Source organism: Microchirus variegatus, assembly GCF_963457635.1.
Source record: "Microchirus variegatus genome assembly, chromosome: 8".
Classification (NCBI taxonomy): Eukaryota; Metazoa; Chordata; class Actinopteri; order Pleuronectiformes; family Soleidae; genus Microchirus; species Microchirus variegatus.
Window position 1 is genome coordinate 3,797,632 of NC_139809.1, and position 133,914 is coordinate 3,931,545.

General features: G+C 40.7%; 7 protein-coding genes across 9 annotated transcripts; 4 read left to right on the forward strand and 3 right to left on the reverse strand.

Annotated features, from left to right (window-relative positions):
- Positions 1–1,047: 1,047 nt before the first annotated feature.
- Positions 1,048–8,644, reverse strand: slc24a1 (solute carrier family 24 member 1; the record flags this gene model as incomplete). The annotated part of the gene is made up of 8 exons (XM_083893479.1): positions 1,048–1,297; positions 1,404–1,570; positions 1,807–1,896; positions 1,969–2,262; positions 5,632–5,732; positions 6,506–6,614; positions 6,822–6,881; positions 7,607–8,644. 8 exons carry the CDS (start codon positions 8,642–8,644, stop codon positions 1,048–1,050), a joined length of 2,109 nt encoding a protein of 702 aa, XP_083749605.1.
- Positions 8,645–12,739: 4,095 nt separating this feature from the next.
- On the forward strand, positions 12,740–17,296 carry ints14 (integrator complex subunit 14; the record flags this gene model as incomplete). The annotated part of the gene is made up of 11 exons (XM_083893161.1): positions 12,740–12,961; positions 13,032–13,139; positions 13,759–13,914; positions 14,617–14,735; positions 14,838–14,980; positions 15,064–15,156; positions 15,305–15,449; positions 15,566–15,699; positions 16,017–16,135; positions 16,692–16,757; positions 16,838–17,296. The coding sequence occupies 11 exons, from the start codon at positions 12,740–12,742 to the stop codon at positions 17,069–17,071; spliced, it is 1,539 nt and encodes a 512-aa protein (XP_083749287.1). The 3' UTR covers positions 17,072–17,296.
- Positions 17,297–17,587: 291 nt separating this feature from the next.
- Positions 17,588–20,968, reverse strand: hacd3 (3-hydroxyacyl-CoA dehydratase 3; the record flags this gene model as incomplete). Its single annotated transcript, XM_083893851.1, has 11 exons — positions 17,588–17,879; positions 17,971–18,102; positions 18,192–18,298; positions 18,455–18,567; positions 18,672–18,799; positions 18,876–18,986; positions 19,115–19,160; positions 19,646–19,810; positions 19,911–19,984; positions 20,076–20,118; positions 20,891–20,968. The coding sequence occupies 11 exons, from the start codon at positions 20,966–20,968 to the stop codon at positions 17,803–17,805; spliced, it is 1,074 nt and encodes a 357-aa protein (XP_083749977.1). The 3' UTR covers positions 17,588–17,802.
- A 520-nt stretch (positions 20,969–21,488) lies between these two features.
- On the forward strand, positions 21,489–39,727 carry ppcdc (phosphopantothenoylcysteine decarboxylase; the record flags this gene model as incomplete). Its single annotated transcript, XM_083893685.1, has 6 exons — positions 21,489–21,632; positions 25,163–25,258; positions 25,364–25,492; positions 25,603–25,771; positions 28,501–28,591; positions 39,637–39,727. 6 exons carry the CDS (start codon positions 21,489–21,491, stop codon positions 39,725–39,727), a joined length of 720 nt encoding a protein of 239 aa, XP_083749811.1.
- Positions 39,728–50,208: 10,481 nt separating this feature from the next.
- arih1 (ariadne ubiquitin-conjugating enzyme E2 binding protein homolog 1) lies at positions 50,209–61,761 on the reverse strand. 3 transcript variants are annotated; one of them, XM_083893975.1, is made up of 14 exons: positions 61,193–61,761; positions 57,291–57,358; positions 57,127–57,182; positions 56,357–56,439; positions 56,199–56,254; positions 55,553–55,619; positions 55,307–55,413; positions 55,181–55,223; positions 54,982–55,053; positions 54,760–54,890; positions 54,028–54,088; positions 52,936–53,196; positions 52,725–52,837; positions 50,209–52,640 (listed from the first exon to the last, which is right to left on the reverse strand). In XM_083893975.1, the coding sequence occupies exons 1-14, from the start codon at positions 61,478–61,480 to the stop codon at positions 52,556–52,558; spliced, it is 1,491 nt and encodes a 496-aa protein (XP_083750101.1). In that variant the 5' UTR covers positions 61,481–61,761; the 3' UTR covers positions 50,209–52,555. The 3 variants fall into 3 exon arrangements, with proteins under 3 accessions (XP_083750101.1, XP_083750100.1, XP_083750099.1); XM_083893974.1 differs by having other exon boundaries at positions 54,031–54,088; positions 56,357–56,449; positions 57,035–57,182; positions 61,193–61,759; XM_083893973.1 differs by having other exon boundaries at positions 56,357–56,449; positions 57,035–57,182; positions 61,193–61,759.
- A 5,060-nt stretch (positions 61,762–66,821) lies between these two features.
- Positions 66,822–72,464, forward strand: stoml1 (stomatin (EPB72)-like 1). The gene is made up of 7 exons (XM_083893902.1): positions 66,822–67,110; positions 69,160–69,266; positions 69,357–69,506; positions 70,735–70,938; positions 71,020–71,230; positions 71,333–71,533; positions 72,059–72,464. Exons 1-7 carry the CDS (start codon positions 66,969–66,971, stop codon positions 72,262–72,264), a joined length of 1,221 nt encoding a protein of 406 aa, XP_083750028.1. The 5' UTR covers positions 66,822–66,968; the 3' UTR covers positions 72,265–72,464.
- Positions 72,465–73,135: 671 nt separating this feature from the next.
- On the forward strand, positions 73,136–77,110 carry cyp11a1.2 (cytochrome P450 family 11 subfamily A member 1, tandem duplicate 2; the record flags this gene model as incomplete). Its single annotated transcript, XM_083893686.1, has 9 exons — positions 73,136–73,407; positions 73,541–73,696; positions 73,825–74,024; positions 74,115–74,318; positions 75,379–75,539; positions 75,625–75,791; positions 75,992–76,070; positions 76,709–76,900; positions 76,988–77,110. The coding sequence occupies 9 exons, from the start codon at positions 73,136–73,138 to the stop codon at positions 77,108–77,110; spliced, it is 1,554 nt and encodes a 517-aa protein (XP_083749812.1).
- Positions 77,111–133,914: the final 56,804 nt, after the last annotated feature.

Here is a 133,914-nt window from a genome sequence, read left to right on the forward strand (position 1 = left end):
ACTTTTTGCGCTCAAAATTCAAAGTAATGTTCGTCAATGAGTGTGTTTATTCACTGTGTCGATATTGTCTTTCACTCTAAATGACAAACTCCCTCAGTATTCTCCGCAGTATAATGTGGCTGCACAGCCTGTAACTGAACTTCACCACAACTTACTCACCGATACGATGCTGGAATAAACGACAGTCTCACACAATGTACATTTGTATTTTAACTTCCACGTACGTTTGCACCCAGCGACAAAACAAAGAAAACCAAAAATATAATTTGATGTCTATGTGTCGTTAACATAATTTGTAAATTTTACACAATGTCTACAAAGTATTATTTTTTTCATTTGTAACACGAGATACTAAATTTGTATAATTTTTACCTAAATAAGAAACCATTTTCCCTGGCTGGATCTATACTTTGTTTTCATGTATGAATAAACACATTTATTCTATGTAGATTAATTCTTGCCTGACCTTTTGATAAAAAACAGACAGGCGTGACAGAACAATGTGTTGTTGGTGTTGGTAAGTTATTTAATAATAATGAATTTTTTTTTAATACAAAATGCAACCTACATTAATCAAAATGTGCACATGTTCTAGATTTCTGAGTTTATTTTGATGCATTTTTTTTAAACCGTGAAAAAAAAATAGGTTATCCCTACTTCTACATATCCTTGAACAGTAAATTCTTAATTTCCTGTTGTGATAGAATATATATAATCTGCCATTGGTACTAAAAGTAAATGTAACATAGGAACTAGAAAAGCACTCGGAGAGCGCATACAACCCCGGCCAAAATTGTTCCTGAATTGTTCCACATTTCCTGAAAGTTTCATCCAAATCCATCCGTGACTTTTAGATTTATGTTGATATCAGACAGACAAACAAACAAAGTCAGGCGAAAACATACACCTCCTTGGCGGAGGTCAAATATTGTCGTCCGTATACTTGCTGCTCACAAGTGAGTCAAACATCACAGGCAGCGAAGCCACTCCAGTGGTTTTTCTGAAGATAACCAGACTCTTGAGCTCATGAGATTCACTCACTTCTGCTCAGATAGAAACAGGGCAGATTATGATTCGATCCTCCAGCATCACGCTGAGCACCAGGAAGATAAAGTAGAGCAGGAACATGGTGAAACCCAGCACCTTATTCATCTTCCACTTACAGAACGCAATGGAGATGATGACGAAGAGGAGCATGAGGAAGAGGAGCACGATGGCACAGAAAAGCCCATTGCTGCTGACGGCCACTGGAGCGAAACCGTGGCCCATGGAGAACAGGAGCCACGGCACTGGCAGACTTAGAAACAAAGTGACAAACAGAAAAAGCTTGAGACTCTTAAAAAAAAAAAAAAACAATTAGGAGGATTTCTTCAAATGTGACACATCAGAGTACTGGAGCTCACCCCACAGTGATGTCAAAGATGTTACTGCCGACAGAGCTGGACACGGCCATGTCCCCCAGGCCTTTACGTGCCACGATCACACTAGTTATGAGGTCAGGGATGGACGTGCCCGCTGCCAGGATTGTAAGGCCCATAATCTCCTCTGAGATTCCGATGGTCTCGCCAACCTATAAGAGCACATCAGAGTTCTATGTTCAGCCTCTTACCATGTGAATTTAACTGCAAATTAGAGTTTAGTTGCATTTCAGTGAGTTAAAACGGACACGTTATCTTAACAAGAACGATCATCTGAGCTGCACAGTGTGTTCAGCTGTAACTAAATACCTTTTGAGAGTTAAAAATGCAATTGTTGAGAAATGTATGCAAAAACATACTTGTAATACTACTACAGTATTACACTGACCTGATGGGCCCACCACACCATGAGATAGGAGAAGATACCAATCCATATAATCGAGCCGAGAAACGTGAACGCGAAGAATTTCTTGGATTTCTGTCGTGAGAGTGATTAAAGTTAAAACACAGCATTCAGGGCCGATCTCAGAGATGTGTGTGTGGCTCTCACCTGGTTGCGGACGTCAGGAACTGTGAGCCACAGCGGGAAAACTATAGGCAGCAGGAAGAGGTAGGTGGCTTGTTTATGCGGTGTGTCAGGCCACTCTAAAGACAGGGGCTCATCTTCTTCGTCTGCTTCCTCCTCCTCCCCCTCCCCCTCCCCATCATCTTCATCTTCACTGGACTCATCACTGTCTTCATTGCTGCCACTGTCATCACTGTCAGAGTCTTCAGACCCGCCCGATCCCTCCTCTCCTGCTGCTGCGTCCTCCTGAAGTGGAAGGACATAAAGAGGATTTTTTTTCTCCAGTTTTCCAAAGGTTGCAGCTCCATATTGACTCTAAATGGGCTTTTTTGATAACCGTGGTATTGGAGAGTACCTTCTTGTCCTCTGACGGCTCCCTCAACTCTGCATCTTTAACTAGCTTTTTGGTTTGCTTTTCACCACCTGCAAAAGAAAGTGCAAGAATTGTGTGTCACCATTAGGCATATTCTATTGGTTTCTTATGGTTTCTAATGGCTACTATTGTTTTCCTAATGGTTTGGTTGTTTTTTCTAAAGGGATTCTATTATCCCCTACACAAATACAGGACTTTAACTGGTCGCTACTAATGATTCCTACAGCAGTCTAGGCATTTCTATACCAGTAATGGTCACTATACAGTGGTCTGGTGGTCACTACAGGTTGTAGTGGTCTCTAATGGTTCCTAATGCCTTTGGAGATCACATCTGTGTGATTTCTAGTGGGTTCTTGTGTAGGATATACAGTATGTTTGTAGATTGCACTTTTCAGTGATTTCATTTAATACATTACAAGATCACCTTTGACCTTTTACGAGTAAATCATATTTGGCCTTTTGTCATGAATACTTAATTTTCTGGATCTTTTCCAGTACAGGGATTGAAAGTAATTCGGCAGAAAGTTCAATATATAAAGGTTACATTTTTATTTAATGTTCATATTTTAATCATGCAAAGCATGGGGATTAAACATCAAATTCACCTTTACTGTAATATATATATATTTTTTTTTTTTTAATTACTCGCAGTTCGATTGGTCACGTCCTACCTGGGGCAGGTAGTTTATAAATATCCCCTGTTTACGCCCGCCTCCTTCAGTCTTCTTCTGCTTACCAGCTAGAATTCGCATTGGCATTGACTTTTGACCGAATTTCATCTCTACAATCGACAATAAACGGATTTAAAGACAATTCTTTATCGTGTGGATCAGACTTCAGCAGCAGCAGAGCAGCATAACCAGTGGAGGATCGAAAGGTAAAGCGCTTTCTCTCCTGAGCACTCGGCTCCAGGTGGCTAGTTAGCATGCTATTAGCATATTAGCTTGAAGTTGCTCTCTCCGTGTACACGGTGGAAAAAACAGATACAACGATGTAATTGAACGAATCATTTAAAATAATGTTTCCAGAGCTTCTACAGATACTGTTTTTCAGCTGTATTTTCTTTAATGTAGTTTTAATTAAGTTTTTTTTTACTTGATGGTGGTGGGCCTGCCCCTCTGAACATGTGTTTAGCATATTAGCTCTAATTATCTGTGTCTACACACAATTAAAAGCGATATAAGAGTAATTCAAATAAGCCTAGTCATTTTTCAACACAACTACAGCTTCAAGAATGTGTGTTTTTGAATTGATTTTTCTCGAAATGTGAGTCTCCTGTCTGCATCATAATCGAATTTGCATAGAGGCCTCAGCTGCATGGAGCTGCGTTTAAACATAGATGAGATTGATTTAAATAAGCATCTTCATTTTTAAACTCAGCTATAGCTTCTAAAAATATATAGCCTACATATGTGTATTTTTTCGTCAACATTAAATCAGGCGTTTTGTTAATTGGCTTTTGTTGTGTGGTGTTTTTATCATTTTATATATGATTATTTTGCATTTCTAGCTTTGCATAAATGGAAGGAAATTTTGTTTCCTCAGTTTGTGTTTTTCTTTTTTTACGAATGGGCATTTTCTTCATTTTCTACCATTAAAATTCTTTCTTTTTCCATTTCAAAATGTGTTTTGTTTTTTTTCTTCAATTTTATATAATTTTGTTTTGTGTGTTATGCGACTCTGTGTGTGACTGTGTAGTGTATGACACTGTTTGTGGTCTACATCGCATCCAATCGGTAAAATTGACTACTTTCACCAAGTGGTATTTCAGCAGCAAGGTTCACCTCATGTTCATTGTTTGTTTTGGATTGAGAATGCCCCCAAGATAGATGAAAACCCAGATGAAGAGGTAGTTCAGTTAATCGACAAGTATGTAACATGTGAACTACCTTCAAAAGACAAAGTTTTACTGTGACGTCTGTGCAGCAATTCTTATGTTTTTAAAGTCAGGCTGTGACTAAAATATGAATATTTTTGTCTCTTTTTTTCTATTCCTCTCCAGGGAAAACCAAAAACACTCAGCACTTGACGTAAACTGCTATCCCTGCAGACCCTGGACTTCAGCTCCCTCCTGCTGGTTTTGTTGTTGTCTCCACTTCCCTTGACCCTGTCTCCCTCCCATATTTGTCTGTTTTTATTTGTTCAATATGTTTTAACTTTGTTCTTGTTGATTCATGTTCAGAAAAAATTTAATTAAAATCACAAACTGTAATGAGTTGTCACGCCCCATATGTCCTGTTCCCAACACATACGTATAGACATGTCTCTGTCTCTATAATTCCTGTTGCAGCACTAGGTTTCACACTATGTTTTTCTAATAGTTTTCGATCCTAATGGAACCAGTAGCTTTCTAATGGTATTGCATTCTAATGGAACCAGTAGGTTCCTAATGGTTTAACATCCTAATGGGACCGGTAGGTTCCTAATGGTTTCTTCTAAAGGTTCCCAATGGGGTTCCAATTCCCATTAGACCATTAGGAACCATTAGAAACCTTATGCAGGGAGTCCACGGGGTCTTAAAAAGTATTAAAAGTTGATCAATCAATTTTCGGAAAATTAAGGCCCTTAAAAAGTCTTAACTGCAATTTCATGAGATTACTTTTTGTCCATAGAGTTTGACTGCAAAAAGTATGCATGAATGTATTAATTTTCCTCCCCACGTTTGTTAAAAACAACAATGCGCAGGCATGCTCGCCCTGCAAGATCGGCGAGATGTGACGTTGCGCATCTTACAACAGCGAATGCGCTACTCCTGGTGAAAGATGATATCCGAAATGGCACAAAAATAAACTCCAAAATCGTGAATACGTGAGTCAAAGTGTTACTTGTTTATTTTAATAAACCTTGCCTTCGGTATTATTTATTCTTTCGAACTTTGTTCCTTTGTATGGTTGTGCTCTATAGATTTAATTGCAAACTAAAACTGTTTTGTAAGTTAAATATGTGTTGCCGATTACAGCCTGAAGTGGCGATAAGGTCTTAAAAAGGTATTGAAATTAACTTCAGGATTCCTCCATATACCCTGTGTAAGTACTATGTGAATGTTATACATTATGATGTATTATACTCCTTGTGGTTGTTTTTTCCCCCCCCCAAACTAACCTGATTCATTTATAATTCATATTGTACTACACACTCATACAGAGCACTGCCAAGCAGCATGAAGATGTGTTTAAAACACATATTCACTAGGGGGCAACAAAGTTACGTTAATTTTCTCCATGAGCAGACACTCTGGGCGTAATGAAAGGCATCTAAAGAGTTTAATAATATACATCACATTCTTCTGCGTTACCTTCACCTTTGTCTTCAGGTTTTCTCTCTGCCTTTCGTCTGGCCACATTATTCAGAGTCTCTGCCTTTTCCTTAAATTTTCCTATGGACAAACAAAAACACTGAGAATGAGACAATAATTCCCCAGTTACATTTGAAGGACAAATAATTACAGCCACAAGTCAAAGCAATCATGAATTAAACACAGAGCAAAATACATGCAGTATCAATATCAAAGCAACCTCCATCAGCATAATCCTGTGTGCACTGCAGAGCAAAATGAAAAAAAAGAAATACACTGCCTGGTACAAGACAAGATCTTACTCTTGCGTTACACTGTAAACCCATTATCCTGCAAATGCATTTTACTGCTTATTTGACCATTAGACCTTTGCTTCCATACAAATATAGATAAAGGTATTTAATGTTTCTATGTGATCCAAGGTGTTTGAGTCAATACAGTCTCTTCACAAGCGGAGGTTCATAAGAGATAACAGTGTAGTACGAGTCAGGAAACATCCTATGGGGTCAGTTAGTTTGTTATCTAATTCAAGTAAGAGGCACTTTTGGGAATTACTTCTACATTCATCAATAAAAATGATTCATTCATGTAGATTATAGTTTGTATAATCACTATACTGATTACAATCATAGAATTTGGCTTCTCCTTCACTGTAGGCCTCTGAATGGATCCCTCCATAGTCTCAGAGAGGTATTTATCTGCTTAGTACCAATCTGGACTTAGAGCTGACTTCACTTGAGACAGTTCACTAATCCCTTTTACTGAGAAAATGATGTAGTCCATACCCATTCACTGTCAGAGCAGTTGTCTGTTATCAGTTATCTGACTTGTTATCATATCCATGTTATATTCACCTTCTCCAAGTGGGTCTAACGTGTGAATCATGAGCTGGAAGATGGTGGTTCTCATGGTGCTGTTGTGTAAAGACGCTGAACTTCCGCCTCGCTGCAGCGATGGCTTCAACTGGTGACAAATGTACAAACAGAGTCATGACAGTAACTCACAATAACAGATAGTGACAATTAACCACTGTTAGACAATCACGTCCGTGTCTTCAGTGCATTAACATGCTCCAACACTTGACAAAAACGCCTGTTGATATTATACATAGTGTCTGTATCTATGGTAAGAGCTGTTTTTGGTGTCTTTTTTTCAATGATTGATTTTTACCTTTAACCGATTCTTGTCCTCAGGAGCTGGAGGGTCATTGTCGTCATCATCCACATTCGTCTGCATGCAACAATGTTTTTTCAGTAATAATCATTCATTGAATAAGGCCCAAAGTTATTTACATTTTAAAGGAGCTGATAAACTGATCACTATTTTACATTTAGCACATGATAGAGGGTCCTGTGCGTCATGTAGATGATTATAGGATGGTGGAATAACATTTCTTGCTAAACCTAACTCAAACCAAACCCAACCATAGTGTGTCGTAGTGTTAAGATACTGTATTATGTATGATATGAAGCAATTTCTTTCAACTGATGAAACAATCACATTAGATCACTGGGAACCCCAGCTAGGACAGAATATCCAGCTCCACAAAAGCCTCCTGAGTGCACAAAATACTAAGGTTGAATACAGTGTACATGTCAATGCTACAGTTTATACAGAGCTGTGACTGCTCGGAGGATTATTTTAGATTAGCTGAGTAGTTTTAGTTCACTGAGGTCTTTGCTGGTGTCAATTTACTCTTGTCATTATTTGCATAAAACTCTACAGATCGGTATTTGAGATGTGGCGTTATGAGTGATGTGGCGTTATCCTTCAGTAATAAACCACAATGTTTGTGATAAGTATCTAAAGTATATAAGTATATACATGTGTATTTCTATGTTCCAGTGTTATGAAGTTTAGTTATGTCACGTTGACGACCTTAAACTGCAAAAATTGAGCTGATATTTTCTATATAGAGCACATGTTTAATGTATCAAGACATCTTTATTGTTTACCTTGTCGGGCTCCTCCACAGTGATGATTTTGATGACGTTCTTGTGTTTGTGGATTTGTGTTTTGACGGCATGCTCTATTTGCCTGTTAAACTTCATGAAAATCACATAGAGAGTGTAACAGGCCACCAGCATCATGCTCTCCCACCACATTATCACATTGTCCAGGAAGAAGATGATGAGTAGGATGAGGCCCACAATGTAGAAGGACACATCTCTGAAAATCGGCCACCAGGTCAGACGTAGCACCTCCCGAGAAAACAGAGCACACATTCCAATAACAAACAAAATGTTGAAAACTGCTGAGCCAACTATTGTGCCAATGCCCACATTGCTGTGGGCAATGAAAACTCCTATCAATGAGGTAAAAAGCTCAGGTGCAGAACCTCCAGCTGCCATGAATGTGGCTCCTGCCACATCATCAGAGATGGCCAACTTGTCGGTGATCACCCCCAGCGCAGGAACAAAGAACTCATCACACACTATTGCAAGTGAGATAAACATGTATATCATCCCAATAATGTGGAGGATCACCCAGCCTCTTCTGCGGTCTTCAACAGAAAATATATCTTCAGGGTATTCACCCTTGACATGTGGAGCCTCACCGGGAGATGCTGGAGTGATGGTAGTTAGAGGAGGAGCTGGAGCTGGTGTAGGTGTAGGTGGCTCTTTGGGAGGTTCTGGGGACACATAGATGCAGTGCACGATAGTCTGATTTTTGGTTGGCAATAGTGGAGTTGGAGTGGATGCCTGCAAATCTGATGTGGCATCCTGATGAGTTGCCACGTGCGGGGCAGGCGTGGTCTGATCTGTGGGCTCAAATTCATGAATTGCAGTAAGGGGTTCCTCCAGCACCTCAGTTGCCTCCTCGACCTCCTCTGTTGAACCCTCTCCGAAATCCTCTCCAATCTGAGGCAATTGGAATGGCTCATGCAGTCTGGCACTGATGGTCAGCTGGTAGATGGTGCAGAGGAAAACCCCAGAGAGGAGAAACAGAACTCGTTTCAGCTGCAGTCGCTTTCTACCCTTTCTACAGTTCATTTTCCTCCAAAGTAGTGATGCTACAAGCTATGTTGATTTAAGGTGCATAAATGGACTGTGGTAGACGAGTCCTGTTCTCTCCCCAGCAGACCATGGGGTGACTCCAGCAGACTCCAGCAGTCTGATGCATGTCACATACCCTGCAACCTGTTGCAAATGAAATACGCATTAGAGATACAGTGGCAAATCCTGCACAGTTATAGTGTTGTGATTTTGAGAGGTGTGTATGCAGCTGCTTGACCTTGGATCCCAGGCTCCGGCCAGTCTGTGTGAATATGCCTAGATGTCAAGCTACAAGCTGTGAATGTGTCAAAGGATGTGCATTATGGTAGGAGTGAAAAGTAAGATATGGTACGTGTGGGAATTGTACCTGTAGGAATGTGTGGGGTGCATGTGTTAAGACAAATGTGTACGTGTATGTATAGGAAAATTTTATTTTCCAGGACAGATACCTGGTAGCAGCTGTGTATAAGTTTGCAAGCATTTTAAATGTTCATACATTGCATTTCATACATCAGCTGTTATGAATAATATTGTCAAGAGTGTCAGAAAAGAGAAGCACAAACATCAAGCAAATGATGGTCATGGCTGGACTCATTTCTCTTCAGTTGCAAAGAGCACCAATAAAACAATACATTTTTTTGATTGAAATGCAGACTTACCACAAAATGAATACTGAATAATGAAAGTGAGGTTCACTACATTTTCCAAACGTAGATCTCCATAGCTGGATAGTGCGGTACATGCATGCATCCAAACTGTTGACAGGGTTGACAGGGTTATGTAGGACACAGGACAAGTCCTCACAATGGATCAGCATAACACCTAATACCTGAAGTCTTTTAAGAGGATTATGTGCATTGTCTCACTCTCACTTTATCACGAGCTTGTCATAGCAATATCTATTTGGAAGCGATCTAAAACTGATGTTCCAGTTTGATGATACTGTGTTGCATATTTATTGCACAAAAATCCTTTTGCACACCCTTTTTAAAAATTAATTATTTCATGTATGCGACAGTGACAGTGTGAACACGTGAAGTGCAGTACCCCAGGTGTACCAGTAGGCCTGCATCATTTTTGTTCCAATGCACACATTGTTTACATCCATTTAAGGTCCAGTGTGTTAGAATTAATAACATCTAATGGTAAGACTGGAGATTGCAACAAACATCAATCTCTGCTGATCCCTTGTCCAATAGGACAGCTGCATCCAATATGTCTTCAGCTTTATTGAAGGAACGGCTTTGTTGTTGATGAAGCGTTGCATTATTTCATGCAGACCGTTGGTAGTTCTACTGATGTTCATTTGCTCTGATGAGAGCATTTTCCTCTGAGGGTGATGACCCAATGGCTCCTGGATAAACATGTGGCCGACACCTTCAGTGTGCCTCTGGCTAGAAGCAGCGATGTAGGACAGGATCTGATTCCTCTCTCATGACCGACAGGTTAGAGTTCGTAAGTCTGATTCATTCAATTGAAAGTGTAATGACACTGATTTTACCTGGTGTTGTTTCCCTATGGGGTCGTGGCCATACTGTCAAGGGGGATCATTAGGTCTTGGTGGTTCCTCATCATCACACACCATTTGGCATTTAGAGAGGCAGACCAACATCTGTCCCAGTGGTTTTCTCAGTAGTGGGGCCATGGCCTGGGGCACATGTGTAACTGCAGCAGTCTAAATATCATCAGGTATTTCATAAACTGACACTTAAATGTGAGACAAAATTCTGTATATATTTATTTACATGAGCAACAAAATCATTATTTGACCAAGTGATTGCAATGAGCAAGAAAATCATGTAATAACCAATAAGAATGACTAAATATAAAGAATGCATGTTTCATCTTCTTCCATGTCTTTGGTTGCGATCTCCTTTATTTCCAACAATTCCAACATCACAATATTTGGCTCATTCAGGGCATCGATGTATTTAGACTTTTGTACTTTTATAAAGTTTATTTGCTCCCATAGAAAATTAATTGATAGTGCAGATCAAAGGCAAGCTAAGTAGATCAAACACATCACAGGCAATAGCATGGTGCTGACATCAAGCATTCTTACTGGCTAAGCCTGGCTTTTACAATGCTGGTGCACAGAAGCCAAAACTTCAAAAACAAAATTTGGTAGGTGTTAATGCATTTGAATATGAGCCTTTTGCCCACAAAACCTTCATGTGTTGCAGTGACAGGTTCCTCCAGCCATGTCGTTTTCTCAACCCACCTGTGCTGAATCATCTGCAAAATCCTTTTCAGTCTGAGGTATTGGGCCTATGCAGTCTGACACCGATGCTTAGCTGATAAAAAGTGCAGAGGAAATCCCCACTGAGGAGAAACAGAACTCGGCTCAGCTGCATGACATAATTCATTTTGGCACACAAAAAGCACTGCAATAAAGAGCAAGCCCAACTTTCTAATAACAAGCAGTCAGGACCCGAAACATCAGCAGTGTGCAATAATAAAAATTGAAAGGTAACGATACTATTTATAAAGTTGAGAGAAAATACAATTTCTGAACAGTAAGTTTCTCTATTTAGTTCTTCACATAAAGCTCAATTTTAATCACAGCTGCAACTTTTTCACGGAATAAACAATTTTCTTTATATGAAATGTTCCTCATGTAGACCACGCCTTGAGTCATAAGTGGATTATATAGCAGTGTTTCTCACTATAAAAACATTGTTTGTACAGCCAGCCAGTGATACGGCCTGACAGGCGTTTAGAGTATTTAATAACATGAGTAAACACAGTAGAGAGGTCAGTTGATGTAAGAATGGCAGCTGTGCAATATTGCCTTTATCATTTATCGTTTACATTATGCATACACCAACAGTCGTATTGCTGAACTCACTACCCGGCTAATTTTTCGGTGGATCTTACAGCAAACAATTCCAACATATGGGAACTGTGTGATGCGCGCACACTGTTCTCACCCGGACGGGGAGGAATGTTACACACACGTCACAACAGAAGCTGTATGGCAAACGAAATCCTGAATGGCACGTACATGTCTTAGTTTTTTTTTTTTTATTAAGTCACTCGTTTTCCTTTGTTTGTTCATGTTCATGCAAACAGTTCACTTGGTGTTTATGTTCCTTCTCGCATTCGTTGAATAATAACCTGAACGTTCGTTCCGTCGACGGTTTTGCTGTTATATTAGCGAGCACTAGCGTGAATTAGCCAGCACTAGCTAACAGCTATCTGTTGTGTACAACTGTTATCACTTTAGCGCGGACTTAACCACTTTTACTCTAATGTGGTAAACTAAATACCCGACGAATGCACCGCATAACATGTCCGAGATCGACAAAAGAAAGGAGCAGGTGGCTAATAAAATGCCAAGTCTATGTCGTAGACTAGTTCTCACATATGTCATTGTTAGTTGGAATTCTGTCAATTCTTCATCATTGGGAATATTTCTCCTTATGATGTTGATTTACAGCAACTACTCTGCTCAGGTTTGACGTCAAATGTAGAGCTAAAGACTGGTTTCAAGCTAAATATGACTCTTTATCGACAGACCAAACGCTAATTGTGATGAATATATATATATATATATATATATATATATGTTTGTGTCAGTATCAGGAATTTGTTTGATGTGGGACTGCAACTAATAACGATTATTTTCTGTTATTCGAGTAATCGTTTGGTCCATAATATGTCTTGGAAAAAATAATTTATTCTGTCCATAAACCAAAATAATTCAGTTTTAATGATTTAATTAGTTATATGGAGCAAGTAAACCAGAAAATATGCACATTTTAGAAGCTGAAAAATCTGAAAACTTAATCATGAAAAAAAACTCCAAACTGAACAGCCAGTGAATAGTTGATGATTAATTTAGTAAATATTAATAATCGATTAATTGAGTAATTGTTTCAGCTGTAGATTGATGCACAGTATTCACACATTCACAGTATCCACAAAACACACCTCTACTTCTCAATATATGCCTCTGTAATTAGCACGTTATGTTGTTACTAATAAATTGAAATTTAATCGTTTAATTGTTGTTCTACCCTCAGTGGCTGCAGACGCTGGAGGATACGTTGAGTTCATTGCGGTGTTGTGAGTGTTCATAAACAACCAGCCATGCCTACCGTGGTGTTAATGGACGTGTCTTTGTCCATGACACGGCCAGTGTCACTTGACGGCAGTGAGGAGTTTCAGAGGAAGAACCTGGCTGTCCATGGGCTCAACATGCTATTTGAACACATGGCCTCAAACTACCGCATGGAGTTCACATCTCTGATGGCCTTTTCCTCCCTCTGGGAGCTCTTGGTGCCTTTCACCAGAGATTACAATGCATTACAGGTGAAGTGTGCCTCAAATTCAGTACAGTGTTAGAGATATTTGTTACTAACATATATGTTTTTCTGTGCAGGAAGCTCTGAGCACATTGGAAGACTATGATAAGACTTGTATTGAAGCGGCTCTTCTTGGTGTCAGCAATGTTGTCCAACAGGAGTGGGGCACCACCTGTTCCTGTCAGGTAATTTGGCAAGCCAAGAGTACAATTTTTCAATTCAAACAGTTTCAAAGACTCACTCGTGGGTCCACAGTAGATAGATAGATAGAAAGATAGATAGATAGATAGATAGATAGATAGATAGATAGATAGATAGATAGATAGATGGGCTCACCCAGGTGATGCATAAAAATGTACGTCAAATTTACAAAGCTGCATATTAGCTTGAGCATAAAGCTAACAAAATTGTAAAATATATCTGCCATCACTCATTATGGAGGTATAGTTCCCTGCATGTCGTGAGAGGAGTGTTTCATGAATAGAAAAACAAGTAAAATCTATTTCCTGTCTTCTCTGCTTCTATCATGGCGTTACTCTTTTTGCGAACTATTATTGACGTCCTAGTTTCTACTGTACTGCGAACTCACCTTCAGCATTTATTGTAACCCATCACTGTTTGGGCTGAAAATCACCATTGGCATACATAAGATGATTGATGGTGATTGAGTGTTTGATTATCTGAGTTTATTCTTGATTAAACAAAGGTAGTGCACAGGAAAGAAGATTTTTACAGAACTATTTTATTGTTCTGTTGGGTTTTCATTTTGTTTGTTTGTTTATATTCTTCCCTTATGTCCTATAGATGGTGCTGGTTACTGATGGATCTCTTGGTATCGGAAAGGGTTCTCTACGTCACTCCCTCAAAACAATGAAGCCGCGTGGGGACGACAAGAAGTTCCCACTTCCTTTCCCTTTCCCTACTAAAGTGTATATCATGTGTGTAGCCAGTGCAGAGGAGGTACCTATAACCTTTATTTTCTGCCTTATTATCAACACCTGATTAATGTTTTGTTTACTTGAGCCTGTATTCTAATTCGGTCAGTGTAATACTGAGAAGGAAATTTGCAACTAAAAGCAGCTTTTCATAATCGGGATGTAAAGTTACAGCCTCTACTGGGCCGTCAGAGTCTGGATATTGCTGAATAGCAGGCAATGGCCAAGAGGAAAGGAATTTGCCAATCCCCATTGCTCTCCAGGTGCAGTTTCAGAGGTTCTGCCCACTGCTCCTGTGCCCAGCTTGTGTGTTCACTGCTGGTTTATAATCAGCATAGGTTAAATGCAGAGGTCATTTGTGTTTGTGCAAACATTACTTGGTATTTTCCCCCCGTTTGAATCACAATTAAGAGATTAGACTAGTATTTATGAAATTACACCCCTGAAATAGAATGCAAGTTATCCCAGGCAGCATCTGCACACTGTACCACAAATATTTCATCCACTTACGAATAGTGTCACGAATTGCAGCTGGCGTATTTAAGGAGATTGAATAATGAAAGCAGACTGAACTGAATGTGTGGTTTTTGTCCCTCCAGTATTTTTGTGTAAACATATGTCTGACAAATCTTAATCAAGTGCACCATAATTGACCCCCGTGTATATATTTTTCCTTAACATATTTACAGCTGTTACAAATGTAGCCCCCTCTCTCGTGTAATTACAGTTACAGGCGACTGATGCTATGGACAACTTGGAGGAGCTACTTCGCCTCAGTGGAGGGGATGGACAAATATTCACCATGGAGGGACCACTGTGCATGAAGAGTGTACAGGCCATGTTTGGGTATGTTTATAACTGGGGAAATTAAACGGTACCCTAATTACACATTATTTTAATGTGTGCACTAAAGCATCTTTTGTACCACTTTTTCATTTTAATATCCAGGAGGCTGATAGATTACGCATACTCTCCTTTCCATGCGGTCCTTCATTGTGGGAATCTGTCCTCAGACGTTCAAGTGTTCCCTCGTCCTGAGCCTATTGTGGTGGACGAAGAGGTGGACCCCATGCCACGAATAGTTAATACAGGTACCATACAGTATGTTGTAAGGGTTAACGTGTACCTTTTTTTTTCTAAAGAGAAATCTTAATTCTGGTTTTCCATGTTTCAGATTTGGAAATTGTAGGCTTCATTGAAATAGGTGATATTTCCAGTCCTCCTGCTGTATCCAGACACTTGGTTCTGCCTATTGCTGTAAACAAAGGTTAGTGTTGAACACTTTTGTTGTTATTTTCAAGGAAAACTAATATATATATACTCATAGAAAAGCTGTATGTCCCTTGGACATAAATATATATATACATATTTAAAACCTCAGTTTACTACATGTGACTATTTACACTTGATTTCAGAGGTGGATGAAGTTGGCACAGGAGCCACAGAGGAGCTTGAGGACGAACCCTCTGCCAGTCAGATGGCAGGCAAAAATCCAAACTTTTGTGTGCTTTTACATGGCAGTCTAAAAGTTGAGGGCATGGTGGCACTGGTTCAGCTGGGGTGAGAATAACAAAGTTGATTACATTTGAAGTATTTGCGAGAACTGTGTGTTTAAATTCAACATAAAACATTACGACAAACAAACAGCTAATGTCTGGTTTGCCTTTTTCCCTCAGGCCAGAGTGGTATGGCATATTGTACTCTCAAGCAGACAGCAAGAAGAAATCAAACTTGATGATGTCTCTGTTTGAGCCTGGTCCAGAGCCTCTGCCTTGGCTGGGCAAGATTTCATATTTAGGACCCATCTCAGGTAACCTGTCTTACAAACAAACAGCATATTTTCTGCCTATTCACACAGCGAAGCGTTGGCCTCTTATGATGGTAGTGTTCACTCGTGCCTCATTTCTGAAGGCATCGCTTTAAGATTGTGACTCTTTGAAGGTGTTGTGCATTTTCCTGTTATACCTGACAATAACCTATGTACAGGAAAATGACAATTCTAAAGGAGCAAAGGGCCCACACACACAATCACTCAGTTAATAATTTACACAGATGATCCTTTGCGATGGAGTAGAAGAATTGACTTCAACTTCTCACTTCTCAACATCACTTTTTCTGGTATTTCAGAGGCTGCTGAAAATCCCTATGGTGAGGATGACAGTAAAAGTCCTTTTCCCGTGCAGCCACACATCAAACGAAGCTATGGTCAGAATATTACTGTGTGGATAAAGGCCAGCGGACTACAGGTATGTTCAAATAGCTGTATTATTGTTTAAATCTTTGGTGAGAGATGACAAAAAATAATTATTCTGTAGCAGTACCTCAAAAATGAGTGATAGTATATTTTCCAGATGGTTTCTGTTGGTAGATGTGTAGACTTTATGGCACTTCAGAAAAATATTGAAATGAATCCATTTCAGTCAAGATGATAACAATTAATTGTCTTTAACTGGTTAAATGATATCACCAAACCCTGTGCAAAGACAAATAGCCTCTAACATTTTCAGTTACAACCCCTGAGCAGTGAAACTTATAATGATGATGCAATAATGTCATGCCTGTTGTCAAAGTTATGTGTTGACATTAGATCAAGCCGCTGATAAAATGTTATTACACCTAAACTGAACAGGTTTGCTGTTACATTAAACATCCACAGCAATTTAACCCTGACACAGGTGATTTGTTAATAATACAGCTTCTTTGATAACTTGGCCACTCATTATAAACTTATAACATCCCATATGAAGTGAACATGAGTGTGTAGTTGCTGATTATTTAGAGTGTCAATTATTGTCATTTCAGACTGATGTGCAGAAGATTCTGCGGAATGCAAGAAAGCTACCAGACAAAACTCAGACCTTCTATAAGGTAAGTTTCAAATAAGAAATACTCAGATTTGAACACAATAATCCTAAATAATAATCCTGTTTTGCGTTCTATTGTGTCAGGAGCTCAACCGTCTGCGTAAGGCTGCGTTGGCTTTTGGTTTCTGGGAGCTGCTGAAGGGGGTGGCCGATCTGTTGGAGAGAGAGTGCACCATGTTGCCCGACTCAGCCCATCCTGATGCTGCGTTCCAGCTTTCCCATGCCGCTCAGCAGCTCAAACTGGCAAGCACTGGTGACTCGCAGTACGCTGCTTTTGATCACAACATTGCCCCCATGCACACTGACTTCTCCAGCTAATCCACGCCTGAATTTACAAGTGGACTGAAGTATACGTGGTGTGTTGAATGCTGTTAAAAGGACACACGCAGCTGCAGGTAAAATGTGTCATGATGGAAAACTGAAAACTCCTCTGTGGCACTGTCTATAAACATGACAATATGTAGATAGGACATATTTGTAAAAATGTTTGTGTACATATTTTTTACATGTTAGTTTGCAGGATGCTTTTTCACTTATTAATGTACGTTTAAATTCAATTCACTGTCAAATAACCGGGGACTGTTGAGTTTGCTTTAATGTTGAGGTATTTATCAGAAATAACACATCACATTTGAGTATTGAGAATAAAATATTCGTTGTAGCAGGTTATCATTTAAAAAAAGGGTACAAACAATTTATTTTAGAAATCACCACTAATACAATTTTCCCCTGAGGTTTGTGTGACAGCTCAGATAAATGGAGTAACAAATACCATGTTTGTCAAAATGTTTCCCTTCACATTCATGCAAATATTGTTAATGAAATGACCAGCACTTGTTACAGTTTTTTAACCAAGAAACCACTCCATCTAAAAAAAACATCACACACACATCACCCTACCTTCTATCAAAGTATAACAATACAGTTTTTTTCCTACTAATTTAATCAATCAATGAGAGGAAAAATTCTTCATAACATCACAGATTTTATGGGATCATTTCAGACAAACAGGCAGCAAAGGTGTGTGAGGACTGTTGCTGGAGCTGAATTTAATACGCCTTCCTCTTCTTGGTACGGAAACGCCTCTTTCTCTGCTTGTATAGATGGCGAAGGTTGAGAAGAAGTCCTGAGGACAGCATGGGACGAGAAGATTGTTGACCAAAAAAGGCTGACATAACTGGATTTGAATAGGAAAAATATTTAATCTGCTGACTTACCTAGAAACATGAGAACAAGGTAAACATACAGGACGTAAGAGAAGTTGATAGAGTTGCCAATGGCTTTGGGCAGTGGAATGCTAAAGAGTCCAGTCTTGTAGAAGTGGGGAATGGATTGTATGACAGCAACAGCTACATGACAATTGGAGATAAGATACATTTTAGCATAGGTATGTGGACAATTCTACCATATCGATTAAGAGAGAAGTGAGGAAGCTCACCTTCAGCTACACAACCTAATGGGTATAGTGGTATCCATATTGTGTACCGCAGCCAGGTCAGGGTTTTCCACTCTGTATTGAAACAACCCAGCATGTAAAATGGATACCTGAGATAAGAGAATCATGTTAGTTTTGGGCAGCAACCAAGCTATGTTGTAACAATCTGTCATAATAATGCATCCTAAAAGACTTCCTGGTATATCGATCCTCACACTTCTAATGATCTAATGGACACGAGTGTGACAAGGCAAAACAATGCTTACCTAAAAATCTCAATGGCACTCCACAGATAGAAAACAAAAAACACAACTGGCTGATGGTGCATTTCCTCGACACCACCAAAAATAATAAACAGGATGAAATTGCGTCCAACCACCTACAGGAAAACAAACAAACACCAAAGCAGTAAATGATTATTTGCAGTCAACTATATCCGTTTCCTCCTCAAGATGAAACTCTGGTAAAGCAACATTCCCATACCTGAATAAGAGTTGGGAAAACACCTGTTTTCACTATGCCAAAAGCAGCATTGAGGACTTCCACTACTGCCAGGGTCTGGCAGAAGAACATCACATCCGATATAGTGTGAAATGTGTCGTACAGAGAGTCTGGAATGAAAGCAAAGTTATAAATGGAAGGTCCTACCAGGGTTTTGAGAAGTCTCTAAAGAATGACACTTTTCACCTTGACCAAAGATGAAGAGTCGCACGGTCATGTTGACAAAGATCCATGAAAAACCAAGAAACTGCACCAGGTTGTATATGAACAGAAATCCTGTTTTCAGGCTGACAAAACCTGAAACAGAACAAAAACTTGAATAATAAGACAAAATGCAATGCAATATACAGTACAAATGAATAAGGAGAAACATTGAAAACTTGTATGAAACCAAAAATACATTTCCTGTTTATATTTGTATTCACCTTCCTCTTCTTGCCTTGAAGCCTTCAGCCTGTTCCTTTTCTCCTCCTATTCAGAGTAAAAACACTTCAGTCTTAAGCTGGGGACACAGTACAAGCCAGGTTTGAACCACGAATCACAGTTGGACAAATTCTGCAAAAGTCAGCACTAATTGGGGACAGTCGGCATGACTAGTTTGCACAGAAATCTGTTAGTGTGCGAGAGGTAAAGACTCGAAACCAACCCAACTGCAAACATGTTTATGCAAGAGTTTGATGCGTTAGTTCAGTTGGTTTGACAAATCGTGTAGTCTATTGTTAAATGTGTGATCCCGTCTTTCAGTCGTCATAAAAAAAAATCTGCTGACTCGAGTCAATTGGTGTTTACTAAAGACTGTGAAAGTTGAGTAGTGTGTCTTCTGTGTCAACTGTTTAATGTTTAGTCGGACATCTTTTATTTATTATCTTTTTATTGGAAGAGCATTTTCATCAAACGGCAGTCAAATTAATAATTTTGAAATAAATATCCCATCCAGCAGACAACTTTAATCTCACCTTTGCACGTATCTCCATCTCAGCGTCTGACTCGTCCAGCCAGCGGTCAAAGTCTGGTGTCAGGAAGACAGGTTTACGCTCCTGTACAACCAGTCTGTCCCACCAGCCGTGCTGCTCTTTCTCCACAGTGATATTTACCTGCCGTTGTGTGGACCTGTAGCTGACCTGGACACACGCAGTTTTTCATGAGCACGGTCATCAAAACTGAAAAGCATAAGTGAGAAAGAACTGCAGATAATCAATGATTGATCTAACAAATACAAACCTCTGGCTTTACTGAAGAAAGAAACTCCAATCTGAACTCGTATTCATTTTGTCCTTTTGCACCAACACCCTGGGCTGCACATAAAAACACCATATACAGCGTCAAAACAGATGCACGTGTAAATGTAAGAATATATACGAAAATCAAATGTGCATTAAACGTCACCTTGAAACAGCAGCACGTTTTCACGAACACGGATATTAATATTCTGCAAAAAAAAATAAAAAATGAGGATGAGCGCACTTCCTCACACTGCATGACTGGTCAAGTCCCTGCTTCCTACAATACCACTTCACAGTTTTAACAATGAAAAAAAAAATCAAGATTTGTTTTAAGGTTACACATAGAACACAGCGTACAGCAACAGCTTGCTATCCAACATCAATACAAACAAAAATGACCAGCCTATATGGCAAATGTAGAATGTAGAACACTGAAGGTTGCTTGGGTTAATCTTTAAGTGCATACTTTAACTGTCAACATCACAAACTCCACGTTTGACTGACACAGAGTCACAAAACCACGCACACATCACACATTCAAAGCATTACTGAGCAGGTTTAGTTGGATCTGGTAGACAGGTTTGGCCCATGACAGATGGCTTAAAGATAACCCATCACCCACATAGGAAGCACTACCTCTCTATCAATGCTGTTTTTGTTTGGGGATAATTCTAATTTATATCAGACTATATCTGTAAACGTTTACCATTAAAAGGCAAATTTGAACATGATATTAAACTAATTAATGTAACTTTACTGCCATTTCTGCAACGCCTAATATGTTTATTTAAGTGGGTATGCCAGCCATTTCCAACACACATATTTATTTTAACAACGTTATTAACGTATAATAACATATACATACAGCTCTTACGTACAAACCTGTTTAAAAAAAATCGAACTACAACTTTGCTTGATAATGAAAAATGAGTGCCTATGTTTGAATTAGCACCGAGGATCCAGGCTAGGTTAGCTCACCTTAGCGTCCGTCAACTCCACTCGCAGGTAAATGTCTTTATGACGTTGAGCCCAGTAAACGAGAGGCGTGAGCGTCATAGTTACGGTGTTGTTTGGGTTTCGGTTTTTACAGAGATTTGTTAAAACACTTTGTAGTAAATTCCTCAGTGTTCATGCTAACTAAACTGACACACTAACCCGAGTCCTCAGCAAATATACCCAGAATGTTAGCTCCGTGAACGCGCGCTCACCAGTCGTCAGCGTACGTCGACGTGCTCGTCCACGAGACAGTCTAACGCTGTTTCGTCTTCTCCGATTGGTTTGCTGTCATTGTTTACGGAAGTCGTGAAGATTTTAAAGAAGGAAGCAGTGGGGTTGTTGTATCTCACGGATCCACGGAATACGACAAACTCCCCAGCATCTGGTACCGTTTATTCAAGCGAGTTATTCCAGCGTTTACATGATCACTTTTACTTCCCTTGGCTGACTAGCAAAACACTAGCATAGCATGTAATCATCAAATACACTAATCCTTTAAGGATAAAAGGTCATCACAGGTTCAAGATACCATATGGGTAGTGGAGTGAATGGGCTTGTTTGGACTCTTATTAATGCTAACATGCAGACAGAAGACAGTGTTTCTTGTTCTAACACAGATTTGTTGAAATCTTGCGGGACATTTCGTGTCCTTGTCGGCGTAACCGGAAGCGTGGCAGCATTGAAACTACCAATTTTGGTCACTCAGCTTCTTCAACTTCCTGGGGTGAGCTTTTTCATTTTTTACTAGTTTTATTATTATTACTTAATTATTATCAGCTTGATACTGCATTTTATTACTGAGAGTGGTAACTGTAAGTGTACAGTTACAACATCCAATGCACTGTACCAGATTATATCTTCAAATGACTTGTATCTTTAGCAACAATAACATAGACAAACATAGTAAACAACAAGTTAAGTACACTATAGATGTATGCATGATAAAAAATAAAATAGAATAAAGCCATGAGGAAGTGTCACAATTATTAGTGGAAGAAGAAGCAAATGCAAATACAACAAAAACAGAATATTAAAAAGAAGAGTGACAACACAGTGGCATTAATGCAACAAGCATCGCAACATCATTATCACAATTGTCATACTAATCATCTTCAAACAGATATTAAAATTTTACCCCAACTCTAGATCATTTCCTTGCATCTTTAGTGGGGCTTGGGAACATGCATTTAGGAAATAAAACTAAACCAATATCGCATAGTCATAAATGAATCAATCAAAGATATTCATAATATTTAGATGCAATTAAAAATTCACAATGCATAAGATGTTTGTAAAAGTGAATTTATCTATTTCGTATATGAAATAAACTCTCGTTGTATATAAAAACAATGACATTGGTCCAGGCCTCAACAGAGCTATCGATATATATATATATATATATATATATATATATATATATATATATATATATATATATATATTTATATTTTTTTTAATAAAATGTTCCTGAAATTACTCATTAGTCATTCTTTAAACAATGGGCCTCAGGTAAGACACATGAGAGGATAGTCTACTTGGCAGCTATGAGACAAATATCAACTTATGACTAACCTTTAACCTTGTCTTGGCTCTAAGACCAGAATCATCTTTTGTTGGAAAATGATATGTTGGACACTGGTTAACGCAGGTTTTTGTGATTTACAATATGCCTTTACATTATGCTGTCTGGCATGAACGGAGGGGTTAACCCTTTTGTATGAATTAACGTCCTTGAACAACACAGCTGTACAATCTCTATCTGCCAGTTTTGACAGCGTCCATAACAATATGCACTGTTGCTCCCTTTTTTATCCAGTGAGCGTCTTCTTATTTCCCTTTCCCTGTAAAATGTGTCGACAACTGAAGTCTCCGATTGCATTATGTGACTGTAGTGCACACTGATCCCTCTGGTTCCAAAGGACGAGCACAGATACAATCTAGTTATCAGTCTCATCTCAATTTCCAGATTTCCACCACACATCGTTAGATAAAAACAAAGTCAGTTGCAGCAACTGACAGGGGACACCATGGTCTATCACAGGGCCCAACATACTGAAAAAACAATTTACTAGGGCTGCAACTAACGATTATTTACACAATCCGTTGATTAGATTAATCAGTTTGGTGTATAAAATGTCAGAAAATGTTGTAAAATGTTGATCAGTATTTGTCAAACCTGGAAATTATGTTATGTTTTCAAATGTCTGATGATGATGATGTTGTTTTGTCCACAAACCAAAATAATTCATGTTTAATTTCTTTGTTATGTGGAGCAAAGAAACCAGAAAATATTCACATGCAAGAAGCTGCAAAATCTGAGAAACTTGTTTTAAGTATTGGAACTGATTAATTGATTTGATTAAAAATAGTTGGTGAATTATTTAGTAATTAATTAACAGTCGATTAATCTCCTGAAACACAAAAAGAGAGCGTCATCTGCATACGGAATTGTCCACAAGCAAATATAGTACAGTTTTGATGATTTCTTTGTTATATGGAGCAAAGAAACCAGAACATATTCACATACAAGAAGCTGCGAGATCAGAAAAAATAGTTTTAACTGTTAAAAAAACAAAAAGACAAACCTCAAACCAATTAATCGATTATCAGAATAGTAATCCATTCCCAATATTGGATTGATCGAGTAATCTTTGCAGCTTTACAGTTTACAGCAACAAGAGTCTTCAGTTTGCCAAACCCCCACTCTGGTAGAATAGAATAGGTCTTTATTTGTCATTGTCACATGTACAACGAAATTAAAAGTGCGCTCCATAGTCAGTGCAACATTATGAGTCTATAAAAATAGACTTTAATACTAATGTTACTAGTCTAAAAGAAAACATATAGCAGCATAGGACTCTGCATGCCAGCCTTGCACCTGCATGACTTTGGACTGTGTGTTACCCAGAGAGACACACAGGGGAAGTGCAAGCTCCACACAGAAAGGCCCTCTGTCCAACCGGGGTTTTTTAAACCAGTGACCTTCCTGCTGTGAGGCGACACGTTTAACTACCATTCCGTTGTTTGGTCTCTTTCCTTTTATTGTCTAAAAGCTTGACGCAGTATCTGTGATGCACATGCAGCTGTGCAGACGTGACTGTTTCTCTGCCACATCTTACCCACAAGATGGAGATGTTGCAGCTGTTAAGCAGCAGCGTAACCACTGCAGCATCATCAACAGCACTACACTTGTTTATATTCCTTTTGTTGGGCTATGGTTAACAGTTGGGAGCACTTAATTGTCTCCATAGGGACAAATATATGTCAGTGAGTAAAAAGTGTCAAGACTTCATTGCCACCACAATATACAGAGTAAAGACATACTAAACTTAGTTGACGTAGTTCACCAGTCATGTCACAGTGTTAGCATTGCACTTCCTAAAAAAACCTTTCCCATCATAAACACGGTGCCCCAGCATTGCACTGACCATGCAGTATGCAAATAAAGCAAAGATTAGTTTCTAATGTAAAACATTATTTTGGTCACTGGTATTTGTTTTCCATTTGAAGCCAGTGTATTTTCATCAAAGCAGATTTTTGCAAACCGACTGCAACTACTTATTAATCCACTTAAACAGAATGTCATGGGGGAACTAAAGGGAAATTAAAATGTGAATGTTTTATTATTTTATTTTATGTTCTTATGATAACAATAACGTGAAATTAGACTACAGTATTTCAGATACAGGCCTCTACCAAACGGTTGAGACATCTGTTCTTAATAAACCCGGTTTGCATAATTCATAAAGTACAACATTCAGAACAAGTCACATTAAGTGTTAGTGAGTTCAGCTTGATGCATTTTTCAATGAGATATAGTGACTTAAAGTGTGGTCGACCAAATGGTTGAGTAGTACCTTAAAGGGTTAAGGTTTGACATGTAAAATAAATATAGTTTAAACCTTTAAACTTGACATTTTCAAGGTTTCATACTGCATTTGGGAGTCAAGATACTAACTCTCTGCAATGACACAAGTTAATGAATGTTTCTCAGTATGATGATAACAAATAATTCATTTCTAATGCAAGTGATTAAAAACATTATACTGCTGGATGCAGGTCATTTGGTTCAAATCCCAGACTTATTGCACACATCTAGTTCAGTGTTCACACACTGACATCTAAGATAGATATCATTTATTTGCAATTTTTAATTCTCTTTTTTTATTTAGGTTTTTAAATCTTTCGACCTGTAGCAAAACTATGATAAACCCATTTGAAAAGTGGCTGTCACTGTCCTGTTTTATGGTTCAGGTGGATGTGCGAGTGGTCACGACAGAGCACGCCAAGCACTTCTACGATCCTGCTGAGGTTTCAGTAAAGATCTACAGTGACAAAGACGAGTGGGAGGTAACAATGGCAGAAGGAATTTGTAATAAATGTAAGCCATTATTAAATGATAAATGCAATGCCAAGATTCTAATGTTATGGGTATTTTTTTTTTTATTGTTGTAGCTGTGGACGCAGAGATCTGACCCAGTGTTACACATTGAACTAAGACGCTGGGCAGACTTACTCGTCATTGCCCCTCTGGACGCCAACACTCTGGGAAAGATTACTAATGGCATTTGTGATAATTTGCTTGTGAGTAAATGATATCTTAAGGGATCAGTACATTGTTTTGGTTACTCATAAAAATGTTGCTCTGAAAATATTCCATCACAGATTTAAAATAGATATATTTTCATTGCCAGACGTGTGTGGTAAGAGCCTGGGATATCAGTCGACCGCTCCTCTTCTGCCCAGCAATGAATACAGCCATGTGGCAGCATCCCATTACAGCCCAGCAGGTATCCAGGCTGAAAGAGTATGGATATGTGGAAATCCCCTGCATTTCTAAGAAGCTAGTGTGTGGCGATGAAGGTGGGTCGTTCAGTTTCAAGAACTGTTTATGGCAGTTGTGCTACTCCTTGGAATAATCTTCATTGTAATAATAATAATAATACTACACGGACAAAGATTGCAGCTCAAAGGGCTTCACAATAATAGGAAAATAAAATTTAAAAAGCAAATGCAACAATTTAACACAACACAGGGTAGAATGAAAAGCAAAAGTGTAAAGTCCAAAAGTAAAAACCATGTTTTAACTTTGAAGTGAAACAAAAGATGCAAATAAAACAGTAAAATACAACACAGGGTGGAATCAAATAGGAAAAGGCTAGAGTCAAAATTCGTCAAAATCAACTAAAAATGTAAATAAAACACAACACAGGGAAGAATAAATAGGAGCTAGTTGAAGGCTAGAGTAAAAAGTTTTAATTACTAAAGGGTAGTGTGTTCCAAAGTTTAGGGGCGTAAGTAACAAAGGCAGCACCCCCCAATTTTCCCTGTTGTGGGGAACCTCCGATAACCCAGCAGCGGACGATCAAAGTGTTCTTTGCTGTAAATAGCTAACAAAGGAGTTGGCAATGTAGCCTGGTCCAAGGCCATGACGTGCTTTGTATACAAGGAGGAGGACCATTGTAGTCTTTCGAATTGATATTTGATATTTGTTTGAAGAGTGTGGCTTACCTACTATGACAAATATGTAGCTGCTATCATAAAATAAACCGCTGACGAGTTGAATATGTAGCACAGGAGTAGCAGTGTGTAGCAGTCTGGGCTCAATCGTGACATCAGTGGGCACCAGATACATTCTGATATTGCACAAAAATGGCTTGACTCCTTAAATGGGGTTGAGATTAAAGTTTCCATATTTATAAGCAGACTGTTACTGTTTGGAAGAAAGGGAACTGTTCCTCACAAAACAGATGTTAGATAAAAAAAGAAGCAGAAAGACTCATATAATGGGGGCACCATGGAAAGCAAGTGCAAGTTTAAAGAAATCATTCAATTCTTTGAACAAAGAGAGTCATTTACTGGATATAATCGCATGCACCACACATGCTGCCACGCGGTGCTCTCTTGTCTCCTGGTTTGAACACAATGACTGCACCGTCTGCTTAATTGGAAATATTTTTGCCTTCCAAAATAAGGTGTGCCAGGTATGGGTGTGTCTATCACAAAATGTTGCACTGAACTCCTCTGTTTACATAACCCACAGCCAGAGAGCTCACTGGCAGAATGTGCAACTTGTCTTTGTAACCATCCTCGGTGTCACCACCCCCCCCGTGTTCTTGCCGTTCTTTCTCCGGCTCCCATTTGTGGGCCTCGGCCAAATGACCTTCGAAGTATGAAGGAAGCCACCTGGATTAGAAGTGTTGCTCTTTCACAATGAAACAGTGTCAGTTGAGGTGGTTTGCCTGCCTGTAAGGTGTCCCAGACATAACTCGCTGTTAAGAGATGATCTCCAACTGGTCCAGAAGCATGCCAGCTGTCAGCATCATCACCAGAATCCCCCCTCATTCCACATCATCAAACCCGTCCTACAACGACTCATAACATCTCAGAATTCAATTTAAAATCCTCCTGCATGCATCCACAACCTCACCCCTCCATATCTCTCTGACCTCCTCCACCATCTCCACCTCCTCTGCTCCCTCAGATCTCCATCCACCTCACTGTGCCCTCCACCCGCCTCAGCACTTTGAGGAGCAGTTTGATTCTCTGGAATTCACTCCCACCAGACGTCCACAGCTCTGACTCTCTTCGCCTCTTTTAATCCAGACTCATAAACCCACCTGTTTAAAATAACCTAATCCCTGTAATCCCTCTCCATTTCTCCATGTTTTTATTGTTTGTTTGTTTCCTAAAGTGTCCTTGAGTGTCAAAAAGGCACTTCTAAATAAAGTCCATTATTATTATTGTTATCCAGAAAGAGATTAGTGGGATTTAATATCTCCTCTGTGTCAGAAACACCTCAGAAACTTCCAGACTGGATAAGACGAGTAGTGTTGCAAATGATTTCATAATATGCTTCAAAACATTATTCAGACAATACAGCCTTCACATTCGTTTTTATTTTGCTACGATTGTTCTTGTTTTGCTGTGGACCGTTTGACATCTAATCGACATTCTTTGATAAAGAAGAGACCTTGCTGGGTAAAAGTCCCCAGTTTCAGAACAACACCTACTTACGAGCAGCTCTCCTCTCGTAATGTTTGGCCGTAGTTAGACGATAGCCCCCCCCTGGACGAAAAGCAACTACACTTACTGACATCTGGCTTTTGTCTTCAGTGGGAAAAGCCATAAACTGCATTCGCTCCTGCTTGTACGAGTCAGTTATTTTTGGCCTCCAGCTCTGATCAACAGTTATAGAAACAGGACAAACTGTGGACTGGCTGAGTGTTGCTCCTTTTCTTTAACTCGTGTCATGAAGGCTGCTCGTCGCCACATGAAGACGGATCCGCCTACAGCCATTCAGACCTCTTATCATCACCGACGAAGGAAATTATGCCCGAAGCTTAACGTCAAATATTTCGCATTTTCCCTGAACTTGAATGCTCTGGCTGCTGCTGCTGCTGCTGCTTTTCAGCAATAGTGTACTTTTGGGTCTGGCAAACTTCTCTTTCATTTACAGGATACGGTTGATAGATAACGTATAGAAGATACAATAGATAGGTGGCTTAGGCGAGTATGTGCTCTGAGAACAGAAATGCTCATTTCAAACACCCTTTTTTCAAAGTTGTTTGTGATTCTTCTTTCTGTTGCAGGTAAAGGTGCCATGGCAGAAGTGTCATCCATCGTCAGCGTCGTCAAACAGTATCTTCTTAAAACAGATGAGTCACCTCAGGAAGCGCCAACGTCAGCTGGCACCACCGATCAATAAAAAGTAAACACAACGGCGTGTTTTGCTCGATTGATTCTCGTGTTGGGTGTATGCAGGTTGTCACATATTGGCCTCTCTTTTGTAGATTGCGTTGCACGGGTCAAGGCAGGACGACATGCACCTTTACCCCTTTTGTATTTGGTGTTTTATGACCTCATGGAATTTCCACATAATATGGTGTGGAAGTTCACCCTCTTTAGCCTCACGAGACACCGTTTAGCTGCTTTGATGATTTATCTCCTTGCCGTATCTTTTGCTCTCGCTAGAGCCAGAGTTCAAATTCAGAGAATTATGATTAGTCACCCCAAACGCCATCTCTAGTAAAGTTTGAAAACACGTGTCGCCCCAAACTCTGCAGAAAGTTGGTCCAGAAACTGCGTATTTTTGCCTCCTTTGTGACGTTGTGTGGACAAACTCATCTGTATATATAGTGATATGTTATACATGACTGTAGCTGAACAAACAATAATGTTATAGTTATGATATCGTCACGCCTAGTGGAAAAATGCGAGTGTAATCCCACTTTTGTTCTCCCACTGATTGTTTTCTTGCCACCAAAGTTCAGGTATAACTGGTTTTGGATTTGATCTTACATCAGCATCAAACTGTCATATACTTTGTGACATTTCTGCGTCCTGTAACAACAGAGAGAAAACTTGCATCGGTGAGTCGCTCACTACGGAATTAGTGAGCCACTAATTGTTGCGCGGTGTCGATGTGTCGCGACAGGTTGGCAAACAGATCTTAACTGCGGTGAAACTTGTTCGTTAAGAAAACGGTTGTTCGTGAGCCATTTTTGGAACGAGTGGCATATAAACAAACACATTCATTAAATATTTTAAAACAGAGAATAAGAGGAAGTAGATTTTTTGCCAAATGTTTTTTTTTTTAACCATGACTGAGGTGAAAAGTGACGAAAGCCATGATTCACATTAATGTGATAGATGTTTATCTTTGTCTCCTAACACACACAGACACATACTGTGGATTGTGTCAAGAGATTGTTGAACCTAACCAGACATTGATGTGTTTATACTGAGTTACTGAGAGAGAGAGAAACGCAGCATCATATTTGAGGTATGTAGGACAAGTAGCATAAACGCTGTAGTCTGAAAGTGTGAGGATTGTATTGTTGATCGTTATTTTTTCACCACACAAATAACTTCCTGATATTTTTTACATGCCGGCTCATGCTTTTCCTATGTTTGATCCATGCTGTATTTTATTTTTGGTTTATCTTTGTTCCTATAATAAATCCAAGGTAAACGGGGGGGGGGGGGGGGGGATTTGGTTTGCAAATAACCCAGGGGGGGTTGAGTTGTTGCATTTACAGAACGTGGAGCCGTGTGAGTGGCTCCGCGACTGAAGACTGAAAAGCATGCTTGCTGATTCACCGTTTGTCACGCTGCTATTGGCTGCTGTGAGATTCTGCTAATGAGGCCAGAGGCGCATTACATCAGCCGCAGCGATGAAGGGAGTGTCACTGTGGCCTTGGCAGCACTGTGGGGCACTGCCTGTGGGTGGCTATGATGGGAATTAGCACCATGTTCTCACAGCTATAGTCAAATCATCAAAACTTGTGATAGGATAAAGTTTCAAGACGAAACATGCATGCCTCTCTGCCCGCAGATCCCGTTCTTCAACACTGGTTTGCTTCCAAGAACGTTTCTGATCATGCTCTCTATTAATCCTTTTAGTATGAGCCGAGTAAATCAGAAGATGCAGACTTCATGTTTCACAGTCACTATATTTTTTTTTTTTACCTTATCTCGACCATCAACATTTCTTTAATCAAGTCATCTCATTGCAATAAAGACACCAAAAAACAACCTAAAAGACACCAAGTGAGCGTGAGGCTTTAAAATCGACATCCAATTTTGAATATTTAAGTTTGATTCTTTTCTAAGGTGCATTCCTCCCCTGATGTTCTGCCAAGGTCAGTGCATCTGTTTTGACTGTGCAGACAGAGCCATTTGATTGCATAGGCTAATGCAGTACGGAACATTTACATGAGAAATCTAAGGCAAGTCTGGGAGCATCTCTATCTCCAGAATTATGACTGAAATCACTCAGAGAGTTCACCGTATTGAGCAAGAAGCTTCCACTTTTTCAAGGAAATGAACAAAGGGGAGCGTCCAAAGTGGACTTGCTCCATCATGATGACTATTGATCTTTTGAATTAAGTCAAATATTAGCCTTTGCGGGTTAGTTATTTGTTATTTGTCATGTGGTAATCCACAGCAATCTGACTGAGTTTCTAACGGCCTGCTACCGTTTAGACTTGCGACGGTAAATCGCAGTACTACAGACATGCTGTTATCCTGTTCTCTGCCACAATACACACGTATATTATTCAGGTGCATCTCAAGTGTCTGATGCAACTCGCAGTCTCCAGGCTCAACCTCTGGCCTGTGGGAACGTTCGCCGGTGTTTCGTCAGAAAGCCGAACCCTGAGAGATCTGCTCTGTGTCACCACAACGTGTTTATAGGTGGTAAACACTTTGTGGATTCACTCAGGGGCAAGAAGAAATGAATGAAGTGCGTTCGTCTCAGATGAATTACACGTCGTACATTATAAAAAAAACAGAACACTGAATGGAACATGTCGCCTTCAAGAAAAACCCCATCTTGGATGACTTGTTTACTTCAAAATGGTTCAAATGATGCACTAAACGGTTGCTACTTGTTATTGTGTTATATTAAACAGAGACTTTAATGTAAATAGTTCCAGAAACTCTTTTCTTTGCTGCATTGTCCGTGCATGTCTATTTTCCTTTGCAGTTGAAAGGAAAACATCGAAACAACTGACACTATATAGTGTGTTTAATGCATCAACTTTAACGTCGAACATCTGCGTTGCAGCACCAGTGTGATATATTGTCGGCCCCTTGGTGCCTCGTGTTGGTTAGCCTGAAGCTAGGATGCCATGGTAACTGGAAGTGTGGGAGATGCGAGAGCGCTCTGTGGGGAAAAAGTCCCTGCCACCTCGCTTCACTCAAACCCCCACGATGAGCGTCTCTTCACCTGCGAAGCCACAGGGACTGATGGAAGCCACCAACTTGTCTAGACTAAACTAGTAGCGACCCCGGGAGATGCACAAATTAGCCTCCAACTCACAGGTGAAGAGGGACCGGAATGATGCAAGTGCAACACGGAATGAAGTCACTCAGAGTTAATCAAGTAGAAGAATTCAGATCCTGTCCAAGGTGATGTTGGACTGGTCTGTGTCTCAGTGTGTCAGGAGTCCTGCTGAGTCCAACACTGAAGCAGCCGTGATGTGTGTGTGTGTGTGTGTGTGTGTCTGTCAATGTTTAAAAACAAAAACATGCAGGGACGTAATCGATGAGCGGAGGTTAAAAAGGCAGACTAACTGAGGTGACGGGTGACCTGATTTTAACCGTGGTCAACCATTAACTACTTTAGTATGAACCCTATCAGAGCAGAGCTGAGCCTCACAGAAGAGTTGTGTTTACATTTTCAGATTATATCATTGTATTTCATTCACTGCCTCATCTTTGATTCTTTCGACTTGCATTTCACGAAATGTCATAGAATTGTATTGTGTGGAAAAATGATCTGGTGAATTCCTGCAGGGAATTTGTTAATGTTCATTTTGAAGCGACAACAGCTAATCTGTGACTGTCTCATAAAAAACGTTTTTGTTTTAAATTACAAATGAATTTTGACAAACAAATAAAAGTAAAAGACCAATAAAAAAAACAAAAAAGGACAACAAGCAGAAAGAAATATGTAAAAAGTAGCGAAAACCAGAGATTTACAAAAAAAAACAACAAAAAAAACAACAACAAAAAAAAAACAGGCGTACGCTGTACCTTATACTACTATATTTTATAGCCTGTTTATATACATCAGTGTTGCACGGAAAATTATTAAAGGCATCTGTGTTGTCCAATGCATGTACTCATGTTAATAGTTTATGCTGTTTTTTTTGTGGGATGGTAAATATCTCACCATGTGCAGGTGCATCATATATATGACATTATATATATATGTCATATATGACAAAATGTGCCATTTTGTTGTTGTTCAAGGGACATAAACAAAGTCTTCTTCTGCTCTATATCCAAAGTTGAAAGGCAGAGGAAGCAAAGGTCTTCGAGGTAAATAATAATGTGTGGTTCACTTCTTACACTCTGGGCTGTTTGTAAATGAACATCCTGTATAACAGAGCGGAAAAATGTTCAACTTATGGTTAAAGTTATTATTATTAGGACTATTTTCTTATTTTAAATAAACAGGGTGGTAGAGAGGAAACTCCCCCCCTGGTTTGGGAACAGTTTTTGTTTTTTTTAAAAAGAAAAATAAGTATTAATCAACAACGCACACCTGTATTATGTGGAAATAGGAAATATCAGGACGTGCTTTTCTCTGGTGTTTGCACAATTGGACGTGCAGCCAATAAAAAGAGAAAGTGAGCAGCAGCAAAACAACACATGAGCTGAAGAAAACAAGCTGTGGACACACACACACACACACACACACACACACACAGACAGAGGGTGTGACTCCGCCTATTGATCAAAGACCATCCTCCTTCCTTTTGTCTTTCCTTCACTTGGTTAACTTCTCCAAAAGCCGCGTGGACTTCGCTCACGCTGTTCAAACCTCCTGCCACACGGCCTGTGTGTGTGTGTGTGTTTTTTTTTTGGCCCCTGCTCTTCTTCAAGTCCGTGGGATTCAGTTGCATCCGGCCTGACGAGTCCAGAACCACGCAGCGGGGGCAGGACTGCCCATTTCCCCATCCTGCAGCATTTCTCATTCTCACAAGTTGCCTTTCATGGAGTTTTTGTGGAAACCATTAATTGCCATCAGTTCAGCGACGAGGTAAGAAACTCTGATTTACTGACGCTGCTCCTGCAGCCGTCACGTGTCCCGCGTGGACGACACGTTATGATCAGATCTTTATGTTGCGTTGAAGGAGGGAAAAGTAAAGTGACAAACATGATGTGAACATGTGGAAGTGTTTAATCCACGAATCAGTGCGTCCGGAGCGGAGGAGCGTTTTCAGCCGCACTTTTTTTCTTCTTCTTCTTCTTCTTCTTCTTCTTCCCTGTGACAGTCGATGACATGGACTTCATTTGTTGTTCTCATATTGTTTTGTTGTTCATTTGTCAGAGTCGCACGCACACGGAGAAAGTGCGCGTTTTCCCTCTTTACCCCCAGCAAAATGTGCGCGAGTCAAGCAACAAAAGCACTTTGTGAGAACATGTTGCAAGTTCCCGTTGTGTTTGTCTGAACGTGACAACGTCTGAATTGGTCATTTCGAAACTTTTTTTTTTTTTTAACTCCGACTGTCATGTCACATGACCTCGCTGACCTCTCCTCGACCCCCGCGCACTAATAATTAATTATCCGATTAATGACTGCGTACTTTCACATCATTTGCACAGTCACAGTCACTCCTCTTGCACGTGCTTTGGGCTTCTTTTTTTTTTTCTCTTGTGGACGGTTTGCTTTCGGAAGTCACATCACTTCATCACCCTGAAGACATGCGACCCCCCCACCCCCCACCACACACACACACACACACACACACACACACACACTGGGAGGTTTGTCCAACTATTCTTGCCAGGACTCTCCCATTCACATGGGCAGCCTCACCAAACCAAACCAAACCAAACGATAGAGGGGTCAGCTTTTGTCATTTAAAAATGAACTGATTTCACCGGCTACATCACATCATTATTATATACTGCTACTTCAAAGTTAACTACGTTTATAGGCGTAATTAATCACGTCAGCCATAGGAATGTGAAGCTTGGGAGATTTGTGATTTTGACCTAGTGCCAAACCAGCTGTTAATCTCTCACACACACTGGTGTCCACTCCAGGGGACATCATTTACAAAAAAAAAAACTTCATCAGCTGCTCTGTTCTATTACAGCAGAGTTGCTCGGATGATAATAATAAGTGTATTCTTATTTCCTGGTTCACTGTAGGAGGAAACTGTAAGATATACAGTACGGTCAGTAGTGAGCACAGCAGTAAATATTGTTTTGTTTATGTGAATGACTTTCAGTCGGTGGAATCAGCTGCACAGCTGTTTGGGACGTCCATTTCTGCCGTGTCCAGTGCAGTGCAGTCCTAGGAGTCATACGCATCTCCTCCAATATTTTAGTTGTACTTTACAGTAAACATAGACACGTTAAAGCATCAACAAAGTGGGCAGGATATGCAACTGAGAGGACGAAGCCCCCTTATGACCTCTCATAGCACTGACTCTGCCCTAACCTAACCCCAACCTCAGCCACAGTTCACATAATTAGCCTTAGAGAAGAGGTCTGCCTCTTCAGCACCAGGCTTTGGAGCCCATAATGTTTATTGGTCCTGATAAGTTCAGTGTTTATACCAGAAAAAGGTCACCAAGAGGTAACAGAAAACACACACACACAAACACACACTCACACGCATACACGGCTCTAACTCTTGACTTGTAACCCCTCCTGAGCCGTTTCCTCTTTGCACGCTTGTAAACCACACTCGCTTACATGCACACATCACCCTTCGCTCTCTGTGCTTTTCACAAACGTGTCAACAGGATGAACTGATAACATCTGGACTGTTAAAGTGTGCAGTCATGACCCCTGGACGTAATTAACGCCTGCGTGGGGGGGTAGGGGAGGGGGGGTTAAACGTTGAGAATTTAAACTTTTCACAAGTTTATTTCACAAATTGTTCATCGTCGCCTGCAGACACGCCACAGGTTGTGACATTATTTTGAGTTTATTGGAGCAGATACTGCACCATTAGGGGAGTAAACTGGAGAGGACGATGAAAATTACTATTACTAATAATAAAAATAAAAAAAATAAAAAGATATGTGGTTTTGTTGTCAGGCCGGTTTGTGCAGAAAGACTCGTGAGACACAGTTATGAATTAATCAAGCGATGAGGTCATGTTTCTTTCTTTCTCCTCCTACGAGCTGTCTGTCAGACTGATCATGTGCTGCCTTCAGGTGCCTCTGGGAAAACCAGAATTAGGATATCATATTGGAAATGGTAAATCGCATATACATTAGTTAAATATAAGTTGTGATTTTTTTTTTTTTTAATATAATTTCAGTTTCCCAAATTCTTGAAACAATAACCCATGAGTCATCTTTCCAAAATCAGTAAACATCACCTCAGTCAGTCGAGCTGCAACTAACGATTATTTTTGTAATCGATTAATCTGTCGATTATTTTCTCGATTAATCAATTAATCGTTTGGTCCATAAAATGTCCGAAATTTTTAAAAAACATTGATCAGTGTTTGTCAAACCTGGAAATGACCATGTTCTCAAATGTCTTGTTTTGTCAACAAAGCAAAATGATTCAGTTTGAATGATTTCTTTGTTTATGTGGAGCAAAGAAACATAGAGAACATTCACATTTAAGAAGCTAAAACAATCATAAATCTTGTTTTAATAATGAGAAAAGCCAATTAGCCTATTATCAAAATGCTTGACAATAAATAATAATTAAGATTAATAACCGATTAATCGTTTCAGCTCTAACTGTCAGTCAGTCTGATTATCACTGACACCACTGCTGCTTTTCCTCTCTACTTCTCTTCTAACTCTTGTGTCTGTCCTCAGTAGTTTTAGTTCTTCCCATGTCCTCTCTCTCATCTTGACATTGATGTTGCTACATCTGCATTCTTCTGTTGTTCGTCAGCCGCCGTGACGTCGAGTTAGTCAGCGATCGCTTTTTGTCCGTCCAGATCTGCAAGTCCCACAGGACCTTAGCCTTAGAGTTGTTCTCCGCCGATTTAGGACGCGGCCCGTTTCGACACGAAAAGCTACGGTTGATTTTCCACATTCAACAATGGTTCAGTTCAACAAAGGCAGGACAGTGTGACGGCGAATGAGGAAACTAAATGGAAAACAGCCACCATTAATTTGATTATGTATTTCTGTGGCCGTCTGTCACGATCAAGGCCCGTTGTGTATTTGAAGTATCGCAGACATTTGTCGCCTACAGTTCAAACATGAGTTTTAATCATTTATATATGCATTTTTTTTTTTATCAAGAATTTACCAACTTCAGGTACTCTTGGGCTTTAGAACCAAGAAGACATCACAACGTGCTCTGGGGGAATTGCAATAAACCAAATAATTCTGCTATAATTTCAAAAGGAAAATAAGTGAGAGTCATCGTTTTTCTTTTTTTGCACAATGTTGCAGTATTAAAAAGGAACTATGTTTGAATGAAGGCTCGTGGTGATAAAATGCAGAATAGAAAACGTCTATGTGCTGACCACATGAGTTCTACTTTGGTAAAGGTTAAGCTGAAGATTTTCAGTGTTATGGTGATGGGGGGGATATGATAATATATATATATATATATATATATATATATATATAATCAGAAATGCCTCCCCACAAATGAATCTCACCAAGGAAGCAATGTATTGTTCCTATGTTTAACCAGTGATGTCCGATTTCACTCCATATCTTCTATAACCTCTATCCCGTATGACATGGGTTGTAAGAACAGAGCTGCCATTATCTCAGATTTCATGTGTTCCTTATGACTTCATATCCTCTGCATGCACAACACTCTTTCGGAACTCTTCTGACTGTTTTTTTCTCGTCACACGGGGGGACAGTGGAACCATTATCAATCCACTCCTGTTTACTATATATATATGAGACACTGATGTTAATCCTTTCTTTGTTTAATTCCTGTTCAAACTCTGTGTGACTCTGTTTTGGTCTTGGTCCTCTTGCACTCATTAACTAACCAGAGTAAAAGTTCAGATGACTTTGTTCAGATTCCCATCACAGTGGGTTGGAAAACATAAAAAAAAAAAAAATATGTATACTCTATTAAACCCCTCAGTGTAATTCCTTCTCTGCATTTAACCCATCTTCTTCAAGGAAGCTTGGACAGTGGGGAGCCACACAGAGCAGTGCCTGGGGCGCAATGGGGGTTGGGTGCGTTGCTCAGAGGCTACAACACAACCCTTGTACTGCATGCCTAATTTGTGAAGATTAAAAACTAATTAAAGCTGTAGTGCGTAATCGTTTGAGCTGCAACTAACGAGTATTTTCTCAATTAATCGTTTGGTCCATAAAATGTCCGAAAAAAAAGTTTGTCAAACCTGGAAATGACGATGTTCTCCAATGTCTTGTTTTGTCCACAAACCAAAACGATTCACTTTTAATGATTTCTTTGTTATGTGAAGCAAAGAAATGAAGGAAATATCAACATTTAATATGCTAAAATAATCAGAAATCTTGTTTTAATGAGGGAAAAAAAGCTTCAAATCGATTATCAAAATAGTTGACGATAAATTTAGTAATGGTTTAATAATAGATTAATCGATTCACACGATGCAGATTAAACCTATTGGCTCCGAACGGCTAAATTAAGTGCGTTAAGAGTGTTTTTTTCCAACAATTAAAACAAGCTTTCTGATTTTCCAGCTTCTTAAATGTGAATATTTTCTGGTTTATTTGCTCAGTATAGCAGAGAAATCATTCAAACTGAACAACTTTTTTTTTTCCAACCTTAAAACATTAAATAGATTAATCTATGTTGTTGCCATTACCACACTGCACACAGTGCTATGAGTCTTATGTCACGACTGACAGGAGGCAGACACATAACAGCTATGACGGTCATAAAGTGACACGGCAGCAAATGTTGGAGTATGGACCTTGTGTCGTCCTCACGTGAGGAGCAGAAAAGTCTGAAAATGCCGTGTCCTCACCGCCCATGACTGACGCAGATGATCTGTCAGCTCATGCCATGTTTTTACCTCCAGAGCTTCAGATCATAACTTGCTGAGAAAACTAACCTGATTCAGGAATCGTGAAACAAGACACTGTCGCATATTTTTGGTCACTTTAATAGGTTCGAACTGGAATATGAGTTAGCTAGGGACGATATGAAATGGTGCATTAAAATAGTTTATGGAGGTTACACATTACCAACATGTATTATTCATTCTAAAACAAACACGGGGCACATTACGTGGAGATAGTGTGAGCGCTTAGCGGTTACTCAGTGATGAAACGACTGGATTTCACCTAACTAGAAAAGAATTAGCACATACATAATTTAGACCTGGTGATAAAATAATACATGTAGAAGGAGCTGCTCATGTCCATTAGACTTGAAAGGCTTAGGGTTTTCCTCAGTGGATCTTTAAAACTCATTTGAGAGGACCTGGAGACCTCTCTGAAACCATACTGAATCTTTGACATCTCTTGTCTGATTTATTAATTCATGTGTTTTGTTATTGATGACTTATTTTTCCTTATTTGTGTATTTGTTGTGTTTATCGTTTGACATGACGTTATTGGATGTTCATGATTATGATTATTCCTCTCCTTGGGTGGGGTCGAATTTGTGGGAGAAAATCTGAAAAGAAAATGAAGGAATGGAAGTCTTTTGTCACGTCGCACTGTTGTGTTTTCTTGAATTTGCTTCCAATAAAGAAAGTCTAATAAAAAATGTATATAAATGTCAATGTTCTCATCACATCATTTGTCATTTTCAATATCTTTTGTTTTGGAGGACAGGGATCTGAGTTATTATTTAGGTTCTTTATTGTCGTTTTTATATTAAGAAACAACAAAATGTGGTTTAGTAGCAAGTCTCACAATGCAGCTTTGAGGATGGAATAAATGATAATTACTAAACTAAGTCAATCATTTACAGTAATAATATAAGCCATAAGAAAACATGTATTTCTTTATTCTTGAATGTTTCACCAGCTTGGGCATGTCGAGGTAATAAAAAGGAAGAAGACTGCGTCTTCATCATAGATGTTTTCTTTCCTATGAGTAAAAAAATGCTTTAACTCATCTCCGTCATGTCTCTGTCAAAGCTGAGTGATTGCTTTAAACTGGTTGTTTCTCATGTGAATGCATTTTTCAGTGTAAAAAAACAACAACCTTATTTTTCTGTGATGCATTCAGCTCTGATGTCTGAGGGATCTAATATAAACATTAAAGAAAGACATGAATTCAAGTGTGTAATTGTTTTTATTTTTTTTGTATTCCTAGATCTGGACCTGTGTCGGTGTGCCATCGTAATGAAAGTCTCTACACGAAGAACAGCCACTCGATGCAGACTCTCGTTGACCCAGTGTTTTAAAGCAAGATGCCATTATTCGATGGAACGATGACGCCTACAGTTCCGCCGAAACCACAAAACATGCAAGACTTCTTGCATAAGCAGGCACTGCAGTACAGCGGGGTCTATTTTGCTTACGACCCCAGACGAAGGGAAGGAGCAGGTTTCCCTGTGCTGGACGGCCGGAATCCTGTGAGTCACCTGTCTGGTATGGAGGGACACAACCACATATTTTACAGGCAAGAGAACAATTCTCCAGAAGAAGAACATTCTCATTCTTCCGTCTGTCACGCTCCAGTACCACCGGGGTTTGCCTTGTACACTAAAAGTCCTGGGATCGGTAGCGCTGCGGCTTCTGCGTCGGTGACTGTTGGAGAACCAAAAAGCGGAGGTGACAATTTACCTCCTCCGCCTGAAAACTCCATCTACCTTGCGGTCCCTAAGCCCGTTTATGGACATAACCCTTGCTGTAATGACGCGGGCTGCGTGATGGGACGATACAGCGTGGAGCACGGCTCTCTGAGGATACCGAAAAACGTCTATCAGCACGACTGGATGCAAAGCGGCGCTCATTACGCCGAGAGGCAACCCGTTCAGAGAAAGACGCAAGAAGCTGTGCTGCAGCAGAGAGGTTTACAGTACGAGCACGGTGCTGAACCGCTCAAGAGGATCAGCGTGGACACGTACAGCCCCAGTCCGACGAGGACTGTGCCTGCTATGATCGACCCAAACTACAGCAGTTACCCTTGCACCCCAACTCGCACACTGTTAAATTCTTTGAGTGAGCGGAGCCAGCGGTTACAGACCTCCCCCAGAAGCTACCCCAGTTTATACCCCTCCCATCCCACATACGAGCATATGACCTCAGAGGTTTATCAGGAACGCTCTCCCATGTCCAAATATGGCCAGCTAACACAGTACCCAGTGTTTTACTACCCCCAGGCAAATGAGGAGCCACAAAACGGCGCGCAGTGCAAAAACGTTGGCGGTAAGCAGAGAGAAGATGTCCCTGTTATACTTAAACACACACTCTCAAACCCCCGGGAACATTACATAGTGCCTCAGTCGCTTCATGGAGAAATTCCTTTGCCTCGATCGGAAGCCTTGCCAAATCATTCCTTCATGCAAGGCTTCGACTATCCATGCTATGCAGTCCCTAGAATGAATTTAAATGCGAGCCAAATCAGAGTGCCCCTTAATAAGCAACATCCATTTCCCGGTTTTCACAGTAACGGCATAAACGTTTCCCCGTCTCGTCAACATCGGGATCATCCCTTGGCCTCTGTGTTCAATCTACTTACGGACAAGCCCAACACCAGCCTGCAGGTTGAGGAGCCAAAACCCTCCTCACCATTCCTCTGCAGGAATCTATCCAGTTCAACCAGATGCACAAACCACCCCGTCGTCTCACCGCCAAACATAAAAACAAGTCGTTTTTTCCCCTCCATATCCAGTCTCCTTGTGGACCAACACATCCGTCCACCAGGTGGTTTGAACATGCACAGACCGATGGACTATTCCGCCTGTGAATCCCACGTGCCGTGGCCAGAGCAGCCAAAATATCTTCCCGTTTCCCCGGGAGCATGGCTGCCCCGACCTCCCAGTCAGAGTTCAGATCACATCCACACAGCTGCGAGTAACGGTGCAAATGTCAGAACAATTATTTATCCCCCCACTGTCCCACAGGGACATAGCAACAATAGTCCTATATCCAGTTCAGGCACCACTGTTATAAAAGGGTGTTTGAAGAGAAGTGTTTCTCATCCAGCACCACCTATCAAAATAAAAGAAGAGGTCAGGGATTTTTGTGAAGTGGACTCGACGAAGAAACGACCAAAGCTGGAACCGATGGAGAATGTCAAAGTAGAAAATAACGTTGCTAAACATCCTATGCCAATCATTGACAGTGTGTTTAGCCTGGCACAGTACCAAACGTACCTGCAGGTCACCAGAATGATATCTGCGGGCCAAGTCCCTCAGAGTGCTGCTCAGTCTTCTGAGGATTGCAAAGTCAAAATCAAACCGGAAGTCAAACTGAAAATGCCAGATCGAGATGAAAAGCAGACTGTTGCCTCTCAAGTTCCCCACCAAATGTGCCCAGATACTCCAATAGAGAGGCCTGTTGTAGAAATCATAAAACACAAGAATATCAAACTGGAAAAAGTAGATTCAACAGACGCAGGTGACGCTGTGGACTCTCCTGTGAGTCCGCAGGACTACAGCAAAGTCATCATCAAACAAGAGCCTGAAGAGGCTGATGTATTTGACAGTGAACACCTGCTGGTGATCAAAAAATGTGAATCGGATGAGCCGGAATATAAAGCCTCATTTACAGATGAAAAAGACACTTCAGATGAGGCTAAACCTGTCGAGTTGACGACACGCATGCACCCGTCTTCTGACACGTACACGCCGCATGAGCCGGCGGCCACCCTTCAATCCACACCCAGTACTCCAATGCAACTATATGAGAGCAAGGTAGATTTCAAAAACATTCCTCCCCAGTACTTAAAACTGACTGCGGTTAGAATCCTTCTCCCCGACGTTAAACATTCCAGTCCAGCTCCACCACCAGAGAAGCCGCCGGTGCAGCCAATAACCGACGTCGCGCCGAAACTAGAGCTCCAAACGCCCGTCCGCACGCACTTTCTCGAGTTGCACAATTCCCTGTGCAAGCTAGTATCTAAATCTGTGTCGGCCTCTTCAGAGCACGAGCTTAAAGCCTGGTTGTCTCAGTTGCAGCTGACCGATCCTGCGCCTCCGTCAACCAAAGTCCAGAAGGTGTCGTGTTTGTTGGGGCTAAAAGCCCGAGAAAAGTGGCTCAATGAGGAGATGAAGACGGCCCTTCATAAGGTCGTCGAGAGGCTGCAGGAGTACACCAGCCAGAAGCGATGTCCGTTTCCACACGTCATGCGAGCGGGAGCGGTGTTTCTCCCCATGCTGGTGATGAAGGAGCTGCTGTTCCCCGCGGTCCAGGGCAGCTTCATCGACCAGGTCCTGCACGAGCACAAGGTGGAGCTGCGGCCCACGACGCTGTCCGAGGAGAAGATCCTGATCCAGCTCCACAAGCGGGCCTGTTCGTCCCGGCTCAGGAGGCTGATGTCCCTCAAACACTTGCCCGACATCTACGCCGACGTGGTCAACCTTTTGTATCACGCCTGCGTTTGCAAACATCTCGGTGAGTGAGTGCGCGTTGATTTCAGAGTGACTGAGATGATGCGGTGAAGTGTGCATTGAATGGTGTCCTTGCATAGAAAGGAAGAAACTGACTTTGCGGTACGGATAGACCGATTATCGGCGCAGATTTTTGGCATTTTGACGCATATCGGCATTGGCCTTTTTTTTTTTAATCCAACGACCGATAAGAGATCAATTTATTTATTTATTTAAAATTTCAGTTAACTTTATAAGCGTTGCAGCTGACCCTGGGAACTACCTGCACCTTTTTGTTTGAACTTAAAACAAAGATGTTTATTGTCTAAGATATATATATATATATATATATATATATATATATATATATATATATATATATATATATATATATATATATATATATATATATATATATATATATAAAAAAAAAAACTTTAATATGTTGCAAATCTGAAAAGCTGTTGAATAAACATATGCTAAAAGGCATTTAAACAAAGTTAAGTGTCAGTGTTTGTATTATTAGCCAATATTTTCCCTTTTACTGCAAAAAAGTGACTCCAAATATCGGTTATCGGCCTCTTTGACTACTAATAATCGGTATCAGCCCTGAAAAAAATCGGCCCATATCGGTCTATCTCTACTTTGCAGCGATCAAACATACTTATTATTTTATTTCTTTTAAATATTGATGACTGAAATAATGTTGCCCGTGTGACGGTGCCATAGCATTGTGTCTCTCTAGGTACCGTCGCAGCACAAATTAGATGCGTTACCAGCAATGGTTGTGTTAATTACCCCTCGTGGGACACGGACGACACAGCGAAGCAAACGAATGTTCTTCAAGGAGACAGGAAACGATCGGATAATTTAACACCCCTGCTGTTTTCAGTGCAAAAATAAGCACAGTTTAATTGGTAAATATCACAAAGTAAGTCAGGGAAAAGTGTTATTTATGATGGATAACGAGACGCAATGAATGAAATATTGTCACTATTGCAGATGCATATCCTTATGTAATAGAAAAGATATGATATGAACAACATGACTGTCAAAAATCCCCTTTTGGTTGATGATGTGATTCTTTTGGGGTTATGTGAAGTTATGTTTTGACTAAGAACTTGTATCTTTTTTCAGTATTATTTATTAGTCACATTTTCTGCATTTTGACAGCTCCCTTTTTTTTTTTTTTTGGAAACGTTACATCTTCATTATAAAATCCATTTATTTTTTACAGAATCAACTTCACCTGATGTCCAAAAGAGAGTCCAGGTATATTTATTTTTTTATGTTGTCCCTCAGTCTCACTATTCCTTGCTTTATTTCCTGATTTAAAAAGCAAGGAAGAGTTTCTTTCTGCTAATTTTCAGTTTTGAATCACAAAAAAAAAGTTGCATGATTTACATTTATGCTTCACGGGCTGTCGACAAATTGAAAAGGCTGTGCTGTTGGATAGCGGTGCTAGAGGAAGGAAGTGGCAGCTGGCAGCGCACGGGGATCAGACCGTTAAATATGGGCTGGAATATGTGTCACCAGAAACTGAATTTTAATTTTGAAATTTGTATTGTTTAATTTGAATCATTGTGTTGGAAAAATTCTATATATTTTCAAATTCACTTCTCAAAATTCAATTTCAATGTTACAATACTGTGGCAGACATCCAGGTACTAGTACAGGAAGTGCAATCGAGGGGCACCTAAACCCATTTCCTTGTGGAGAGCCCCTTAATCATTGATTTAATTATTTGGCATTATTTCCCATTTTTATTGCTAGACAAATTCACGTGACGACAGCTAACGTAAACCCTGGTTTATGTGCTCAAAAGTGTAGGTACGATTGGCCTAAGAGGAGACCTGTGTATCTGCGCTCGATTGCTCTTCCTTTGCTAGTACTCGGATGTCACAGTAAATTGAAATTGAATGTGAAAATGTATAGAATTTTTTTTTTTTTTATGGGATTATTCAAGTTTAGCCATTTAAATTCATATGTAAATGATTCAAATTCAGTTTGTGGTGGCCCATATTTCATCCCAGGGCACCAGGACCTAGTTTAACTTGGGTTAATAGGGTATAATATGGGACCTTTAAAACAGTTAAATGTCCATGTTTGTTTAAAGGACAATGATGGTGATAGTTTTGTTTTGTTGCAGTACAATCTAATGAAAATTGCATTTGCTTTGATTAGATCCAAGTGCATATTTGTTGCACAAATCACGCGTTTCATATTTCTACTTTACTCTTGTCGACAATCGGATGCATATCAAATATCACCAGACTTGTCCTTGAACTTTTCGTCTGGCGTCCTCCGACAGCTATTATTTTATTTGGCTCACGCGTCCGCTTGCTGGGTTGAGTTTCTAAGCGTTGCTGGTCATCGGTGACTTAATTAACAGTTCAGGTGGTTTGGGAGAAGCTGCTGCTGCTGCTCTGTTTTGTCCTTGACCGATAGTATTCTCTCTGTAGAAGCCGACTTTCCCTCCAGCCTTCCTGTGTTACTCCCACTGCTTCTTATCCTGTCTCTTCAGAAAGGGAGTTTCATGGTGGAGGATCCTGCTGTCCAATCACCACATTTGTTGATATTAAAAGAACAGGTTCCCACTGTTTAAATCTGCAGAGTAAACCAATAATAAAACAATGGGATGATTGATTTATCAACCTGTGTGGAGGTGTGGACATTTTATTTTTTTGTTGCTGTCCACATCCTCCTCTTCTTCCTCTTTCGGCTTCTCCCTTTTAGGTTTCGCCGCATTTGATCATCTACCCCCATCTTGCCCTATCCCTTGTGTGCCCCGTTTATAGTAATCCACATATTTGATTTAGCTAATGTTTTTACACCGGATGTTCTTCCTGATGCAACCTTCCCCATTTATCTGGTCACTGGATGTGTCCCCCAGTGTTCCGGGCTGTTTTGCCGTCCACTAGAGCTGCAACTAACAATTATTTTTGTAATCGATTAATCTGTCGATTATTTTCTCATTTAATTATTTGGTCCAGAAAATGTTTTAAAAAAAAACCACCAGTGATCAGTGTTTGTCAAACCTGGAAATGACGATGTTTCTCGAATGTCTTGTTTTGTCCACAAACCAAAATGATTCAGTTTGAATGATTTCTTCGATGTGTGGAGCAAAGAAACTAAGAAAATATTCACATTTAAGAGAAACAATCACAAATCTTGTTTTAATAATGACAAGGGCTTCACACCGATTAATCGATTATCAAATTACACTCAACAAAAATATAAACGCACAAAGAAAAACTTGTAGTTAACTATCCAAAAATAACAATACAACTTTATCAATAAAGTGGCTTTAATTTGCGAGCAATTTCAAAACGCAATTTCCCGCCTGATCAGTAGGGGTCGCTGCGCAAGGTTGTTGTGCTTTTGGCCACAGTGAGCAATGGCTCTCCGAGGGAGAAAGACTGTTGTTGTTGAAACAGTGGCCGTTTCTCACTTTTCTGTGTCCCGGAACGCAGTTTTAAGATAATTTGAGGCGAGAAATTGGCCATTTAGAGTCTAAACATGCGCTGTGTGTGTTAAGATATGACGTATTTATAGTTCGGCAGCGACGAAGTCGGCGGTCTTCAGCTCCGCCCTCTGTGGACGCTCGGTGCTCACTGTGCAGAGCAGCTTCGCTCGGCCTGTCCTGAGGACCAATCGCAGCTCTTGCCGTCTCCGTTGTCCCTTGACGGAGTGACGGACACTTAAAAAATATTCCGTGCACCCGGAGACGACCCAGAGGCTCTTCGACAGGTTCTGCGTCGACGCAGAGGACTCTGCGTAGCCTACGCAGAGCACTTTACGCAGGAGTATAAATTGGGCTTTAGCCTCACGCAGAGCGGTACACCCGCGACGCATGGACATCACCAGGTCGTCGATCGTGGCCTGGGGGATGTTGTCCCATTCCTCATGCAGAGCCACTTGAAGTTGGCGGCCGGTCTGGGGAACTGGAACTGGAACTGGAACTGGAACCCGGTTCGCTGTCGTTCCAGTCTCATTCAGTTGTGTTGCCACAGCTGAAACGCTCAACCCAGCACTCAGCATGCCAATGGCACGCTCCCTCATGATTTGTGACATCTGTGGCATATTGACAAGTGACAAAAGTCCACATTTTGGTGTGCCCTTTTATTGACCAGACCATAAAGGAGTGTCTGTGCACTGGTCACACATATTGACCACCACTCTGCCATGCTCCTTGACTCTCGTGAGTTTAAATACTCAATCTGAGCTTGTAGTCAATAGGAGTGGCCAAGTGACACTGGACTACTGGGTTTGAGCAAAACAAATCATTCCATAAACGAATTCATCAAGAATCTGAGCAAATGTCATGACATTCTATTTTTATTCACCATTTCAAGTTTGTGCGTTTATATTTTTGTTGAGTATAGTTGACGATTAATAATCAATAAATTGTTCCAGCTCTACTGTCCATATATTACTAACCAATCTCGATAAAAACTTAAATTCATACCTTTCTGTTATGTCGCCTGTATTTTATATATACTATATAAAATGTCATATCTTTGGATTTTGACTTCTCCTAATGTACTCCGTGTTTCCTGTATTTCAGGATTAGACGTGTACGATCCCGCTAAAGGAGAAGACGACGCGAGCGAGGAGACGCCTGTGTTTTCAAAATGCAGAGCCTCACCGGTCTCGCCCCCAGAGTCGCACCCACAGAGACCCCCACAGGACCAGGAAACAAAGTCACATTTGAACAGAAAGCAAACAAAAAGCAGGGTAAAGAGCAGCTCGCGACGCATGTTTCTCGACAGCACTTTGTCGGACGACGACGAGGAGGAGGCGGCGGCGGCGGCAGGTGACGTGGAGAAGAACGTGAACTTTGGTGGACTTTGCCGGACAAACTTAAGCGATCGGTCTGCAGATGGTGACGACGGTGTGAATTCAGAGCTGGATTCTTCTTTCGTTCCACAAAGCCCAACACCTGATAATTCATGGACGTGTCCTCTAACATTGGACCATCTTCCTCCGTCGCCCGCTGACACAGTAACGGAGGACTCGTCCACTCTGCGGCCTCTGTCCTCAGGATCAGACCCGTCTCCTGTTGACTCCAAGAATTGTTCAGGCATGATCCTCAAGCTGAGAAAGATGTTTGGCAATACTCTCCACAAAAGAGCTCGCTACCAAGCGGTGTCCTGCTCTGGGACCTGCGCCGATCCCTCCGTCTCAAACCCCGGAGGCGTGGAGGAAGGCGCGGGCAATAAGGGCAAACTTTGCAGGATGACCAAAGCGACCCACAGGTGGCAGAGGACGGGCAGCGTGTCTCGCACCTTAAGACCCCTCGGCTGCCCTTCTAAAGGAACGCGCCGGTCGCTCTCGAAGATCAAATACTGTCCGTACTTGTCCGCCTGCCACAGCGCCGAACACAGGAGACGGTGGGTGCTGCGTTCAGCTGTGCAGCGGGCTCGCAAGGCCATGAGGATCCATTACCCGGACCTGGTGGGAAAGAGGATCCGCCATCTGTACGAGGAAGATGACAAATCGGAAGTGTGGTACAGCGGAGAGGTGGTGAGTATACACGAGGCCAACGCCAACCCTCTAAAGACTATATTTGAGGTCAGGTATGACAGTGAACCGGAGTGGAAGTACTATCTTGAGCTGCTAATAGACTACAAAAAAGGCTGGCTAAAAGTAGATGATTAGTTTTCACGCGGAAATCTCACCATGCCTCTTTTTTTTTTTTTACTCGACAACAAAACGCTGTGAAGTCTCCTGAAGAATGAAGTTTGGACTGTATTTTTTTTTTTTTTTCTTAGGTCAGCTAAATATTATTTGTCACTTGAGAGCCACAGGGCACATTCTTCTTTGGGGATGGAATGTTTGCAGCATCCTGTAGATGTTTTTGAGCGCTTATCGATGACACATCTGGCTTTTCTGGTTTATTCACTAATTTGTCCCAAAGTGAAAGAAAAGCAGCTTTTTGAAACAAATCCCTGATTTATATTATATAATATTTCAATTGAAAGCCACTGTGAAATTGCGTATTTATTTTCCACTTTTCTGCTATATATATCTATATATATAGATATAGATATAAAAAAGCTAAGTTATTGACTGGCAGTTGACTAGTGCCAGTCTTGTGTGTCGTCATAGTGATTTCTGTCCTGATGATGGTTTGCTTAATGTACTGTGTGTAATTGTGTGACTGGACATAAGCCGTTTCACGTGTCTTTGGGATGTCCCCATGTCATAGTGTTTTTTTAAGAATTTTTTTTTTTTTTACCTCATTTTCAATCTTGTATCACTTCTCCAGACTGAATTGGTAAAACATTACCCTTCACTGTTGTAATGATTCCATGTTTTGTGTCTGTTGAAATGGTTTCTGCCCCAAAATAAATTGTTTTAACTATACTTCATCGTACTAATCATCTTTCAACTGTTGTCACTGACTTTTCAGTCTTTTTTATTCAAAATATTATGGCATAATTAATCTTTCTATTGATGTCAACCCACAGAGGTTATCGTGGATATTCATGCAGGGTGTCCTCGGAGTCTTAAAAAGTAAATCGCAATTTCATAAATGTGTTTTTGCTCCCCACGTTTGTTAAAAACAACAATACGCAGGCGTGCTCGGCTCGTGGGCGTACATGTGACGTTGCGACGTTACGTAACTTGCGACGGCGAACGCGCTTTGTTCCTTTTGTGTGGTTGTACTCGTTAAGATTTAATTGCAAACTTAAAACTGTTTTGTAAGTTAATTATGTGTTGCTGATTAACCCAGCTTTAAGTAGCGATAAGGTCTTACAATATTTTTAGAAGGTCTTGGAAAAAGTCTAAAAAGGGTGGTGAAATTAACTTGGCCACATTCTTACATTTGGCGCCATAAGAATGTGGCCAAAAACTGTCCAGAAACGGTTACTAAAAATACAGAAGTCTTTAAGGTTTCGTTTTCTACGACCAAAACATGATTTCAAAACATAAACATGATTTGTGGTCTGCAATTTTTTTTTTTTTATGCAAATATTTTGTCTGTACTGTTGTTGTCGAGTTCAGTTTGTTATATGAATATTATTCCTGAGTCTCTGTGACATATTAGGAGGATTTAATGGCCAGTTGCTTTAGATTTATTACATAATGCACCTTTAACTCTAAAACACAAAGAGGCATTTACGCCAGACTCTAGGTAATTTTTAAAGGCGTCTGTCTCCATCATGTGGCAACAGTTTTAAGTGCACAATACCCACAATTACACACCAGGGAATGTTGTTCAGTTTGAATCTGCAACAAATAGCAAATGACACACAACACAATTTATTTTATTATTACTTAGTTGATTATTAAAGTTAAAACAACAATAAAAGCATCGCGTCAATTATCAAACAACCACCCAATGTTTGCAACATTTTGCACTTTAATGTTTTCTCCAAAACAAACAACTAAGTTCTTCCACATTTTCACACCAGTAGGAAATTTGAAACACCTTTGATGGCATAAAGAAAACATTGTAGAAAAGTATTAAAAGTCGTGGGATGTATCAGATGAACGTATGTAGCTGCTTCTATGACTTTTCAAACATGAAAATGTCCATGAATTGCTAGCAGGCAGAGAACAGAGTGAAACGAGCCCATCTTTTGATGTCCATTAATCTTACGTCGTCATTGGTTCATAACTTGAGTGAAAAAAAAAAAAAAAGAATTCATTTGTAGCACACAATTGATCTTCACTGTTCAAAAGCGCAAAAGAGCTCACATTTGAGCCTAAAATCTATTTTTTTTTTAATTAATTTACATTATGTTACTCTGGAAGACACAGCTCTGCCAAGTTCTGTAAAACACTACACACACTGCAAAAAATAAACAGTGCAGAAATGCATCATGGATGTTTTGAGTAATTAAGATGACTGAGACCAAACCTACTCTAATGACTCACACAGTACTCCCAAACGTGAGATTTCTCATGACATTTATTCAAATAAACAATACAGTTTATAATTTGCTAGGATAAAATAATAAGTTTTAACACATAAGAAGCATTTGGGATAGAATTCCCCAAAAATCTGAACCTGGGTTGGGGCAAAGGATGTGTTTTAAATGACTTGCATCAGTGCCTGTATATTCATGTCCCCTCCAGTCAATCTTGTGAAGACTGCCATATTCCAGAGACATGAACGAGCATTAACAAGCAGAGAGCTTGACAACCAGAGCAACCATCATACTGAACAACGCAAAATCCTGGAGGGGGCGCTGACATTTCGAATCCTTAACCCATGTGCGAAAATGCAGTCTTTAATGCAGAAGCATAACAGCGTTATAAAAAAGTCCTACAACTTTTATAAGTGTGCCCTCTATTCCTCATCTGCCTATGGTTCACCCAAGTCCGTCTGAGCAGCTCGGTTTAAAGCAATGTTCGCTCTCACTGCAAGTCGGGAGATCTCTTCAAAGAGATGCGACCGCTACCATCAGCCCCAAGTATTTCCTGCAAGAGTAATGCAAACGTCTGACCCCGTTCTGACAGTGATCCAGCCCAATTAAGCAGCACTACGAAGCTGTGCCGTCAGTACGTTCTATTACCCTCGTTCAATCCCCAAGGTGCAAGCTGAGCTTTGAGAGGGCTACTCCAAGCCGTGTTGGGAAAAAGAGAGAAAAGAAGAAGAAAAAAAGAGAGTGAATGTCACTCAGTTTGGCTCTTGCAAATAATTAGTAAAGTTCTTAAATGTTAAACACCTCTAAAACAACTAAGAGGGTGCAGCAAATGGTTAGAATTAGAGCTGAAACGATTAATCGATGAATCGATTAATAATCGATTACGAAAATAACCGTTAGTTGCAGCTCTAGTTAGAATAGAGGAGCACGGGGCCAGTGCATTCAACCTTTCCCTTGAAGTGTAAAACTTTAACTGATCACTTGGAAACTAAGAGAAACCCTTTTTATTTTACCAGTCCCCATTTAGATGTACTGATAAGGTGTAATTGTGCACTGCTATAAAGAGACCGAGGATGACAGGGCGAATGCGTTATTGCCAAAGACCAAACCCCCCCGAACACAATGAGGGAGGAAACACTCAACCTACATGGCAAGTACACCTTTTCAATATTGGTAAATAATAAATATTTCAAAATTATGCGAACACGTGCCACTCTTGCTCTTTAACTTCCATGCATATGGACTATTTACAAATTGAAAAATACAGACTTGCTATTTTGTTCTTTTGATGTTTGTTTTTTTTTCCTCCCACCTCCCTGAAATGTCTTTGCCCCTTGCAATCAGCCGATCAACATTCAGCCACCCAGACAAGGATCTCACCACACATAGCAGACATGGCCAGGACAATTAAAGCTGTTGAAAACATTTTTCACACTAATGGGAAAACCAAAAAAAAAAATCAAAATCAAAACAGAAAAGATTCACAAGCAAAAAAAAAAAAAACGGAAAATAAGATTGTTCAGGGAAGGTGTTACAATACAAGCCAAAAGGATGTATTTAAGATGGATTTTCTGCTTTCTCAAGACTCCACTCTGTTGCTAACAATACTGTAGTACACTTTCTTTTTATTACTCTACCTTTTATTTAAATATAATTTATTTTTAAGATTTTGTTAAACAAATCCAGGAAAAATGATGCAAAAAAATTGTTGTTTTGCCAGAGAAGAGGCGGCAGAAGGCCCGTGCTGCCCGGTTAAATTGCATCAGCGCTCTAGTTTGTCAAGATACTCAAGAGTCCGTTGCACTGGGACGTGTCCTCAATCCTCAATGTACTCCCACAGGTCCTTCTCATAGCCTTCATGCACGTGCTGTAGCAGCACTCTTCGCCTGCTCTCACAGTATCTGCAGAAAAACAAAGAGGATTTACTGAAATCCGAGAAAACGCAAACAATGACAGACGTGGATTATAATTCTTCTAACACTGACCTGTACTTATCTTGAACTTTCTGCTTGATATCCTGCAAGGAATCCTGGGATATGTCCCGCTCTAGGTAGCCAGACAGCACCTCTGTGGCATTTTCCAGGTCTGCCTGGTTATTCTTGACGACAAAAACACAAATTGACAAAACATTAGCTCACAGCACAAAAAAACCCCCAAAACAACGTTAAGGTTAAATTGGATTCCCTTTGACCATACCTCAAAAATAATGGACTGGTTGTTCTTCTTGAGGTAGAAGGCAAAGACATAAGTGAACATGAGCGTGGAGCGGCACTGGCACAGAACATCCACAGCCTTCTTCAGAAACTGCACCTCGATCCAGGACATGTTGTGCTGCTGCATCTCCTCCATCTTCTGCTTGACCTGAGCGTAGAGCTTGTGCTCAAAGCGCAGGCTCTGCATGTGGTTCATGTAGCGGTTGCAGTAGAACAGGTACCTCTGCAAGGCGGCCCTGGAGCGCTGCACACAGCACAAAACCAGCTTTAGTTCCAGCTCTTCGTTACATTGAATCATACGCATCTCAAGGCTACACAGGTTATTCTTCAGTGAGTTAACGGTTAAAATGTACAATATGAAGTATGTCATAACCACACCACAACCAGTCCTTCTGCATGGAGTTTACGTGTTCTCCTCGTGTGTGCGTAGGGGTTTTCTCCGGGTTCTCTGGTTTCCTCCCACAGTCCAAAAACACGACCACCTGTGTGAACCCTGTGATGGACTGGTGATCTGTCCAGGGTGTGACCCGTGACCCCGCCTTTCTATGGCCCTATGTCAGCTGATATTGGCTCAACCCCCCCCCCCCCCCCCCCACGACCCTCATGTGGAGGATAAATCGGTAAAAACTGGATGGATGGACATTTACTGCCCCCTTTGTTACCAGTGTGTGTCTATAGCATGTTTGACGCAATCTGGGTCCACACTAACAATAACTAATAATACACAGATGCATTCTGATCATTTTGTTGATTGTTAATTTGGCTGCTTGTTTATTTTGACACTAGGCCAGTTTATGCTAACATTTAATTACAGTGCTGACATTTTTCTTTTCTTTTCTTTTAGCAAGCAGTGAGCTGGATTAAAAATTGACCAGAACAGGTGGCGAGAATCAGCGGAGCAGTAGGGGACGTCGAGATATCGCCCGTCCAAGTGTCTCGATACCGTCGTGGACCAGTGACGTTATCACGCGTTAAGTCTTCCCTTGTCTTTGTTCTGCCGCAGTGGAGTAGGGTCAAAGATAAACAGTAAGCAATGCTTTTGGTATATATGATGGGTTCAATATAATTTTACTACTACCTCTTGGGCGTCCCTCGCTGCCTTGGCGTCATCTTCATTGTAGCGATTGCAGTTGTACCTGAAACAATAACATTTTAAAGAATGTCAGAAAAGACATTTCACGTCTACCAAGTCAGGATATCCAAAGTAAATAACAGCTAAAAACAAAACATAATAATAAACTACTAAATTGCATCTTTCTTCTCAATTAAAGACCTCATAACTGATAATTCTTGCTTTTCGTTTTGTAACATGTTTTGGTAGAATTAGTTCATCCGTTTCCTCTGCTTCTGTAAACTGTCAGACATGAACCAGTACGGCCGAATAGCCCTGCCTGTTTGTGTCAGAATCTTTCAAAAAATGAAAAAATGTTTTTGGTTGTGACAGGAAATGTAATTTGCTGTACATTAGTGAATCTGACGATCACTTCTTTCTCCCCTGCTTACTCCCATCTCCATTTGCCTCTCCAACTTCATCCTGCACAGTCCGCTCTATCCTCCTCTCTCCCTCTTTACAGGTGTAAGGTGCAAGCAGACAGACATTTGCCGATAACATCCAAAGAACGACCTTATCTTGACGCAACGGTAAACTATAATCAGACACTTCATGATTATTAGTTATAATAACCAATGTTATTCTCTGTTGGACCATTTACCAATTTAATTTGGTCATCTTCCAACTTGAGCATCCCTAAAAAGTGCATCACCTGTCCACTGTATTTATTCTGTATGTGTGTGTCTTATTACTCACCAGGCTGAGCCGTGGGGCTCCCATGGACCAAGGCAGACCCAGCAGAACTCTGCTTTGCAGTTCTGGTTTCGACAGACCATATGATTGCAGCCACCATCTTTCTCAATGGTAACATGGCATTTTGGACACTCCTGTGAGGAGAGGGGATAAATGATTTAGTCCTTGCCCAAAGCCAAGAAAAAAAAAAAACGAAATACTAAAACTGCGACTAAAATTCCTTACCTTCGTATTAGCTGCAATCCAGTTTGAAGTTTCACTGTCATCGTCACATTTCTTTATCCATTTCCTCAGCCACTACAAAATCATTAAGACGAGAATCAGAAATGATTACGCTGAGAGTAAAAGCCAACTTTAAAAGAGAGGAAAAGGAAACCTCTTTATATTTTTGGTGATGGTGAAACATTCAAGCAGATAGGCTTACCTTACACTTAACAGGATCATGCCAATTCTCTCCACAGTTGAAACTGCAACAAGAGGGCGTTATTATGTCTCAAATCAAGTGCTTGTGATGTCATTGTGATGAATTTTTTTAAACAAGCTCTCTTACCAGAACTGACGGCCACACTTACACCTCACTGGCTTGGCATCTGGGTATTGGACTTTGACAACATGATGGCAGTCTGGTGCTGGGCACCACTTTAACAGTCGATTGCACTTGAGAGAAATAACAATAGAATACAGACAATGTATTTTTCCAAGCAGGCAAATTAATCATCTAATGCTGAACATGACAAGCCAAGGTTTTATAGTTCATTTGGAACTATTACTGATTTAAAAAAAACGTGTTGCTTACCTCTACAAAACTATTTGTAATTAAATGCTGGTACTTCAACTTCACTTTTGAATCTGTTATGAGGCGCCTATAGGAAAGGACACATAATTCACGATTAGTCTTGATTACATAAAATGGCTAACTTAAGTAAAAGCTTCCTTCCCAACAATATAGTTTATATTCTTTTTCCTGAGCCAACATTACAGCCAGAAAACTTGATTTTCTTGTATAAACATGCAACACTTATGATCTTACACGGTCCATAAACTATGATTTAACATGCACTTGATTCAATGCTGTCTTAACATATGTGTCAGTGCCTGCAGCATCTTAAACTAATAAATGAAAACACTAACAAATCTCTTGCTGGCTAGTGGGATCAGAATGTAGGCTAAGACAATTACTGTCAGCTTAAAAGCTGGTGCAAGAGATTAGTTTACATGCTTCCAATGAGGAGGTTCCTTTTCACTACAGGTTAAACATAAACACTGTAAAGCAGTCATGTTGGTCTAAAGCAGAAATTCCAGTGAGAAATTCTTAGGATATGCCCACAACAGCCATCATTTGTTTCCCGTAGTTGGAATTACTAAAAGGTTCAGGCATGTCTACGTATGTTGGTGGATAATATGCAACAAGATACTAGAACAGTATACGAACAGATACTCACATGACTGTGTTGTCATCAACCAAAATGTCACAACTATGAGCGGGACAAGAAATTGTCTAAAAAGACAACACAGAAAGCATATCAATAGTCAGACTGAGCAATAAAAAGACTATGGTTGTTATTTTTTAACTAAGGGTTCAGTAAATCTCAGTTGGTACCTGTCCCATTCCTTCTTCTATGATTTTGGTGGTCAGGTAATCTCCCCAGCACTGCATGCAGAACTTATGTCCACACTCCAGGCCTGTAAAATACTGTAAGAGAAAATCATCAAATGAAACAAACGAGGCATAACATGGGGATATGCAATTTCAGTAACCAGACTAATCATAGGCTCCAGAGTGAGAGTTAAGAACAAACTACTTGAAATAAGAGCGTTTTGCAATGATTGGTTTTAAAAAATAATAATGTTTTTAGTTTTCTTCTGTTGTTACGTTTTTAAAATACTGTTTCTGGAAGACCTCTTGCTGTAGCATTCCAAATCATGGTGGGCATGAAGGGACCAACCTGATTAAGTATGACATTTAACTATACTAACAAGAACAGTAAGACTGTAGACACATTAGTATGTAACCATGCAAAATTGGCACACTGGTCACCCTCTAAATTTTAAATTTGAATCTGCTCCCCCCCCACAATTTTAAACTTGCAAACCTAACAATGCAGGTTTACAACTTAGGGGCAATGTCTCAGTTATGGGCCAACCTTTGTGCTACAAAGCCAAGACACAGGATTACTGTCAAACAATTTTGAAACATGTGTACAACTACATCATGTTAGACCTGAACACACTTAACACACTCAAGGCAACACAATCCTGATGTCATTATAGGACTTACAGAGTTGGGGAAGTTCAAATAGCAGATCTGACATGGCATGTCCTGTGCCGATGACCTAGTGTTAATTGGAGTACGGATCCTAGACTTCTTACTGGGGTTAATGACATGACACTCTGAGAAAAGCTTGTCCAGATTACCGTCAAAATATCTGTATACGTTGAAAAAGAAAACAGCATTAAAATAAGCACAAAAAGAGTCACTTTCTGCATTCGGCGGCAAATGGGGTAAATGAACGATGTCATTTAAAGACGGTTACCTTTCCATAAGTTTTTCTTTATCCCAGTTGAAGTGACTGAGAAGGATGCGTGTTATTGTTGCAGGATTCTAGAGGAATGAGAAATAATTGGTCAAAAATAAGCCCTAAATATCACATTGATTTGTATTCCATTACAACGACCTATAATCGTAGATTGGCATGTTAAAATCTCTTTTGTGGAACATGTTTCAGGATCAGGATTAACCCTCATTTTAGATCAGAATGACTATAATTTAATAATCAGTACTCATTAGTTTTCACACACACATTGCATAGCTACACCCATGTTAGTGGGTTTTAATAAACACATCTGAAAACTCTTTCATTACAGTATGATCCAATAACAATTACCACAAACTACAGGCTTAGAAGTTACCACAGACTAAGTTAAGGCCACATTATACTTCTCCGACTGCGTATACGTTATCCGTCTGCGTCACCACGGAGACGCCTCGAGCATTTATACTTCTGCGTCGTGGTGACGGACACTCGCTGCAATTTCCCGCCCGATCAGTAGGGGTCGCTGCGCAAGGTTGTTGTGCTTCTGGCTACAGTGAGCAATGGCGTCCGAGAAAGAAAGAGAGCGAAAGACTGTTGTTGTTGAAAAAGTGGCCGTTTCTCACTTTTCTGTGTCACGGAACGCAGTTTTAAGATAATTTGAGGCGAGAAATTGGCCATTTAGAGTCTAAACATGTGCTGTGTGTGTTAAGATATGACGTATTTATAGTTCGGCAGCGGCGTTATCGGCGGGGATCAGCTCCGCCTCTGTCAGGACGCCCGGAGCGCACTGAGAGCCGGCACAGAGCAGCTTAGCTCAGCCTGTCCTGAGGACCAATCGCAGCTCTTGCCGTCTCCGTAGTCCCTTGACGGAGTGACGGACACTTAAAAAATATTTCGTGCAGTCGGAGACTACGCAGAGGCTCTTCGACAGTCTCTGCGTCGACGCAGAGTCTCTACGTAGCCTACGCAGAGCACTTTACGCAGAAGTATAAATTGGGCTTTAGCTTCTGTCCTACACTCTCTGAAGGTTATTCTTAATAATTCAGCAGTAGTCGATGTTGAACTAAGTCCACAGAATATTTCAAAGCACATTTTTACAATGTGTGGCGTTTTTTCATAGGCCTTTTGCCAGCTGTTTATGAGCCACCAAACTGAACATTGAATACATGATTTACAAAACGTGCACACCATTGGCCATAGATGACGTGTTTGGGGGGGAAATTAACAAGGCTGTGGAAAAATGTCAACAAGTGAAATGAGCTAGCTTCTGCATACGGCAGTAAAACCAAATGTGGTACTAAACTTTTGTCAGTTATAAATGGTCATCTGCTTCAGCACTTGTATTTGCCGTCGTGAAATACCAGCAATGACATTGCAAATACCAAAGTGTGATTGAACCTTAATATATTTTCAGCAAAAATGTGTGTAAAACATAAATGTTCTTGTGTTGTTCTTTTGTAGCCTTGTAGCATTTATTATCATCTTTTCACCTTTGGCTGTGCTCATAAACTGCTTTCCGACAAGAACTGAAGTTCAGATATTGTTCGGAGATTGTCCGGAGGAGCTCTGCATGAAAAACAAAATGTCTACAAAAGAGGGTGCGCAGGCTAGAAATTATGTCATCTAGGTATGCGTGTAGTGCGAGGGCTCCAAAAGTTCATTTCTCTTTTGTGATTCACTGTATTTTTATGTGTGCTTGTCAAGTATTATATCGAGTATATATAAAAATTCATAGCTATATTCTCAGCTATACAAGGCCACAGATCCAATCACAAGAAGCTGGATTATTGGCGAGGAGGTTTTATAGAATACCAAAGTTGCATAGGCAAGAAGAACACGAGGCACAGAATGTTTCCTCAAATCTGTCACAGATGTCTTTTACTTTTTTAATAGAAAATTATAGATGTGCGAAAACAAATCTCAAATGTAGAAACAAAGGGTTATAATGAAAAAAGTTCACTTTTCTCTGTAAAACAGCTTTAAATGAAATCCCTATATCATTTTACCTTCAGTCGACACTGTAATTGCAGACCTCTGCTGACCACAGTAAATATTACAAACACTGCATCAGTGCCTAACGGCATAAATATGGAATATAGGCTTCATGTCTCCTGCATACATGACCCAGGCAGTACCCCTCACCTGGAGGCAGCCAGATTATCCTGCTGTTGTAAACACATCAGACTCAGTAGTGTCACAGACATAATCCATTGCTTGTTTATGGCCAAAAGAAGAAACACTGCACATCCAGCAGTGCGAATTCTTTGAGCAACAATAGCAGGTTTAATCCTACATTATCTGTGTGCTTAAATGTTAATTAAATAGTCTGAATATGGCACACTGGATCAGACATCCGTTTGTCCAGATTATTAGCATTGGCTAATGATGCTACAACATGCCAGCACATTTGTAAGTGCAAATTGTGAAATTGGTTCCAATGTACTAATGAATGACATGACAAACTATGACTAAACTAAACCACAGGAGCACCTAGCCCAAAACTATTGTGACCCGATGCAACATTCCTAACATGAATCACATCATAATGAAGAGTATAGTGTTCAATGTATGTTGGCAATATATTAGAGAGACTGTAGATTGTAGTGGTTCTACTGAGAAATGTACTTACTTTCTTGACAAAACGTTAACAATACCCCTGAGGTTATACGTGGTTCTAGCTATTTTTGTTGTCTGAATTTAATTTTGATATCTCTGATGTCTTTCATAGTGGCAACATACGACAGTCAGAACCAGTCACTCTTCACATGTATGGTCATTTCAGACATTAACCTGAAAATCACATTCAAGTGAAGTTAAACATATTATATTCCTTATTTAAAACTAGATTTCACGCAACAGATGTTTGATCTTTAATTTGAAAATGTTCTTCGTTGGTGCAGTAAAAAAAAATCGACAATGTAATCGCTAAACTTGAAATGCTATTTATAGAACAATCACCATGTCATAGTCTCTTATGTAGAAATATCTCCCATGTGCCTGTGCAGTGCCCACAGCACTGATAATCTATATACTATAGATCTGCAGTCTTATTTTCAGTAAATTATTACATTGATGTTTATATCTGCATATAAAACACAACGCTTTTCTTAAAACGTAATTTGTGGCAGGTTTACCAAGAACAGTGTTCATTTTATTCTTTGCCCAAGTGGAGCCAAATGAAAGGAAATGGAGGCCCAAGATAACGACAGACCGAGGCGCCAATTAGTTTCTCTTAAAATTAAGTTTTTTGATTAGTAATTAGATACATGTGTGAGTGAATCATCCATCCAACTTTTTAAAAAGTCGTGATTAGGACGCGTTGAAACGTTAGCTGAAGTAGCCTAGCATAAATCTTGCTAACAAACTCGATGACCAAGCCTTTCGTCCAACAGTCAAATAAACATTATCGGTCTATTATTTTGTCGTACTAAGCCATGTGGAATTTGTAATTGCTACTGAATGGACGGCAACTGTCGTCTAGTGTGACTGATTAGTTGTCTGATTTCAGACGTCAAGTGTTACCAGTAAGGAGCTTGTTTAATGGTTCATTGGCTAGTTAGCACGCTGGCTAACTTACGAGCCAATGTTAGCATAGCAAATGTACTGTCAACTTCTCAATCGGGACTGGACTACTTCCTGGAGCATTGATAATGGGTTGCATTGTGGTCTATTTTAAAGTGGCCCGGTTTGTGTGACGGACAGTACACAATGCAATTGGTAAGAACATGTAAAAATACATTTATGTTTTGGGTTAATTGCACCAGTGTTTCCAAAGTGCCAACTTCCAGCTAGTGAACTACTCCTACCAGGCTAACGGCTAAGCTAACGTCCATGGCCTGTTTATGCTTCACCCAGCGTCTGGACCCCGGTCTTTCCTAACACTGACATACCAAACTACCTACCTGGATGACCTCGTTGACCTCCCTGATACACTCCACCATATGCTGGAGGATTTGCTCGGCAGTTAAAACCTCAAATCGGTAGTCCTCTTCCTCCTCCTCCCCGGTACCGTGGCTACCCCCGCCAGTGTCGGCGCACTCGTCTCGCTCTCCACCGGCCACCACGGGATCGACCAACTCCACCTCACCGAGCTCCAGGGTGTCGTCCTCGGGCTCCTCTTCGGCGCTATCCTCGCTACATTCCTCCTCTTCGTCGTCATATTCATAGTTATATCCTTCGTCTGAGTCCATTCCTGGGGTGGTTATCAACTAGTGACAAGCGCACCTGGGAGTCTACAGTGGGAGAAAACGTTGCTTGTGGAACAAAAATTACCCGAATCCGTTTTCAGCTGCAGCGAAAATAACAACAAACCGTCGCCGCTGCTAAGCCAACAAAGAGACACAGCGTCACCAACTGACGACGGCCTTACGTCAGATGGACTGTACAAGAAAATGTCAGAAAAATTCTTCTTCGCTGTCGTTTAACGGTAGTTGGCGTCTGTAATGTTCATTTACTGCCTCTCTTAACCTCAATATTTGTTACAGACGACTACTACTGCAACAACAACGGCAGCTGCTTATCCGTATGGCTTCATCTGGATTCTTAAATCAGTTCAACCTCCAATATTGCATTACCGCCTGCCTCTTATTCCTTTTATGCAGAGGATAGGCTGTCTTGTCATAATACATCCAGAACAGCAAAACAACGACATTTGTTTGGCACTCCGTGATGTGTAAAACACAATTATAGCACAACATTATTTCTTATATATTATTCATTGTCTGTTTACTCAAAATAATCAACTGATTTAAAAAAAAAATCATTTTACACCTGTAGTTGAATGTATACCACATGCTACTTGAAAGTCACAGAAAATATAAAGTATATGTTATTGTTGAGCCCCGAGGCCCAAAATACACACTAAAATAAAGCACCACAGACAGTGTTTATGAGCTGATAACTAACTTATTTTTCTTAAACCCAGGCTTAATTACACATGTTAATTTGTGACATATATTACTATCACAAACAGTAACTAATTGACTCAAAGTTCCCTGTGAGCCACTGATCTCAGTGGATTGGGGTCCCAGTATAACAGGTATGCTTTTTTTTTTAGCACTAACCATTTTCTTTTTCTCAGAGTTCTACGACCTTTTACCTTAACCTCTGGAAGAAATCATCCTTCATACCTGCCCCGTCCCTAATAAACAGGTGAGTCATTATTCCAAGTATTCTTACCTGAATGCACTGTCCTCACAAAGAGCCGTATTCTATAAAGAAATGACAAATACCAAACGCCCCAGAAATAACCACAGCAAACAAAACAAAATTAGAAAATGTGCATGGTGACGGTGCAGCAGCTATTTATATTTATCTGTCTGTCACAGACGCATTCTCAATGTGTCACTTTTCCCCACATAATATGAAATCAGTAATATTGAAATACGTAATATACTCATGTAAGCTATGTCAGTCAGTAAAGTAGTAGTATTATTAGTATGATTAAAATAAGAATATTTTATACTGATTTTAACATTTCACACCTTGCTTATGGTAGATCTACTCACCAAAAAATGTAAGTATTCCTATATATTAAATAGTAAGGCGTAAGGAATATGTGTGGTACACATTTAAGAGTGAATTATGAATGTACAATGAATGTCAAATATCATAGAAATCAGAAATCAGGCGAAATATAATTAAGGAAAAAAGGAAGGAAATCAACTTTATTGTCATTGTACACAAAACTGCACAACAAAATTACAAGGTCAGATGGAGGGCCGATTAACTGTGTATTGGTTAGACCTAACTGTGTGTATATGTATCTGCAAATGTGTACGTGTGTGTGTGTATTTTACTTTTATATGAATGAAATAAGATAAATGAAACAACAATTTAGAGCGAAATGCTCTCTACATTTTTGTTTTGTGTTCATGTTTTTCATGCAGCAGTTCATGAGTCAGCCACTGTGTGCCGCCACCTGTCCCTAAAACCCACACCAACAATTGACTCGAGGCACAGCTATGGCAGTTTAACATAACTTTATCATTTCAGACAAATCAAGTTCTTAGAACTGGTTATGTATGGAAACCTCGAGTAATGATAAATGTAATCATTTTGCTTTCATAACAAATGGAAATACAAGTACGGACGCAGTGACTGAACCCGAGTGCCTCATTTAATGCGCACCTACAATCCAGTTTATCTGAAGCACAGATGACTGCAGAAACTATGTGGGGGTACCGTGAGACACAGGTGTGCACAGACATGTTAACATGCTACTATTAGCAAATGAGAGACATGTATCAAGTCTGCCAAAGCTTGTTGAGCATGTTGCCCTGTTGCTTAAGTTATTGGGCAATAACTCACCTATAGGTTCCATAGTGTTACATAGGCAGACACAATTGTTTGCTCATTTTATGCTCTGATTAAGTTAAGGTCCACTGGTCTCCTAGTGCCGGTCACAAGCCCGGATAAATGGGGAGTTGTTGCATAAGGAAGGGCATCTGGCGTAAAAAAAATCAAAATTGCCAAATCAAATATGCAGATCATTACAAACCAACTACTGTTGGCTGACGACAGAAGGAAGGATAAGAGTGTGGAGGTGAGAGTAGGGACTTTATATATAAGGACTATGACTGGCAGGGAGGAACTGTGGTATTGTAGGAGGAAGTCTGGAGTGGCAGAGAAGTATGAGAAAGTGGAGTGGGTGGAGATGATCTCAGGGGTATAAAAATAGCAGCAAAAGTGAAGGTCTGTAAGATGGTAGTCAGACCTGCTCTGATGTATGGCTTAGAGACCGTGGCATTGTCTATAAGGCAGGAGACACATGTGGAGGTGGCAGAGGTGAAGATGCTGAGAATTTTGTTGGGAGTGACCAGGATAGAAATGAGAAATCGGCATATTCATTTGACAGCTATAACTGTATTGTATCCAGTCTTTTTTTCTGCATGTGTATTCATGAGGTACAGCAAAAAGAAGTTGAAACCACCCTGAATAAAGATGCCTGGCTCTAATTCAAGGGGTTTTCCATTCAGTGACTCACCTCGACACACAATCAAATATGAGAGGATGAATCATTTAAATGCCTTCCCACTATTGTTGATTTTAAATAGAATTTTGCTGGCGTTTATCACTGATGAGTTTTTTTGTTTCTGAATGTGGCCAAGGTGTTTGGAGAAAAGTAATCAGAAGCAATGAGTGCCCAGGGAGTTTAGGGGAATCTCAGTTAGCTGCAGTGATCAGGCTTGTGATAACAGTTAGAAGGTGTCTGTCTCCCCCTAGAGACCAACCTGGGAGGACCAGACCACACACTCTTGCAGGTCACTTGTAAAAACCTACCCATAAAAAAGGACAATAACATACAACTAAAAACAAAGGTTCCACATGTCTGCCAGGTAAAACAATGCACTGCAAAAATGCATTTTGTGGAATTATAAATAATTATACCCTATAATGACTCTAAGCATTTTATTAATGACCATTTTCTAAAGATTTTCAAAATCTGTCAGAACTTTGCACATGACTGCTTTGGTGAAAATTTAAACGTACTTTACGTAATGTGAATGGGCTTTTATTGTGTTAGTGTTGGTGCTTGTAGAGGGCCACACCAGGACCAAGCCCTATACTACAGGCTAGTCGCATCTCCCCAGATCTTTAGCTTTTTCCAGAAATCCTTTCACAGAAATCCATGTCCACCGCATACACAGGCATTATCCATTCATACAGTGACTCGTCTGCTCTTTCATGCAGAATCCAAAAATCAAAGGCGTGTCACTTGAAGTGCACAGCCCTTCAATACAGTTTGCAGCTTTAATCAATATCTAACAGACCGTCTGACGTGTCTGTGTTTGCCCTCACAATACCGCAGTAAACAGGCAAATGCATGGACAGGAAATATGTAGTTTTGCTTGATGTCGACCTGTAGCTGTGGTATCCAGGTTTCCTCATTTTGCCTTTACTGAGAATAGACTCCTGAATATAATACATGATTCCATTGTTATAATTGTGCTGCTGCTGCTGCTGCTGTAAAGTTTAGAGTTATTGTTGCCTAGAGCATTACTGCCAGTACTTCAGTAACAGTAATTTAGCCATTGTTTTGGTCTGATATGACTTTATATGGACTGAGACAGTTCGTTTTTTCCACTGTGTGGGTTAGAGAAGTGACAGCAGATGGCAAGGCTGTGCAATCCCTGGTAGCCACAGTGCTGACTCCTCAGTCCTTCTACTTCATCTAATTTGGGGGTGGTGGGGCTTGAAGGGGGGCACAGGAAATGTCTAACTGAACCGAGCTGAGCATAGCTTGGTTGAGCACTCTGTCCACCTTGAAATCAGATACATACGATGAGTGCAATATAGATGAAGCTGCATGATGTGACATCAAACCTTTTATTGCTGTAGCACTCATTCATTCTTTTTGCACAACTAAATTTTAATTCAATTTGATTCATCATGTGATGCTAGAATGTCGTTCACTATAAACTTGTGCATATAAAGTATGGCAACAACGCTAAAAGTTCATCTAAACAACACATGCCTCCAGTGTTTTATGAGCTGCAAATGATGCAGTGCAAAGTATCTTATGTAATGTCCAGAAAAGAAATGCCATTTAAATAAAGGAAAAGCTGATCTGTCAGAGGCTGAGCGACAATTTGACTATATGTTAATTTGTCATCACAAATGTTGGCAGCAGGCGGTTAACAGTTGGCTGCATGTGTAAATCATTCACAGCCGTAATGAGTGGAGAAATGTCACAGTAATGTCCACCATGCAAAGCAGTGTTTTAGTGATGTTAGAATTCATTTTTGGATTTCTTAAAAATGTATCACCTTTTACCTCAAATTTGTCCAATAAGAAGACGTACAATTTCCTGTCTGTGAGTGTTATGACCATATAATCTGCTCCTTCTGACATGTACACGGTATGTAATCTGAGGGTTTAGATGGTGATTTGAGTGTAGATTTACAAAAAGGTGGCATGTAAAGGGAAAATGTAAATTCATTTGAATGACTAATAACTTGGAGAGTTTATTGGTCAGGTGTGGACAGGTCATAGATGCAAACACACTATTTGTTTCATAAATGTTGTGCACATGGATCTTGGTGTGGAGTGACAAAAATGATATACACGACACAGATAGACGGAGATAATTTATTGTTAAGTTCAGTTCAAAGTCTGACCATGGACTAGTACTGATAACATATAAAAGATGTATGTGCAGATAGTAGATAGTTAGTTAAAGAGCTAGGAAGGAAAATTCATGAAAATTTGCAGAAAAGACTTGCACTAAGAGCAAACTTCCATGAAACTCATCGTGTGCAAGATCATTGTTTAAGCAACACATTCTTTCTTTCTTCTCTAAAAAAATATGGCACAGTTGCATTTCTACCATGCAGTAACATCAAAATTATATTATCATTTTATATTATTGACTGTAAGATATCTGAGATAATGAATTCCAGTCTGTGCTCTGTTTCGAAGAGAAAATTGCAGTTGTCCACATAAACGCCAGGTGGCGGTGGTGTGTACATGTCGCGGTGGTGTCAGCAAACAACGAGAAGAAGAATAGCCACGGCAAACACGGAACTTACTGAAAGCTAGTTGGATTAGCGACATAACAACTCGTTTGTTTCGTGAATTTTGACCAAACGCGTTTGCCTAACTGCTGCGACGGAATCCCATAAACAGTATGGACGTGTTACAAGTGAGCAACGGCGGGTATTTTATTTAAAAAAAACAATGTTTAGCAGCAGCAGGTCTTATGAGCTGCTCCCGCAGAGAGACTCCACTGGCTTGTTCTCCGAGAGCTTCTCACGACCGAGCTCACACAAAGGTCTTTCCTTCGACTACATACCAAATGTTTCTGAAGACAACTTCACTGGTAAGTAACGCTGATTATTAGCTTAAACTAGAAGAAGTTGTTTGGACTAGACATGTGGCGATTTTGAAAGTTTACGTCACGATTATCCTGACCAAAACAATTGCGATTAACGATATCATTGCGATGCCTGAGAGATACATACTTTTTTTTTTTTTTAGATTTTTTAGATTATAGCTTCACCGCAATTAACTTATTGTCCAATTTCATTGTTTCGCGGATGACACCCAGCTCTACCTTTCTAGTAACCCCAACTCCCCACTGCCACCTTCCTCCCTCACCAACTGTGTATCTGAAATTAAAGGGACAATGTGTAGTATTTACTGGTTTATATAACCCAAAATCCACTTTTTTATACATATTATGTGCTCCTGCATTCTCTAGTCGCTGTATAATAGTTTTTGTTTAATTTTCGTAGTGTTTCAAAAAGTCATGTAAAATAACATGGTCGCGGGCCGCGGTTGCATAGCCACTGTTAGCAGCGAGACGCCATGTTTCTACCGGAGCCTGTAAGGACAAACGCGAGAGAACAAATCAAGCGTCGCTTTACTTGTAGCGGAAGTCCCGCCTCCACTCTCTCCGCTTCGTCTGCTACGGCCGCGGTAGCTCGCCCTCTCCCTCACCTCACGAACCTCATCTGCTGACACGGAGAAAGACGACGAGGACGACATTTGACCAGCTGCGGATACCGTAGCGCTCAGGGAAGGAGGGGGTGAGCAGAGGAGCAGTTCTTTGTTGTAAATTGCAGCCTCTCCTCTAGATGGCACTATAAACTACTTACTTCACCTTTAAAGCCTGGTTCACTTCAAATTTCTTACAACGGAAATGTATTGAACGGCATAAAACTGAAATTATTCTGATTGGCACCAAATCCAACGTACAGTTTTCACGTCTCAATTGACAACTCCTCAACCTCTTCCCAGATTAAGAGTCTGGGTGTCAACCTAGATAGCTCACTACCTTCCCATTCCCACATCAATAACATTACCCATCAACTTCAGAATTCAGTACAACATCCTCCTATACACTTTCAAGTCCATCCACAATTTTTTCCCTCCACACCTGTCTGACCTCCTCCACATCACCACCTCCTCCTCCCGCTCCCTCAGATCCTCCTCCTCCATCCAACCCTCTGTCTCCTCCTTCGGCCTGAGTACCATGGGGAGCAGGGCCTTCAGCAACTCTGCTCCCAAACCCTGGAACTCTCTCCCAGCTGACATCTGCAACATCACCCATCTCCCTCAGTTCAAAACATCACTTGAATCCCCTTTTTTAAACTGGCTTTTAGTTTGTAATTGTACTGTCTGTTTTTTATCAGAATAACTGAATATATTTTTTTAACTTCACATGTCTGTTTTTAGCTGCACTGCCTTATGTGTATGTTTTAAGTGTGTGTCCATTTTTAATCATTTGTGTTTTTACTGCGAAGTGACTTTGAGTGACAGAAAGGCACTTTTAATTAAAATGGATTATTCTTATTATTGTGCATGCTTTTAATCCTGATAATCCTGATAATATTGTATATTGTCCCATCACTAGTTTGGACGTTGTTGCTGATGTATTTTGAAGAAGACTATGTTCTGCTGTGATCCTTCACATGAATGTATGAAACGCAATATGGCACATTTGTCCATTCATTAATTCATTTTCGACTGCTTTTTCCTCGGAGCAGCGGGAGTCAATAAAAATAAGCAATTGATACAATCAGTAGATTGTTCACATATGAAGAACTAAAATGATTACCATACCTTTTTAATTCACGGCCTGCTGGCTTAACACAAACACATGTAGTAAATAAGTCGACTAAATGCACTAAATCTAAATTTGAGGGTTTGCTTGACATAAAAAAGCACTATTCTGAACTTTTGTCTCCAAAACCAGTGTCCCTGACTACTTGTTATGCATATTAGCTGTGCAATATTTCATGACAGCCTCCCTCTTTGCCAAATCTGAGTCAAATATAACAATCATTATGCCCTAATCCAAGAACTCACAATGCTTCTTTTCAGGCTAAATCCCTTAAAATTATGACTCTGCTTCCTTTCTTTTAAGATGCCTCCCAAGGATGGCTGTCCTGGATTTGCAACATGTTGGTCATCTTTCTCGTCTACATCTGCACCTTTATAACCTTCCCAATAAGTGGATGGTTTGTTCTAAAAGTAAGCTGAAAGTATTTTTTCATCATTTACACTAAAACAGTTTGCAGAGAATAAAAACAACCAACAGTCTGCTTCTAATTTTGTCTGCAGACGGTGCCTAACTATCAGAGGATTGTAGTGTTTCGTCTGGGGCGAATTTGTCCTCCGAAGGGCCCGGGTATTGTCTTTGTGCTGCCGCTCATCGACCAGTGGCAGAAAGTAGACCTACGTACCCGTGCCTTCAACATCCCTCCTTGTCAGGTAGAGCTTCCAACTCTATACATCACTGTTCAGGCTCTCGAGCTGGACAACTTGTTTATGTCATGAAGCAGTTACACATTAAAGTTACAACAACAACAACAACAAAAACATCTGGCGGTTAGGGTTACTGAGCAGGTTATGTTAATGATATTGACTAATTTGCATCAAGTTTGTTTTCTTGCATAAATACAGTATCACTCTTTATCTGTAACACTTTATAATAAGTACACACTGTTAAGCATGACTAAATATTGAATTCATCATTTATAACACATGAATACTCATTAGTATGGAGTTTATAAACACAGTTATAAATGTTTTACTCATCATTTATAAGCAAACCACTAAATATACAGCGTGCTGAAGTGTTTGCATGTACTGAGCGACTGCTGGACACAGAGAGCGAGGTGAGGCAGCAGTCACTTGTAATTTGATCAATGAGCTTGTTTGTTGGAGGTGGATGCTGATTGGCTGCTTGAGTACAGAGGATCATCCTGCTGGACTAAGCTGAGGGATAACATTTATGTTTATAGTGTTTATAAACTCATGCGTTATAAATGATGAATTAAATGTTTACTAATGCTTAACTAATGCTTAATAGTGTGTAATTATTATAAAGTGTTACCAATTCTGTTAAGTGTGCGCTGTATTGTTGTGTTTTACTTTGTCCTATAGGTGGCAGTGTGGGTTCACTGTTGTGCAATGTGGAGATGAAGGGAGTTATGTGATACTGAAGGTCTTTGCTTGGTGTGAGATGCTCAGTTTTCATCAATAGTAAACTTGAGCCATATTTACTTGCCCTCTGTCTTCTTATTTTTAGTCTTTTTTTCTTAGCCTCCATTCACTGGATGATATGAAAATGTATTTGCTTATCTGCATTTCAACAGCACTGTCGTGTCATGTGTTTTGATGAATAAACGTGTCTTCTGTGCAGTTACAGTGAAGCTGTTTTTTCAGTATCACAACATGAAGTATTTTGGCTGTAAATGTCTTTGTAAATGTCTTGTTCATATGTTTATATTGTCTTGTTTATTTTAAATCTAATTGTGTTTTGTTTTACAGCCCTCTCCCTCAAAAGGCCCTGTCTTTTGCCAGGCTGCAGTTTAAATGTCTTAAATCTGTTTAAATCTGTCCTTCCTGAATAAATAAAGCTTCAGTAATTCATAATTCAGAAATGTTGAAATTCTGTCAGTTATGTTTTATATAAAATGTTATTCTGTTTTTGCAGGTTACCACTCTGGATGGAGGTTTGTTGTCCGTCGGAGCTGACATCCAGTTCAGGATTTGGAACCCTGTCATGTCTGTGGTATCAGTCCAGGACCTGAATGCCTCAACCAGGATGACAGCACATAACGCTATGACACACAGCCTGGCCAAGAAGACTGTCCGGGAGATCCAAACTGAGAGGATTAAACTGGGGGAATATCTTGGGGTGAGAGTAAACGTGAGCTGCTCCCTGCTGGCTTTTCTCTTACTCTAGCTCAGACTTTATATCCTTTCTTTCTGTCGACAGATGGACATTAATGTGATGACTCATCCGTGGGGGTTGGAGGTGGACAGGGTAGAGCTTACCTTGGGCTCTCTCCTGAAAGCTCCAGGAGAAACCCCCTCTGGATCCTTCATCATGCCCCCATCTGTGCCTGGACTGGAGGGCCTCACTGGCCCTATTCAGCAGTTGGCCATGCACTTTCTGAGCCATGCTAGTAGTTCAAACTCTCCGCAAGGTATCGTTTCCCCTCACTCACTCACAACTGCTTGTGTCCAACATATACCCATTATGATGATTTTAAATAATAAACCTATGCCTTTTTTTTTTTACTCCTCAGGGGACAGCATAACTTTTACAGATGAGCTCACCAGTGTTCCTCAGGCTGTCGTGCCGACACCATGTTCTGTTGAAGAGCTTCTCAGTCGGGTGAATCTCCTGCTTTCTGACTCTTTGGTTCGCCAGGTTGGGGCTTGTTTCCAGTTTGACGTCACCTCAGGAGATGGACAGCATCGCAATTACTATTTGGATTTAAGTCAAGGTAAGGGTTTATTTATTGTTGTTAATACAGGGTGTCTTAAAAAGTATTAAATGTTGAAAAATTAAGGCCCTTAAAAAGTCTTAATCGTGATTTCATGAGGTATTAAATTTTGCCCATAGAGTTTGACTGCAAAAAGTATGCATGAATGTGCTTATTTTCCTCCCTGCGTTTGTAAAAAACATCAATGCGCAGGCACGCTCGCCCTGCGACATTGGCCGTACGCATACACGTGACGTTACGCATCTTGCGAACGCGCTCCTCCTGCCGTGAAATAATATCCGAAATCGCCCAAAATTGTGCTCTATAGATTTAATTGCAAACCAAAAGTGTTTTGTGAGTTAAATATGTGTTGCTGATTACAGCTTGAAGTGATGATAAGGTCTTAAAAATGTATTGAAATTAACTTCAGGATTTCTGCATATACCCTGATTCTAAGTAAGCTAGGTGAGCCACATCTGGCAAATGGAAATAAAAATACATTTCCTTAAATGTATATCGCTAATGCTCTTTGTGTGTGTTTTGTAGGCAGTGGTGCAGTTGGTGAAGGGTCCTTGTACCGAGAGCCAGATGTGATAATGAGTATGAGCGACAATGACCTTGTGGCCATGTTCCAGGGTGAACTGCAGCCGTTTGCTGCATATGCCAGCGGCAGACTTAAAATCCAGGGAGACATTAAAACTGCTATGAAGCTGGAGGAACTCGTAAAACAACTCAAGAAACAGCACTCCTAGTGATTTTTTAAAATCTATTTATTATATCCTTGATTTTAACTGTGTTAATGTGTGCACTGATTATGTTTGTTTTGAATCTCAATCGTAGGAAACGCTTTTGTACAAAACAAAAGTTTTTGACACTTTTTACACAATGATTATTAAGCATTGTGTGTTTAGGTCAGGGTTCCTACAGAGTATGGAAAAATATGGAATTTGATTAAATTAAAAAGCTAGATGCAAACTATGCTTGAAAAAAAAACCCTGAGCGAAGTCTGGAAAAGAATGGAATTTTGAAATGGAAAATGTGTCTCAGAAAATATACAGCATCTCTCTGCTAAGTTTTGTGAAAATAAAGCTTCTTATATCGTGTGTAAAATGTAGTTGCAACTTAATGGACTAACACTAACAACTCCCTGAAACATTTACATATAAAGAAGTCTATAAACAAGGCAGTGCAGTATATTTGGCTGCTAATGTTTATAGATAGAACTGCAGTGTCCTTGTTGCAGCCTTCCTGCTGATGGAAGGCTGAAGGTTACATTTGTTTTGGTTAAATGTGAAGCTACTTGTTCAAGACACTGTCGGCATCACTTGTAAGAATTTCTACTTATTGAAGACCTCTGATGGTGAGTTAAGAATTATGTTGTGTGTGTATAGAGAATTATCAGTAACAGTATTGATAAGCAGTGTTGGTATCTTTATCAACAGAATCCCTCTAAAACCCATCCCCTTTCTATGAGGCTGTAAATATCGGCCTTGATCTGCACAGTGAGAGGGGGGATGACTATTTATTTAGTCCAGCCTCCTTCTTTTGCACCCAATGTCCCTGGAACAGCCAGAGTAGCTGCTATAGGTAGAGTTGAGACATTTGAGCATTTCTGTTGCTGGGATGGCCAGGTGCAGTGTGTGGCGCAGGCCTGTGGTGCTTCCCCTGCGCTGGACAGAAGAGCTGACAACATTGGGCGTGCGCTGTAGCAGTAGCATGCCAGTGGTCAAGCAGGCTTTCTCAGAAAGCAGCAGTTTTGTCAGGCCTTTCAATGAGATTCCTGGACTGTGGAAGAACGGAGTTGCCAACTTGTACAATTTCTGGAAGCTGGACGGCTTAAAAAACATTCACCGCATCATGTTGCAGAATTTCAAGACTTATGGACCAATCTACAGGTATGGAAATACGTTACAGAAGAACACACAGATTCTAATGCCTTTTTTTTAATTAAAATAATCTGTGACTAACATGTTTGTATATTTGTGCATGTTTGTAGACCTTATATACCTCTCACTTTGTGTTTGACAGGGAAAAAATAGGATATTATGAAAGTGTAAATATTATCAATCCCGAGGATGCTGCTCTTGTGTTCAGAGCAGAAGGTCACTACCCTAGAAGGTTGCAAGTTGAACCGTGGAATGCATACAGAGAATACAGGAATCGCAAATGTGGCGTTTTACTCAAGTATGTGGTGTTTTTGTCTTTTTTTACCTGTTGGCTACAAATAATGCTTTTCTAATAATTGGACTCTTGGATGAAAATACACATTTTACTAAGTGCTATAAGACTGATTTTATTAACAACATCCACAGGAATGGAGAAGACTGGAGATCAAACCGGGTGGTCCTCAACAAGGAGGTGATTTCCCCGAAAATGTTGGAAAACTTTGTGCCTTTGCTGGACGAAGTGGGACAAGATTTTGTGGCCAGAATTCACAAAAAGATAAAGCGAAGTGGCCAAAACAAATGGACGACCGACCTCTCTCAAGAACTGTTTAAATACGCACTAGAATGTGAGTGTGAATTTTACCTCTTGATATTTTTTTTTTTTTTTTATGTACAGTGCCATTTTCCACCTCTTCTAATACTTCTGTTCCACACAGCGGTGAGCTCGGTGCTGTATGGTGAGCGTCTGGGTCTGATGCTGGACTACATCGACCCAGAAGCTCAACGCTTCATCGACTGCATCACCCTCATGTTTAAGACTACCTCACCGATGCTGTACATACCCCCTGGTCTGTTGAGACGGATTGGATCAAAGGTGTGGCGGGACCATGTGGAGGCTTGGGATGGGATCTTCAATCAAGGTAGGCCTCAGAAGAAGACGACCGGGATTGAGTATTTACATTATAGTGGTGACAGTTGTGGTGTCGTTAATTATCACGTGAACCTTCAAGATCTGAGTGTTTGGTTCTCACACACTGATATATTTATTTTCAATGTTTATGTGAGAGGTGGCTTCTTGCTCCTGACCTCCACCACATTGTTCATGTCAAGTTTCAAGCAATTATTGTGGAAATATGGAGAACATTAAAGCGGAACTAGACCGGAAGTTCCTATTATCGCTGTTTTTTGGTGTGTATCTGCAGCATTACCTTGTTTATGAAGCCCTGACGGTACGAAACAAACAGTTCAGCCATTGCTGAAAACGTTGTGTTTTATTGTAATCTCGGGGCTCAACGAGATCACTGAAAATCCCGTAATAGTTACGTAAGCAGCGGTTCTCCTGATCGTATAACCGATCGTCCTGCTCCGGGCACTAGTCCGGGCACATCCGGTTACGTACATTGAACCGCAGAAGAAGAATAACGTCCGTTGTGGTGTTTCACGAGCAACAGTGTCTTCTGACTCTGGGTCTGACTCCGGTTTAAAGTCATAAAAGGGACTGCGGCGGGGAGTCGTGACGAAGCTATTTTTAAACACTGTTAAAACAATGTTTTGATAAGGAGGAGCAGTGCATCTGCCGTTCCAGAGGGGGGCGATGCGCTTCTGAGAACGGATGTGCTGGATACTACTGGCCAATCACAAGACTCTGTCTTCTGGGGGTGAAAGTTCACTCTGAAATCTCGCAGCAGAAAAACACTGTCAGAAAAGAGGATTTCTATCGGCTAGTTTACAGCAACTAGGAGGTTTTTGACCATAAAAACAAGTTAATATATGTAAGTAGACCTCCATAACTGACATTTATGTGCAACAGGACCACTCTGTGAGCTTTAAAGGTCAATTTTGCTCACTGCTCAATACTGATACCTATAACATGATGCAGTTCAATTATCTTTTAAAGAATCCTTCCAAAAATATGTACAATGGATTGCTGTTCCTGGATCTGGATATCATATCATCATTTATATCCTTTCACTGTGTCAGCTGACCACTGCATCCAGAATATCTACAGGCAGCTACGTCAGGATAGTGGCCTGCCAAAGAAATACCCAGGAGTCCTTGCCAGCCTTCTCATGCTGGACAAGCTCTCCATCGAAGACATCAAGGCCAGTGTCGCTGAGCTAATGGCTGGAGGAGTAGATACAGTAAGAAACGAGTAATGTTTCTCCCCAAATCTTGTATCTGTGCGTCTTCTTTAAAACCACTTAACTGTGTTTGTGTGTGTGTCAGACTTCTGTAACGCTGCTGTGGACACTGTATGAACTGGCCAAGCACCCCAGCCTCCAGGAGGAGCTGAGGGCAGAGGTGGCTGCAGCACGAGCTGAAAGCCAGGGAGACCTGCTGGAAATGTTAAAGCGGATTCCTTTGGTGAAAGGAGCCTTGAAGGAAACATTGAGGTGACGGGAATAGATGCAGACTGCACAGCACAGATCACACTTTATGTTAGAAATATACTAAAATAAGATATCACACAAATATTCTCACAAACGTAACACATTTAGCACTTGTATATCCTGCAGTTGTTCTGATAATGACCCGTCATTGTCCTCTTGCTGCCACTGTTAATGAGTTTTCTTTATTCATTTTAATTCCACAGGTTACACCCAGTTGCGGTGAGCTTGCAAAGATACATAGCAGAAGACATTATTGTTCAAAACTACCACATCCCGGCTGGGGTAAGTTCAAGATTCAAGAGAGTTTTATTTGTCACATACGCAATCATACACAGTGCAAAGTGCAGTGAAATTCCTTGTTCCTGCTCCCAAGAGAATATCAATTAAAGGTGCCACATGTAAGAATGTGGCCAAAAACGGTTACTACATTCAAATTCAAAATACAGAGGTCTTTTAGGTTTCGTTTTCTGGCGTAACTGGCAACCCGTGGTTGCTCGGCAGCTGAGACTCTACTGACTGCAATGCTTGGTAGACAGCAGTAGGTGGCGCCACATGACGCCAAAACATGATTTCAAAACATAAACATGATTTGCACTCTGCAAAATATTTTTTTTTAATGCAAATATTTTGGCTGCACTGTTGTTGTTGGTGAGTTCAGTTTGTTATATGAACATTATTCCCGAGTTCCTGACATATTAGGAGGATTTTATGGCCAGTTGCTTTAGATTTATTACATAATGCACCTTTAAAATGTAATATGAAGAAAGAAAGTAAGTAAAAACCTTAGTTACGTTATAAAGTGTCCAGTGTATAAAAATATAAGTGTAAAGTATCTAAAATGTACTGGTTGGTTGAAATCACCTTTTTTTTCTCCTCAAATAAAACATGCAGTTGCTTATGATTGTTGTGTTTCTGATTAGACATTAGTTCAGTTAGGATTATATGCAATGGGAAGAGACCCAAAGGTGTTTGCACGGCCGGAGCAGTATCAGCCTTCCCGCTGGCTGAAGACGGAGGCGCACTACTTCAGGAGCCTGAGCTTTGGCTTCGGCCCCCGTCAGTGTTTAGGACGCAGGATAGCTGAGGCAGAGATGCAGCTCTTCCTCATCCATGTGAGATATACAAAGAATAAAGAGCAGTCTCGCCATACTTTGTTGCACATGTGCACATCATATTAACTGTTTGAATCCTGTCTCCAGATGCTTGAGAACTTCCGAGTGGAGAAACAGCGCCACCTGGAAGTGCAGAGTACTTTTGAGCTTATTCTGCTACCAGACAAGCCTGTTGTTTTGACTTTGAAACCATTGGAAACTACTTTGTAAAAACTGTGTTTTAATGAAACCTGTGGTGCATGATAAGTCATTTTTGTAGTTCTGTATCACAAATAATCATAAAGGGCTTCACAATACATAGCAATATAAATATAAAATACAACTGTCCGGCTTTAAAGGCAACAAATGAAAAAAAAAACTTCAAAAATTAAAATATGCATCAACAAATTACCTCAGTAATTCCATAACTGGTGAAGAAAGTAGTTACATATTACACTATATATATATTTTACCTAATATGCAGTCTGTGAGCCATGTATTTTATTAAACCTGTAAACATGTATGTATAACTATATACAACACATAATTATATCAATGCAACTGACACAAAATATCTTTATTTAATGTGATTTCATATTTTAATTCCTAAACTATTTATGGTTTTAATATTTGACTTTCAGTTCCTTATTTTAGTCTCTGTTTGCTGATGTTTGCAAAATGATATAGATGCCTAAAAGAAGACGAAAACAGAGGGACCTCATTTTAAGTTTTTCAAATGCGACAAACTCAGCTGACTGCAGAAACATTACGGACGACTGTGGAGGCCGTTGGGACAAAGCCGTGTCTGCGCTCGCTCAGTTTGTTCAACAGTTCCTGTTTCTTTCTCCCCCACAACTCGGAGTTCTCCTCCAACTGTAATAGATAAAACCCAAATGGTTAAAAAAACGTTCGTGAATATGAATAAAACGTGAGCGATGTTAAGAATTAAATGAACGAGTATCTCATTTTTCACCTGAGCCTCCAGTGTTTGGACTCGTGCCTCAGCTTTCTCAAGTTTATTTAGTAAAGCCAGTTTCTCCTTGAGTGGAAGAACCTCTTTTGTCTGATGGGTACATCGAACAAGTCACTTTATTTTCCACTGGACATAATATATGGAATTTTCGGTGTGTGTGTGTGTGTGCTGCTGTGATGTTTGAGGTACCTGTGCTGACTCGTGGTGTATAACAGCACGTAAAGGCTGCCTGTGAATCCTGTCCAACTCTTCTCTGAGACGCGAGTTCTCGGCCACCAGGGCCAACTCTGTCTCTTGTCCTCTGCACAACGGCATGTCTTCATGAAATGTCAAATATAAAAAGTGGAAAGAGTGTAATTTCAGTGATTGTGAAATTGGTGGTGCCTATTGGTGTGTTTCTGAAATTGCTGATGACGTGAGATTTTCATGCAGGCTGTGGTTTTTCCCTCAAAATTATGTGGGAAAACTGGCAAGATTACATTGTGTGAGGGGTCAGAGGTGACAGAAACTGATGGTATCTCAGATCCTATAGTGTATGACTGTAGAGCTAGCAAGCGGTTAAGAATGAACAAATAACGGAAGAAAATATCAATAGTTTCCTTTTGTCAGCAGAGGATAAAAATCGGAGGCTGCAGCAGTTGCTGGCCATAAAATAAAACAGTTAATGGATAGAAAAGCCTGGTCTGATCTGATGACCTTGGATGAAGGTCAAAAGTTCAACATTATGGACCCATCCTGCCTTGTCCAGGCTGGTGTTGGTGGTGTAAAGGTGTGGGGAATCACGTTTTGTTTTGTTATTTAGGGCGCTTTCACACCAACAGCAGTTGGTGCGCACCAAACGATCCATTCGAACCAAAAACTCTAGTTCGTTTCGTTTTTGTTGTTGTGAAAGCATCGATCGCACTCGGGTCCGCACCAAATCAAGCGGACCCGAGACCGCCAAAAAGAGGTGGTCTCGGTCCGATTGACTCCGCAACCAATTGTCAGACTCTGGTGAGAACGCGAACTCGGGTCCAAACCATAGACTGTAGGTCCAAATAAATGGGTCTGCAGTAAATGCCATGGACATAGCCTACCTTGTAGGTCCTTGGAGCAATCTTCGTCTCATAGTTAGCACGACCACATTCATGAAAATATCGCGTCTCCTCTGCCTGAAATGACGCGCTATACGTCTTCGCCGACTCCAGCGCATCAGCAGATTGTTCTCCAGACGCAGCCGCGACTCGTTCTCAAATTGGATATTTTGCCAAAAATGGCCAATGCGGAGAATGTAATAAACGAAGATCAGAGCAAGTAGCAATGTGCGAACGTGTTGCTCCACAGTGAGTCAAAATTGGTGCTTTTCTACCGGAAGATATAAACACATTGATGAAACGTCAATCGGGCCAATTTTGGTTGGTTTGCTGGTGTGAAAGCGGAACCACACTGGAGTCATATGTTACATAATAACAATTGTATTGCCTGGTGTGGATCGAATAATCGAACTAGTGGTGTGAAAGCGCCCTTAGACACTTTGGGCCCCTGAAGACCAATTTGACCTTGTTTGTATGTTACAACATGTAACTGAATATTGCTGCTGACAATGCAATGGCCTCCAAAGTCTTCAGGCCTGAACAACTTTGAGATATTGTAGAAGCTATGAGAGATTCACATCAATGTGCAGCTATAGAAATAATGTGATGCATTCATGTTAGCATTTAAGGCTGTTTTGAGAGCACTGTATCAGTTTGTGTATTATAGTAACATCACTTGTGTTTTGCCATCACCTTTCAGTCTATTCATCTCTCTGATTTTACTTTCTAAAGCTTTCTCCATCTTCTCAATGACCTAAAACAGTGAAGATAAAGCATAATACAGTATTTTCATAAAAATGTACCATTACATGTTACATTTACATTGTAATATTGACAGAAGTGTTTCCTGAACTATTGAAACACTCACCTTTTCCTGCCGTTTGATGGTGACCTCTAAAGTTGCCACGTTTGCCATGTGACTCTGATGGTGCTGCAGATTCCCTTTCTGCTGCTGCTGAACTCTGTTGCGTTTTAGCAGCTCCTTCTCACTGTCGTTTTTCTGCATATGAAAAAAAAGCTAACTCGGGAAACAACAAATTGAAATATGTAGCCTTAGGTCATGAGTGTTTTTGCATCGATCCTAACCTTGATGAGCTCGTTCTGGAGCTGTTGGATCCTGTCCCTTTGTGTGGCCACCTTACTGGTCTCACTGGCCAGCTTGAATTTCAGGGATGCTTCAGACAACAGCAAGGAAAATTTACACAGTGATGCATACAATTTTTTAAAGATACACTCATATCTACAAAGTTAGCAAAAGTAAACTTAATTGGTATATATTTCAGTGTCTTTTCAAACTTGACTGATCAATGTCTTAAGTTTGAGGCTTAGAACTCTCAAACTATAAAGATCCCAATACACTTTATGATGCTGTGAAATGTAGTGGATTATCTTTTGGCCGGGGCTTCAATCTCGTCTCTTTGCTTTGGTGGCAGCAAAGAAACCTTCGGGAGCATCATTTCACTCAGGGTCACCCGCTGTCCTTCAGTAGATAAGCGATGCACTAGCAAGCGCAGCTTTTATCAGGGTCTGTGGCCTAAATGTGTGGCCTTATCACAAAATGCCACAGTCTGTTTTTAGACAAGACACTCACAAGGTTTAGCAAACACAAAGACGGGCCGACTTCCACATTCAACATGAGTTTGTCTGCCAATGAAATGCCTTCACAGCTGCTTTTAGTTGTTGATGAGTTTACCTATACGGTCAGCAATCTCAGCCTTGGTCATGACGGCAATGTCTGCGTCATCCAGCAGATGTCGGCCAAGGTCCTGGTGCAGAGACAGGTCACTGCGGAGCTGGCTGTTTTCTGCCTCCAACGTCACCACCTGTGTCCTTAGAGCTATAATGTCTTCTGCCATCTTACTCATGGCTGAACGATAAGTTCCCACCTCCTGTTACACAAACGCTTCTGTCAATCTCACAGTGTTAGAAGGGGCACGTTTCAAAATTCCGCCCCCCTAACGCAGTTTTGTATGAGTGCAGAACTAGAACTGAATCGACATCTTCAAGTCTCACCTCAAACCGCACCTCTTTAAAATGTCTTACTCCCTATAATATTGTTATTATATTATGGTATTTTATTATTACTGCATGTGATTAACCTTGTTCTTTCTCTCCCTAGTTTGTGTCTTTCCTTCCAGATCCAGTTTGGAGGCTATTATTTTCTTCTGTCTCTGCCTCATCCCCCCTATCTGTCCTCCACCTCTCCTCTTGTCCCCCATTTTTCCTTTCACCCCAACCGGTCGAGGCAGATGGCCGCACACCTTTGAGTCTGGTTCTGTCAGACATTTCTTCTTCTGTTAAAAGTGAGTTTTTTTCGGCTGAGTTCTGTTGGGTTTCTCTGCTCTCCATGATGTTGTTTAATCTGTAAAGTGACCTTGAGCGTGGTGAAAGGTGCCAACAAATAAATTATTATTATTATTAGGACTATTTCCCCCTAATGTAATATCTCAAATTTATTTTTAATCAAATAGCCAGAGACATTTTGTTGTTGTTGCTGTCAGTCACATTTCTGTCTGACCACACGCACACGCACACGCACACACACACACACACACACACACACACACACACACACATTCTTGTACTTGCTGCATACTGAGGACCGAGTTGCAGACAAAGTGAGGACCAGCATTTCCACTTTATAAATCAACACTATTACAAATATCTACTTCATGAATGACATCTATAAGGAACTACTGGTTGCAGTACCATAAAATGTCTGCTGGTGGCGCCCCAGAGCAAAAACGGCTGGAAAACTTTTTAAAATTTTACGAAAACGTCATACTATACTATGTCGTCCAAAATGTGAAAAAAATTTTTTTACCCAAAATGTTTGTTCCAAAATTTGAAAACATCTCTGACAAAAAATTTTTGGTCCAAAATTTTACAAAAAATGTCATACTATACTATTTCGTCCAAATTTAAAAAAAAAAAATGTACCCAAAATTTTTGGTCCAAAAACGTCATACTATACTATGTCATCGAAATTTTTTTATTTTTTTCGACAAATTGACTATAGCGTGTTATAGCAACCTATGGAAGTGATTTCAATGAAAACAAAGTGAGGACGGGCCTAAATGTCCTCACTTTGTTGGTTAAAAACCCTCACTGGTCCTCAGTATGCCGCATGTACAAGAACACACACACACACACACACACACACACACACACACACACACACACACACACACACACACACACACACACACACACACACACACACACACACACACACACACACACACACACACTGTGAACAGCACAGTCACAGGTGTTTTGATGTTGTGTGGTCATATATAATCTCCGCCTCTAGATGTCTCTTCAGCTCCATCCTTTAACAAAGTCTAGACATTTCTGTGCAGAATTTGAAAATGCACCAATGTAGCAGTGAACACATTACACACTACATGTATGGGTTAAAATGAGGCTCAGTGTCTAATGTATGTCTATTTTAATGTTGTGTTTTGCATGTTTTTTTTTTTTTTTTTAGTGCTTATGTCGCTTGTTTCATGTTGTAAAGTATCTTTGAGGATTTCAAAGAAAATAATTGAGCACATAAAAGAGGATTTTGTGTGTTCTACAGAACACAACTACAGTGTGTTCATGTAAATCAGTTTTCTAAGGTCACAGTTTGTTCAAAATTCAGTTTCTCAAACCCAGAGCGACACTAATGCGCTGTCCTTTCAAGGTCTTTTTGTAAGATCTTTTGTCACGGAAGCTTAAACCGAGGACCTCGGATCATTCTTATTGGTGCGATTGTGCAGCGTCTTTCTGAGAAGCTCATTTAACTTGCTGACAAAATTCTCACCAAGATATAAAATAAGCCCATACGATTTGACGCAATTTTCCTTTGCTTTCTTTTAAATTTGAAAAATGCGGTAACACTTTATATTAAGGAACACATATTCACCAACGAGGTGCTTACTAACATGCATATACGTAGCATACTAGCCCTTTATCAGTAAATATTAACACCTTATTTAGGAAAAATCGTAATTCATGTGGTAATAGAGGTAAAATACGGTTATGTAGAAGAAAGTGTTAATATGTGCTTAATGATCACTAATAAAGGGCTAGTATGCGACTTTTATATGTTAGTATGCACCTAGTTAATGGTGAATATGTGTTCCTTAAAGGTGAAGTAAGTAGTTTATAGTGCCATCTAGAGGAGAGGCTGAAATTTACAACAAAGACCTTCTGCTCTGCTCACCCCCTCCCTTCCCTGAGCGCTACGGTATCCTCAGCTGGTCAAATGTCGTCCTCGTCGTCTTTCTCCGTGTCAGCAGATGAGGTTCGTGAGGCGAGGGAGAGGGCGGAGCTACCGCGGCCGTAGCAGACGAAGCGGAGAGAGAGGAGGCGGGACTTCCGCTACAAGTAAAGAGACGCTTGATTTGTTCTCTTGCGTTTGTCCTTACAGGCTCCGGTAGAAACATGGCGTCTCGCTGCTAACAGTGGCTATGCAACCGCGGCCCGCGACCGTGTTATTTTACATGACTTTTTGAAACACTACGAAAATGAAACAAAAACTATTATACATCAACTAGACAATGCACATAATATGTATAAAAAAGTGGATTTTGGGTTATATAAACCCATAAATACTACATAGTGTCCCTTTAATATAAAGTATTACCGAAAAATTATTTTTAAAAAGAGACACATTGCTGAGAAATCATATTGTTGCTTAGCTCTCTTATAAAGTAAGGTCTCCACGTATGGCATGCGCCTGCTGTGTGTCGCCATTGTTCTCTGCTCCTGCTCCCATTTTCCTCCGTCATGTTGAATAGATACAATTGAATGGGGAATGAGAGCAGGGTCCAGCTGCATGAGGACGGGATGGGGGGGTGGGGGGTGTGAGGTATTCCAGGGGATTCCAATCTTGAATGGTGTGGTTGTGACTCCCGTGGGACGCGAGGGTGAAATTGAGCATCTAATTGAAATGGCATGGAGGAGGTGACAATCATGACTGCATGAGATGGTGTCTCTGTCGAGGTGGGGGCCCACATAGGCACGAGGGGGGACAGATGATGTCTTATGATGAGTCTAGAAAAGTCCTTTCGTGTGTCAAAAAAAGAAAAGAAAAGAAAAAAAAAGCGGAGTCTGTGAGTGTGCCGGTGAATACTGGAGACTCCCACTGCCTCTCTGTGATTTGAAGACAATAAAAAAAAAATGCTTTGCTGTTGAACACACTGTCACTCTGCAGCTACTGCACCAGCTGGACTGAAACACAAGGACTTGATGTCATTATCCTGACTGTGCGTGTCTCGATGCTTTATGCACCAATGTATGTGCCACAGGGAAATCATCCAATTAATCGACAAGCTTAAATATGGTTTCCAACAACCCATGGACCCAAACAGTGACATTTCAAACCACTGAGAAATAGTCATCTTATATACTGTGCGTTTCTGCTTTAGTGTAACACCCTTATATCACTGCTCACTAACTAAATGCGACAGCATTGATTGACTCACTGATTGCTCTCGTCACCTTAATCTGGAGGTCAGTGATCTCTGCCATGACGGGATTCTCCTCTAAGTCAGGTAGAAGCATGGGTCTGAAACATTTATTAAAATCACGCCTTAGTAAAATTGTTCCATCCTGATTTGGTTTTTACTGAAATCTTATTTTTCCACACATTGTCTTACCTTTTATGTGGATGATGTACTTGAAATGTATGGTTTATGTTGGGCCTGCTGGTCTGAGCAGCTTCTGCTCCCTTCTTCTCCTGCTGAGTTACATTCTGGAGGTCAGTCGTTGCCTCAGTGACACGACACTGGTAACCTGGTAGGATCTGTGCCACGGCGTTATGAGATGGGAGGTTATAGCCATCCTTCTGGGGCTGTAAAGAAATATTGAACACTTTATAATAAGTACACAAACTACATACTAATGAGTATTCATGCGTTATAAATGATTAATTAGATATTTATTAATGCTTAACTAATGCTTATAGTGTGTACTAACACTCGAAGAAACAAAAGTGCTGAGAAGAACCATATAAGGTTCTTCGGCTTGTCCTCATAGGAGAACCCTTTTCGGCTCCATGGTTGAACCTTCCCTTTTAAACCATTTATTCAGTAAAGGGGTTTTAAAGGGTTCTCTGGATCTAAATGGTTCTTACTGGAACCATTAGTGTTACCAAGAACCCTTGAAAAAACCTTTCTTCAGGAAAGGATTTTCCAGAAGCAAATGGTTTCAGGTAGAACCTCAGCCCTTGTACAAGGACACTTTTGGAACCCTTATATCTAAGAGTGTGTTTGTTCAGGAATAGCAATTATTTAGATCCTCTTTACCAAAAACTCACTTTACATCAACATATACTTGTTTTTCCTTCTAAGCTTCAGTTTTCAGCCCTCACATTTACATCTGCGGCTGGTGTTGACAGTTTTATTGCAGCACAACAACTCCCAAATTATTATCTTAAGGTTTATGTCTTTCATGAGTTTCGGGTTTTCGGTGACTCCAACCAAAAGTCATCGTTTGTGTCATATCTGCAAGGCCAGTTTGTTATGAATCGTAGTTTTATCACTTCAGTACTTTCTTCACACTCATAGCCTCTGTCACTATTACTTATTTATTTATAAGGCAATGTTTGGTGGCCTAATTATTTATGCTCCGTTATCATGTGGAAAGATGCTGGTCCACACTTTTTACATTCAAAGGACGTGGTGTTGCTTTCTGTCTTCAATGTGCGGAAAGACCTTGGACTTAATTTTGTTCAATGCTTTTAAGTTAAAAATTAAGAAAATTGAGCTCAACTCTTTAAGATGTCAGTGTTTTAAGTAGTTGTTTTCCCAGTTACAGAAATGGGTCTTTTGAATTTGTGAATTGACTTGCTTTATTTTAACTGTGTGTTTGTCTGTCACTGTGTGTGCATTGTGCTGCTGCCTGTCTTGGCCAGGTCACCTTTGAAAAATAGATTTTTAATCTCGATGAGTTTTCTCCTGGTTTAATAAAAATATTTGGACTTGATAAAATCAGATTCGAAAACCACAAAAAAAGACAAACTGCAAACTAGGGATGTGACTCTTTGGGTGTCTCACGATACGATTCCGATTCTTAGGGTCATGATTCGATTCAAAATTGATACAATACATAGTGTGTTAAGGCAAATTTTGGCATTAAAACAATACAGTTTGTTTAAGTTTATGTGATTTTAAAATAAACTGATTCCAATGATGTAATCACACAAACGCAAACTTAAGACAAAAGTTAACATTTATTCGTTCAAAACAAATAAAAACTTACTTACTGTACAATAAAATAACTTGCATAAATAAAAAGCTTAGGCTAGCTGCCTTTTTCTCCCAGAAGTTACACAAATAAATTGTACACAAATAACACAAACTGGTGTTTTGTGGTTTTTTTTCAAAATAGAAACTTAGAAAAATAGAAAATAGAAACAACAACAAAAAAAACGATTTTTGAAATTTATGAAATTCAGAATTGTGGATGATGATTAGAATCACGATTCTTATGTGAATTGATTTTCTTCCCCCCACCTCTACTGTGAACTGTTTCCTGTTACTGAGTGGGAGGATTGAAACCCAGTGGTAACATTTAACACACTATCTGTCCTCTTTTTGCAGAAAGTGAAAGCTTTAATCCAAAAACGCTGCCCCTCTGACCCCCACACCTCTCACTGTACTCGTATGTAACCCGCTCTACTTCGTCACCTCTTGAATCCAAACTCTGTTATATCACAATGTACACATTACCCACTTTAAACCAACAGCTCTCTCAGTCACAAGATCTTCACATGTGAACCTTGCATATATACAACGTACACAGTAGGCAGTCGCGGTTGCCAGGTAGCACCGATTCAAATGAATTACATGAAATAGAGTCATTATCTATTGTCTTCCTCCTCGCTCTGTAACTGTGATAGAAATAGCTGCACACTGTCAGACCTTACCTTTCTGGCTGCCAGGCTTTTTGTCTTTTGTGAAGCCTTCATGTGACAGAAAATGTCAGAGTCCTCGTAAGAAGAATGAGCACATACCTGATGGTGTTAAGGTTCCACCTCAGTCTTCCAGGTATAACAATTGATTTGTAGCCACAACACGAGCCTTAGCAACTCTATCCGACCAATGAGAAGGATTTCCCTTTGTGCGTTAAACAGCCATCAGGTTTCTTATTTAAGTGTTCAATGCAAAACAAGACATGATTATATGGCAATTCCATTTCATGCAACCTTCGATTTTAAACCCATTGTCTACTGGGGGCACAGATTGAATACATTCTCTAATTGTTAAATAGACTCGTAAACAATGTATAAATGTAAGTAAAATGTAAAAAGAAATCTAACATTTTCAGGAATATAAAACATGAATTGATAGAAATATATTCATATTAAAAAAATGTTTTTAAATGAATAAACAAATAAGCTTAATAGCAGTAGTTATAGTTGTAGTATAGTAGTATAATACAATGCTGAAATGGGCCATTCTGCATGATGAATAGTTTTTACTTTTGTTGCTCCTACTGTATTTTCATGCTTTTACTTCTGTGCTAAACATGAATGACTTAATTTATTAGAGAAGGACTTATTTACTTCTTTTAACATAATTAAGACAAAATATACTCAAACTTTACATTTATGCCTGGAAGCAGCGTGTCCCAATCAATCGTCACAAAGGGGGGTTCCTGCTCAGTAAATACCAGCCTGTGGATAAATTCTGTCCAGGCCTGAAGAAGCAGATTGATGAGGAATGACAAATGATTCTTTTTAAGTGTCTTGCTGTGCAGCACCTCTGGCACCCACTGATTATTTATTCCCACCTCTGGTTTGATAGAGCTCCCTCATGCTAAGGCAATATATATATATATAGGGTTATGGTTAAAGTAAGCAAGTGTTTTCTCTATAAAGGCACAGTGTGTTGCATGTGACAGATACATATCCCTCCCTTTATGTGTGTCAGAAAACCTTTGTAATATTCAGTTTAGCATCAAACCACGAAAGATGTCTTGTTTGTCCATTGTGGGCTTTTGTAAAATGGTGGTCTGGCTCCTGATAGAAATATTAAAGCCTAATATAGTGCTATGTAAACAACAATTCATACAATGAATTGTACGCTTAAAACAACTCAAGAAGTCGTTTATCTTCAATTACTACCTTTCTAGTTGGACCTTAAAGCGCAATCAATCATTTTTAACCCTCCATGTCAAATACACATCATCACAAAGATGCAAACAGGTCTGTTGTGGGAATACACAACAGTTAGTTGTGGTTATAATCTATATGCAAATGTGTGGGAAAAACCCAATGGCTGAAGATCAATAATTCGTGCTGCCTGTGGTAAAAAATGAAGACAATCATTGATGGCACCAGACTGACTGAGGAAGAGTCATTAATGAGATTAAAAAACAGTGAGCCAAACTTCAATCACCACTCATGTAAAGTGTATTTGTTCTGTTCAATTACACTTTGGAATTGTAAAGAGTTAGTGACCCAGTGTGCAGAACAAACATTCTAGTTCAATTTGAATTTTTTTGTTGCAGGCAGTTGAGTGTTGATATAAACATTTTGGCAAAATGACGTCGAAGAAAACTACCGTCCACCGTCACAGCCCTTTGTTCACAGTCAGACAGTGTCATCCTTATATCCATGTCCAAAATCAACAGCTATAGCGAAACACGTGTTGCACTCAGTTTCTACTCATTTTACCCGTGCCTCTCTCATCACGCTCTCTTCAGTTATTGGGTAAATATTTTCATAGCCGACTGCTTTTATCCACGATGAATAATTCACCGGACGCTCGCAGCTATGTGCTCTGCTCAAAGACAGACTTTCACGGAATCCAACGAGGGAAAACCAGTACGACTGGAACACACTTCCCCACGTCTAGTCTAATGTCACATTATTATGCGTGAAACTGGCTGACAAATTTACAAGATATAGTCGGAACAAAATGTTCCAACGTTCGCGTGTTGTTGTGCTTCGGCCGCGGCTTGTGCTCAGAATGACTCTGACCCTGTTATGTATAATCTGTGAAGAACTGGGGAGGGAGTGAGTGGGTGGGTGGGGGTCTCAGTGTCTGTGGCTTTGGGTAACATCATCAGAATTCAGCACACAGCCTATAAAGTGCAGCAAATAGGCTCTTCATGAGAGTGACAGCTCTGAGTCTCCTGCCACACAGAGCTTCAATTAGCCTGCCAGAGGAAGGCAGCTCCCGGGAGCTTTCTCTCTCCCTCTCCTCCCCTCCCCTCCCTTCCCTCATTCCACTTATTCAACATTTTCTGCCCACCACCACCACCTTTTTTTCTCCCCCGTTTCCCTTCCGTCTTTCATCTGACCCCAGACTTATTTCCGACACGTTTTCCCACATTTAGCCTCGTGTCCTCTCCTCTCTATCCTGTCTCCGTAGAACCTCCCACGATGTCGCCATCTACTGCACACAAGACCAGCCAAGCAGAAATACCTGCAGCGTGATAATGGACACAGAGGTCAGAGTGGTGTATCGGAGCAGCGATGGCAGTCCAAGCATAAAGTAACAAAAAAAAGAGGATATAGGGGTTTAGATAGAGGATAGATGGTCTCCCATTTAACATGTGAATTGTGGAATGACATGATTTAAAGGGACAATGTGTAGTATTTATGGGTTTATATAACCCAAAATCCACTTTTTTATACATATGTGCTCCTGCATTGTCTAGTCGCTGTATAATAGTTTTTGTTTCATTTTCGTAGTGTTTCAAAAAGTCATGTAAAATAACATGGTCGCGGGCCGCGGTTGCATAGCCACTGTTAGCAGCGAGACGCCATGTTTCTACCGGAGCCTGTAAGGACAAACGCGAGAGAACAAATCAAGCGTCTCTTTACTTGTAGCTGAAGTCCCGCCTCCACTCTCTCCGCTTCGTCTGCTACGGCCGTGGTAGCTCCGCCCTCTCCCTCGCCTCACGAACCTCATCTGCTGACACGGAGAAAGACGACGAGGACGACATTTGACCAGCTGCGGATACCGTAGCGCTCAGGGAAGGGAGGGGGTGAGCAGAGGAGCAGTTCATTGTTATAAATTTCAGCCTCTCCTCTAGATGTCACTATAAACTACTTACTTCACCTTTAACGTGAGAAGCAACATTTACAATTCTGCTTTAATCAGAAGGCATTTTTTCACCTTGAATTATTATTGCACTCATTTTGAAAATGTACGCTGTACACCTGCGGCTATTATTTGAAAAACTAAAATATATATTACATAAGCCTGCTCAGTTTTACTCGTATCCAAACAAAGGACATGTTGCAAAATGTACCTTACATGTTTAATTTGTTATTATTACTGATTATTATTTGCAAGGATTAATTTTTTTGTTTGCATTTGAATTAAATGAAATAATAACCAGTGGTCTCCTATAGTGCTGGTCACAAGCCTGATACATGAGGAGGGTTCCGGTGTGAAACCTTTTCCAAATCAAATATGCAGATCACTAAAGGAGGCAGATTATCTCCTGTGGCAACCCCTAAAGGGACGAGCCAAGAAGAGAAAAATTTTAATTATGACATTTAAATTTATATTTCTTATTCCCTACAACCATAAAAAGCCTCATTCATTAAATCGCTGAATAGCATTTAGGGGAAAAACCTGATTTTAATCGTCATTCAACTGATCCTGTAACAGGGTCTACGTTCAATGACATTTAAATACACAAAAATGGGAGTTTAATATTTCTGTTGTTGCAGCCACCTGTGACATTTTAATTGCTGTGCTCCCTTGAGAAAAATACAATCTGCTCTGTTGGCCTGTGTAATCACATCTGTGCCCTGTCAGCAAAATAAAATCACATCTGCAGTGGACTGTGGGTATAAAGGTTTTTAAAATATGTCAATAAAGGGGTGGGCGTGTGTGTGTGTGTGTGTGAGAGAGAGAGTCAAGGGCAACTTGCAGCCTTGACTCAAGGACGTGTGAGGCTAAGAGCCGGTGCCGCTCCCTCTGAGGTCCACAGCGACGGCAAAAGCCGAAGCTTATCAGTAAATCAACAGCGTGTCACTTACGGTTATGATGCTGTGAAACCACAACGCTTAATAAATCAAACGACACGCGCACAAATGCAGGGTCAGACCTGAGCACATTACAGTGTGTGTAGCCGATGAGTGCATCCATCCATTGCTCCCTCAACGCAGGGAATTACTAAAGCAACTGTAACCAGAGACAAACTGGAGCTTATAGCAGTTAATATCGTGCTAATCTTCCGATAAGTTGATCAATAAGAAGTCAATTCCTGGAGCATTCTGTGTAAAATACAATGCACTTTGCAAACGCAGCCATAACGGCAACATTTTGGAGGAAAACATAAAAGAGACATTCAAAGGCCGCTTAGAGTCTTCTCATCGAGCATTGTATTTACTATTATGGTCAAGTACGGTGGCCCTGAAGGGCAAATCACAACAACAAAAGAGAATTGACATTAACAATGTCCTGCATCAGAAATTCTTCAATACTCATGTCTACCTTTTCTGTTTTGGTTAATGTTGTTGTCCTTTCACTATTGTTAATGTCGTTTCTGATTTGTTGTTGTGTTTTCTGATTTGCTAATGTCATTTCTCTTCTGTTGTTGTGATTTGCTCTTCAGGGCCTCCGCAAGATAGTCCCTGGCGTAAGAACTTCAGAACTACTCCGATCCTTCAGTGAAAGTACCAGTGCCGGATTGTAAAATTAATTCCAGCACCAATAAGTAAGTAAGTAAATACGCTCCAGGGCTAGGGGAAAAACCTGATTGCAACAAAGATGTGGAGACTCCCTCTTCCCAAATCCCAATAAACCACCAGCGAGACACTAAACAAGTCATTTTATAGGTTCATTTAAAAATAAGCACACAGTGTCTGGTGGCTCAAGGGAAGTCCCCACGGCAGGATCCACTGACATGCATGTCATTCAGTCAAACGTCTGCACATCTGCAACCCCAAAACAACCTCAATTAACCAAAGTGCTGTAGAGACGAGTAAATAAAGACATTTGCAACTGATAAAAAGAGTGCCGAGTTTAAAATCATCCACAGAACTATCAGCTGAAGCAAAAAAGTTTTTTCTTTATGTTACTTTAATGCTTGCCGTACATCTAATCTAGTTTATAGAACATTATCAAGTTAGAGACTTAATGAGAGAGGAACATAGAAAGAATAGTAATTAGGGGACTGTAGCTCCCTGCTTATTATAACCCAACAATACACTAAAGTTTACCACATAATTACCAGGTAAATACCCAACATTTTGGCCATAGTTTCACTGTACTTATCTTCTTATCACCACCAGTAATTACCCAATAACACACTACAATTTAATATATCATAACCAGTTAATGACCAGAATTTTGGCCATCGTTTCATTGTATTTACTTTCTTATTACCACTGCTAGTAGCACGTTTGTGTTACCATGACTTTACCTGGTAAATAGCTGGTAATTAGGGGACTGTAAAAGGAAGTGTTACCCAATTTGGATACATACTCTAGATCATAAGAATGATAAACATGTATTTTGTATGTCAGTACAAATGTAAGCAAAATTCCAACTCAACTCCAAGAAATGAACTACTAAAAGAAATGTAGTAATACATGACACATTTGTTATGTTTGTTGTATTGTATCCTGTGCTCTGTAAATGTAACGACCACACAAGTATGATTAAGCTTGTGGGAACAATGAGGCAATTTTAAAACCAGCCCTAAATCCAACAGTATAGGCTGGTATCCAGACCACACACTCAGCCACAGTGAGTGACTGCTTTCCCCCAGCAGCTCAACGTGACCTTTCCAAAATGCTATACAACCAAAGCTTAATGACTAACACACCAGTTGACATTTACCGAAGCCAGTTTGCCTTCAAACATTTCAGCGAAACACCAAAGCACAAATGATATTTGTAACCAAACAGGACCTCTGCGAGAGTGACAGGACGATACAGTGTTCATGAGAGGCATCGGTATCTGAAATGGGCAACGGATTGCTTCCACAACAACAACAACAACAAAAGCACAAACAAAACATATTTGTTTAAAGATTATAAACACACCACATCCTGTCTGTGGCTGTGAAAAGGGCATGAAGATTGATGAGAGGGTTATGGCCACGCCTGTGGAGCGATACATCATTCCTATTTGGGCAGGGCTGTCACTGGGATTGAATTTACATCAGAGGCCTGCAGACTAGGGATGATGTCAACGCCCCAGCCACACGCCTCTTCCCCGAAAAACAACGTCTGAGGTCACGCAGTCGACTGATGTTATATCAGGACTTGGAGAGAAATCACCAACTTCCACTCTTTCACATCCCGTCAGCAGATGGAGACGTGGAGAGCCTTTTGTGTCTGACACCCGCTGACCCGCATCGTGATTATTCCAGCGTAAGAGAACAGGTCACTGCAGTAACTGCCATTCAGGGAAGGGGGTCAATAATCCAAACGATGAGCAGATAAATTATACCTGTTCCAGTGTGCATTACTGTGGAGTCGACAGCCTTTTTAGAGTGCTGTTTGGTATAAATTAATCAGTCGTCGCGTCTTTGCAGCCTTGGAAAAGACCATTTATCATGTGTAGAGAGCAATTAATGGCATTAGCTCCAGGTCCATCAGAGGGTTAAAGATTGGTATTAGCTTCATATCGACCAAAGAGAAGTGAAGGCGAAAGGCTGAAGGGATTTTTTTTTTTTCAGTCTGGGTGCATCATTTACATTTCTAAAATCAGATAAAGCCCCGGAATAGAGAAGTTAACCTTGTGACCGCTTTTGTGTGTAACAATGATCTGACCCGGACTGGGGCTATTCACTGAGGTCTCGTAATGAACAGCTCTGCCTTGATGGACATGCGATAAGATTTTACCACGAGCTGAGCTGATACAAGACAAGCTAGACAATAGCTGACACTATACAGCTTCATTATGAAGCAGCAGCGCATCTGTATTCAAGCATGATTGTCGTGTTACACGTTCAGCTGAGGTGGAAATAGCCGTATACGGTAATACTTTAAATCTGTTCTGCTCCAGCTGCAGAGTGTAGATACAAGCCTCCGCATGGCACTTCAAACAGAACAGCCCAGCCCAACCTGCACGGCCGACCAGAGCCAGAGAGCTCCCTGCATCCCCACGCTGCCCTTATCAACAGTCCAACAGGAGAACGAGGTAAACAACGGAGGAATTAGCCGTAAATAAACCTGGTAAGTGCTTGTTTTAATGACTCTGCGCTGTCTGCTGAATGTACAATCAAGCGGTGCTGTGTGCTGAGTTTGGTCAATACAGTTGAGAATGAGCAGAAATGTGCATACATGTGTGTTACACATACAGATGAAATGCTTTCAATATGGTGACGACTGTGAGCGATAATTGCAATACAATCATGTTTGTGGCTCTTCAGTCGTCAGATCCTTGGCTCACGGTGACCCCAGTGTTCAAGGTCCACGAGGCTTCTCTCTCCGCTCTTGTATTTGGAGGCAGACTGAACCACCCACGTCCCTGATTCCTCCTCCCACACATGCCCGCTCTGCTCCACACTCCTTTCTCTCTGCTTTTGTCTGTCAAGGCCAGAATGCATCACATCGGCTTTACCTCCCGATAAATGAAACTCTCCTTGTGTGTTGTGTTTGTGTGCAGCATTCCAGCAGAGACGCAACAGAGAGAAAAAGAAAATCAGCACGGTAAGACGCCGTTATTTCAACAAAGACTGATTCTGCAGCTTTGAATCCAATGACAAACAAAGTATCACAAAATAATCAAAACAAGATCACTGTGTGCAAGACGCCTCACAGTGTCAACACAAAACCTCTAGATGTCACTGTGGCCCCATGAGCTGATCTACTGACACTGTGGCCTACAGAGCAGTACAAGGGGACTGATGCTCACACTACTGTGTCTAAGCTGCACAGCTGCAATTTGTGGAAAGTGTCTGTGAAGCTATTACTATTCAGGACCACTTCCACTCTTCCCTTCTGTCTGCAATACTCTAACCACAACAGTGCCCGGCGGCAGGGGGCTCGGAAACGACTGTGTGCGTGTGTGTGTGTGTGTGTGTGTGTGTGTGTGCTGCAGCCTCTGCTGGAGTAAGAGTGCATATATTATGCTGCGTCTGAACTCAGGGTCCTGTCCGCAGGGAGGACCACAGCCCTGCCATGGAAATACACAAAGGATTTCACTCGTGCTTAGTGTTGTTGTTGAAACAGCAGTGGTAGTAAATGTTCAGAATGTAGTAGATGTTGATTCAATGCTCACTGATATCACCCTTTTTTTTGTTTTGTTTCAGACACCAACAGAAGTGGCAGAAAAGAGATCAGGAGCAACAAGACGTAGGAAGGAAAGACGTATGGCTTTATAGACACTTTATTCACATCTATAACACACACAAAAAAATGATAAAGTAGAAGTGGTTATGCTGCTATCACACCGCAATGTTTGTTCTGAATGATGGGGGAAAATAATCCGATTCTTTTCAGGGCAGCCATTGCACAAAATCAATACTCTATAAGGAGGCCTGATGAATTTGAAATTTGTACTCCGAGTGAATATTGATCAGTTTCAGTCAAAGGACTTTGAAAGTCCGTGTAGATTTACAATCAATATGTACTTTAAAACATAAAGCACGTACATTTCTTTTGGATATAAATCTGACACCGTGGAATACTTCATGTACTATTATCAACTATTAATGATAGTTATTTTTTAAATTACTTGGCTTGCTATTCGTGTTAATGATGCTAAGCACATCACTTACATTGTAGTGAGAATCTATAGGAGGATGTACAGAGAGTGAGGATGGGTGTGGTGCTGCTGCCTGGGAGGGACAACATGAGTGAAGGACCCCTCCTCCTGGGTTTCCTCAGACACGAGCGTTCAGATTAGAGGAGCATCCGGACTCTTGATGCCACCTGGGTTCTTGATTAAATTCCACCACAGAGTCGACGCATTACCCCGGCCTTTTGTTGTATCAGCATTTCACATTTATATATGTATAAAATACAAAATGAATTGCAAAACGGAAAATGTGCAGTGGATACGTGACCATGGAAATGTCTCAGAGCAGCAGACTGATCATGATCACAGCAGAGCGGCAGACAGCGTCAGCTCCATGTCTTTACTCTCAGTCCAGTCCTCCTCTGCTTCATCAGAATGACAAGTGTCTGCTGGAAGGTACTGTCCAGACTCGCATCTGATATCATTAGGAGCGGATACGGATCGACAGAACTGATCCAACCATTCCCCGCAATTACATTTTAACCTCTTAGACATATCTGGCCTCAGTTTATTGGAACAGCCATTTCCGAGCAGCGCGTAATGGTTAAGTTATTGGCTCCTGAGGAGTCTGGCAAAAAAATACCCATGAGCCTGATCAATTACGCGAGTATTTGAACTAAAATGATGTTCATTGTTTACTAGATGACGTGATTGATCATTTTGTCTATAAAACATAAAATAAATAGTAATAAAATATTATTAATTGCCACAGTTCAATTTTTAAAAGCTAATAACAAATCTTCACATTTCATTTTGGCATTTCAGCTTGGCTTGACTATTTTTATTTAAAAAAACAACAAAAAAAAAAACATTTTCAATGGTAAAACTAATAAAAGATTAACCATCTAATATTGCTCTGATTTGAAGCGAAGATGTTGCAATATGGTGGTCAATATTTAGCATATTTAACCCTTACGTTTAAAGCTGTATTATTTACAATATAAACAAATTATATTATATGTATAAAATTTTATATATAAAATAATTAGAAAATGACAGCTTCACGTTTGAATTCCAAGCAACTATAAATCTATATACATTTTAGTATTTCAAATGAGTTTAAAAGTTTAAGTTACAGGAGCAGCAGGTTAATCATTAATAGTCACATTTACACACAGGATAAAGCTGCGTGCAGCTCAGAGACTGCAGACACAGACTGAATGTGCTTGTTGCACTTTGAAACCTGGCTCACAATTGGATCTGTCATTATGCTAGGGTGGCATCTGGAGGTCGTCCAGTAAACAGACTTTTTCCTTGAAGCATAATGGCATTCTGACTCTCTGAAATGAGGTTGCGGGACTGTGAGCCGCAGCAGAGATGTGCAGCCTGTATATACATCTCGAGGTGTGCTTGGAGAAAAGAGCGACAAGAGTGACATAAGCTATGCGCAGTCACACTCTCCTCTCTTTGTCTTCTGAACATTTATTTATTTTGCCCCGTCTGGATCACCTGCCCACTGACACATGACTCGTACTGCGGGGATATTACTCTGTGTTCCATCAAATACAGATTAAATGGCCCATTGACCGTTTTCGATCTTTTCCTGGCTGGGCCAGTTCCTCCTATCTAAAGATGAGCCCGTGATTTATGGTGCTGCGGAGTGAAAAACACACCAGTCTTCAGCCTCAGCCGCAGAGACGGTGGCTGTCGGAGATGAGGAGTCTCTCCGTCCTGCACCAGGCAACTAGTTGCAGTGAAACCCCTGGCGCTGTCCATGGTTCTGAGGAGAACAAAGGCATCAAAGCTGGAGCTCTCCATCTCCGCACTCATATGGGGAGGGGCCGGCCGGTGAGGGGGGGAGGCACCATGTGTACTTGATTCAATTAGGCAGACTGTGAGGCCTCCCCTGGGAGCAGGCTGCAAAGAAGGAGGCTGTCGGCCCGTCTAACAAAGACATTCAGCCCAGCCCTTTGCCCCGAATGAATCCACCTCATTAGACAGCAGAATAAGTGATGATCGTCTCAGAGGGAAGAGGAACAGGTCTTCATCCGACTCTGTCACAAAGAACTCAAGAAAAAATTCAACAACCCTTGCTTGAATTTCATTTTATTGGTGTGTATTTGCAGTGTAGAAACCAAGTGAAGAGAACAAAGCCCTCAATGTGTGCATTGTATGCACTGTATAGTGTGTGGTTTGTGGATAAAATTGATATTCTGTCAGTTATAGACTATGTGATCCTGTCTGGCCATAGTAGAAACATTATTGGACTTCAGGATGAGAAAATAAACCAGTTGCAATATCTCTGTCATTCCAGGCATGTGTGAGAGCATCAATGAAAACATATCTCTTAGTAAACATCTGTCATATCTGCCTCACACTACTGAAAGTCCTGCAGGTCTCATAGTTTCCTCTGTATCACAGAGAATAAGTGGAAACGTTTAGATCCTTTTGAATATCGTACAGATAAACTCAGTCCGGTGACATTAGTATTCATTTTCCGTCGTGCCGCTCCTTTGAAACACGGCAGATGTCTGCGTTTCGCCGTTTGCACCTTGTCAGAGCCGCTCAGGAGCAATGGAAACATCTGCTCGGTCTGCTTTAATCAGTGCCACACGATACCTGTCAACATTAATGTCTTCAAAATTCATGTTTTCAGGATTACACAGCAAATTGGAACACGGTGTGATCATCATGGAAAACAACACATTACATATATTACAATTACTGAGGATAAAGAATGTTTTTTGTTGCATTTTTGGCCCCTTCAAAAGCTGCAAAGCATTTAAATGCATTGATTGATGGTGTAGGCAGTGATACCAGAGCAGATGAGGTTGAAAGTGCTTGAACAGGACTGCTGTGAAATATGGTGTCTGATCCCACAGGAGAGTTTTGGTTTTTATGGCTAAATTAACCACCATGCTATAAATCAAAGCTTAATTTATTTGCTTTTAATCAAATCCCTGCGATACACGTGCCACACGTCACCATAAATGAATAAAAACAAACCCACGCACCTGCTCAATCAGAGCCACAACTGCTCGTGTGCACCGGTCCACAGTGGTGAGGCCCACAGACCTGCAGTCTGACGGTCACACCTGCTGAGCTCTGGGACCTCTCGTCTGTTGTAGCAATCACGGCCATCATAGGAACCAGAGATAATTACACAGCTTCCACCCACCAGCCTGCTCTGCTTCGCTATATACGACCGTATTGTATTGTTGTAGTGCAGTGGTAACACTTGTCTAAATGAATGCACGCCACTTTAGCGCGCAACTGCCAGCGCTCATTTATTCAGCCGTCCACCTAGAAAGAAAAAAAAAAAAACACAGATTAATTTGGCACTTTAGGCCCCTTTGAATAATGTATCACCGTTTTCCCCCTAAACCAGCATCACCCCCTCCCTAAATCACCGATTTCACACCCTCTTTATAGGATCTTTATACCATACATAGACATTTGTACAGAAAGATGAATCACTGTCTGATCTTAATCTATTCTCATGCACATTGACATCATCACATTGTATAAAGCAAGCATTTATTTACTGTATCTCCATTAAATACAATAGAAGAAAAAAAAATGAATATTATTATTATTTTTTTTTAAATCTAAATGTCAGTTTCATGGTGAATTTGTTTGTTATCCACAGCCTCTTTGTTCACTTCACACAGTCGAGTTTATGGCCTGGGTGTCAGAATAACAGCTCTCTAACAATTATCACTCGTGCACCCAGATCCCAGTAACACCTCTCCTCTCTACCCCTCGGGGGGGGGGGGGGCGTCCGACATTGGGCTTTACACTCTCCTGTGCCCCATTATATTTATGCAAATGAGCCTGAAATCAGGGGGCATCCTCTCCTGTTGGTGCTAATTAACAACTAATGCTATATATCGTATACATTATGTATGAGATCCCACTTCTTTTCACACTGTGACCTTGAGCACAAGTCCAGGTTTATAAGAGAATCTTTTCAACAGTTGAATTTTTCTAAACATATGTGATACACAATTGGAAGTGACAGCCTGGGGAATAACTTCTTTTGTCCGTGGAACATAATGCTTACAAGCATAACACACAAGAGAGCCGTGACGACTGCGCAGACATCTCAGAGATAGTATTATATTATGGCTAAATATTACCAATGAATCAGGCTCATAAAGGAACAAACAGCAGGAGAGAGACGGAGCAGGGGCATCAGTGACGAGACACATCAAATCTGAGATTGCCGCTCTGCTCCCAAGAGCTAGTATAAATGGTATTTACCTAGATCCCATAAAAGAGGCTGCATTAACAAATGTTGAAAAGCAATTATTAAAGAGCAATAAAGTAGTTTAGTACCCTCTCCATGTAAGTGGTAGCATATTTTTATTTGTTGTTGTCACTGAGATTGGAACCGAGCCTCAGGCCCCACGGCGATCTGAGAGGCTCCACAAGAGAGAAACTAAATATCTTCCTGTTCAGTTCAGAGATTAAGAGTAAGTGACTAAGTTAAGACGCGCTGTAGTTCCTGAGATGACATGCAAACCCTCTAACAAGACAAAAAAGTGTGCAACATAGACTAACATGATTTACAACTCTACATCAGGAAGAACACAAAGTAAATCAAGTTTCAGGATTAAGTGACTGTATTTCACTGATTCGTCATGTAGATATTTCTGACAGGAAAACACAATTAATGAAGAAAAAAAAAAACACTGTGTTATGCTGATGGAGTGTTTGTGGATGAATCATCAACATCATTCACACAACGGCAGTCAGCAGCAACAAAGACACTGAGTGAGTAGAAAGAAGAATAGAATAGATATCTCTCTATTTTCACACAGGAATGAAATTTGGTTGCATTTCTCGCCATTGGACTTACAAAATAAATATAAAAACAGTATAAAATAACAAAGACTAAATAAATAGATTGGATAACATAAAAATAAAAGTAGTAAAAACCAGCGTGTGTCCGCAATGTATTGCACTGGAGCCATTTAGAAACAGTCTAGCAGCAGATTGTAAGTGTGAAAATTGTGCATGTGCTGAAGAGCTCCAGATGTGTAATGTGTAGAAAGGTCTGAAGAAAATGGCAACACACTCAAAACCTTGCAAGGCAACACTTTCTGTACTGAAAAACATAGCTGTGAAAAAGAAACCATTACAAGTTAAGCATTTAAGCTCCTCAACTCGCCCTCAGGGGACATTTTTTCTCCTTCATCCTCGTCTTCCCCCACTTCCTGTTTTGCTCTTGAGGAGGAACAACGCTAATGCACAGAGAGCAGAAACACTCTGTCTCAACGAGGGGGCGATTCAGTGTACACAGGAAACCACAAATATATAGGTATAAATAAGATTGACATTTTCTATGTCTGACTTTGTCCTCAATGCGGTTAACGACGTAACCATGGACACACAGTCTTGTCCCTGCTGTGGTTTCCACGCAGGCTTCCTCCTCCGGGGAGTGAACCTGGGAGACGTGCAGCAAACACGGGCGAGGAGCAGGGTGACGCACAACAACAGTTTGAGGAAATTGTCTGCATTCATTGCAACATTCACTGTAACACACGACAAATCCTTATCATATGAAGCACAGCTTATCTCTGTCGAGAAGACATGAGGATCAACAGTTGGCACAGCGAGGCCGATCCCAGCAGGCAGTGCTGTTGTGGCATAGCTGGGGTAACAGTGTGCCCAGCACCTGGCTGGTGCCATGTGGGGAGCTGGCAGATGGCACTGAAGCTCGGGTGTGCAAAGAGGGAGGGGAGGGCACCTGCAGGTAGGAGAGGAGAAGAGGCACTGGGGTGTGTGCTATATGTGTGAAGCAGGGATGGGGAGGCGGGTTTATGATGGACAAGGCTGGAGAGGGGGTCACAATGTGCACCAGGCAGACAGATGTTTCAGCCCATTAGATTTTACAACACTGGTCTGTCCGCTTTACTGAACAACTGAATTATTTATGTCTGCATCTTTCAGTAACCCGTCTCTAAAGCCGCAGTGTTTTCTGGCTCCGTGCTTCCATGTGTAGGTGCGTTTACACTGCAGACTGCACAGCTTCGTTTAGATGTTCTGCCAGAATCGCTGTGGTTTAAAAAACACAGAGACATTGCCAAGAGTGTCATTTACACTCTGTGCTTATACCCGTGAGGACCTTTGAGACTTGAAATGTCATCGGCCGAGGTTCCTCTGAGCGCAGACAAAGGTCACCACTGACACTGGTTCCAGAGCTTCTTATTGATTCCCAATCTAACACCATTATGACTGGCAGTTACAGATACATCTGAAAGTCTAATCGCCAAAAATAGATTCCGTGCAAATCTGAAATTGTAATGCACTGCGAACAGCGGTCGTGGCATCGACCTCGGAATCTGAACTCCCATTTGATTTGTGATTTGGCCGAAATCACTTTGACTCTGAAGTTCACAGACATCAGCAGCTGTCAATCACACTGGTGTCCACTCATGTGTCATACTTTATGGACACATAATTTACAAAATTGTGAGGAAGAAGACCTGGAATTAGCAGAAAGCATTTCTTTGTAACCCTTTATCTTCTATCTAAGACATTTAAGCCCAATTTAAGCCTTTTTACACCAAGCATATCGCAGACAACACCTTTGTGCAAGCGCACTTTGCATTACCGCAAATTACGCGGTGGTTTGTGCTGATAAGGCCTGTTTATAGTTTCCATGAATTGTTTGAACAAATGTCATTTTAAATATGTTTTGTACTGTTCAAATTTCAAATTTAACACGCAAAATCTGGTGTCAAAATCTAGAGTGTTTTTTCTAAATAAAACTTTTTATTTAAAATTGTTAAAAGCACTTACAGGACAGATTCTGGTCCTTTTATGGTCAAAATAAGTCTAAAAGTCCAGATGGACATTTTGAGGCTTAGGTGTTAAGATACATATTCAACATTTGACTGTGATATTAAGTAAAAGTGTGCTATAAACTACCTGGCTAGCATAACATATTCAAAGGCATGAATTTAAATAATTATTTTAAATGTCTGTGTATGGTATGACATAATTATTTGTTATTTAGTACAGAAAACAGATAGAAAAGATCATACTAAACCTATATGTGACTGTATGGACAGGATGAGGGTGAATGTAGTGGCCTGTTGCCTGCTAGAGCACAGATGGTGGCAGAGCAGGATGTATCAACCTGAAATTTTTGCCCAAATGCACACGCCCACGCATATACATACACACTCACAGAATGATCACGTGCGCTGATGTATATATAAATACTGAGATCATGGCACAGGAAGTGACTGGAGGAGGGGCAGACTGCTCATTTAACAAAGCATCATAAATCAGAAGTCAAAACCCAAAATACAGTAATGGGTTTCCTCTCCTTTTCAACATACAATTCAAGGCATCCAGACTTGTGGATCAAGAGCAGCTCACAGAGACATCCGAGGCTGAGTAGGATAATTAGTGCCCTGGAAGGATCAATACCACCTTGTATGGAGGTTGTATGCAGAGGAAGAAGCAATCTATGGAAAAGGGGGACGAGAACTGCAAGGGAGAGCAAAACCTAAACAGGCAGCGGACATTTATATCAGTGGCAGGGATTCAACTCACTGTCTGTGATGAGTTCATAGAGGACGCAGGATGTTCACCTGTTTGCATCCATATTAAAACCCTCTTACATTCAGCTCTGTGTTTTACATATTAAACCCTCTTCTATTCATTATTTATATTTTAAAAAGAGAGGTGCACAACATATTGATTACTTGCAAAAGCTTGCGAGACGTCCGCAGAGAGTAAACAGACATTTGCAGTAAAGACCGGAGACAAATGGCAGAGCATAAAGACAGGAAGACGGATAGAAAGCTAGATGAATGAAGGCGAGGCTTCAGCGCATCGATCGGCAGAGGGGAAGAGTAGATGTCCCCCGCGGGGGGGAAGGGGGGGGCCTTTTTAGCACTATGTGAGGAGGGAAGGATGACATGTTTCCCCTTTGAGGTGTCGAGTGCGAGGGCTCGACTATGATGCACCAGGATGGAAAGAGGCACGAGAAGAGAATGTGTGGCTGTGGTACTCAGCGGCGTGACAGACGGTGATAGCGAGTGACAAACAGAGAGAAGTGGAAGGGGAAGCCATGCCAGTTCTGCAGACTCCAGCTCCCCCCCCACCACCATGACTCTGGGACGTCAGCCATGTCCAGCCCATCCTGGCTCAGTCGCAGCCTAAAAAAAAAGAGAAACACAGAGATTTTCATTCGATCAGAGGGGGCTTTTGGAAACATCGTCCCGTGATCTGGTCTGGAAATACTTCAGGGGGAAACCCAATTAAACAGACCATAAAACCATATCAAAAAATACCAGAAGCTGAGAATTGGAAAGTATTGTTGCCACACACAGTCATACTGCTTGTTGTGAGGAATAACAAGCATCATTTAAAAACCAAATGACACTTTAATTCCAGCATTACTATAAGTTGTCACAAAAAAAAACACAATTTATATATCCACTGAAAGGTGGAAGTATGGCGTCTTTGGAAACACTAACATTAGAAATTGTAACGAATATGCCCACTCACAAACGGCATCGATGAAAACATGATGTGTGTGTCGGCCGCCGTCCTTTCAACAGATTAAGGCGCTTCATTTGCATGAACAAATACATAAAACATTGAGTCGCACCATTTACACCTTGGCAACAGCTTTGCAATTGAGCAGTGGGTGCCGCAGAGACAGAGATGGAAACGCTCCAACATGTGTCCAGACCGCAGATAATAAATGATGATTCCGAGGCCAGAAACAATAAGAAACGTTTGGTACAGAAGGGAAGATTGATGCCACCTTTAATTTTGCACACTTGGAGCGACGGAGTTAATTTGGTTTAGTGCAAGGGCGAGGAAACTCACTCCCCTCGGCTCGTAGAGATGATTACTGATATGGCAGAAGATAAGGAAAAATCATTTCACAGCAAAAACCACACACGTCCAGTTCAGTGTAGCCTGTGATGAAGATACAGTCATAAGAAATACTACCTTTATTTTTGTACGCGCTGCACTGCTGATTCTGATAAGAGTATAAGAAAATACTACATGCAAAGGTTATTAAGACCATTCCCTCCCTTATCATTGCACTATATTGTTGTCTATAGGAACACAATATTGTAGTATTGTTGTGGCTGTTTTGTAATCGGTGTACTTTGGGTATTTTTTTCCATTTATAGTTCAGTCAGATGTTGTGTTGCAGTAGCGGTTTCAAACAAGTCTCATGGACTATCCCTGCACTGGATCTATTTTATCTATCTAGTGTTTGCAGTCCATCTGTTTCTTCATATTATGTGCACATGGAAGTGTGGAAGATCTATTCCTTTATAAAAATATTTTTAATTTAAAGCGGAACTAGACCGGTTCCTATTATCCCTGTTTTTTTTGGTGTGTATCTGCGTCATTACCTTGTTTATGAAGCCTGACGGTTCGAAACAAACAGTTCAGCCATTGCTGAGAACGTTGTGTTTTATTGTAATCTCGGGGCTCAACGAGATCACTGAAAATCCCGTAATAGTTACGTAAGCAGCGGTTCTCCTGAACAACCGATCGTCCTGCTCCGGGCGGTAGTCCGGGCACATCCGGTTACGTACATTGAACCGCAGAAGAAGAATAACGTCCGTTGTGGAGGTGTTTCACGAGCAACAGTGTCTTCTGACTCTGGGTCTGACTCCGGTTTAAAGTCATAAAAGGGACATCGCGGGGAGTCGTGACGAAGCTATTTTTAAACACTGTTGAAACAATGTTTTGATAATGAGGAGCAGTGCATCCGCCGTTCCAGAGGGGGGCGCTGTGCTTCTGAGAACGGATGTGCTGGATAGTACTGGCCAATCACAAGACTCTGTCTTCTGGGGGTGAAAGTTCACTCTGAAATCTCGCAGCAGAAAAACACTGTCAGAAAAGAGGATTTCTATCGGCTAGTTCACAGCAACTAGGAGGTTTTTGACCATAAAAACAAGTTAATATATGTAAGTAGACCTCCATAACTAACATTTATGTGCAACAGGACCACTGTGTCACCTTTAAGTTAACCAGTACTAAAGAGAGTGGACACAAGTTGACTTCTATGGTGGTTGCGGTGTGATCTGTACTGACGGTTCATTTCACCCGATAAACGTCCACGTTTACCTCCCAAATTACAGCTCCTAAGTGTTTCAGCCTATAACGCACAGGACCGTTGACCATTGTCCATCCTAATTGATGTCAGAAACCTGAGGTGCATTAGCGCGTCTCATGATGAGGCCCACGCTGGTTGTGCATTTGCCCTCTCTGTTAGGAGCAACCCTGCCTCGCCGAGCAGCTGCACAATACGGCCAGGGCAAATATTGATTATGCTGCTCATGGATGCAGAATAAAAGGCCAGGGATGGTTTTTTTTGTGTGTCATTGAAAAAGGGAAACTACATAGGCAGCAGAGATTCTGTAAAGACTTCTGATTAGGATATTCTATGTCCTGCAGAAGCAAAAAAACTGATTCATCAATCAAGAAAGAAAAAGAGGTGGAAAAAAAGAGTCTGATCTGTGAATGTGGCTCATCTCTGCCGGTCAGTTTAAGTTACGCCGTATCACATGCAGACATTTAAACTAATGCCATGCAGTACCACCTGGTGATCAGGCAATCAATGGAAACACCCATTAAATATCAAATTCTCACTTTGGTTGATTAAATTAGCATACGTTTCATGTGGCTGCAGAGAGCCAAAACTGAAAACTGAGATTGGGTATCTGATCAGATATTCCATAATCAGATTAAAACGAAATGAATTCCAGACTCTTAAAGGCAGAGTCCGTAAAAACCCCTCCTCACACCTTACGGTACGTTTATTCCCACCTGAGGATTTAATCCATTTATCAACCAAACTGAGGGAAACGCGTAGTTGATAATAAAAGTTATGAACTAATCATGGTGGATTAAATGAACGTGCTCAGCTCAAACTGTGTCAAGGAGAGAAACGATGGACTTTCCTGATTGGGAAAAAGTGCCCCAGTATTTTAACAACCACGGTGGGACAGCAGTCCATTAAACTATATAACAGAATACTGCAGGAATACCTGGCAAGAAATGGTGTTGACGCTTACAAAGGCAACAGCATCTGTCTTTGAGAATTAGAAAAAAAATAAATAAAAAAAAAAACAAGAATCACATGACTCCACAAACAGTGATTACCTAACAGAGCTCTCAAGAGGGTCTTCCATTAACAACACCGCACAAATCAATGTTTATGTCCGTCGTAAAAAAAAAAAAAACTAGGAACCCCCCCGAAGCCTGAATCATCTATAAAATCTGTTTCTTTTACGCACTGTTTTTAAACGGCTTCGAGCTGATTTAACCTGCAACCAGTTCACAAGTCACTCCTCTTACTGAAGGAACTGCACTTCTGTCAGGACAGTGAAGGACATCAATTGGGATAAAAACAAACAAAACAAAAACAAACTAGAGCGTCAAAGAAATTCAATTTTGGATGCAAATCATTTACACATGTGGTGGTGACTGTTCGTCATACAGTAACAGGTATTTCAACAGGTATTTCCAACGATGAGCATATATACAGTAGATAGATATACGATCCAGTTAAGATATCATATTTCCTTCTGAAATTACGTTTTTAAATCTCCCACATACCCAGTACACATATACAGCGGTTGGGTATATTGAAGAAAAGGCAACAGAGAATGTGATGACATATATGGTTGCAGAGGAAAAGGGTAATGAAAGCATGGATTATTCATGTCTATTCCCACAGTGCAAACAGCTCCTTTTTTTTGATGGATTATGCCCGGGGCACCCCTCCCTGCTCAATACCAACAGTCCCAGGCAGCCGAGTCTCATGCTGCTCCACACAGACACGATGATGAGCCCACCACCCACCCCACCCACCCCCCCTCGAATCACAGACAGAGCCGACGGCTCTCATCCAGCCTTTTTCTAGTCAGACATAATGATGGTGTGTGGTCCGAGGTGAGAGTAAATTTAAACTCGAGGATGGAGAGGAGCGGAGGGTAGTGCAGTGGAGGGAGACGACTGCTGACGACGTGTGACGGAGCTCATTTTACCAAAACTAAAGGAGAGGATGTAACGTGGACGGAGCATATAATGGCCTGTCACGCCAGTCAGCTGACAGGTGGAGGTGCACAGAGTCGGAGAGACAGATACGCACAAACGTTGTCGCCTCCGGTCGATGCGCAGTAACACGAGCTGAGCATGTTTCTCTGCACCAGAGAAAGGCTCCTCGTGTTCATCTTTGTGGAGAAGGTGAGCTCAGCTGGATCGGCGCCAAAAGGGCTGCAGGGGAGTTGAGTCAGGAAGGCAGTGAAGCTGTGACTTCACCTCCGAACACTGCACCCAGATATATTCAACAGTAACAACTACAGTGTTAGGGAAGTTGCTTCCGCTTGTTGCAGCTGAAGGAGCCTGTAGGAGAACCGGTGTAGCCTCATCATCAACATTTTAATGTTTTAAATGCTTATATTTGGGGCTCTGGAGGTCCTATCAGTCGGCAAAGTGTGAAAAAAGATGACTCGCTCATGTTTTTGTGGTCCTCCTCAGTCTAAAGGCCACAGTATACTTCTCCGACTGCGTAATGCGTTAGCCAACTGCGTAACCAGACCCCTCGAGCCTTCATAGTTCTGCGTCGTGGTGCCAGATAAGCACTGCAATTTCCCGTCCGATCAGTAGGGGTCGCTACGCAAGGTTGTTGTGCTCCTTGCTACAGTGAGCAATGGCGTCCGAGAGAGAAAGACTGTTGTTGTTGTTGCAGCTGAATAACATTGAAACAGTGGCCGTTTCTCACCTGAAATAAATATTTTTCTGTGTCCCGGAACGCAGTTTTAGAATCATTTGAGGCGAGAAATTGGCCATTTAGAGTCTAAACATGTGGTTTGATCAGCTCCGCCTCTGTGGACGCTCGGTGCGCACAGTGGCCGGCACAGAGCAGCGCTATCTTGGCCTGTCCTGAGGACCAATCGCAGCCCTTGCCGTCTCCGTTGTCCCTTGACGGAGTGACGGAGACTTAAAAAATATTTTGTGCAGCCGGAGACGACGGAGAGGCTCTCCGACAGGCTCTCCAGCGACGCATAGGGGTCTCTCCGTAACCTACGTAGAGCACTTTACGCAGGAATATACATTGAGCTTAAGTACAGGAGATAACACACGCGATATTGACTTTCGCGCACTGGGACGTCACAATGAGCTAAATTCATGGAATCGTTGTCTCGCTGACCTCTGCTTTTGTCCGTAAAACACGCAAGAGTGCTGGCGAGGGCAACGGTATCCGAAAACCGGAAGTCCTCCAAAAAGTTCTATTCTTGGCTCCACAGTGCAGCACAGAGTTCTACACAAACTTCCGGCCTCAGAGGATTTATCTGTCCAGTGGATACATGTTGTATATGACGATGATGTGTCTGCTAGAGCCTGCAAATGATCGCTTTTCCAAAATGCTAACTGCTGTTAGCTCCCAGTAGCCTCTGTGGCGGATGTCATTTCCTGTCCCTTAAGTTTCGTTTTACTTTTTTTTAAGGTGGACCTAAAGAGATACTACTAAACAGAGCGTTCTGAACAGGGCTGTTTTGGCAGAGTGACTGAACTGCTGTGGTGCTTCATCCTTATGATATTTTGACCAAAGTTTCATTAGAACACCAGGGAACTCGTTTAACTTGGAGAAATAGGGTACAATATTATGACTTCTTTAAAGTTAGCATTAAAACTCAAAGGATGTTTAGTTTATCTGTTAAAAACATGGTGGTCCACCATGATTAGTATATTATTAGTTAGATATTAGTTAGTATATTCGTGTGATTGTACACTTAGAAAAGAAAATCAGTATAATATTATATATAATATTTCTGGCAAATTATTTCTTTTTTTTTTACTTGTTTGTGAGTCCTTGTTCTTGCTCTTGATAATGATATATTTTGTGTTGATTAAATAGGAATACATACATAAAGATTATACAAAACAAAAGTTATCATACACTAGTTCAAATCACACACTACATTCACTTTCTTTAAAAAAACATTTGAAGATGAAAAATTGAAGAACAATGAGTTAAAAAAGTAGAAACATTTCCTAAAAAAAAAAACTTCATGCATCGTTGAATACATACAGAGATCCTCTGATTTTCGCTGATGTGCTCAGTCAGTCTTCACCACAGGAAATAGCTTTACCTCTATTTGAGCTCTGAACTGAGCGTGAACCCCTGAGTTTTATGTCCAAGCTCATCTATAACTGTGACTGTAGCACAAGACTTTGCCAAATTTCTCTTGGCAGAGCATTTAAAAGATGTTCAGAGTAAAGTAATCCAACACAACGCAGGACAAATCCTGATAATAAATGTTGCCTGCAGCCATCGACTCCGCAGACTGCGAGTGATAGCGTAGACTTGTCTGGCTCTCTGATGAGAAACCCAGTAATCCTGAGATTTCACACATTCTAGGCCAACTCCTGTGAAGATGGATAGCAAATGAAATGGCGTCAACGGTCAACTAAGCATTTAAAACACCTTAGCAACAGTTAAAATCCTTCATGTGGCGGGCGGTCCTCGTCGTCACTGAGGCGTCCGCCAATGAGCTTGCATCGCCGCAGATAGGAGGAGGCAGTCGAAGGGTAAATAAAGCAGGGACTCAAACAAAGGGAGGAGGCTTCAGAAACATTGCGTTGCCTCTGCTGATCCATCAGTATTCCCTCCACATCCTCCGCGATCACTCCTCACACTCGTTGAGAGCGCCGTTTAGGCGTCTGTGTAATTATTCTGTCATTTAACAGGCAGGGAACAGGCCGCATGAATAAGCCGAAGCCATGCTCGACAATAAACATCAACACAGGAGTCTTTTCCTGGGTTCGCTGAGCTGTCAAAGGCAAAGCAATTTCACACAGATACACATTGTAACGCCAGTAATTAGTACGGCAAACTACGGGGAAATAATGTCGCAGTAACATTCAGGACCGGGCCAGTCGAGAATTCAACAGTTCCTCAGAAGCACAAGGGCAAATTTTTCACTCTCATATTTAATGTTCACTCTCCCAGTGGCAGTGAGACTTCACAGACATGCAGATGAACACATTTCCCTTCTCTTGATGTCACAGTTCAGTCGCTACTTGAAAGGTTAGCAGTATACCGACGAGAGCAGTCACAGGATTTTCTGTTTTCTTGTGGCACCCAGGATTTCCTGAATGCCTCGCGGATGGCCGGAAAAAACAAATTTTACGACATCAAACATTGACATAAATTAAACAATTTTCGCTTTGAAGCAGCACCGGGAACACAAACACACAGTGTGTACCTGCACACGCAGGAGATATGACTCAAATCTCAGTATAATATAGTCATAAATTCAGTTCTGCTGTCTCTTCAAGCTGCAGCATCAGCAACATGAGGGCACACTAACAACGGAACGTTACAGACAGTTTAATGCGTCTTTGTCCATAAATTTGCAACTGATCACAGTTTCCTGTTCCTGCTGTCTTTGTTGCAGACACGGAACTGTCCGAGAACGCTGGAGGATATTCAGGCAGCCATGTCTCCCTGCTTATAAAACACTGCAAAATGTGAACAATCAGTGTTACCTCATAACTTCATCCTATTTGTTGCATTCTTTGGCTGCTGCACTTGGAGCTGAGTGGAAGACCTTTTTTTTTTCCTTGGGAACAACCTACATGTAACTGTGAGCTGGTTTTGAACCGTTTTTTTGTTATGAAATCAGATGGATTATGTGGATAATTGTATTGTGTGGTCACCTTTATTCATGTCATCTTTATTCCCTGTGTTTTGTGTGACAGGAAGTGAAGTTGCTATGACAGAATGATGCGAGAACATTTTCAACAGGCAAAAATCCCCTTAACCCTCAGGCTTTGTGCCCATTTGGGCAAATTTGTTCTCTTGATCAGGCCGTCATTTTGGCTGCCTTTGTGCATATGGAACAGTTTCTTGTAAGAAAGTCTCTCAATGACACATTTGGGATTCCAATTTTGATTTTCTGAATAGATCCATGGAACACTGTGAACAGTTTTCAGTCATTAAAAGACAAAAAGAAACAATCAAGTAATCGAATGCGTTTTAAAGGGTTAAAATAATTTAAGTTTAAGAGAGATGTATGCAGACAAAGGCAGAATAAAAATATAACATTTCTCTAACAGTTTTTGTCATCTAATGACTAAAAGGGACACTGTAGTATTTCTGGGTTTATATAACCCAAAATCCACTCTTTTATACATATTATGTGCTCCTGCATTGTCTAGTCGATGTATAATAGTTTTTGTTTCCTTTTCGTAGTGTTTCAAAAAGTCATGTAAAATAACATGGTCGCGGGCCGCGGTTGCATAGCCACTGTTAGCAGCGAGACGCCATGTTTCTACCGGAGCCTGTAAGGACAAACGCGAGAGAACAAATCAAGCGTCTCTTTACTTGTAGCGGAAGTCCCGCCTCCTCTCTCTCCGCTTCGTCTGCTACAGCCGCGGTAGCTCCGCCCTCTCCCTCGCCTCACGAACCTCATCTGCTGACACGGAGAAAGACGACGAGGACGACATTTGACCAGCTGCGGATACCGTAGCGCTCAGGGAAGGGAGGGGGTGAGCAGAGCAGCAGTTCTTTGTTGTAAATTTCAGCCTCTCCTCTAGATGTCACTATAAACTACTTACTTCACCTTTAATAGGGTAATAAATTGAAGTGAAGCCTGAGGGTTAAAGTAGCGAGGACCAGCAGAAGCAAAAATCAGAATCTGTCCTCACAGCATACAGACATACGTATGCATATATACAGTATATATACCAAAAAGGAAAGAGCCACTGTTGACTTTTATAAGATGTTATAAAACTCAACGCTATATAACTAAAATATCACTAATCACATGAGCAGCCCAACATGGTCACAAATCTTCGAGCCGCCTGCTCAAACCTGTTCCTTCTCCCTCCAGAGGCCTAATCCATCTTAGAGCAAACATAGAAAACGTGCCACCTGCTTCCAGTCACACAGCTCAAGGCCTGAGTGGCCTTGTGACACCACGCTGCCCATAATCTCAGCAACAAATGCATAGCTTCATCTACTGATGGATCTGAACTCACCCCTGCATTAATCAAAAGGGATTAAAAAAATTACATTAGTGACCTTTTTTGTTTTTGTTTTGTGAGAGTGGGAAACACAAAACCTCAAACGTGCATGTATCTTCTTCTGCTGCGCTAACAAATATCATTATTATGCTGAAATGAAGTCTTTCTAAACTATTTGTCCTTGTTAACATTTAAAAAGACATTGAATCAATCCGTTTGAGTCCCATAAAAGATGTTATATGTGCAGACAGATGTGTTATGTGCTCAGTTTTTCGTTTTTGTACAATTATTTCATGTATAAAAAGCCTTTTGGGCTCGTATGAAATGTATTTATTTTTTATAATATAAGGAGTTGTGTATTTTTACCGCTGCAATTTACCAAGGGTGCACCTGTGGCACGGAACTGTGCCTTGTGAGCACTAAGGGTTAAAATGGCATAATTTGTTGGGTTTTTATGACACGATACTTTTATAAGGCCATTTTGAATCGTGCACCTGGCAAATACCACATGTTACAAAATAATAATAACAACTAGCAAACCCTCTCTAAATAACTAATTTAAAAAACAAAAAGTCATGAAATCAGATGGATTATAACCTTTATCTTTGTAATGTACATAATGTATATATTACACATGCAAGTCCATATCCTGTGCAGCACAGCCACGGTCAGACCTCTCCAAGGTCACACATCCGACAGAAAAAAACAATCTTGGATCAGACTGTACTGAAAAAGTAGAGCAGCGGTTCTACCTTGGATCTCCATATTAAAGTTACCTTACCTTAATTCGCCGTTGCTGTAGAACATTCACGATAACTAACGTGGGCTGTTTAAGCAAGAATGGAGATGTCAGGCTGCATCATAGTATCCAGGATGAGCCTGCACCCAGAGGATTTCCACGATGCCGGGAAAAATCTGTCATTAAATTTGCAGCCATTCTGACTCAGCTGCCTGTGGGACCTTTAATGGCAAAGATGCTTTTACCACAGCGGAGGGTCATATTTCTGATTCACCTCACAGACAAAGAGTCGTCTGTAAACGTAGGAAACAAAAAGTCCAGGAAATATTTAACTAAAGTGTGTGTGTGTGTGTGTGTGTGTTAAAAACAGGAGGATCATGAGTTTTGGGTGGATGGTCTTTGAGCAGGAGGGTCTAGAAAGTGCTCATTCAATATTTAAGAGCACAATGTTTAATTTTTAACAAGCTACCAAAAAAAAGGACTGTGCCAAAAAAATGCACATTAGTCTTTCGTTAAACAAAGTAGTGTTTTATCCGTCTTCTACCGCTTTAACCTCCACGTGAGGGTCGCTGGGGGAGCTGTGCCAATCTCAGCTGACAAAGGGCGATAGATGAGGTCACACCATGGACGCTTCACCAGTCCATCACAGGGACACGTACGGAGACAAACAACCATTCACACTCACACACCTATGGTCAATTTAGAGTGTCCAAAACACCTAATCCACATATTGCATGTTTTTGGACTGTGGGGAAGCAGACGGAGCAAACCCACGCACACACGGGGAGAACATGCTAACTCCATGCTAACCACTATTTGCATCTATGCTGCATTTATCAAAAAACCTCAATTTGTTGTATTTATTCCCTTTAATCTCTTCTCGTCACACAGAAGCCAAATTCATTGCAAATCGATGGATCTGAGGTTTTGTCGTTAATGCTCATTATCGCTGCTCGGACGTTGTGGTCTTGATTTTTCAATTCTGCCAGCTGATTATTGACTTGTTTACAAAGGATTTTTTTTTGTTGTTGTTTCTCGTTTCAAACGCCCTCCCCCCCCCCCCCCCCCCTCGTCTACCTTTTGTCTCTGAAAGCCCCGGTGTGTGTGCGTGTCGAGAAGCTTTCATCGGAGCCCTGCTGGCCTGCACCGCCCTCCCTCTCCGCCCCCACCCACCCCCCCCATCCTTCCTGCCTCAAAGCTGGTCGCAGATGAAAAATTTATGACCGTATGCCTTGAAAACCACACATTCCATTTGAAGTGCCACTGCTCCTCTGATGATGCCCCCAGCGTCTGCAATCTTCATTTGACCGTTGCTTTTCCCTCACAGTGGGAGTGCAAATCAAGGCGAGAGGGGGTGAGCCGCTGTTCATTGTTTTACACCCTGTGAGTGATATTCACTCATCAAGGATATTTTACTTTTGGTTGTATAAGACAATAAGACATTGATATTGACTGTAAAGTCACCTCTGTAACCACTGGACCTCACAACACAGCTGTGCGTTGGTCATTTGTAAATATTATAAGTACAATGATGTTGCTTGTCATATTTTAGCACACGTTTTTTTTATTGTTATAAACGTTTAGTAACACCTTAGATTAGGGAACACATATTCACCATTAACTAGGTGCTTACTAACACATATAAGTAGCATACTAGCCCTTTATTAGTAATCATTAAGCACATATTAACACCTTATTTTACATAACCCTATTCTACCTCTATTACAACATGAATTAAGATTTTTTTCCTACATAAGGTGTTAAGATGTATTTGCTACTTATATGCACGTTAGTAAGCACCTATGTGTTCCCTAATCTAAGGTGTTACCAAAGGTTTTTTTTTTTATTTCAGTGTATGAATCATAATGCATATAAATGATCCATGATTATCCAACTATCTCAAGTCAACCGTTTGGTGGTGACATTTAAAAGTGCATTTCCCCCAAAAAGTCATGGATAAATACTAAATGAAGTGACAAGAAAAAGACCGTAAACCTACTAAGACTATCTTAAGAATATGAAAGAACATTTTGGAACCTTTTAGGTTTAAAAATTATGCATATAAACACCATGGGACATGTTTCCCCCCTTTTTTCCGCCCCATTTTTGACAATACTTTACATGTCTTGTGCAATGCTTTAGCCATTATACACTCTTTGGAACTAAGGGTTCCAAAAGGGTCCTTCTACAAGGGCTGAGGTTCCACCTGGAACCATTTGCTTCTGAAAAACCCTTTCGAACCCGAAGAAAGGTTTTTTCAAGGGTTCTTGGTAACACCAATGGTTCTAGTAAGAACCTTTTTGATCCAGAGAACCCTTTCAAACCCCTTTCCTGAATAAAGGCTTTTAAAAGGGTTCTTTGTGTAACCCTCCAAAAGGGTTCCAGGTGGAACGGATCTTCACCTATGAGGACAAGCCGAAGAACCTTATATGGTTCTACTTAGCACTTTTATTTCTAATAGAGTACCCACTCAAGTTGCCATGTCTTTCATCAGCAGAGGGAGATGTAATTACTCCTGCATACTGACAATGAGCTAAAGTTGTGGGCGTCACGTCGCACCGTTCCCTCCTCCTCCTCCTCCTCCTCCTCCTCCTCCTCCTCCTCCTCTCCTGGAGGAAAAGATGATTTCACACATCTTGTTGGACAGCTATGGAATGTGAAATGAAACATTATAAGAAACAATATGCTTAGGAGTGACACAATGCACGTGCATTGATTAGAATATCATTATTTTATATCACCTTGTATTAGAGATTTAATTCACTGATGTTAACGTGTGAATTTGTGAATTTAGCAGCAGAAATATTTGGTGCAAATGTACAGAGTTTTGTGCACATTGAACCTTGACAAAGACTTTTCTCGTCTCAAGTCACACTGGTTCCTAAGCAACAGGTGATTTCACAGCATGCGAGTCTGTACGTGCTGCGACGGCTTTTCCTTAACAGCGTATCGAGTCAAACGGCGACCTTGAGCTACTCAATACCGTTCAAGGCTCGGCTCATAATGTCGCACTCGTCACTGGAATAATTAGTTCAGGACAATTTCACATTCGTCTTCAGCAGCGAGGTTTTCTCCAGCTGCAGAAGAATCAACATTCCCATGCACGGCCTCTGGTTTCCAGGCACAGAAACCAGGCTCAAGTTTAAATGGGCAAGATGGAAACCAGTTCATCTTCACAGAGTGGATTCCAAAAAGAGTTTTCAAAATAACCAGGAAAAACCTCACACTTGGGTTTAAAAGATTTAGCTTTTTTTTTTGTATATATCAGGAACTTGAATAAATATGAAAAAGTGCATCAAACTTTAGATTCATGACCAGGACAAAAAGTGCTAAATATTGTATACTGACACAATACTGTTACCTTTGCTGTCAATTTTAATAAATTAGAATATCTCGTGACACCTCATGGCCATATTTCTCAGTATTTTGGTCAGTGGAATCCACTGATAATCTTGAAAAAAAAAAATCTATTTCCTGCAGTGGACTGACCTCGGCAAAGTGCAAAAAGTATCACAAACAAGGGAATCAATACTTACTGTACAAGAAACGGATGTAAATAAACTTTCTTATTTTAATGTCACTAATGGCTACAAAAATGAAGGAATAAAATAATTAATTCATGATTAATTAATAAATTAGTATTACATTGGATACTGACATTTTTGTTCATTTTACATAGATCTAACAACAATGCAGTATCTCATGGGCGGTCAAATGATTAAATCATATAGGTTTGAATAATGTGTTTAAAATGTCGATAAAGCACCTCTTGAAAATGTCTTACTCCCTATAAATATTGTTATTATATTTTGTTATATATTATGTTATTGTTATTGTATGTCATTAACATTGTTTTCTCGCTCTCTCTGTGTGTCCCCATCTTGCAGGTTGCAGGATCCAGATTCAGTTTTGAGCCTTTTATCCCCCCCCCCTCTCCTCTTGTCCGCCATTTTTCCTTTCACCCCAACCGGTCGAGGCAGATGGCTGCACATCTTTGAGTCTGGTTCTGTCAGAGATTTCTATTTCTGTTAAAAGGGAGTTTTTTCTCTTCTCTCCATGATGGCACCAACAAATGAAATATATTATTATCATTATAAAGTTATATTTAAAATAATTACTTTTGAGTAAATACTTCTTACATGATATTTAATATAATATAGTCTTCGGTCATTGAACGTTTGCAATACCTAAATAATTGATTTATTCATATCTCATTTTCTACCCGTCCATACAGTATATAATTATTATGGGGGAGCGGTGAAATGCGATACTGACAATTTCCTCTAAGCCTGATAAAACCCACCATGTCTCCATCTTGGTTCAGGATCCCACTACAGCAAAGACGCCTCGTTCTTGCTGATGGACACCAGCTCACCACCTTAGTCTCCAGAGACTCAGGGCTGGTCAATAATTCAGAGCACGGCAGGAAATTTTATATGGAGGCAGAAAGATGGAGGAAGGTGAAAAAGCAAAGAGTGCATATATGTGGAGGAGAGGAGAAGAGAAGCTAACACCATGTTTGCCTGTTTCTGACCCAGAGCAATAACATGTCAGCAGAGGCTTTCAGGGATTCCACCTGTCACTCAACTTGATACTCGGCAGAGAAGAACGGTCAATAAAACATACAGAACCTTTTTTTTTTTTTCTTCACTTATAAAGAATAATGTGAGATTTGACCCCCACGGATTACGTCGTGCACAGCGGTCGCCGTTACTGACACTGAATCAGCGGAAACAGTGATGAGCGTATAGTCTGCAGCATATAATGCAAATCACTGCAGAGAATATTTGCATGAGCAGTCGTTAGCTGCTTCATAACTGCATGAGTGATGGTGTGAGATATTAAACTGGCCAGCAGCATGAGTGCAACTGACAACCAGCCTGACAAATGATATGGATAATAAATGACACAAGAGTAAGTCGAGAAAAAAAAAGAAAGAATGAAGATCAGCGCTTCAACCTCAGGTGGTTATTGCAATTCCTGTACAATGAAAATATAAAAACTTGTTCTCATTAAGAAGATCCTTTAAAGCGGAACTAGACCGGAAGTTCCTATTATCGCTGTTTTTTTTAGTGTGTATCTGCGTCATTACCTTGTTTATGAAGCCCTGACGGTTCGAAACAAACAGTTCAGCCATTGCTGAGAACATTGTGTTTTATTGTAATCTCGGGGCTCAACGAGATCACTGAAAATCCCGTAATAGTTACGTAAGCAGCGGTTCTCCTGAACAACCGATCGTCCTGCTCCGGGCGGTAGTCCGGGCACATCCGGTTACGTACATTGAACCGCAGAAGAAGAATAACGTCCGTTGTGGAGGTGTTTCACGAGCGACAGTGTCTTCTGACTCTGGGTCTGACTCCGGTTTAAAGTCATAAAAGGGACTGCGGCGGGGAGTCGTGACGAAGCTATTTTTAAACACTGTTAAAACAATGTTTTGATAATCAGGAGCAGTGCATCCACCGTTCCAGAGGGGGGCGCTGCGCTTCTGAGAACGGATGTGCTGGATTGTACTGGCCAATCACAAGACTCTGTCTTCTGGGGGTGAAAGTGTACTCTGAAATCTCGCAGCAGAAATACACTGTCAGAAAAGAGGATTTCTATCGGCTCGTTTACAGCAACTATGAGGTTTTTGACCATAAAAACAAGTTAATGTATATAAGTAGACCTCCATAACTAACATATATGTGCAACAGGACCACTCTATGTCACCTTTAATTCAGTTGGCTCCTTTTGTGTTATGTTGCATTTTCTGTTTGAATCCAAAGAAAAATGTAATAAGCTGCTGCTCTAACACAGCGTATGTATCCTCTTTTTCAACACAGAATCCCGTGGAAACACCAAAGTTCCGCCAAATAATTGATAAAATCACAGCCTGCTACCAGAAGAATGGATTTTGTATCAATGTTAGAACAAAGTGCCGTCTCTGCAGCGGACGAGGCTTTTTCTTTGATTTTGAAGCAAAAAAAGCCAGAGGCGTGTAACGTCTATAATGTTGCTGCCTGATAAATAAAAAGGAGTTGTGCCGGTGCCGTGCGGCTCTTTTCTCCAGAGACGGAAATTCCCAGCAGGTACGAGAGGTGGATCCTTTGTCAGTATCAGGGTGCACTTTGAAAAATAACAACGCTCTGTGGAGTCTTCCTTATTTGTTGTGCATATCAAATAGAGTCAGAGTCACATAGCAAAAAAAAGCTACTTATCTGCCTTCTCAAACAGTGGAAATACAAAGCGGGCAAAAGCAGAATGAATTCAAGATATTGCGTGTTTTGATGTATTATTTTACTGCTTCTGTACATCAAATATCCTCGTTTTAAACGTATACAGCAGCTACAATAACAATAACACTATACTGACTGTACCTTTGGGGTCTGTTAAGCAAATTGGCCCTGAAGTGCCACTAGCCTTCCCCCATACGTGTGCTGCCTCCCACCTCCTCACTGCGGCACGTACATGCAAATGACAATCTGTTGCAGTACTAATTAAGGTCTAGGTCACGTGAGAGAGAGAGCTGTGTGACTCCTGAGCTCAAAGAGACAGCTTTTTTTTATGATCCAATCACACCGTGAACAGCTTATATAGAGGGGTAAAAAAGGGCTCTGTGATGTTTTAGGAAAAGTGAGTCAGAAATCGTCTTTTGTGAAAATGAATGTATTCTGCCCGGCCCATACCATGCCCCCACGGGGGGGGTTTCCTCACTGGGCGTAACGTCAAAACCTCTGCGGGAAACATGACTCAGTTTTCAGGCGGTTGCGGGGGGAATCAATACCATGATGTCACTGCGACAGCAGGTGGATATCAAAACCAACAATTATAATACATCAGGGAAACTGTGATCATACAAACGCAGACACACAATACTGGGAAAATGTTAAAGAGACTAAATGAGGGCAAACGTTTCTATCTTTTGTAATAGGAATGGACGTTTTTGTAGAAGGAGTAGAAGTGTTGCTTTGAGAAATTTGTCTTTAGAAAAATGACCAGTCTCTTTGATCCTTACTCTTAAGCACATTAACTCATATAATTTAAAGGGACAATATGTAGTATTTATGGGTTTATATTACCCAAAATCCACTTTTTTATACATATTATGTGCTCCTGCATTGTCTAGTCGCTGTATAATATTCTTTGTTTCATTTTCGTAGTGTTTCAAAAAGTCATTTAAAATAACATGGCCGCGGGCCGCGGTTGCATAGCCACTGTTAGCAGCGAGACGCCATGTTTCTACCGGAGCCTGTAAGGACAAACGCGAGAGAACAAAACAAGCGTCTCTTTACTTGTAGCGGAAGTCCCGCCTCCTCTCTCTCCGCTTCGTCTGCTACGGCCGCGGTAGCTCCGCCCTCTCCCTCGCCTCACGAACCTCATCTGCTGACACGGAGAAAGACGACGAGGACGACATTTGACCGGCTGCGGATACCGTAGCGCTCAGGGAAGGGAGGGGGTGAGCAGAGCAGCAGGTCTTTGTTGTAAATTTCAGCCTCTCCTCTAGATGGCACTATAAACTACTTACTTCACCTTTAAGCACATTAACTCATATAATTTAAGGTGTTTTATACATTTATACATGTATCCTTTAAATCCAACACTTAAACCAAACAATGCAGCAAGTCTACTCCAGTTTAAGCCCTTTAAACTAATATTGTAATTCATAAATTACAAAACCTTTTTCTTGTGTCAGACCATGTTATGTTTAAGAAAACTAAAGGCTGATTTATGGCAGTCGGCATTCCTCCTGTAGTGTGAGATGAATGCGAGTGTCTTTGTTCAGGCGCTGACACATGGAGAGCAGCCTTTTGCTAATGGAGGCATGAGTAATCTTAGCGGGGGACCAACACAGTGTGATGGCACCATAGTCTCTGTGGGATTTACCGTCAGCTTCAGAGAACACAGAGGTTCTGCCTTGCTCCGGCCATTTGCGCTCAACTCGACTCGGACAAATCATCGCGCTGACCGTTTCCCGTGTCTTCAAAGCAACCACGCAATTCATTAACGCTGACAGATGCTGATTGAACTGATGTTTGGATCTCTCACCTAAACCTTACCGACACTTCTAAAAAAAGACAAATCAGTCTAGAATCAGGGCCAAGCTGAAAAGAAAAAATACACTTATAATATTACTATATAATATAATATTTTCAAAGTCCTGATGCTAAAGATAATTTGGTGCTGATGTGCTAAAAAGATGAAGTATTTCTTTATTTGTGAAGCCCCAATCAAAATGTAACTTCAGGAAAATTTCTCATCTTAACACACGTTGCAGCTAGTCATCTGCGCTTTTGCTTGAATAATAATTATGACTTTATTCTCAAACGATTATCACTTTATTCTCTAAAGATTTTGAGAAAAATGTCTTCAGTTTGGCCCTAATAGTGTGAAGTAATAATCTACTATGTTCATGATAATAATCATTTCATTTATAAACAGAGTAGAGTACAACTTTCCCGCTTTAATTATCTTTTTATTATCATGTTCTGATAATTATTAAATCACATGATTTGATCATGATGTCGCCCCCTGCCCTACACGAAACGTAACAATAACTTTTATTTATGGACGACATTATATTATTAAACTAAAGCCATTCACGTCAATAGTTCATTTCGCTTCTTTATTGCATTATTTGTGTGTCTTTTTCATAAAAGCACTTTATATTTGTTAAAAACCATCACAGGTAGAAACCACTGCCTATGGTCCAATAAACTTTATTACTTTATTAAAAGCATCTGATTGATTTTGTGCCTGATGAAATCATGTTCATCCTCAATAATGACTCTCCTTAGCCATTACACACTCACATCAGACTCCATTATAATTCGGCCAACTGCCATTGGTCGAAATAATTAAAAAAAATATTGTCTCCGACTTCCACACATAAGAACATACAGGTTTTTTTTATTTTTTACAGTGTAATTAATTGATTGTCTCATATTGTCTCCTGAATAAGGTAAAAATATGATACATACAAAGATATTTGTTTTTGTTCTTAAATGAATTACAAGTTAACCACTGAGATCGCAGAAAATGTAGGTAGCTTTTTTTCCATTACTATGTTAAAGCGGATATGCAGAGGCTATAGGAATATAATGTGCAATACAGAGCGTCTTATATACTTGTTTTCAGCACGACCTGTAGGCAATCTGATTAAATAACTCTGATGTACTCAAACTTTTTAGAATCTGATACATCACAGTTCAAAGTTTGCTTGGAATGAACAAAAATCTAATAAAAAACGGTCCATTTTGTGACTTCTGCACAATAATCACACTACTCTTGGTTTTATATATACACACAAATGCAATTAAAAATGGATCATAACTTTGACTCAATGATAAATAAGATTTTTTTTTTGCCTGAATATGTGAATTATAAACACCCCCCCACCCCCCCCCCCCCCCCCCCCAGAATGTCTATATGAGAAGTTGTGTATTATTCCCATTGTTATTTACCAAGGGTACACCTGTGGCACAGATCCGTACCATGAGATCGTACAATGAAAGATAACATGCATATAAGAGATAGAAAGTTAGCATATGCTGTCTTTTATGTAATACTTTGTTCTTCTTGTGTGGCCAAAAAGTGGTTGTGGATTGAGTCACCGCGATAAATCCTCTGACGAGAATATAAATAGCCTTTGAAACGTTATATCCTTCCATCCCTCTCTGATATTTCCCACATCTGTCGATGGCTGAGAGAAGCTCTTGATTCAGCCTCATTCCTGCAGAGATGTGTGAAAGTCAAGCATCTCTGAACACACTGTGAAAACATGTCTGCAGCTCCAGACCGTGAATTACATTATTCATCAGAGACATCTCACGCTTTGCAGATCGGGAGCAGAATCCTCCTCTGATGAGGAAAATGGTCAAAGTCAGGCCCAAATTGGCACAAATGATAGTTCTCTGAAAAAAAAAAAACATGCTAAACAACCAGTTATTTCACATTTGATGAGTGGAGGATAGAACAAAAACACATTAGGGTGTAATTTATGTAAAGCGCATCAACAAATGGGTTTGATGGGAGGAATCATTTGTTAAGAAGTGAACAGAATGAGAACAAAGAGCTAAAAAATATTTAATCCTGTTTTTTTACGCCAGAGAATCAATAACTAATACAAGACTACAAGACTAATCAGTGTTTATCTGTCCTGAATTCTTTTGGGACAATTTTTTGCAAATCTCTCATTTTGATAGCAATTATGTGCGGCGTGCTGTGGTGAATTTTTTATTTTGTAATCAAAAAAAGCTTGGAGATGTGAGAAATGCAAATCCCACCCCCCCCCCCCCCCCCCCCCCCCCCCAGCAGGCTGAGACACGACAGGCTTTGACAAGGAAATCGTATTCATGGCACGTTTCCTGTGGATAATTTCAGCGCCTCTCATTTTCTATCTCCTATTTCAGACGTGGCTTTTTTTCTTACTCTCTTTCTTTCTTTCTTTCTTTGTCGTTTAACAGCAACGTGCAAACTAAAAAACGCAGCAGATAATGACTCTGATTCAAGGAAAAACGCGAAAACGGCAACAAAAAACACATCAATGCGAGTGAACTTTCTGAACCCTGCGGTTTGATAGGTCAGACGGAGCAACGTTCGAAAGTCAGAAAACAAGCCAATAATCCACTGCACGCGTGACCACATGACCCACGGCGGCACAACACTAAGTAAAGGCCACATTATACTTCTCCGACTGCGTAATGCGTTATCCGTCTGCGTCACCACGTAGACCACTCGAGCCTTCATACTTCTGCGTCGTGGTGACGGGTCAGTAGGGGTCGCTGCGCAAGGTTGTTGTGCTTTTGGCTACAGTGAGCAATGACGTCCGAGGGAGAAAGACTGTTGTTGTTGAAACAGCGGCCGTTTGTCACTTTTCTGTGTCCCGGAACGCAGTTTTAAGATAATTTGAGGCGAGAAATTGGCCATTTAGAGTCTAAACATGTGCTGTGTGTGTTAAGATATGACGTATTTATAGTTCGGCAGCGTCGAAGTCGGCGGTGTTCAGCTCCGCCCTCTGTGGACGCTCGGTGCTCACTGTGAGCCGGCACAGAGCAGCTTCGCTCGGCCTGTCCTGAGGACCAATCGCAGCTCTTGCCGTCTCCGTTGTCCCTTGACGGAGTGACGGACACTTAAAAAATATTCCGTGCACCCGGAGTCGACGCAGAGGACTCTGCGTAACCTACGCAGCGCACTTTACGCAGGAGTATAAATTGGGCTTAAGGCTTTTAAATTTATGATTGTAGAGAGTAGACCACCCAAACAACACACACACACACACATACACACACAATGAAAACACAGAGGCCGCAGCAAGGACATCATCTATCACAGCGACGAAAGCACACACACACACACACACACACACAGAGTCAAAGAGTAATAAAAACATGATATCAGTAACACAGAATCTCTCTCCTCTGTTTGATTATTCATCTTTTTTTATCTCACTGGATCAACTGTTGCACAGCCACAGAATAACCCAGTATACCGAGAAACAAAAATATGCGTATAGTGTTGATATTTGGCAACCTGGTGTCAGACGAGTGTGATTTCACTGATAATGTATGTCCATTGTATTACACTGAATGGCGACATTTTGTCTACACCTGTTTGGAATGCTGTTCCTCTGGACTTTAGATGTGTTTGTTCAGGCTTGTTTTTGCTGTGTTGTTAGGGTTTCTGTGTTTCTTTCTATATAAAAATGTCAATTAATGTATTTAAATATATGTATCGTGATTATTTACAGACATTAGCTTGTGTGCGTGTGGCTAATAAATTGCGTGAGGTCTGTAAAAAAACACTGACATGCAGGATAAACGACATTAAAAGTGTGCTCGGCAAACGATGAAATAAAAATGACTATTACACATCGGCTCGGATGCGACTTCACCGCCCCACCATGAATCCGAGTTGCTTGTCAGATATTCACAACAGAGACAGTGACGGAGCGAGCGCTGCTGCACCCCCACCCCACCCCACCCCCAGCGTGTCTGCGCCAAAGTGATCATTGACCACTTTAATAACTATCAGGAAGATTTGTTTCTTGTCACAGGTCTCCTGATAAATCACAACCCCATTCTCTGTGCTCATAAAGTGGCAAATAAATCTTTCACTCCTGGCATAACAGCAAGATATTCAGTCATCGTCAGTTATCCTCCACATGAGGGTCCATCGCAGGTCCACACGTACAGAGACGAACAAAGACAAACAAGAAAAAAGACCAAAGTGTAGAAATAAGGACATAGGCCCAGCAGCAGCTGTCTTTGTGACTTTTATTCTTCTTCTGGCAAGAAGAACAGAGAGAACAGAGCATCAAGGCTGTCTGTGCAGTGGGTTCAGGGGGGAAAAGGAGTCAGTGTTTGGGTTTTAATGGTCTGGAACAGCCTCACTTACAACACTGTGGGCAGCAGAGTGTGAGAGTCTGCTGATACCAGACACAGAGACTAACTAACTAACTTGGAGCCTTGGGGAGAAAAGTTAAGGCACACTTTATGTCATGTTTTATGGACATCCTAGATGTGTGTGTTTATAGGTCACAGCTTCAGACATGTTTTTTCTTCTTCTTATCTTTTGTTGAGTAGTGATAATTGTGCAAAAGTCACAAAAGACCGTTCTTCTTCTATTTTTGTTCATAAAAATGGGTCAATCGAACTCTGAAATGTGACATATTTCCAAATCTCACAAATTCAAGCCTCTATGTGCGTTTTAACATAGTAATGGGGGGGGAAAAGCAGCCTAAAATGCTGAAAATGTCACACTCTTGAACAAACTGCAGCTTGGAGGACTAGCTTTATGTTCCTCTGTGACCAAGTGTAAAGGCCACATTATACTTCTCCGACTGCGTAATGCGTTATCCGTCTGCGTCACCACGTAGACCACTCAAGCCTTTATACTTCTGCGTCGTGGTGACGGATAGGCGCTGCAATTTCCCGCCCGATCAGTAGGGGTCGCTGCGCAAGGTTGTTGTGCTTTTGGCTACAGTGAGCAATGGCGTCCGAGGGAGAAAGACTGTTGTTGAAACAGCGGCCGTTTGTCACTTTTCTGTGTCCCGGAACGCAGTTTTAAGATAATTTGAGGCTAGAAATTGGCCATTTAGAGTCTAAACATGTGCTGTGTGTGTTAAGATATGACGTATTTATAGTTCGGCAGCGACGAAGTCGGTGGTCTTCAGCTCCGCCCTCTGTGGACGCTCGCTGCTCACTGTGAGCCGGCACAGAGCAGCTTCCCTCGGCCTGTCCTGAGGACCAATCGCAGCTCTTGCCATCTCCGTTGTCCCTTGACGGAGTGACGGACACTTATATTCCGTGCACCCGGAGACGACGCAGAGGACTCTGCGTAGCCTACGCAGAGCACTTTACGCAGGAGTATAAATTGGGCTTAAGTGCTGTGTGTGTGGTGTGTTACCGCTCTCCTTTGTGTCACAGTCAGACACGTTCATTGAGTCTCCTCCCTCTCCTCTTGCCTCCACCTCGAGTCCATCAGCTTGAATAGACATCTCAGCAGGGCGGTCTCCTGGTTTATGGACTGTCATTTTGCAGAATCTTCTTCTTGGGCACGCTTTCATCCAGTGCCTCTTCTTTCCACAGGTTTCCACTTGGTCAACAGCCGCTCATTTGCCTCTACCACGCCCTCAGCACTGGTCACCAAACTTGAGGCCATGCAGTCAACAGGGTTTGACAGATGTTGAGCTGAATGCTCGATCAGGTTTTGTAGTCTCGTCTCAGTCTCACCTTCTCTTCCTGTCCTTACCATACACACCATTTCTTCTGCTTCGGCACACGTGTAGAACCTTTCCAGTCCCCGAAGTCGCCCATTATTTTCTCCTGATGATGCAGACCATAGAAGGGCACTTACCTTCTAGACTGGGCTCTCTAAACGGTGGGAGGGTTTTCATCGTTCATTCCTGGTGGTTGGAGTCTTGATGGCTGGCAGGAGATGAGGTCGAGATCCAGTTTCAGTGCAGTGATCTGTGGATAGAGAGAGGAAAACTGTACTGGTGTTGTATCTGATGTGGGTGATTTAGTGTCAGGCAGTGATGCCTATGTATGTGCGTATCTTACCTTATATGTCAAGAATGCAACATGGAAACACAACCATAACCAAACAAAGATCAAAAATGATCATAGGCAGCACTCTGTCATGGATCAGACTCACAGACAACACTGTAATAAACTTGGAAAATGTATTCCCTGGTGGTTATATTCATGTTTGTACTAACTTTAACCATAACCAAAGAGAGAAAATCAAACGTTTTGTATAGGAGAAGCCTCCTAAAGTTGTGGTTTGAATGCTTCATGCAGGATTTAGCTGTATACCCTTGAATCACTCAGAGTTCATATTGTAACTGCAGAGATTCATGACCCTGTTCCACAGAACAAAGTACAGACTGATCAACTCCTCCTGTAATTTGAGAACAGCATTCATTGACTCGTTATATACTCAGCTGGTGCTACATTACAAACATTAATTAAACATTCTAATGCAAATTTAAGCTGCTGCTGCAACAACCAAGGCCAGTAACCAGTACTGGGAGGGGACTGCTGCAATAGTCTCATACCATTTAAATTTTTCTGAAATTTGCAATGAGCCCGACCGACGCCAATTCTGTTTCATTACCGGTGTGGACACAGATAAGCAGTTCTTTCATGTCCACTCAAATGTACATGCTTTTCCACCTCGAACCGCTCACAAATCCAATTAAGTTCTAATTGAGTGTTACAAGGCTCATTGATTATGACAGAGGCAAAGGCAGCAGACTGAGCTGGAGGAAAAATATCTCCGGTAATTAGCCAGTTGCACCCAGGAGGCATGGTTTAATACGGAGGCCAAATTTCTCAGTATTACTCAATTTAAAATGACTTAGCCAGCAATGAAATATTAATATTTATGGAGCAGGAACACATTCTGAGGTTTTACTTATATAGATTTGTATTTGATTTGTATATAAACCACTACAAGCTAAATGTACACACTGCCTATTCAATATCATCATATATATATATTCTCATCATCATCATAAATTACATGACAGGTAGAAGTCAAGCTTGTGTTCTCTTTGTGAGTTGATGAGTTAATGATAATGATGACGAGCCTTGGTCTTTGAGTCTAATAATTATTCAGTTAAAGTGTGATTAAGCAAAACAGACAGATTTACTGAGCAACAGCAGTAGAGGTGGATCTTAAAGTCCTGGAAACTTTCAGGAAACATTAACATGCACAAGAGCATTTTACTTGAGAATCAGATGAAGAAAGTCAGTGAAAAGAAGAACATAGAGAGACATCAATCGTTATCTATCGATAGATAGATAGATAGATAGATAGATAGATAGATAGATAGATAGATAGATAGATAGATAGATAGATAGATAGATAGATAGATAGATAGATAGATAGATAGATAGATAGATTAGCTAACAGCCAGATAGATAGATAGATAGATAGATAGATAGATAGATAGATAGATAGATAGATAGATAGATAGATAGATAGATAGATAGATAGATAGATAGATAGATAGATAGATAGATAGATAGATAGATTAGCTAACAGCCAGATAGATAGATAGATAGATAGATAGATAGATAGATAGATAGATAGATAGATAGATAGATAGATAGATAGATAGATAGATAGATAGATAGATAGATAGATAGATAGATAGATAGATAGATAGATAGATAGATAGATAGATAGATAACAGCCAGATAGATAGATAGATAGATAGATAGATAACAGCCAGATAGATAGATAGATAGATAGATAGATAGATAGATAGATAGATAGATAGATAGATAGATAGATAGATAGATAGATAGATAGATAGATAGATAGATAGATAGATAGATAGATAGATAGATAGATAGATAGATAGATAGATAGGTTCTCCTATGAGGACAAGCCGCACAACCTTATATGGTTCTACTTAGCACTTTAATTTCTTAGAGTGTAGATAGAAAGACAGACAGACGAAACAAGGCGGAAACATGAAAGACATCATTTAAAAAACAACATTACTAAAAGACAACACAGTCTGGGTAATCTCCTTGTAATTGTATCCATTATCAGATAAAGGTCATACTTTTGTAACCTGTACTTGAAGGTCCCTACAATAGTCACCTACATATTTCACAACAACCTCTCCTCAGTTTGCACACTGCAGCACTTTTATGGTGTCCTCACCACAACAAGATAGAGACAGTTCAAAGTCCCACACAGACACTACATGAGGTGTCATAGAGAAAAAAAAAAGAAGCAGTTTTGTTGATGTAGGTACGAGGCATTGAGTTATTCTCTGAGGTGGGAGTGTGTTAGAAGGTGATGAGGACTCACTCACTCGTTTGATAATACTCCGATTGAGAGGGAGAGAGCGGCAGAACGAGATTGTCACAAGGTAATGTCCTGTTTCAAAACCAATTTTTGTGTGTAGTGCAGTTTGTGGCTGAAGAAGTGTAAAGTGTTCTGAGGTTAATCGCGCCCGTTTCCTAACGAGCCGACCGTTGTCATCGTGGCGCACGTGCAAGTTTGATCATCTAAATTCATAGGTGCTGCATCCTCGTGGGAAAACGTTGTTTGAGAGCCCGGCAGAAGTGAGGCTGAGGCTCGGGTGACTAAAATTACCTGTTGTATCTGAAAGTCTCTTTGTTGTCTGGAGCCAGAGCTCAACTTCAAAGGCGTGAAATTTGTCCATGTATCTGTTTGAAACTGGACCCACCACCACCTGACTGATGCTGCTGCTGCTGATGGAACCAGTCCAGTGCTGCTTCACCAGTAATCCGACTGTTTATGTTCTGATTATGAACACCAGTTGCTAGAATCATATTTATACAGAACACATTCTGATTATGACTCGCCTTCGTGACGTCGTTTGCTGGGAAAATGCCCCTAGGGCGTTATAATCCGATTAAAGGTATAGACTTCACTGACTGCACCAGCATTTTGTGAGAAATCAGACCAAGACAGGGGCGTTCTGTGTCATTTAAAACATGGCTGCCAGCGGGGACACAAGACATTTTAACCACTTAAAGGGACACTGTGTACTATTTATGGGTTTATATAACCCAAAATCCACTTTTGTATACATATTATGTGCTCCTGCATTGTCTAGTCGCTGTATAATATTCTTTGTTTCATTTTCGTAGTGTTTCAAAAAGTCATGTAAAATAACATGACTGCGGACCGCGGTTGCATAGCCACTGTTAGCAGCGAGACGCCATGTTTCTACCGGAGCCTGTAAGGACAAACGCCAGAGAACAAATCAAGCGTCTCTTTACTTGTAGCGGAAGTCCCGCCTCCACTCTCTCCGCTTCGTCTGCTACGGCCGCGGTAGCTCCGCCCTCTCCCTCACCTCATGAACCTCATCTGCTGACACGGAGAAAGACGACGAGGACGACATTTGACCAGCTGAGGATACCGTAGCGCTCAGGGAAGGGAGGGGGTGAGCAGAGCAGCAGGTCTTTGTTGTAAATTTCAGCCTCTCCTCTAGATGTCACTATAAACTACTTACTTCCCCTTTAAACGCATTGAAATTATGTAAAATATTACTATATTATGATTTTCTTCACTTGAGTGGCCCCTCCTCACCAGACATGAAGCTAATGTGGCCCCCTGGTCATTTGAGTTTGAGACCCCTGGCTCACGTCATAAAATCTACACCTGATTCAGAGTACAATTTCTTAATGACAGACTTTCAGGGCTATGCAACGGAAATCTGTAAACAGCAAACAGTTATTGGTCCACTGCCGCTTATGTCACTCGGTTAAATGCGTTACTGACTTTATTAAAATCCTGGGTTTGAATTTACTTGTGTGACACACATTTACCATTATGACGGAGCAGAAGATAAAATTCAGTTTCAAGGTCTGTAATAGCCAAAGATTGATTGATATCGTAGACGTAAACAGGCTTCGATTCTTATCAGCAGAGCCTTTTGTTAAGCTAAGAATCTGTTTTTCCCTGTGTCATTGCTGGCAGCCATGTTCTCAGTGAGAGCATATACGTCTTTGTTCTACATGTCAATAACCACAAATTATCCCTCTGAGGTGTATATATGTTTATATAATAATGTGATTAAAGTCAGAATAATTTGCATACTCACTGCTTCTTCTGAGTATAACCTTGTTTTATTCAGACTATCCCCTTAATCTGGTTAGTACACACAACGCCTTTTGCCCTGTGTCAGATGGGATTGGCTCCAGTGGCCCACAACCCTCATGTGGATGGATGGGCGTTGACTTAAAATATCATATAAATATGTATATGGCAAATTAATTTGTAATTGCGGGATCTCATCATAGCCCGAACGTAATGATAACATAAGCATAATATCGTATGAGCACTATAGAACTATGGAACTAGTAATAACATAGTAATAAAACCATATAAAAGTCATATTTGACTCCGGTGCAACTTAAAGTGTATAAAAATCAAAAAAGGTGCACAATATAAGCAACATCATTTGTTTCTCTTTAAAATAATATGAACCTAATATCATAATAATAATAATTAATTAATTAATTAATTAATTAATTAATAATTGATGTAGGAACATTTGAGGGACAGTGAAAAGTGTTTCTCCAGTTATTTCTTCAGTTATTTCTGGTGGAACCACAGACTGGGCCACTGTGAAGTCGTTTATGGGCCACATTTGGCCCACAGGCCGCCATTCGAATACACCGGACTTTGTTTGTTCGTGGATGTACTTGAGGCACATTCATGAGCCAAGTACATACACATGTAAGTCTTCATTTTGTTTCTTTTTGCTCGTGTATTATTGTGAAGCACTGGAAGTATTTATTCCCTGTTTGTGGCTGGACACACTGTTGCTGAAGTGAAAATGTTTGTTGCTCGATATTTTTCCCACCAAAGGGTGAACTCCCGTCAAGCGAGATGTCAGACTCGATAAAACTGCCTCTGTGTGATGTAATTATAACCGTTCAAAGCATTCTTTGTTCACTGACCCTTTTATTTTCCTGCAGCTTTGCCTTTTTCCTCAGCTGCATATTTTGGTTTGGTGGCTTCTTTGCTTGAGAAACAGTGTTTTTTTTTTCCTCAGGAGTGTTGGGGTGAACATGTGTTGCTTTTTTAAGTTGTGTGACTGTAATCCCAGCTTATTGAGTCTATGCTGACCTGGAGGCAGTGTTGCAAAACTGACTTAGTCTCAGCTGGTTGCAGCTGAATGCAAGGGGGGGAAAAAAGCGAAGACATGTTGCACAAGATATACAATCTTTTGTGTTTATGTCGGTGTTTTGGTGCTTTTGCTGTAGCTTCGGTGCACCTGTTACAAAAGGAAAATAATTGGAGCTTTAGTGTTTGCTCTGACCCTTGACCACAAGGTGTCTTTGTCGCACTCACATGCTTGCACTTTTCTTGGGGCAGACTCTCTTTGTGCTCATTTTGTATGAAAAACAAGCTGCTTTTTTGTGTCATCTAAGAAAAAAGCACTATTTATAAGAAAAAAGAAGATACAGTGCAGCTCATTAAGGTGTCAAGCAGAACGTGATAATTACCAATTGTCTGAAAATAGTGTGATGGATGTCTCCTGTTTGCTGCTTGACTCTGTGAGAACTTAATATGCAGCAGATATTTGACTCAGGAGCTAGAGTTAGGCACGGACCATACTGCTGTGATGTTTAGGGAGGCACAATATCATCAGCATGATATTGGAATATTGGCTTTAAAATGTATTATCGGATATTGGCAAACATGCCCAAGTCCTCCGACGTGACTAATCTATCTATGCAGCAAGTTGTGTCTGTGTGTGTGTGTCTGTCTGACTGTGACAGGCATATATTACTGACCTTTAGCCAGATTGCCCTAAGACTTTGGATATGGGTTGAGCATGGCCCAAGGTGTGCAGCCTCGATTTTCACATTTTTTAGAGTAATTTTAATTTTCACTGATTTATCACGCTACACCAGGCAGGCAGCGGCTCATCAGCAGCAGCTGCGCTGTCTGGAGCGGGGAGGTGTGAGTGAAGAGGCTGTCCTCACGCTGGGTGAGACATTTTCACACGGTTCACCGCAGAACATGGGTGTTATACTGAAACGACACCAATACGTGAGCACATTATTTATTTTGCATTAGCATGCTACTACTTTGCGGCTAACTTGGCGAACCTGTTTCAAAAGGTATGCTAGCGAAGCTACGATTAGCATTAGCATAGGGCTAACATAATGCAAACACTGTGCAACCTCATTAGGGCACAACGCGAATGTTTTCATTTTCGATTAGCATTAGCGTAGCTAGATGTCGTGACCGCCAGCCACGCCAGTGACAACATTTGCGTTGTGCCTAATGAGGTTGCACAGTGTTTGTATAATGTTAGCCTTTACGTTCCTTATCATGCATTACCATAACTGGAACATCTTCTATAGGAATATACTTCCTACAGCAGTGCACTAGTGACTAAAATAGTAGGCTGAATAAGCTGCTACCTCTATGCTAGCACACCCTACAGCTATTTTTTTCTGATGCTTTTTCATTTTGCACAATCAAGACATTTTATATCCACATCTGCTGTGATATGAGTATGACAAATATGATGTTTATTTCATTACAGACAAGACTTAATGACCTCTGCGGTTAGGCAA

What these genes read in the sequence shown, in the direction of transcription:
- arih1 (XM_083893973.1), bottom strand. Translation starts at nt 61,480, where the DNA reads ATGGACTCAGACGAAGGATATAACTATGAATATGACGACGAAGAGGAG. An exon ending in AGGTCAACGAGGTCATCCAG is followed by an intron (nt 57,359 to 61,192) that starts GTAGGTAGTTTG and finishes TCATTCCTCTAG; the next exon opens with AATCCTGCAACAATAACACG. An exon ending in TTACAAATAGTTTTGTAGAG is followed by an intron (nt 55,414 to 55,552) that starts GTAAGCAACACG and finishes ATTTCTCTCAAG; the next exon opens with TGCAATCGACTGTTAAAGTG.
- stoml1 (XM_083893902.1), top strand. Translation starts at nt 66,969, where the DNA reads ATGTTTAGCAGCAGCAGGTCTTATGAGCTGCTCCCGCAGAGAGACTCC. An exon ending in GTGGATGGTTTGTTCTAAAA is followed by an intron (nt 69,267 to 69,356) that starts GTAAGCTGAAAG and finishes TTTTGTCTGCAG; the next exon opens with ACGGTGCCTAACTATCAGAG. An exon ending in CTATTTGGATTTAAGTCAAG is followed by an intron (nt 71,534 to 72,058) that starts GTAAGGGTTTAT and finishes TGTGTTTTGTAG; the next exon opens with GCAGTGGTGCAGTTGGTGAA.